Below are 129,966 nucleotides of genomic sequence, written 5' to 3' on the forward strand. Positions count from 1 at the left end.
ACTCCTGAGCCTGGCCTGGCCTAGGCCCTGGCAGACTGGCCTGAGCCTGCAGCTGGCCTGGCCTGGCCTGGCCTGGCCTGGCCTGGCTGGCCTGGCCTGGCCTGGCCTGGCCTGGCCTGGCCTGGCCTGGCCTGGCCTGGCCTGGCCTGGCCTGGCCTGGCCTGGCCTGGCCTGGCCTGGCCTGGCCTGGCCTGGCCTGGCCTGGCCTGGCCTGGCCTGGCCTGGCCTGGCCTGGCCTGGCCTGGCCTGGCCTGGCCTGGCCTGCCTGGCCTGGCCTGGCCTGGCCTGGCCTGGCCTGGCCTGGCCTGGCCTGGCCTGGCCTGGCCTGGCCTGGCCTGGCCTGGCCTGGCCTGGCCTGGCCTGGCCTGGCCTAGCCTGGCCTGGCCTGGCCTGGCCTGGCCTGGCCTGGCCTGGCCTGGCCTGGCCTGGCCTGGCCTGGCCGGGCCTGGCCTGGCCTGGCCTGGCCTGGCCCTGGCCTGGCCTAGCCTGGCCTGGCCTGGCCTGGCCTGGCCTGGCCTGGCCTGGCCTGGCCTGGCCTGGCCTGGCCTGGCCTGGCCTGGCCTGGCCTGGCCTGGCCTGGCCTGGCCCTGGCCTGGCCTGGCCTGGCCTGGCCTGGCCTGGCCTGGCCTGGCCTGGCCTGGCCTGGCCTGGCCTGGCCTGGCCTGGCCTGGCCTGGCCTGGCCTGGCCTGGCCTGGCCTGGCCTGGCCTGGCCTGGCCTGGCCTGGCCTGGCCTGGCCTGGCCTGGCCTGGCTGGCCTGGCCTGGCCTGGCCTGGCCTGGCCTGGCCTGGCCTGGCCTGGGCCTGGCCTGGCCTGGCCTGGCCTGGCCTGGCCTGGCCTGGGCCTGGCCTGGCCTGGCCTGGCCTGGCCTGGCCTGGCCTGGCCTGGCCTGGCCTGGCCTGGCCTGGCTAGCCTGGCCTGGCCTGGCCTGGCCTGGCCTGGCCTGGCCTGGCCTGGCCTGGCCTGGCCTGGCCTGGCCTGGCCGGGCCTGGCCTGGCCTGGCCTGGCCTGGCCTGGCTGCCTGGCCTGGCCTGGCCTGGCCTGGCCTGGCCTGGCCTGGCCTGGCCTAGCCTGGCCTGGCCTGGCCTGGCCTGGCCTAGCCTGGCCTGGCCCTGGCCTAGCCTGGCCTGGCCTGGGCCTGAGCCTGGCCTGGCACAGCCTGGCCTGGCCTAGCCTGGCCTGGCCTGGCCTGGCCTGGCCTGGCCTAGCTGCCTGGCCTGGCCTGGCCTGGCCTAGCCTGGCCTGGCTGAGCCTAGCCTGGCCTGGCCTGGCCTGGCCTGGCCTGGCCTGGCCTGGCCTGGCCTGGCCTGGCCTGGCCTGGCCTGGCCTGAGCCTGGCCTGGCCTGGCCACAGCCTGGCCTGGCCTGGCCTGGCCTGGCCTGGCCTGGCCTGGCCTGGCCTGGCCTGGCCTGGCCTGGCCTGGCCTGGCCTGGCCTGGCCTCTGGCCTGGCCTGGCCTGGCCTGGCCTGGCCTGGCCTGGCCTGGCCTGGCCTGGCCTGGCCTGGCCTGGCCTGGCCTGGCCTAAGGCCTGGCCTGGCCTGGCCCTGGCCTGGCAGGCTGAGCCTGAGCCCTGGCCTGAGCCTGGCGACCCTGGCCTGGCCTGGCCTGAAACAGCCTGAGCCTGGCCACATGGCCTGGCACAACCTGGCCTGGCCTGGCCACTGGCCTGGCCTGGCCTGGCCTGGCCCTCAGCAGGCCTGCTGCCTGGCCTGGCCTGGCAGGCTGGCTGCTTTGAGCCTGAGCCTGGCCTGGCCTGGCCTGGCCTAGGCCTGGCCTGGCCTGAGCCTGGCCTGGCCTGGCCTGGCCTGGCCTGGGCCTGGCCTGCAGACCTGGCCCTGGCCTGGCCTGGCCTGCTGCCTGGCAGGCTGGCCCTGTACAGCCTGAGCCTGGCCTAGGCCTGGCCTGGCACTAAGGCTGGCTGGGCCCTGGCCTGGCCTGAGCCCTGGCCCTGGCGCTGGCTTCTTCTTCAGCGGGCCTGGCTAGCCTTGGCCTGGACCCTGGCCTGGCCTGGCCTGGCCTGGCCTGAGACTGCTTACTGGCCTGAGCCTGGCCTGGCCTGAGCTGCTTCTTTGGCCTGGCCTGGCCCTGGCCTGGCTGCTGGCCTGGCCTGGCCCTGGCCTGGCCTGGCCTGGCCTGGCCTGGCCTGGCCTGGCCTAGCCTGGCCTGGCCTGTTCTTCTTACAGCCTGGCCTGGCCTGAGCCTGGCCTGGCCTGGCCTGAGCCTGAGCAGACTGTTTGCCTGGCCTGGCCTGGCCTGGCACAACTGCTTGGCCTGGCCTGAGCCTGGCCTGGCCTGGCCTGGCCTGGCCTGGCCTGGCCCTGGCCTGGCCTGGCCTGGCCTGGCCTGGCCTGGCCTGGCCTGGCCTGGCCTGGCCCTGGCCTGGCCTGGCCTGGCCTGGCCCTGAGCAGCTGGCCTGGCCTGGCCTGTGCCACAGCCTGGCCTGGCCTGGCCTAAGGCCCTTGGCCTAGGCCTGGCTGAGCCTGGCCTAGCTGCCTAGGCCTGGCCCTGGCCTCTTGGCACTGGCCTGGCCTGAGCCTGGCCTGGCCTGGCCTGGCCTGGCTACTGGCCTGCTACCTGGCCTGGCCTGGCCTGGCCTGGCCTGAGTACAGTTTGACCTGTGCACTGGCCCTCTTTGGCCTGGCCCTGGCCTGGCACACTGGCCTTCAGCCTGAGGCCTGAGCGCTGCTGCTGGCCTGGCCTGGCCTGAGCCTGGCCTGCTTCAGCCCTGCACACTGCCTGGCCTGCACAGCCACACTGGCCTGGCCTGGCCTGAGCCTGGCCTGGCCTGGCCTGGCCCTGGCCTGGCCCTGGCCTGGCCTGAGCCTGGCCTGAGCCTGGCTGAGCCTGGCCTGAGTAGCCTCTGGCCTGGCCTGAGCCTGGCCTGGCCTGGCCTGGCCTGGCCTCAGCCTGGCCTCTGGCCTGGCCTGGCCTGGCCTGGCCTGGCCTGGCCTGGCCTGGCCCCTGGCCTGGCCTGGCCTGGCCTGAAGCCTGTACAGCCTGAGCCTGGCCTGGCCTTTAGCCTAGGCAACCTAAGGCCTAGCCTGTACAGCCTTTGGCCTGGCCTGACTAAGCCTGAGCCTAGGCCTGGCCTGGCTGGCCTGAGCCTGGCCTGGCCTGGCTGCTCAGCCTGGCCTGAGGCTACAGCCTGGCCTGGCCTGGCTGAGCCCCTGGCCTGGCCTGGCTGGCTGGCCTGGCCTGAGCCTGAGCCTGGCCCTGGGCCTGGCCTGGCCTGGCCTGGCCTGGCCGGCCTGGCCTGGCCTGGCCTGGCCTGGCCTGGCCTGGCCACGAGGCCTGGCCACAGCTGAGCCTGGCCTGGCCTGGCCTGGCCCTGGCCTGCCTGCCTGGCCCTGGCCTGGCCCTGGCCTGGCCTGGGCCCTGGCCTGTGCCTGCCTGGCCACTGGCCTGGCCTGGCCTGGCTGTATTTCTTACAGGCCCTGGCCTGGCCTGGCCACTGGCCCTGGCCTGGCCTGGCCTGGCCTGGCCTGGCCTGGCCTAGAGCCTGGCCTGGCCTGGCGAACTGGCGGCCTGGCCTGTACAGCCTGGCCCTGGCCTGAGCACTGGCCTGGCCTAGGCCTGGCCTGGCCTGGCCTGGCCTGGCTGGCACAGCCTGGCCTGGCCACAAGGCCTGGCCTGGCCTGGCAGGCAGCTGGCCTGGCGAACCTAGCCTGGCCTGAGCGCTGGCCTGGCCTGTAGCCTGGCCTGGCCTGGCCTGGCCTGGCCTGACGACCTGGCACAACCTAATCGGGCCTAGCCTGGCACAACCTGGCCTGGCCACTGGCCATAGGCCTGGCCTAGCCTAGCCTAACTAGCGAACCCTTTCAGCTTGAACCCTAGGCCTGGCCACTGGCCTAGCCCTGGCCTAGGCCTGGCCTGGCCTGGCCTGGGCTAGGCCTGGCCTGGCACTGGCCCTGGCCTGGCCTAGCACAGGCCCTGGCCTAACCTGGCCCTGGCCTGGCCTGGCACTGGCACTGGCCTGGCCGGGCCTGGCCTGGCCTGGCCTGGCCTGAGCCTGGCCCTGGCGGGCTGGCCTGGCCTGGCCTGGCCTGGCCCTGCCTGCTTCAGCTGGCCCTGGCCTGGCCTGGCCTGGCCTGGCTCAGCCTTTGGCTGGCCCTGGCCCTGGCCTGGCCTGGCACTGGCACTTGGCCTGGCCTGGCCCCAGCCGCTGGCCTGGCCTGGCCTGCCTGGCTGGCCTGCCCCCTGGCCTGGCCTGGCCTGGCCTGGCCTGGCCTGGCCTGGCCTGGCCTGGCCCTGGCGGGCCACTGGCCTGGCCTGGCAGACTGGCCTGGCCTGGCCTGGCCTGGCCTGGCCTGGCCTGGCCTGGCCTGGCCTGGCCACTGGCCTGGCCTGGCCTGGCCTGGCCTGAGCCTGGCCCTGGCCTAGGCACTGGCACTAACCTGGCCTGCCTAGCCTTAAAGCACAACTGCCTGCCTGGCCTGGCACTGTACTAACCTGCACAACCTGCCACAGCCTGGCCTGGCCTGGCCCTGAGCACCTGGCCTAGGCCCACAGCTGACTGCTTCTTCTTCAGCCTGGCCTAGCCTGGCCTAGGCCTGGCCCTGGCCTGAGCCTTTGGCCTGTTTGTTGCCCTGTTTGCCTAAGTGACCTGGCCCTGGCCTGGCCCTGGCCCTGGCCTGGCCTGAGCGCAAGACTGGCCTAGGGCCTGGCCGCTGGCCTGGCCTGGCTGGCTGGCCTGGCCTGGCCGCAGTACGGCCTGGCCTGGCCTGGCCTGGCCTAGCCTGGCTAGCCTGTACAGCCTGGCGCTGGCCACGAGGCCTGGCCTGGCCACTGGCCTGGCCTGGCACAAACAGCTGGCCTGGCCTGGCCTGGCCCCTGGCCTGGCCTGGCCTGGCCTTTCTTGAACTGGCCTGGCCTGGCCACCTGGCCCTGGCGGGCTGGCCAGGCTGCGGCCTGGCCTGGCGCCTGGCACCTGGCCTGGCCTGGCCTGGCCTGGCCTGGCCTGGCCTGGCCTGGCCTGGCCTGGCAGCCTGGCCTGGCTGTAGGCCTGGCCTGGCCTGGCCTGGCCTTTAACCGGCCTGGCCTGGCCTGGCCTGGCCTGGTACAGCCCTGGCCTGGCCTGGCCTGGCACAAGCTGAGCACAGCCTGTACAGCCTGGCCTGGCCTGCGAACCTAAACGGCCTGGCCTGGCCTGGCCTGAGCTGGCTGGCCTGGCCTGGCCACTGGCCTGGCCTGGCTGCTGGCCTGGCCTGGCCTGGCCTGGCCTGGCCTAACCTGAACCGAACTGGCCCTGGCCACAGGCTGGCTGGCCTGGCCGAAACGCTGGCCTGAGCCATTGGCCTAGGCCTGGCCTGGCCTGGCCTGGCCTTCCTGGCTGCGGGCCTGGCCTGGCCTGGCCTGGCCTGGCCTGGCCTAACAGCCTGGCCTGGCCTGGCCCTGGCCTGGCCGAACCTGGCCCTGGCCTGGGCTGGCGAACCATGGCCAGGCCTGGCCTGGCCTGGCCTGGCCTGGCCCACTGAGGCCTGGCCCCTGGCCTGGCCCTGGCCCGGGCCATTTAACCGGGCCAGACCTGAACCCCTACGCCTAACCTAACTACTTACCTTCCAGCCTAACCCTGCCTGAACTGAACTCTAACTGAACCTAACCCTAACCCTAACGCTAACACTAACGCCAAACCCAAAACCTAAAGCCTTACCCTATCCCTATACTGGCTTGAACTTGAACCTAACCTTTCAACCCTAATCCGAAACCTACCTATGCAACGAACACTAACCCTATCCCTACCGGGCCAGGAACTTCGCCGAACCAGGCGAACCAGGCCTAACCTAGCGAACTGTGAGGCTCTTACTATTTTCAACCTCTGGCCCGAACCTAAGACCTAGCCAGATTTCGAACCTACTTGAGACCAAATGACATTGGCCTAACCTAACTTGAACCTAGCCTGGCTTGAACCAGAGCTAGCCTAACGAACTCTAGCCTGGCAGGCAAACCCGAGCAGACCGAACCTAACCTAACAGAGACTGAACCCTAACCGAACCCTGGCTAAGCTAAATCCGAACGAACCTAACCCTAACCCTCTAACCCTGGCGAACGACACGAACGGAACCCGAACCTAACCCTAACAGAACTGAACCCTAACTAACCAACCTAAGCCTAAGCTGCTAACTCCTAAACCTAACTGAACCTAACCTAACTTTAGAACCCTAACTTGGAACCGAAATGAACCCTAACCCTAACACTAACCTAACCCTAACCTTACCTAACCCTAACCTATCCCCTATCCCTATCACTATCTATCCCTAACTTGAACCAGGCAGACCCGGGCCAGAACCTAACAGAACCCTAACCCAGAGAACCTAACACCTAACCCTAACCCAGACCGAACCTAACTCGAACCGAACCTAACCCGAACCTGAACCCTCACCCGAATCCTGAACCCCTAACCTAACCCCAAACCCCGAACCATAACCCTAACCCGAGACCCCACCCGAACCCCACCGTAGCTTGAACCCGACCCGAACTCCAAACTCCCTAACCCGGAGCCCTAACGCTAACCCTAACCCGAACCCTAACCCTAACCCCTAACCCGAACCCGAGTCCTAACCCTAACCCGAACCTCAACCCTAACCCGAACCCTAACTCTAACACTCACCTTCCCTAGCCCGAACCCGAACCAACCGAACCCTGATCCTAACTCCTAACCCCAACCCTACACCTACCCCTAACCCTAACCCTACCCCTAACCCGAGCCCTACCCGTAACCTGAACCCTACCCCTAACCCGAACCCGCACCCTAACCTGAACCAGAACCCAATCCTAACCCGAACGCTAGCCCTAGCTCTAATTCTAACCCGCACCCGAACCCGAACCCGAACCGGAACACTAACCCGAACCCAACCCGAACACGAATCACAACCCGAACCCGAACCCGATCCCTAACCAGAACCCTAACCCGAACCCGAATCCTTACACTCACCCTAACCCTAACCACAACCCGAACCTGAACCCTAACCCAAACATGAAACCTAATTCGAACCCCGAACCTTAACCTGAAACCGCAGTCAAGCCCTAACCCAAACCATAACACGAACCATCACCTTAACCCTAATCCCTCACCCAGACCCAAACCCGAACCTGAACCCTAAGCAGAACACTAACCCGAACCCGAACCCTAAACTGAACCATAACTCGCACCCAAACCCGAATCCCTAGCCCTAGCCACAACTCTAGCCCTAATCTGAACCATAGCCCTAACCCAAACTTAAATCCGAACCCGAACCCAAACCCGAGCCCGAACGTGGTCCCAAACTCTACCCCGAACCCTAAACCCGAACTTGGACCCGGACCCGGACTTGGACCCTGATCCAAGCCCCAACCCTAACCCCTAATCCCTGACCCTAATCCTGACCCTGACCATAACCCTAACTCCTGACCCTGAAGCTGACCGTGACCCTGACCCTGACCCTAGCCCCAACCCTACCCCCTAACCCTAACTCTAACCCTAACTCCTAACCCTGACTGTGACCCTAACCCTTAACCCTGATTCTGACCCTGACTCCTGACACCCCTGACCTTGACCCTGATGGTGACCTTGACCACTGCTCCTTGCCCTTGACCCTTACCCCTAACCCTGACCCTAACCCTAAACCTCACCCCTACCCTAACCCTACCCCTACCTCTGACACTGACCCTAACCCTAACCTCAACCTGTAACCCCAACCCCAACTCCTACCCCAACACCAACCCTCACTCCCAACTCTAACTCTAACCCTAATCAACAATGTAATCACCAGACACGCAGGAAGTAAGAAGATATGTTCCCAAGCTAAGGGAAATTCGATAAAAATAAATGATACAGAAATGACTGTGAACTGGAGACAGGGACTTTAAATGATTTATTATAAATGTTATAAGTACACCCAGGGGTTTAAAGGAAAACATTAATTTGATGAAGATAAATGGAATAGATTTTCCAGTGATCCAAACTGAACACCTAGAGATGAATTACACAATATCTGAAATTAAAAATGCACTGAAATTGATTGATAACTGACTAGTCATTGAAGAAGAACAAAATTAGTAATCTTAAAAAATAGAGAAATCAAAACTTTTCAAATGAAGCACAGAATAAAAAAGAACTTAAAAACAAGAAAGATGAACAATAGCATCAACAACAAAAAAAGCCTCAAAAATCCATAGACTCTAGGGGGCCAGCCCCGTGGCTTAGCAATTAAGTGTGCGCGCTCCACTACTGGCGCCCTGGTTCGGATCCCGGACGTGCACTAACACATCGCTTGTCCGGCCATGCGGAGGCGGCGTCCCACATACAGCAACTAGAAGGATGTGCAACTATGACATACAACTATCTACTGGGGCTTTGGGGAGAAAAAGGGGGAAAAAAGGAGGAGGATTTGCCTTAAATGTTAGCTCAGGGCCGGTCTTCCTCACACACACACACAAAAATCTGTAGACTCTCACCTTAGCCCACCCAACCCTGTGACAATGAATTTCATAATTTAACAAATATTATCTTGATATTTGCACTTCCACGAAAATTATAACCACACACCTTATGAATCAATAGAATGTAGTTTTTTTAAAAATAGAATGTTTTTGCTGTAATTTTTTAGCAAAGGAAGATCCATGCCTAGAAAGTTAATAGATGCAGAATCTATTTGTCTTTCCCCATTAGCCAAACCCACCCTGAAAACAGAAGGCCAGGAGCCTGATGGGTCACAAAGCCAGATGAACAGAGTGGAGAGTTGTCTGAGGAGCCGAGGGGAGGGTCCAGCACCAGCGTGAAGGGAAGGGCTTTGGTTTTGATGTATTTCGCTTAAAGACAGATGATGTTATATACGAGTATATGCTGATAAGAACGAGGCCTAGAGACAAAAACTGGACATCATAGAAAGAGGAGACAAAGACCTCCTCTGGGGAGCAGGGAGAGGAGGACAGCCACTGGGAGGCATGAGGAGGGTCCTCTCCTACAACGTGAAGAAACGCAACCTATAAGCCTGGAAATGCAGGCAGGTGGCAAATTTGGTGATGGGACTGTGTGTAGTTTTTCTTCTGATGACTTCGGTTTCTCAGCAAAATAAGAGCCAAGGCCAGGGCAGTGTGACAAGTAGGCATCTCAAAGGAGGTGAGGACACCCACTCTGGGAATATAGAAGTCACGGCAGCACTGAGGACCCACCCAAGGTGAGGTCCTGACTGAGGTGGGCACATCCTGCTGAGCTGGTGGGTGGAGAGAAGAGGAGGGTCATCCAGTGTTGGGAGGAGGCAGGAAGGGGGCAGGGAGTGAGCAAGGGACGGGTTGTGACGATGGTGCAGTAAACCCAGGCCAGGTGGACGGGAAGTCTGCGAGGACGGTGATGGTCGGCCAGGGTGTTCCCTGAGTAGCTGCTGGGCACCAGAGGCAGTGAGTGAGGGACAGAGGAGACGGTCAGAGGGAGAGCACTTGAAGCCGAGATGTAGAAGGGAGTGCAGTTATTGGCATTGTCAAGACCAGGGAATAACCTTGACTGGCCAATTGAAGCGGGTGGAGGCCAGGGGAATGGGGTTAGGATGTTAGGATGGGCTAGCTATGCACATAGCGAAGTCCCCAAGAATGGTAACTGGAGCAGTGTGAGAGAGCAGGGTAGAATCTAGACGCTCCAATCCTCGGCAGTTATGAGAGACTGTTGGGGAGATACCGTAGCTGACAGTGCCCAGGAAGGGCTGCAGGAGCCACATCTAATGGCATGTGCTTCCAGGGGGCTGGGGTTTGAGGAAGACGAAAAACCACAATCTGAATGTGGCAAAGGGGCGCCAGGTCCACTTGCAGTCTGGGCAGCACTCCGGGGGCGTGAGAGAGAATGGAGAGGAAGGGAGGAAATGCCAGCAGGACGGTCCCCATTAGAGTCAGCCCCATGTATCAGAACCATCTGGAGGGATTCAGAACGACAGGTGTCCAGGCCCCTCCCCCCGAGGACCCTGTTTCCATAGGTCTGGGCCATGGCAAAGTCCAGGGGTCGTCGCTTTTAAACATGGGCCCAGGTGACGCAACAGGCACCAGAGAGCCACTGAGTTAAGGGAGGCGGCAGGCCCGTCAGAGCAAAGGTGGAGGCTGTGGGATACCCACCCCAGAGAGCTGGAACCCCTGGGGGCTCAAATTTGCCCTGGGTGCAGTCCTGCCTAGGCAGCCACATTGCTTTGTTACAGATGACCTCATTACATATTATTTCTCCTATATTCTTGGAATTCTGTGTGTAAGTAGCTTGTATTATCTACAGATTTCATTTCATGTTAGCAAAGGGGATTACAGAATACTCATAAAGAGGAGCCTGCGTGGGTGAGATGCTCTGTGTGCTCAGGAGGGCACAGGACAAGCATCTGGGGTCTGTGACAGATTCAGGGCCAAGTGGAGGCAAGTGAGGGGCAGAGTGACAAGGGACACCATGGTAACCAATCCAGACAAGGTCGTTCTGGCGGTTTGGGTGAGGTGCAAGCCGGTGCTGAATAAGGAGCCCCCTGAGGGCTGGGTAGCAGCTGAACTCCTGGGTCCTCACAGGGACCTGCAGCAGGTGAGCAGGCCGGTTGCACAGGATGCCATCAGCCACCAGGTGGCAGCAGGGGACAGGAGGAGAGGGCCAGGCCCCACCGTGGAAAGTCGGGGACGCCAGCACCTAGGAATCTGCTCCTGGGGCAGACTGGCTGGGGGCCCAGGTATCCCACCCCCTTGCTCCATTATAATATAGGACTGTCTCCCCAGATCCCGGGCTGCCCCAGGCTGGCCAGGCCATGGAGGGAAGCTGTGTCAGACTGCAGCCCCTCACTTCCTGCAGTGACAGGGTAATCCCGCCAGGCCCCAGGGATGGTCCAGCTGCTCACTTTCCTCTCTCTCAGGCCCACCTTTCATCCCCTGGAAGCTGCTGCCCACTTCAGGCTTCCTGCGGCCCTGGGCACATCTTGCACCACCCAGATCCGCAGGCCCCAGGAAGCCCCCCACCCCTCTGCCCCCAACCCTGCCCCCATGGAGACTTCCGGGCTGAGGCCCAGGGCTCAGAGCCCAATGCCGACCCACAAGGCAAGGTGAGCAGAGTGGGGATTCTCACTCCAAAAGAAAGGCCTGGGCCCAACCCCAGAGCTGCCATTCTCATCCACAAGCCAAGCATGGCGAGAGGCCCTCAGCGCTCCGGTTCTGCCAACCTTTCTCACTGACCAGGCTCACGTCGCCCCCTCACATGTTCGCTCACCCCAAAACCATCTGCCCACCGCCCCTCACACAGCACCCCAAACCTGTTGCTGCTTGGCACCCCCAGGGGGCCAGGGATGAGGACACACCCCCGGCTCCCCACCTGTGCTCTCACTGGCCAGATCCTAATGGGCAGGTCCGGCCCGCCCCCAGGCCAGGTGCCACCTGTGAGGAATAAAGCTTCGGCCACCAAGGCAGCTCCAGAGGAACCTCCGCTGTCTGCCATGAAGGGGAGCAGCACCCTCCTGCTGGTGGCCCTCACCTCGCTCTGCACCTGCAGTGAGTCTGACAGAGGCTTCCAGCATATTCTACAAGTCGAGGATGGGCAGGAACCCGGGGAGCTAGAAATCCAGGCACTGGGACCCTTGCAATGAATAGCGCCCGCCTTCCCAGGCGCCCACCTGCCTCCAGCACAGGACACGGACAGGGCCGAAGACTCTGGCACCCCTGCAGACCCCAGTCCCCCCAGAACCCCACCTCAACCCCAGACCAAGCCCAACTGACCCCAACTCCAGCCCAGCTCCAACCTCTGCCCCAGTGTCACGACCAAGCCCAATAGCACCAACCAAGCCCAGCCCAGCCCAGCCCGACCCCAAACCTCCAAGCCCCAGGTCAGCCAACCTCAGAGGGAGGGGAAATTCCTGCCACATCAGGGGGTGACTTTCCTTCCCCAGTGATGACAGGGGACCCAGAGTGGAGAGAGGCACCTGAGGTTAGGGGTGACAGGAGGGGTCTGCAGCAGGTGGAGTTGGGGATTTTGTGGAGGAAGATCTGGGGCAAGTAAGATGGGGTAACCGTGGGGCACACCTGGGTCAGGCGAGATGGGGTAATGGTAGGGGGACGCCTGGGGCAGGCGAGGTAGGGTAATGGTGGGGGGACGCCTGGGGCAGGTGAGATGAGGTAATCGTGGGGGTACACCTGGGGCAGGCGAGGTGGGGTAATCATGAGGATATACCTGGGGCAGGCGAGGTGGGGTAATCGTGGGCGGACGCCTGGGGCAGGCGAGACGGGGTAATGGTGGGGGGATGCCTAGGGCAGGCGAGGTGGGGTAATCGTTGGGGGACGCCTGGGGCAGGTGAGATGGGGTAATTGTGGAGGTACACCTGGGGCAGGCGAGACGGGGTAATGGTAGGGGGACGTCTCGGGCAGGTGTATGGGAATCGATAAGGAAGGTCTGAGACCGCTGAGCTTGGTACACGGGGGTCTGGGGCTGGGACTGAAATGGAGTCTTCTTCTCCTGGCATCATCTCACCGCACGATACAGGGCTGGCCACAGGGGAGGACAACAGTGAGTTGTTCATGGACTTCCTGCAAACGCTGCTGGTGGGGTCCCCAGAGGAGCTCTACGAGGGGCCACTTGGCAAGTACGATGTCAACGCAGATGCCAAGGCAGCGCTGACGGAGCTCAAATCCTGCATAGATGGCCTTCAGCCCATGCACAAGGCGGAGCTGATCAAGCTGCTGGTACCGTGGCCGGGGGGCTCCCCATTCCCTAAAGGACCCACAGCCCTGCTCCCCAGGCCCTCCACCAAACACCGTGGGCCCTGATCACCCGCCCAATGCAGCGCCCCCACAGCCCACCACCCACAGACACCCCAACCTGCCTCAGCCAGCAGAAGTGGACACCCCAGACCTCACTGTCCACAGAGCAGCCCTCGGCCTCCCTCCACACGCACATATATGCATATGTACACAAGTGCACACACACAAGCACACACACCACTTCCCCAGTGGCTAGAAGGGGACTGCCCACAATGTGCCAGAGCCCACCAACCCCCAGAGGCTGGCTGGGCCTGTCTGCCTGGTGGAGCTGTGGCTCTCTAATTATGGATCACCAGGCACGGGATCCCAAGCCCCCTTGGCCCACACATGTCTGCCTTCCAGGTCCAAGTGCTGGGCAGTGAGGACGGCGCCTAGCAGACCCCAGACATGGCTCCAGGCAGCCACAGGACCAGCTATACAAGCAGCCACGGCCACACTGCCCCACTACCACTTCATCACGTGTAAATTTATTGTTAAACCTTTCAATCAATAAAGCCTCCTGCAGCTCAGGCTCTGGCTCCTGTCTGTCCCCACACTCAGGAAAACAACCACATGCGCATGCAGACTCACATACACAGGGCCACAGGCGCGGAGCGTGCACCGATAAGTAACCCCACACAGAGGGCAGACGCCCGTGTGGGCAGATACACAGAACCAGACAGACACATAGGCAGACGTGCGGACGCAGGGAGGCATCTGGACACAAGAAGGTCTGCAGAGGCAGTGGTGGGAGGCAGGAGGAGGGGCTCAGAGCAGGGAGGGGCAAAGAGCCTCAGAAAGAGGATGCGGCCAGGGCTGGGGGGACAGCTGGGTGGGGGTGCTCTGCATCTAAAGGCTGTCGTTCCAAGACAATAAATACACACAATATACACATGGCACGAGTCCAGGGAGTCGAGAGCAATCTCTCTCCCCAAAGTCACCCAAGGAAAGAGTCTGCCTGGGAGAGATGCAGACCCAAGTCGGGGCCCCAGGAGGAGCCCTGACCAAGTCAAGAAGTGCACTTGCTCAGGAGGATGCCGGAGGGACAGCAGGGTCTGAGAAAGCTCCCACAGGAGTCCCACGCTGACTCCCGCCCACCCCTAACCGACACAGAACCTAGTCTCACCCTGGATCCCAGGATCCCCAACAGCCAGAGCCCTCCTGCGCCCCAGCTTCCCCAGCTCAGTGGTCTCCACTGGAGGCAGGGTTGACTGGTTCAGCTCTGCCCCTCACGACCTTCGCTTCTTGGCCACCCCAGCTCTGGGCCCTGTGGCCTCGCTGTCTCTTACCCTGCCCTCCATGCCTCTGTCCCACCCACCGCCATGAGTAGCAGAGCAGTCCTGGGACCAGAGCCATGCCTGGCAAGGCTGGGAGTCCCTCGGGCCAAGGCCATTGTCTCCATCACAGACAGTGATCTAGAACCCACCTTCCCACAAAGCCACATTCTAGAGCTCAGGGGCCGGGACCCCTTCCCAATTCTCGAAGTCCCTGGATGGAGAGGTCTTCCTCTCCATGCTCCTTTTTCAGGAACAGCCTGGCACCAAAGCCAGTGCAACAGGACCGCCTCTAAGGAGGCTGGTCCATATGTTGCTCTGAGCGTCGCTCCTGGACCGAGGAGGTAAGCGCCCCTCCAGAGAAGCCCCCTCCCTGTCCCATGGCACAGCCTCAGCCAAGAAGTTCCGCACCTTTGCTGGCTGCTCCTTGCCCAGTCACGCCCAGGGTCCTCTGAGTAGAGGAACCTGCCCAGACCCCCTTAGAGCCAGAGATGGGTGGTCAGTGAGGGCCTGAAGAGGCAGCTCTTCTGGGCTTGTATAGGAGGGTCCGACGCTCCTCCTCTTGGGGGTTGGTGAGGGCAGAGTGAACCACTACTCCAAACAGAGGCTCCCACTGCCCTTATGTCCAGGCCCCAGTTTGAGACCCCGCTGAGGAGGCAGTGGCCTGCAGCTCTGCCTATCAGTGGGGGCAAAAGCACAGACAGAGGTGGGGGCTGGGGCTTCCCAGCACCTGGTCACCCTCCCGTCCATGGACAGAGCCAGCCATGGCAGAGGAGGTATGGGTGGGCACCTGGAGGCCACATCGTCCCCGGGGGCCCATCATGGCCCTCTACAGCAGCCCTGGACCCAAGTACCTGATTCCACCTACCACGGGTAAGCACCAGTGAGCATGGGGGCAGGGGGGACTGGGGCGGGGGCAGGAGCCAGATCTGAGGTGCGTCGGGGGGTGGGCCTGGGGAGGGTCTGAGATGCATCTGCGGAGGGTCTGAGGTGGGCCTGGGGAGGGTCTGTGATGGGTCTGGGGAAGGTCTGAGGTGGGCCTGGGGAGGGTCTGGGATGGGCCTGGGGAGGGTCTGAGGAGGATCTAGGGGGGGCTAAGGAGGGTCTAGGGAGGGTCTGGGATGGGTCTGGGGAGGGTCTGAGATGGGCCTAGGGAAGGGTCTACGGAGGGTCTGAGGTGGACCTGGGGAAGGTCTGAGGAGGGCCTGCTGGGGCCTGGGGCTCATCCCTGACTCCCAGCCCATCAACTGCCCTGCAGTCAATAGGGTGGGGAGAAGGGCAGGCTCTGGTTCCACGGTATTCAAAGCCCCTTCCCCCCAGGTTTTGTGAAGCACACACCCACCAAGCTGCGAGCACCGGCCTACAGCTTCCGGGGGGCCCCCATGCTCCTGGCAGAGAACTGCTCCCCTGGGCCACGCTACAGTGTGAACCCAAAGATACTGAGGACTGGCCAGGACCTCGGCCCCGCCTACTCCATCCTGGGGCGCTACCGCACCAAGACCATACTGACGCCGGGCCCTGGTGAGTAACCCTGGCCCAGCCCCAGCCAAGCTCAGCCCAGCTCAGCCCAGCTCAGCCCAGCCCAGCCCTGCCAGTGGCCACTGCATGTCCCAGTGAGGCAAGGGTGTGAGGGAGCACAGCTGTCCTCACCCTCCTGTCCCATCTTTCTCCTCGAGGGGGATACCACGAGGCCTGGGCAGGAGAGTTGCTGACCCCAATGCAGCCTCTGAGACCCTCGAGCCCAGGTCTAACCGGGCCTTGCTCAGCCTGAGTCCCTATACCAGGTCCACATTAGACCCTACTCTCCCTCCTCAAAAGTGGCCCATCCCCACAATTCCTGCAGCCAGCATTTCCATTCTGGACACTCCCTGACCAGTCTTAGTCATCATCCATGTTGGGGCCCGGAGGCCCCGTGCCTGCAATGTTGAGGGGTCCTCCTTGAGCCCCCTGAGCCAGGGCTGCATGGATGGTCCTCGCCCTCACAGCACCTTCTCCTCTCCTTTCCTCCCCCAGGCGACTACTTTCCAGAGAAATCTACCAAGTATGTGTTTGACTCGGCACCTAGCCACTCCATTTCTGCCCGGACCAAGACTTTCCGAGTGGATAGCACCCCAGGTCTGCAACAGCCCCCACAGCCCACCGCCAACGGGGTAGGGGATCCCACCTGGGGCAGTTGGGGCGGGGCAGCCAGATGGCTGGTGTCCTGGAGGTGGAAAGCCCCAGGGAAGGAGCTGGCGGAGGTTCTGGACACAGGACCCTGTCCAGCCTGAGACTCAGTGCCCATGCACCCCACAGGCCCTGCCGCCTACATGCTGCCCATGGTGATGGGGCCCCACACTGTCGGCAAGGTTTCCCAGCCCTCCTTCTCCATCAAGGGCCGCAGCAAGCTGGGCAGCTTTAGCGACGACCTGCACAAGGCAAGGGCAGAGCCGGGCAGAGCAGGGCTTACCCCCCAGAGAGACGGCCCATCTGACCCCTTCTCCCAGAACCCAGGACCCACAAGCCTGACCCCACCCTCCTGAAGCCCCTCAGCTCTTCATTCTCTGGGTGCCTGGGCACCACCCCTACCCCCTCCAGTGCTGAGGAGGGGCAGACAATGGACAAGGACGAAGAGGCCAAGGCCGGTGACAGTGCTGAGGAGGGCTGAGCAGGAAAGGGGTTTAGGGAGCACTGCTTGGCGGGTGAGGAGCAGTCTTCGATAGGGCGGCACGCAGGAAGCAGATGAGAAGCAGCTGTGAGATGTTTGGCGGGAGGGTTCTGCCTACGGAACAGCTGGTGCAAAGGCCCTGGGTGGGTGTGTGCCCGGAAGCCTGTGGAGCCTGGGGAGACTGGCAAGGTGGCATCACAGCACCGCTGACCTCCCCAGCCCAGCCCAGCCCAGGAGCCTCAAGTCCACAGGACAGCGTCCTGCCAGGAAGGGCCTCTCTCACACACACTCACAGAAGGGACGAGCCTGGGGCTGGCACACGCGGGGGTGTCACTGCCAGGGTGAGGCTGAAGCAGAGCAGTTACTTCCCACATCAAGAAGGAGTCCCATAGCACGGGGGTGTGACTGCTGATCGGAGACAGACAGGGCCCCTGGCACACACACACACGCAGAGCGCCTGACGCCTTCTGTCCGATGCTGGCCCCCTGCCTTCTGGGATCACATGCCCTGGCAGGCTGAGCTTGTCTGAGCCTCTTTTGCCTCCCAGACCCCAGGTCCTGCAGCCTACTGGCAGACCGACATGCAGGTGACTAAGTTCAAGGCTCCACAGTACACCATGGCTGCCCGGGTGGTGCCCCCAGGGGACAAGACCCTCAAGCCAGGACCAGGAGCCCACAGCCCTGAGAAGGTCTGGGAAAGGCACAGCCCAGAGAGGTGGGGTGGGGGTGACATGGCCCCCACCAGAGGGGGTGGGTCGGGATGCACGGCCCAGGGGGTTGAGTTGGGAGGGGGGGCACAGCCTGGGGGGGATGGCGGGGGAAGGGACTGTGAGCCTGCGTGGGTCACGGTGGCCATGCACCCTCAGAATGCTGTGCACCTCGCCCTTTTCTCCAGCTGGCAGGCTCCGCATCCCCAGACAGTAGTGACAGTTAATGCTGCTGAGTGCTCACCACATGCCACACTCTGAGTTCAAAACTGGCAGTGTGGCCTTCGTCCTGGTCACCTTGGCCCGGGGTTCAGGAGGGACAGCAAAGCCAGTCAGCAGCCCCAGCCCCAGTGAAGGCAGAGCCTGCGGGGTCGGGGCAGGGGTGCCAGCTCCTCTCACAGCCTCTCCTCTCCCAGGTGACAGTGACCAAGCCCTGCGCCCCCATCATCACCTTCGGCATCAAACATTCCGACTACATGACACCCCTGGTCGTGGACGTGGAATAGCCCTAGCCCCCACTCCACCCATCCCCTGCGCCTCTGCACATCACGTTCCCACAACAGATTCCCTGGACTGTGGGCCTGGGCCACCTCTACCAGCTGGGCTGCGGCTGGCCTACCCTACAGAGTAGAGCACGCTCGTTGGACAATTGTGACCAGTTATTTTTTCTATGCTGCTTTCCTATTTGCTAATCCTGTTTCCTGCTGTCCCCAAATATTTAATAAACCACAGATTCCATTAGTATTGGGTTTGTCTCACGGAGGAGGATCAAGCTTTTCCATAACAGGGGTGCAGTGCCAGCCCCCGTCAGGTCCCATCCTGGCTTCCAGGTCCTGGGGTCTGAGTGGAGAGAGAGGAGGGCTCCGGAGTGTCAGGCCCTCCCACGCCTGCCCTCCTGATCCCCTCTGCCTCGAACCCTGCCCTCCAAGTTTTGCTGTACATACCAAAGACGATCACACTGCATGCATCACTCCCATGTGCTCTTCCCCCTCAGAGATGGGCTGTGTGTCCCCCCACGCCTAGAATCCTGTGACTACCCTGCATAAAGTGATGCTACGTGACTTCTGGGGCCAGGCCATACAACAAGTCTGGATAACCCCCCTTTGCTCACCTTGAGCACCAGCCACCACATGGTGAGAAAGCTCAACACATGGTGAGGCCCTGCGCAGCCGCCAGGCAGTCAGCCCAGCTGGGCCCTCAGCTCACACCAACACGACCTGAAGATGTGTAAGCGAGCCTCACCGTGATGGCACCCCCAGCCTCACAACTCCCAACTGAGGCCTTGACATCCTAGAGCAGAGACAGCAATTCCTGCTCTGCCTGTCGCAAAGTCTGACCACAGTGGTCTTGGGACATAAATTATTATTGCAATGTTAAGTGACTAACTTTTAAGGTGACCTGTTACATATCAAAGGTAATACAGGAAGCACAGGACGTGGGCAGGGAAGGTACATCTGAGCTGTGCCTGAAGAGAGGCATATGCAGAGGCTGCCCACAGTCCAAGGCCAGGCCTCTACGATTTCACCTCACCTTGAGAGGTCACTGAGGACCTCAGGGCAGGTGGCCCTGTCACCCGTGGAACCACCGACTGTAGCTGTACAAAGCACAATACAGATGTTGACCCTCACTCAGCTGTGACCAGGCCAGGCTACATGTTCTAAGCACCTCACATTTATTCGTTTAATCCTTGAGAGGTAATGCTATCATTAGCCCCACTTGAGTTACAGAAACATGGGCAGAGCAGCAGGAAGTGGCAGCCTGTGACCGCCCGCCGGAGGGGACAAGTGAAGAGGGGCAGGGACCCGGGGGAACCGGAGACGGGGAAGGAAGCAGGGTCTAGACACTCAGTGCCCACGGCCAGTCTGTGGACCATGGTCAGTTCCAGACAAAACTCTCAGGCCCCGAAAGAAACGAGAGCATCAGAGACCACGTGTACTTCGTCAGGAAGCTGTTTATTCCAACTTTTACTGTTAATGTCTTGTCCGTGGATTATGGAATAGGGCCTGGCAACCTGTCAGGCACAGACTGGCACCCAGGTTTTTTTGTATTCCTGGTCTTAGGATCAATGTGAGCAAACCCCACTGATACACAGGATTAGGTGCTGAGGGTACAGGGCCAAGGGGTGGGGTGGGGGGGGGTGAAGGCCCCACAGGAAACCCTGCCCTGCCACGCCCCTGCCACGCCCCTGTCACGGAACTCATCCCAAAACAATGAGAACGAGGAACAAAAAGCAAACCAGAAAGGAAGTAAAACCCAGACCCAAGACCTGGCAGGGCTATAGGGAGCCATGGAGATGGAGATGGGGAGGCAGAGATGGAGACCGAAGAGAAAATGGGTCTCAAAAGAGACAGCAAAAAGCACTTTCCAAGGTCACTTGAAACGCAGAATCTAAATTCCTCATCTACACTGGCAAGATGAGTGGGCACAGCACAGCAACGGCATACTCAGTGTGGCAGTCTTCCCGTGGCTGAGGCAGGCTCTCAGGAAGTGAGGTTAGCACCTGAGACCCAGGACCAGAGCTTGATTTGCGTCTGCGGGCCTGTGGCAACAAGATGGAGACGCTGTGCAGACAGCGGCTATCAAGCTTGGTAACCAGTGGACAAGTCCCTGTGACAAGGTGCAACGTAAGATGAGGAAAAGGCTAAGCCAAAGCCACGGTGTGCAGGGACGCTAGGGAGTGAGGAAGGACCACGGGGGCCTGTGAAGGAACATGCAAGGGTTGGGGGGCAGCAGACAAGCCCCAGAGACGTGCAGGCAGGCACACAGATCTCACTGGGTGCAAACCGAGCATGCTAGAGCAGTGGGGTGATCAGAACACAGTGCCTGGAAGTAAGAAGGTGCCATCCTCCTCCTCCAGGAAACTAAGGGACCCAGCCAAGTCCGACGGAAGGGAGGAGAGCACTATGGTGAGGAGGGGCTGGGCCTGATGGACAGAGGAGGGAGAGGAAGGAGAAGGGAGAAGGGCAGAAGGCAAGGTGCCCAGGGATGAAGACCAGAGCAAGGGGGCGTCAGGAGCTGACAGGCGCCAGGCTGTGGCTGATGCGTGGTGCACATGTGTGACCACATGTGGTGTAACAGTGTGGGTGGGTGGATGATGAGCCAACAGTATTCCAGGAATAAAGAAGAGTGACTGGGAAAGATGGGAACAAGGACAAGGAAGCACAGAGAGCCAAAAACTCGTTTCTTACAAGTGTTTTCATGGGAACACAAAGCTGCTGGGATCTTGCTGTGGGGAGAGAAGCGGCGAGTGATCCGGCTGGGCCTGTGCTTCAGTTGGTGTGAGCACGGGGCTGGCCAAGTGGGCAGTGAGGGCCCTGGGAGAGGGGGGCAGGGAGGGCCATCTGCAGATGCTGGGGAGGAGGGTGTGGCTCAGAGCTCCCTCACAGCAAGGAGAGACTTGCTGTGGGAGGAAGGGCTGGGCCTGGTGGAGGAAAAACTGCCCGGTGATCCTCAAGAAGTGACTTACAGGTCCTATGAAGAAAGTCCTTACAGGAAAGCCTCCTGTCTGGGCCCACAAAAGGCCCCCGTCACTCCCATACCCTGCCTGACTCTGAAATACCAAATGGGCCTGTTTCTAGACATCTGGTCTCCAAAAATACATATTTGGTGCTGGGAAGATTCCGCATCCTGACAAAATGTGAATTTCTGCTCCTGGAATACATGGCCACAAAATCCAGAAGGATCCGGGCCCAGTGCCTCCAGCCAAGGCTGCAGCCCACTCCTCATCCACAACCCCCTGCACTTCCCCAAGGGTCTGGCTTCAGCCATGGGACTAGAGAGCAGGCACAGAGGCCTCACTGGTCCACCCATGCTCAGGACCCCTGGCCAGGAATAACCACCATCTCTAGGCTGAGACTGTCGGTTGGAAGGGACAGTGCTGCCTGGAGCTTCACAGAAACACCCCTTCTCTATCAGCTCCAGGCACCTCAGACACCAGACGTGGCCTTACCTAGACAAGGATGGGGCAGAGGTGCCTGGAGACATCAGAGCCCCTAGGGCTGGGGGAAGGACTGACCACAGGTGGCCGCGTCCAGGATTCCTAGCTCCTTTGCTCAGACCTGGCTCTGTTGGCACCTCTAGCACCTGGAGTGGCAGAGGGTGCTGGGCCTTGGTTTCCCCAAAGGAAAGGGTCCCATGTCTGCATGGGACCAGCAACATGGGACAGCCAACATGACCTCACTGGGCCAGAAGCAGCCATGGGCTCCCAGCCACACAGGAAGAAGATTCCTAAGCCACGATCATCGTTCCAAAGGAGTATTTTGTAGGAAGGTCCTCTGGAGCCCAGGACACCAAGTAGAGGAAGATGCTGGTTGCCCTGTGCACCCACAGACGCCAGCTCCCACTGGTTCACGTCCTTGCCCTCGACAGAAGGTAGGAGAGGATGAAGAAGACCACGATGAGTCCCAAGGCCATACCGCACAGAAGCTTCCGGTTGTCTCGCCCAGATCGCGCCATTGTGGAAAAGCGCTTCACACTCCCCGTGAGCAGGCCCGTCATGCTTGTAAAATCCGAGTCCTGAGGGAGGAATCCCAGCACGATCACACAGGGGTGGACCCTCCAAGACCCACAGGAGAGTGCTGCAGGAGACACTGGGGACCTATATAGCAGGCAGTGTGGGGCAGAGCTGACCGAAACACTCACGCACGCTGCAGACCCTTACCATGCCATCCAGGTACCGGTTCTGGTCCTCTGCATCCCTATCGATGTCCAGGGCAAGCTGATCAGGACACAGAGGGGGCAGGGTCAGGCCAGGGAAGACACTGGATGGTGCTTGACCCTCCATGAGACCAGCAGACCCAACCAACGATTCTGCCAGACACTGTACCACCAGCAGAGATCAGGAGGTCCAGGTATCACCTGGGCCTCACACAAGAGAGTGCTGCCACGGATGGGACATGGAAGATGAGAACTACATGAAACCCTTCCAAGCCTCTACCCTCCCTCTGATCCCTGCTCCAAGGTGCCAGGTGGAGGTGAAACAGGAAGACCACCACTGACCGATTTGAGCCTGGTGACCTTGGAGGCCAGGCTGTCGGCCATTCGCTTGTTCTCCCGGTCTAGAATCTCCTCCACAGCGCCAGGGCTCTGAGCTGCAAGGAGAAAGAGAGGCTGAGGGGTGCATCCACCCATGACCACCGCCCTTGACCCCTGGATGTCAGCCCTTCGTGGCCTCAGGACTCTCTCACTACAATCCCATATAGCTGAGTCGGAATCTGGCGGGACTAGGCCCACCTGTGTCTGATGAACAAGTCCAGCCCTAACCCAGGATCCGGTGTAGGGACTTCACACACACGTGAGACAGGCTGTGTCAACAACAGCGTGTGCGGGCACCCATCACGTGACCACATGTCCTGTGTACACATCCAGGACAGGGTAGACAGGCATCCCCAACATGTACAGCCTCAAAGGATCAGCCCAACCGGCACTTTCTGATACTGACAGAAGCTGCACCATCCCTCCACAGACGTCACTATCAGCGTACAAGAGACCTGTTCCCAGAGAAAAACAGTAAACTCTGGTATGGACCAAGGAAAGACTGGTGGCGGGGGGGGGCAGCAGGAAGACCCCTGCAGGGACGACCTGTGAACTCGGTCCTCAAGAGGTGACAGGTCACCAGGGAGGAGACAACTGAGCACAGCTCCCCAACACCCAAAAACGGGGGCGCTGAGGTCGATCCCGAGGGCAGGGCCTGGGCCTGCTCACCTTGCACTCCACCCAGGGCCTTATATGACACCGAGCACAGTGCTTGCTAAGACCGGTCCCATGACTAGGGAGCGGCCAGGCGGTTCGGCATTACTGTCACATCAGGTGGATGAGAACCGCGTCCCCCCAGTTCCGAGTGCAAACTTGCCCCGGGCCGGATGCCTCCACGTGACCCATCTAATGGGGGCGCAGCTCTAGGAACCACAGATGTATACAGACACCAAAGGAAGGAGTGTTGGCGTTCTACCAACCCCCTCACGTTCATTAACTTCTCAACGGTCACAACAGCCCGGCGAGACAGGCATCAGCATCCCACATCGCAGACGAGAACACAGGCTCCCAGAGGGCGAAGGGGCTGCCCTCCCACCACGCAGCCTCCCTCCTAGGGGCTGGCCTCCGCGACCGTGCGGCCGGCCGGGGTGCCGGCAGAACCATCTGACAGGGACAGAGGGGTACGAACTCCGGGCAGCCGGGCCCCGCGACGCAGGGACCCCACGACCCGCCCACAGCGCAGCCGCCAGCGCCCGCAGGGCCTCCCCGCCGAGACCACCCAGCGCGCTGGGCCGCGCGGACGCAGCTCTTGCACGCAGCGGCGTCGATTACGGCCGGCCCCGACGCCATCCGGCTCTGCTCTCCCGCGCTCACCGCGAGCCCAGTCCGCCATCGTGCCGGCTCCGCGCCCTGGCTCTGTCGCCTACCCGGCCCCCGCCGCGGCGGACGTGGCGCAGCCGCGGGAACGAGCTTCCGGCGTCGCCGCTTCCGCCTTGGCCCCGCCTACTTCCGGCGGAGGCCACCGCCCCCTCCGCCGCGCGCCCGCCGACTTCCGGCGGAGGCTCCGGCTGCGGGGCGCAGGGCGGGGACGGCAGTGGCCTGATGTTGGTTCCTCCGCCTGACTCGGACCGCCTAGGATTAGCGTTTTTAACGCCAGCTCCGGTGTCCAGACGCCTCTATCAGCCACGCCTCCGGGACGGCGTCAGGCCCGAAGTGGGAGGAGCTCGCGGGCCCTCTCCCGGGCGACGGGCGGGGCTGGGCGCGCCGAGGGGCCGGCCCCGAGGTACCCCGGCCCGCCGGGCTGCGGCGCGGTGACTGCTGGCGGACCAGGTGGTGCTCGGGGCCCGGGACGCCCCCGACGAGGACGGGGAGCCGGACAGGGGGTGGGGCTGCTGCCTGTGCGCTGGCGCCGACCCCCGACCCAGGGCCCGGCCGAGTGGACGCTCGACCGGCGCCTGTTGCAGGGCAAGTCGCCCGCCACTGCGGGGGCATCCGCTGTATTACTGAGTTCTCCCGACAACCCACTGGAAGGGCGACTTTGGTTTTCTCTGCTCTTCGAGAAAGAGGCCTGAGTCCAGGCCGACCGTGTGTCTGGGTTGCGCAGCGAGGAGCCGCCGCGCACTGTCGAGCTCTGCCCTCCTCCTGACCCTGACCGTAAGCCTTCCTCAGCCCCAACGAGGTCCGTTTCTCTCCCACCTGGCCGTTCCCCCGTGCCTTGAATGCCCGTCCCCAGATCTTCCTGGCTCCCCTCTCGTCCGGCACCTCAGACCTCTCTGCAGCCCAGCAGCCTCTCCTCTTCCAGTCACGGCACCGCCTGCCTAAAGTCGTCCTTGTTTGTCCTCGCCTTGGGAACATAAGGTCCGCGAAGGCAGGGTCCGCGGGTCCTGTTCGCCCGCATCACGGCGCCTCGCGTGTAGTAGGCGCCCAAACGCACGTTTAACAAACCAAGTGGTGCGGGGGCTGGCAGCCCTTCCCACCGTGGCTGTACCCGCGACATCCTGTCCGTCCTGTGCATCAAGAGGGGCGGGGGGTGGGGCTGAGGTCGTCTCCGCCAGGAATTCCTGCCCGAGAATTCCCGAGGGTCACTCTTCGGTTCGGGGGCGTCTCGGGACCTGAGGTCGGACGATCACCGAGTCGGATCTTGAAGCCCGGGCGCAAAGCCTTCACGCTCTAGGAGGCTGTTCCAAGTCTCGCCACCTTAAAGCGCGCCACCTTAAGGCGCGCGCTGCCCCGTCCCGGCCTGCCCCGCGCGCTGCGCACGTCCCGTCCCGGCCTCCCCCGCGCGCGGAGCCAGGGTGGGGCCGGCGGACTCAGGCCCGGGGCTGCGGAGCCACGTCCCGCCTTCCGGGCGCCAGGTGCTGGAGACGCCATGGAGCCCCGGGCGGTGGCCGATGCCGTGCAAACGGGGGAAGAGAACATGGTTATGGGGGCTCTGCTCGCTTACAACCGGGAGGTGAGCGGGAGTCGTGGGGCGCGCAAGGAGGCGGTGGGCCGGGTGGGCGCGGCCGGCGGAGGGGTGGGTGACTGCGGCGGGGGCCGAGGGTGGAAGGGAGCGGCAGGAAGGGGCGCCGAGCCTACGAGGAGTCGCTGGGGGGAGTCACGTGCGCACCTGGGGGCAGGTGTGCGGGGCGCCATCTGTTCGGAGCGGCGCCTGCAGCCTCGGGCCTCATCTCGGAGGCCGGGATCTGCCCGTGCGGACCTGCGCTCCATGAGCCCCTGGGTTTCCCTGCAGAACTCCCAGAGCTTCACATTCGATGACGCCCAGCAGGAGGACAGGAAGGTGGGTGCTGACCGAGGGGTAAGGGGCAGAGACGGGGGCCCCGGGTCGGGGAGCCTGGTGGAGCCGCTCTACTCCCCACCCACAGAGACTGGCGGAGCTGTTGGCGTCGGTCCTGGAGCAGGGCTTGCCACCGTCCCGCCGCGTCACCTGGCTGCAGAGCATCCGCATCCTGTCCAGGGACCGCAGCTGCCTGGACCCATTTACCAGCCGCCAGAGCTTGCAGGCATTTGCCTGCTATGCTGGGATCTCCGCCTCCGGGGGCTCGGTCCCCGAGCCCCTGGACATGGACGTTGTCCTCGAGTCCCTCAAGTGCCTGTGCAACCTCGTGCTCAGCAGCCCGGTGGCACAGGTGCTGGCAGCAGAGGCTCGCCTGGTGGTGAGACTCGCAGAGCGCGTAGGGCTGTACCGCAAGAGCAGCTTTCCACACGACGTCCAGTTCTTTGATTTGCGCCTTCTTTTCTTGCTAACTGCGCTTCGCACCGACGTGCGCCTGCAGCTGTTTCAGGAGCTGCGGGGAGTGCACCTGCTGACAGATGCGCTGGAGCTGACCCTGGGAATGAGCCCGGAAGAGAGCCCCCCTGCGCTCCTTCCTCCCCAGGAGACTGAGCGGGCCATGGAAATTCTCAAAGTGCTTTTCAACATTACTTTCGACTCCATAAAGAGAGAGGTGGACCAGGTAAGAAGAGAGCTGATCTGAACCCGTGGGTGGGGCTTAACAGCTTGAATGTTTCCTGGATCTGCTTCCCTGTTGGGTGCCTTCAAGTTTCAGGGTGTTAGGCTCAGAGAAGACTGGAGGAGGCGAGGAGACGCCTGGGTAGGGGCCCCAAGGAAGGTTTCTGAGGGAGGTGGAGAGCACATTTGGCTTTTGGAGCCTGGCAGGAGAGCTGTGTGATACATGGGGACGGTGTAGGAGATTCCCAATCACGAGGCTGTGAGCATGGGGTCAGAACACAGAGTGTGACTTAATCCCAAGGGGATCTGTTGACGTTCTTAATCAGGAGAGGGCTTTTCAGGTTATGTAGGAGAGGCGGAGGGGCCAGGTGTGCAGTGGGGGAGATGTGTAATCGGTGCACTTGGTCCTGGAGTGGGGCAGACGGTGGAACCTCAGCTGGCAGCAGGGGGACAAGTGGGGCTCTCTCTCACAGGAACCTCTTACTCTTTGGTCAGGAAGATGCTGCCCTTTACCAGCACCTGGGAACCCTTTTGCGGCACTGTGTGATGATCACTGCTGCTGGAGACCGTACAGAGGAGTTCCACGGGTGAGGGTGGGGCCTGTTGTGTTGGGAGGGAAGTGTGCTCACATGTCTAGATGGTGGTTGCCAGCCATGGTTGTGGACCAGGCTCCACCCTAGCGAGTCTTCACCCATCTGGGTGGGACTAGACATCAGTGCGTTTCCAGAGAGCTCTGGCACTTAGAGTACATGGCTAGGACGAGAGCCACGAGTCTGGGAACAGGAGTGTGCCCCAGGACCTTAGGCAGGGGCAGTGGATGGTGTAGTATCTACAGGGCAGTGTAGGTTCCTCACTCCTGTTCTCGGTGACCTGTGCCTGGAGGCAGGTCTTGGTTTTCCAGAGGTTGTCTGTGGTGCTTCAACCCAGACAGAGGGTCACAGGTGAGGTGTTTGCAGAAGAGTGCCCCCCTCCTCGGGGACCCACTCCACTGAGCAGGAGTGCCCCCTGAGAGCAGTCCTCTCCTCAGCTCGGGCCCCTTGTGCTGCTCCTTAGGCCCCTGGACACTGGCTCATGTCACATGTGGCCCCAGCAGGAGGTACCAAGGGTTGTGCCTGTGCTGGGGGATTGGATTCACCAAGCTCCTCTCCCCGTCTGTCCTCAGGCACACGGTGAACCTCCTGGGGAACTTGCCTCTCAAGTGTCTGGACGTCCTCCTCACCCTGGAGCCACATGAAGGCTCCCTGGAATTCCTGGGAGTGAACATGGATGTGATTCGTGTCCTCCTTAGCTTCCTGGAGAAGCGTCTGCATCAGGTAGGCAGAGGGGACTTGCTGTGTGGGCTCCCCAATGGCTCTGGCTTTGGCTTTCCTGAGCAGCTGTGGTCACTGCTTTTGTGCCGTCCACGTTAGTAAGTGGAGATTAGCTCGCCGGTATGATTCAGGTGATTCTCCAGCTGCTCTGTGGTCCAGCCAGGCAGGAAGCCAGACCCGTCCTCCCTGAGAAGCATGTGGACACTCCTACACACACACTTGAAGGTTTCACTTCTGGTTACTACAAGGAAACAAGTTTTCAGAGTCTGCTTTTTAGATTTCTTTATGGATCTCTGGCATGGTGTTGAGAAGCCCCCAGTCCCTGCTTGTGATCTTAGACTCTTAGTGTTTCTGTGCACGGGCAGCCCTTGGTGACGAGCATTGGTTGTCCCTAGACGTCCCTGAGGGGACCCACAGGGACCTCGAGCCAGAGGCTTCCTGATTCCTGCGACTGCACCATAGGATATTGGCCGTCCAGGGCTCTGAAGAGCCCCTGTGGGAGTTTGCAGACATCATGCAGGCTAAAGAGTGCAATGGACTGAGACTCAGTAGACCCTTCAGGGATCCCCATTACCCAGGTGTGCTGTGAGCTGGGGCACACACATCTGGAGCTGGGCACACTGGCCATGACTATCTGTCCCTACCACTACTACTGCTGGTGTTGGGGTGCAGGGAGGTTAACTGGGGGGAGGCTGGGGAGGGACAGGAGCTCCCGGCTCTCTTGGTCTGTGAAACCCACAGAGTAGGGATTTTGTTCTTGTTTTTTTTTGGCCAGTATTTTTCAAGAGCACCTTAGATGCCTGTGGTGTGCTAACAGCTATAAAACGTCTGTGTTTTCCTCACAACCCTGGTTACAGGTGAGGAAGCTAGACTCGAAGCAGTTATTTGCCCCAAGTCACAGAGCACAAGAGTGGCCTCCTGAGTCAGGTTCCAGCCCCGCCCCTCTCAAAGCTCACACAGACACTCACTGCCCGCCCTTGGCTCCTCAGCTGACTAACTGTGGCAGGGTCTCTTCCCAAGTTCCTCCTGCCAGGACGGTCTGGAGCACGTGTGTAGCCCCTGGGCCTCAACTCAGGTGGGGGCCCAGCCCCGGTGACAGAGGCTTCTCTGCAGACGCATAGGCTGAAAGAGAGCGTGGCTCCTGTGCTGAGTGTGCTGACAGAGTGTGCCCGCATGCACCGCCCCGCCAGGAAGTTCCTGAAGGCCCAGGTACAGGGCAGAGGGGTCAGGGCTGGGCTCTGTTCACAGACCCCAGCCGCTCCAGGCCCAGGCTGAGGGATGCCGCCTCCCCAGGTGCTGCCCCCACTGCGGGACGTGAGGACCCGGCCCGAGGTGGGGGAGCTGTTACGGAACAAGCTCGTTCGCCTCATGACACACCTGGACACCGACGTGAAGAGGGTGGCAGCTGAGTTCCTCTTCGTCCTGTGCTCGGAGAGCGGTGAGTGGGGGGCCCAGCCCCACGCCTGCCCCTCCCCAGCCACATTCGCACACTGACCTCTGCCCTGGCCCTCAGTGCCCCGGTTCATCAAGTACACAGGCTACGGGAACGCCGCTGGTCTCCTGGCTGCCAGGGGCCTCATGGCCGGGGGCCGGCGTGAGGGCCAGTACTCAGAGGACGAGGACACGGACACAGACGAGTATAAGGAAGCCAAGGCCAGGTGTGGTGTGTGCCCCCCTCCGCCCTCAGGCTCCCCTCAGTTCACCCCAATCCCTGTTCCCATACTGTCTGGACCCGTGGGGTGGGTGGGACAGGATGACAAATGCATAAGACTTTTGGGAATCAGTTGCCTGTTCCTACATGATGTGTGTCCTGCTGTCAGATGTTTTGTTGAGACTGCAGAGGCTGAAGGGGCCTGGCAGTCTGGGACCAGGGACAGGAGCTGGTTGCCTGCTGGTCCTGGAGGGAAGTCAATTCGTGCAGTTGCCTCACCTCTCCCTGCCCCCAGGAGAGTGGGTTTTTTGCCAGTCCAGGCACAAGCAGGAAGGTGTGGGACTCCACCCACCCCAGGCAGCCCCCTCCTGTCTTGGAGAGTCACTAATGCATACCCCACGCCCCTCTCCTGGGAAGCAGCATAAACCCAGTGACCGGGAGGGTGGAGGAAAAGCCACCAAACCCCATGGAGGGCATGACGGAGGAGCAGAAGGAGCATGAGGCCATGAAGCTGGTGAACATGTTTGACAAGCTCTCCAGGTGCGTGGTGTGGCAAGGAGGGGCCCGTGGCCAGGAGAAGGGACAATGGACCCATGTCCTGTCTTGTGAGCCCCAGAGGTGGAGTCAGAGGAGGGCTTAGGATTCAGGCAAGGTTGCGTTATTAACGCTTGAAATCACCGATCCTGGAGAAAATCCCCCAGGGAAAGGTTAGGGTTGTGATCAGTATTATGTCCATTTTACAGATGATGGAAACTAAGGCCCAGAGAAATTAAGAGACTGCCTAAGGTCTCAAAGCCCCTAGGTGGCAGTTAGGATTCAGGCCTAGTTGACACAAGCTCCCACTACTCAGGCGTCCCCAGTAAACAGGAGCAGCTTGGTGGAGCAGAAGGTAGCAGCCAGGGGTGAGCAGGACCCCAGCCCCACCACACCTTTCCCCCACAGGCACAGAGTCATCCAGCCCATGGGGATGAGTCCCCAGGGTCAGCTGACGTCCCTGCAGGATGCCATGTGCCAGACCATGGAGGGGCAGCTCTCCTCAGACCCCGACTCGGACCCCGATTGAGAACAGCCACTGTTCTACTCCCCCTTCAGAACTGGTGCTGCTTCCAGACATGTCCATGCGGCTGTGACTGGGGGAAGCCACAGCCCTCTCTCCACCTTCTCCTTACTCCCAAAGTCCTGTTCACAATTTGCCTCTGGTCCAGTTTCTTACCTCTAGGACTGCGAGGGTCTTGTCCTGCTACAGCTCTGGGAACTCGGCCTTGATTTTCACAAACGAAGTGGTTTGTTTTATGTGCGCAGGGGCTGCTGCCTGAGGGCAGAGCTACCTGGATGCACAAAGGAGCGGGAGGCTGAGGGCTGAGCCTGGGTGCGTGCAGACGCAAGCACTTCCACAGCTGGCCCAGAACCGGTGTGTTGGGCAAGCGCTACCTTTCACAGGGGAAAAGAACCTGCTAGAACTTTATATAGCAGTGTCAGAAACAGACTTCCACAGTATGCTCTGCTCACTCTTTGCCCACTGAGCACAGGGTGGGTGGGCTCTTGTGCATTCTTGGTCCTGGCTCAGCCACCTGCTGTAGTGTCCACAGCACCCGAGTTCTCACCAGTGGTGACAGGTGAATCTTGAGCCTTCCCACTGGCTTAGAGCATAAATACACGAAGGAAAACGCCCCTTGTGAAACCATAAAATCTAGACTTCTATCATGTGCCACAAAGTGTCTCAGAAACATCATCCTGAAATAAAGAGTTTCAGGCAAGAGTGTGTGTGTGTGTGTGTGAATATATGTGTAAAATATCAAGTAAAGGCACATTAAGTAGAAATAGGAACTAATTTCATTCTTTTCAGAATTCAATACTTTTGTCTTGTTGTCCTTGAGGAGTGAAGCCACCAGACCCCCTTCTGAAGAGTGTCAAATTTGCTCTCAGTGAGCTCCAGGGGTCCAGTGGGGAAACAAGATGCTAGGAAGGAGGAAGCACACATGGGGTAGGAGCCAGGCATCAGGAAGGTGTGCCTGGAGGTGCCATCCACACTAGGCCTTGGGCAACCCCAGCAGAAGGAGCCTGTTCAGGAGTAGGAAGCTCACAGCAGGTTCTGCCTAAACGGTAGTGTTGCCTGAGCACGGGTCAGGGAGCCCGGCAGGCAGCCAGGAGCCAGCCACGGTTTGTGAGTGAGTAATGCCTTCTGTGTCTTAGAGTTCATTCCAGCAATGTTACTGGAAGAAGGCCTGGTAGGGGAGACTGGGGACAAGGGGATGGTTAGAAAGCTGCTGGAAGTCTGGAACAGATGAATTTCTGGGGGAGAGGTTGATGTGAAACGCATCCAGGTAGAGTGAACATGATGTGAAGGGTGCCGGGGGCTCTCAGCTGGAAGAGAGGGCGCGAGGGCCATCTCCAGAGTGAATCTGGGGACAAATGTTCTCAGTCCTTGGATTATTCCAGTAGAGGAGAAACACCTACGCACCACCAAGGTCCCCTTTCCACATTCACTGTCAACACGTGCAGTCCCTTGGAGGAGACAAAAGGAAGGGATGCCCAATTCCTATGTTAAAATTTATTCCATGCCAGAAATGGAGAAGGAGCTTTCTCTTAATAATTAAAAAGAACCATTCCAAGGCGGCCAAGATGCTAGAAGACCTTAGTGCATTATTTGGGACCCAGGCCCACACTTTGGGACGTTAACTGGGGCCACTCAGCCCAAGACTGGGTCTTGCTAACGGACAGAGATGCTGAGCCTGCCCTTGAGATGGAGCCGTGGACACAGGAGAAGCAGATCCGGTCTGGGATTGCAGTCAGTCTGAGTTCAAAAGGGTCAGAAAGCTTTTGGCATTAAGAGCTCAAGCAGCATGAAGAGTTAACCACAGCAAAAAGGCAGCTCCTTTGCATCTGTGAGGGGGGCGTCTCTTGAGTCTAAACATGACCCTACCTGTCAGCACAGTGCTGACAACCTGGGAAGACCTCCCGGAAAGACCTCCCATGTGTTGGTTCAGCCAATGGTAAACCTGCCCACGCTGTTCTTCAGGCATGAGGTCTCCCAGAAATGGGCTGTGACTCCCGTGAAACCATTTCTGCTATGTGGGGCAGCCGTCATCCTCCTATCTGTCCTGTCCATCGAGCTGGAACACAAAGGAGAGAGGGAATCAGTTATCCAAAAACACACCTGGGCCTGCTGGGCAGGCCAGCAGATCTCAGGGCCTGGGCGCAATTTTACAAAACGGAAGCTTTTCTGCCTCTTTGCAAATGCTGCCGTTGGGCCAAGTTAAGAGGATGTCAGCAGGGCTGGGCAAAACTGGGTGGCTAAATGGAGGGCCTCGTTTAAGTAGCCGATCAAGATGTATGAAGGTCAGGTGCTGAAGAACATTCACTATGGAAAAGTAACTCAGGTTAGACTGCAATTCATCCCTCAGTGTTTACTCTTGGATAGCAACTCTTTTTAAATAAATAAACCCCTAAAATTATAACCCACTTGACATAAATTTCTGTGAAACTAGAAAACAGCACAAGTCGAACCCTATAGGACTACTTCCAAAAATCCCTAGGGGCCACTTGACTCAGTCTTGCTGTTGAATGGAAACAGGAAGTCAGAGGCAGGAGAAGGCTCCCATGCATGCTGCCAGGCAGATCTGACCAGGATCTCTACTGCCCCGTGAGAGGCCCCTGCTGCCATTTCTCTCAACGTGGAAAGTGTCAGCTTCGGTGTTAACTGGATTCTCTGCTTCCATAAAGTGACTCAGTAACACGATTCTGACATTTGATGGTCTTTATTTACCCCCATGTGAGATGAGAAATGGCACCAACCTACATCTTAGCCCTAAGAGCCAAACTCTGGAATGAAAGGCTAGAAATAAGAGTGGCAACGTTGTCTAATACCTGTGGAAACGGTAAATGCGAAGTCTCATCTCCTTGATAAGCTTCGTATTCTTTTTGGTTCGATTGGTAAGAAATCAGGCTGTGGCCGGAGGCTGGGGGCTGTTGCCAGTGGAGGCGAGAGGGAAGGGCCCTGAGGCAGCCACAGCTGAAGGGTGGGGGTTTCCCAAGACGTCTGCCTTGGGGCAACAAGACCCTCAATTCCGGCTTCTGGTGAAATCCCCTTTGGGCAGTGTTATACCTGCTTGTAATCACCATGATCCTCTGAGACAACTGGACTTCCAGAGCTTAGTGCTGCCTCCTATAGAAAAGAACCCCCCACGTCACAGGTGCACATGCTAACTGATTCTCCTGGGAAACCGCATTTTCTGTAACTTCACTTGTTTATGGGAGGTTTGAAATCCAGAGAGCATCAAGGCTCTTTGGCTTTCTACTCTCCACGGATTGTAACAGGTCACATTGATTATTTCCTAAAAGCATCCCTGGTGTGGGCTTCGTCCCACACAGGCACAAAGAACTTCAGCTTCTCAAAGTTCCTGAACCTGTATCACCTCAGAATCATGCCTTGGCCTCGAGCTGTTCGGTGCTGCCTTATTTTAGGGAACATAAGGCACCTGCTGAAGTGTGGTAAGAGTGCAGGCTCCCACAGCCCAGCCTGCCTGGACTCGCATCCCTGCTCCGCGGCTGACCACAGGCACTGAGTGTCGGTTTCTGCATCTCTAGATCAGGTACTAAGAATCGCAACACCCAATTCATAAGCACACAGACAGCCAGACAGTGCCTGGTGCAGGATCAACAGCCAATATTAGCTAACCCTGCTGCTGTTTTAGCCAAACAGCTCCACACCAAATGTGCACCAAGTGGACGCAGACCCCAGGGCAGTGAAGAAAGCAGCCCCTCGATGACCATGCTCAGCAGCCTGTACCTTTCCAGTTTCCTGCTGGATGAGGTCCTGCATCTCTTCCGTCCAGCCAAGAAGCTCCACCAGCCTTTCCACGCCATGGACCACGTCCCCCAGCTGGACGACATCCCTGCTGCGAGGACGCCAAGCCAAGGGCCCCACCAGGTCCCGGTTAATGAGCAGTCGGGGCACCGAGCTCCGCACGGCCTCGCACAAGCTGGCAAAAGGTTCCACCTGAAAAGACGTGAGGAGCACAGTGTCTACCCTCCGAGCCCCTCAGGACACTTCGTGCACAGCCTCTGAGGCCTCAGACGGACAGCACAGACTGACAGTGAGACCTTGGACACAGGAAAACACACCATCCACTTTATTTCTCCCAGTTGCCTTCCTGCTCTTTGGTTTCCATGCCTTTGTTTCCTCCTCCCCTGAGCCTCCCTCTCAGCCTCATCCAGCTTCTGTGGGTGTTCCTGCTCAGGCACATCTGGGTTTGATCCCAGCAGTTACACACAATCTCACCTGTCCTCCACCACACACCATCTTCTCCTAGCACGCCACTGACAACAACACGTCTCGTCTGTCTGCTCTCACTCCGAGAGCAAGGACCTGGTCCCACACAGAGCGGCCACCACCGAGGGCTGATGGCAGTGGTCCCACCTCTCCACAGCCCTCACCATCTGGACCTCCAAAGAGACCTAACACAGGGGCTTTGGGCTTCTTCATCCAGCTCTCAAATGAAATTTTCATTCAAGAGTAATAACATAAATGGATAGATTAATAAATGGTATTGAGACTGGCTCATTATCTGGGAGGAAAATGTTCAATTCCTGCCTTTCACTGAAAAAATTTCAAATGGATTAAAGATTTACATGTAAACAAAACAGTTCTTGAAGAAAATTTAGGGTTTATAAGTAAAGCTACGGAAGGACTCTTTAGGCATAATAGCTGAAGTCAGATAAAAAGAGGGAAAATAAGACAGATTTGACTACGTGATACTATCACATCATTATCTACATAAAACTCCTATGTAGAAAAACAATTTTTTAAACCTCATCACCATAAACAAAATGCAAAAATACCTATAACGTGACAAAAATTTTATATTGTTAATTGATTAGCTAATTTATAAACATTTTACATAATTTATGAATTTATATTGCTAATTTATGAACAGAAAAAAAAAACCAATGAAAAATAGGCAAGAGATACAAATACGCAGAGAGAAGAGATACAGTGGTCAATAAACATGAGAAGATGAATGTCACTGTTCATTACAGAAACGCAAAACCTCTCTCTCACACTCACACTCACACACACACACACACACACACATTTATTTATTTACTTTTAACCAATCAGACTGGTAAAAACTTAAAGACAGGTAACATTTGGTATTGGTGAGGACGTGGGAAAATGGCCGCTCATATACTGTTGGCGGGAATGTAATATGTATCTTTCTGGAAAGCAAGTTCTCAATATTTATTTACTACAGAAGTACATGTGTGAGTGTGTAAAAATGCATATGGATATTCACTACAACATTATTTTAATATAAAACTGTATACTATTTATTTTTGCTGTTCATCAATAGGATATTGCTTAAACAAATTTTGTTATAGATCCATAATCCCTTATCTTAAAACTCTTGGGGCTGGATGTGTTTCAGAATTCAGAATATTTCAGATTTTAGAAAAGACCACATGGTTGATACCATGTATTATGTCACACCTCAGTGAGATCCAGAGCGCTCCATAATCAAGCACAGTAATATTTCTTCCACGCAGCATATGAGACAGATCAAATCCGTGAACAACACAACAGATTCTGAGTGCTAGTGGCTCCATGCTTAGAGATGAGCACTCTGCTTTTGGGGTCTCCAGCTGGGACCTCATATCCGTATCTATAAGGGACACTGTAGGCACTTACAAGGTAGGTCTCTGTGCACAGTGCTGTCCCACTTCTGGTTAAAGATCACCACACCTGTATGTGTACATACTTGTACAGAGGAGAAGCCTGAGAGGACACAGAGCAAAATGCTAACAGTGCTGGTGGGATTGAAGTAGATTCTTTGTTCTCTATCTTTATATAATGTATGAATTTTTTTAAAGCAAGCATATGGTACTTTTATAATCAGAAAAAAAAGGCCATTTTCATTTCACTTAAAAAATAAAGAGGGGACTGGCCTGGTGGTGCAGCGGTTAAGTGTGCATGCTCTGCTTCGACGGCCCGGGGTTTGAAGGTTTGGATCCCGGGTGCGCACCAACACACCGCTTGTCAAGCCATGCTGTGGCGGCGTCCCATATAAAAAGTAGAGGAAGATGTGTGCAGATGTTAGCCCAGGGCCAATCTTCCTCAGCAAAAAGAGGAGGATTGGCATCAGATGTTAGCTCAGGGCTGATCTTCCTCACAAAAAATATATAAATAAATAAAGAGGGCTGATGGCCCCATTGTCCACACAGTGGCCAGCACAGGTCAGCAAAGCTCAGCACCACATACCACTGATGACCACTGGCCCCTCTGCTTTCCCCTCTCGTGTCCCTCTGTCCAGGCCCAGTGTGCGGACCCCCAGATCTGTCCACACTCTGGGCTCTTCTATCTGCTCACTCTGGCACCCCAGTTCCTACCTCTGCTCCTTCCTGGACTCCAGACTCGAGAATCCACCTGCCTGCTCCACACGTCCACTCAACAGCCCAACACACTCCTCAAATCAGTGTGACCAAGGCCGAATTCCCCCAAACCACCACTATGCTTCTCTGTCTCAGGAAATCAGCTCCATCCTTGCAGCTGCTCAGTCACAACCCTGGAGTCCTGTAGGCATCCACACTTTCCCATGGACTCTACCTTCACATCGGCCTGGGCTCCAATGCTCTCTGCTGGCTGCACCTGGCCACCCACCATCGCCACCAGGATCACCACCTGCAAGGGCCTCTACTGGCTCTCCCTGCTCGCATGCTTGTCTCTATTCACCACACAGCACCTAGAAGGACAGGAAATCAGACCATCCTCACTGCCGCCTTTGCCTCACGTGCTCCATGTGGCCCAGCGCCGTGTCTGTCTCCTGCCAGACATCTGCTTAGCTATGGGTAATGAATAAAGAAACCTCAACTAAACTGGATGGGGAAGGCCTGCAGGGAGAGCTCTCATCCGCATCACACATCACACCAAACAGGAAGAAAGGGACATTTGCATCTCCACAGGAAGTACAACTACTTTCCTAACAAAGGAAGATTTCTCTCCCCACCTGGCAACAGTCCAGCCAATGAGAAACACCACAGATCAGCCAATAAGAAATGCCGCAGCCCAGCCAATGAGAAGCTGTTGCCACCCTGAACTGTCACTCTCCCCCAATGGACTTTCCTTTAGAACAGCCCCTCCCTCTCCCCCCCCCCTTCTCTATAAAAGCAGCTCCTCTCCTTTGTTCTCTGGATTTGCCTGTGGTTTGGCATGGCATGCACATCCCGAATTGCAATTATTTTGGCAATCCCTGAATAAACTTGTTTTGAGGGTAAAGTAACAGGAAAATTTGCTTTTTAGGTTGACAGTAACACTCTCACCTCCTTCAGCTCTTAGCTCCAATGTCACCTTCCTGACAAAGTGATGCAAGCCAACCAAGCTGATATCACAACCAGTTCCCAGCCCCTCATGGCCTTTCTATCCTACTTGTCATTCTTCCCATAACAGATACATCACCTACCATACTATATAACTTACTATGACATCTTACTATGTCTGCCAAAAGCACTAGGACGGCCCAGCACATGCAGGCAGATTTGCTGAAGAAACACACAACTCCAGGCCTTTGTGGCTGGCCAGGACCCCTGAGCGCAGGTCTTTCAGGCCCTTCTGCCCCTGTGGTGCCTACATCCAATCGGGCACAGCTCATTTCAGGGTCTTATTTCTTGCTCTTATCACATCCTTTACAAGTTTCCTGATTTTCAGATTCAGATGTAGAACAGTTTCTTGAACAGGTCCAGTGGGTGTCTCCCAGGCACCTCAAACACACATGTGCAGAACTGAACTCAGCATCCTCCCTCTAAATTTTTCCTCACTAGGGAATGGCCTGAACCCCTGCAGACCGAGCCAGACACCTCCCTCCCCCAACCCCAAGGCTCCAAGTCCAGCCATTCCCTCTCCTTGCTGTCTCTCATGGTCATGTGGTCTGACTGTGCCCTCAGCTCTGCCTTCTTTAGAACCAGCCTCCTCGACATCTGGTCACTTCAACCCCTGCACCCCAACAGTCTCTCTGATCCCGAGGATGACCAGCTATGTCCCTGGTCCAATCCCTTCAGGTTTATCACTGCTTCTAGCACAAAATCAGTCTCTGCGATGTGACCTGGAGGCCTGCTCCCACCTCACCACTCCCACACCCCTTCCCTTCTCCCTTCCCTCACACGCTGTGCCCCACCCACACTTACAGCACCTCCAAGAGGCACATCCTCCCTTCTCCCCATTCTCCTGCTCTGGCTGCTGCTCCCCAGGCCTGGAACACTTGTGCTTCCTCGCCAGTTGAATCCACTCATCTCCCAAAGGTAGAGACCCACAGTGCTCCCAGGGCACCTGGAGCCACCCCCACCAGCCCCCACCTCCTCTGCCTGGTCCTTCCAGCCTCCTCCCCGTACACTCTGTGTACCACTGGGCCTTTTGACAAACCTCCAGGGAGGTCCCAAGGATAAGCAGAAGATCTGCCATGGGAAAGTCAACCACATGCAGCAAGAACCTCTGGGGCAGCGGCTCCCCAAAGAACACGATGTCCGGCTTCACGATGCCAGTGCAGACTGGGCAGCGGGGGACCCTGTCCACCAGCACGTCGGCCTGGGGTAACACAAACAGAAAATAGGCCTGAGGAAGATGTTGTAACACACTGTAAAAGGAAAAGGCAAAAACAACTTATTAAGAAATTTTCAAATATTCACAATAGCTGAGAGAGCAGTATAATGAACTCCCATGTACATAACGAACCCAGCTTCTGTGATTATTGAGATTTTACCAATTTTGTTTCATATAGCCCCCCAAATTTTGGGGAGGTTGGAGTATTTGAAAGCAGATCCTGGACATCACATGATATCTAGCACATCTAACACTATGCTCTGCATCTGAGGTGGTTATCAGAGACATTCAGGCGCTAAAGAAATACTCAGTGGATTACACAGTCCTCAGAAGTTACTCTGAAGGCATTTGGCCTACAATAGGCATTATTCAATGAGAAAATTTGTCCCTCATTTTAGCTGAAGTGGTCATGATATTGTCTTAGCCCTGGGAGATGTTCAGGTCAGCTTCAACTCACTGGCTGGAGTTATGAGTAACATTTACCACAAACCTCTTCCTTGCAGGCCAAGGTAGAGCAGATGCAAATTATTAACATATCCTGCTACACTTGGATTGATGCCTTGGGCTAGATGCTAAAGGAGGAAAACTAAGGAAGAAGACACTTGGCTTTCTAAGATAAACCTTTACAGCTAGTGGGATTTGTTTTAGCAGGCTGAACCCAGTAAAAAACAGCAGAAACACTGGACAAAAGAAACAGACTATTCAAAGACTTCAGATATTATCAGATACACATTAAAAACTATATTATATTTAAATTAAACAAGACAGGCTTGAAATATCTACTGCAGATAGAAAACTATAAAAAATAATGTAGTGAATTTGAAAAAGAACAAAATAGAACTTCCAGTAATACAAAGTAAAGTAAGGAAAATTAAAACTCCATGGAAGAGCTTTATTCTCTAAATAGAGCATTGATAAACTGGAAAACAGACCAGAAGAAAGCACACAGAATGCAGCACAAAGAGGAGCAAGATGGAACATAGAGAAGAGTGGCCAAGAACTGTGGGTGAGAGCATGAGAAGGTCTCACAGATATTTAATCAGAGTTCCACGAGGGAGAGGAGAGGAGGTGGGAGGGGAAATCAATGTTTGAAAAGATAATGGCTGAGCATTTTTCTAGCAAGGATGAAAGATATCAAACCACAGATTCAGAAAGCCTTACAAATTTTAAGCATCATAAATAGATAAAAGGAAATCCATATGGAGACACACCACAGTAAAATTGCAAAACTCCAAAGACACAGAGAAAAGTTCTAAAAATGATTCTAAAGTTTATATGAAGAGGCAAAAGATCCAGAATATACAACACAATATTGACGGAGAAGAACAAAGTTGGAGGACTGACACTACCCAAATTCAAGACTGGGTAACTTAAAATAAATTTAAACTATTCTGCATACTATAATGGTAGATACATGTCATAATTTGTCCAGACCTATAGAGTGTACACACCAAGAGCGAACTCTAATGTAAACTGTGGACTTTGAGTGACAGATGATACGTCAGTGTAGGTTCGCTGATTGTAACAAATGTACCACTCTGGTGTGGGACGTTGATAGTGAGTGAGGCTGTGCTGTGTGTGTGAGGGGCGGTATGTGAGAATTCTTTGTAATTTCCACTCAATTTTGCTGTGAACCTAAAAGTGCTCTAAAAAAATAAAATCTACTAAAAAAAAGGTATCTTAACCATCCTAAAATTCATATGGAATCTCAACAGACCCTGTAGACCCAAAACAATCTTGAAAAAGAAGAACAAAGCTGGAAGACTCACACTTCCTGATTTCAAAACTTATTACAAAGCTACAGTAATCAAAGCAGCATGGTACTGGCATAAAGACAGGCATTATAGACCATGGAATAGAAGGCCCAAAAATAAATCCTTGCATAAGATCAATGATTTTCAAAAAGGGTGCCAAGACCATTCAATAGGGAAAGGACAGTCTTCAACAAATGGTGCTGGGAGAACTGGACAGCCACAAGGACAAGAACGAGGAGAGCCCTTACCTTACACCATACACAAAAACTAACTCAAAATAAAAAGCCTAAACGTAAGAATTAAAAACACAGAGAAAAGATTCACAATGTTGGATGTGGTGATGATTTCTTGGATATGACACAAAAACCAAAGGTAACCAAAAAAAAAAAAAAAAAAACCAGATAAATTGGACTACATCAAATTTTAAAACTTTTGTGTGTTAAAGGGCACTATAAACAGAGTGAAAAGGCAACTCACAGGATGGGAGAAAATATTTGTAAATCCTATATGTAATAAGGGGTTAATATTCAGAATATATAAAGAACTACAACTCAACAACAACAAAAAACAAACAATCCAACTAAAAAATGGGCAAAGGACTTCAAGAGACATTTCTCCAAAGACGATATACAAATGACCAATAAGCACATGAAAAGATGCTCAACATCACTAATGGAAAATGCAAATCAAAACCACAATGAGATATCACCTCATACTCATTAGGATGACTACTATCAAAAAAACAGAAAACAACAAGTGTTGGCAACGATGCAGAGAAATTGGAACCCTCATGCATTGCTGGTGGGAATGTAAAATGGTGCAGTTACTATGGAAAACAGTATGGAAGTTCCTCAAAAAATTAAAAATAGAATTATCATATGACCCAGCAATTCCACTTCTTGATATATACCCAAAGACTTGAAAGTAGGAATTCAAACAGATATTTGTATGCCCATGTTCACAGCAGCATTATACACAATAGCCAAAAGGTGGAAGCGACCCAAGTGCCCATCAACAGATGAATGGATAAACAGAATGTGGCATATGTTAAAATGGAGTATTATTATATCTCAAAAAGGAAAGAAATTCTGCAGTATACTACAAAATGGATGAGCCTTGAGGATATTATGCTAAGTCACAAAAGAACAAAATATTGTGTGATTCTACTTATATGAGATACCTAGAATAGTCCAATTCACTGAGACGGAAAGTAGACTAGCAGTAACCACAGGCTGAGGGAGGGGAGAGAGGTAAGTTGTGTTTAATGGGAACAGAGTTTCAATTGGGGATGATGAGAAAAGTTCTGGAGACGGATGGTGGTGATGATTGCACAGCAACGTGAATGTACTTAAGGCCACTGAACTGTGCACGTTAAAATAATAAATTTTATGTTGTATATATTTTAAAACAATAAAAATAATTTTTAAAAAGAGTATTTTAACTGTGAAAACAAAAAGTACACAGGTGGTAATTTTAAAAGATTAGAACAGAGAATACACTTCCTAAGCTCGTACAGGGGGAAAAAATGGAAGGACTAAAAAGGCAGGAAAGACAGAAAGCGCAAAATAAGATGGTAGACTTAAATCCAATATTTCATTGATTACATTACTGTAAGTGGATAATTCTTCCAATTAAAAAAAGAAATTATCAGACTGGGTTAAAAGATAAAACCTAACTATATGCTTTATAGAATAACATATCTAAAACATAAGAATACGGAAAGACTAAAAGCAGACACATGACAAAGACACCCCAGCAAATACTACCCAAAAGAAAGCTGACGTTGTCAGACAAGACAGACTTTCAGGTGAAAGTGATTTCTAGAGATGGAAGAGGATAAAACAATTGTATGTTTGAGTGCACCTCAATTACTTAATCTCAAGATACATAAGGCAAACAGACAGAAATACAAGTAAAAATAAATAAATCCACAAAGTGGCACATTTTAAAACAACTCTCTCAGAATAATCAAAAAAATAGGTCACGATATATAAAAGACTTGAACAGAATGAAACTTGACTTCTGACCATATGTGCAGAACGATGCTTTCAACCACTGCGTAATGCTCTTTCTTTTCAAGTACATTCTGAAAGGTACATCCATTTACAAAAATGGATCATATATGAGGCTGTAAAGCAAATCTCAACACATTTCACAGGACTCAGATCCAACAGCAAGAAGGACAAGAGAGAATTCGAATACTGGGATAGGAGAGTAGAGTAATACAAATTGTTCGCAAAGTGAAAGATCTTTTAGTATTGCAGAATGGCAGGACTTAAATTATAGCTATATCATTTTTGGCAGGTGGCCAGGGAAATTCACACATATTCCTATGGATGAGATTGGAGAAGGGACAATGAACGTAGGCAGACTTCACAGGGCAGGACCTCAGAGAAAGAGAGGCGGTGGGCAGGGTCCGAGACTCCCAAGGCCTGCTCGGCTCCAGACCAGTCCCAGCTCAGCCCAACGTGCGCCTCCCTGGGGCCTCCATTATGAACCTTCCAAGCCTGACCCAGGGAGAGTCTAGTCCTGTGGGAAGCTTCAAGTTCTTTGCAAGATGGTTGTACCATTTAAAAGAACAGTTTTTGGGCCGGCCCAGTGGCATAGTGGTTGGGTTCACGCTCTCCACTTCAGCGGCCTGGGGTTCGCAGGTTCGGATCCCGGGCACAGACCTGCTCACCGCTATCAAGCCATGCTGTGGCAGGCATCCCACATATAAAGTAGGGTAGGATGGTCCCAGATGTTAGCCCAGGGCCAATCTTCCTCAGCAAAAAGAGGATTGGCAACGGATGTTAGCTCAGGGCTAATCTTCCTTAGATAGATAGATAGATAGATAGATAGATAGATAGATAGATAGATAGATAGATAGATAGACAGACAGACAGACAGACAGATAGGGCAGTTTCACCATTTTTTATCCTGAGGTTCCAGAAACACAAGTGGGGGATAAGGAGGTTAGGGTGATTACAGCGCTATGGCTAGTTTCCAAAGGTTTACCAGAGCCTGCTCTCAATCTGTATTGAAGAAAAGTCTCTCAATTTGTTTGATTTTTTTAAAAGAAAGAAAAAGAGACTTCATCCTTATTCACAGTTTCCACCACCGGTTTTCTGAGAATTCTGAAACTTACACTTCCTGCTCACACCTCTTTCCTGAGCTCCAGACCCCCTGGACAGGTACACCCAGAGGACCTGTGCCCAGGTCATCTTCCTAGAGCCCTTCCTCTCCCCCACCCCCAGTTAGCCCTGAAGCATCACTAATTCTACCTCCTAGGTCTCTTCAAGTCATCTCCTTTCTCCACTGTCCTGCTCAGCCCAGACCCTCAGCATCTCTCACTCAAATTTCCTGAAAAGCCCATTGTGAAAATAAATAAAGGAAACCTCATTTAAAATGGAGCTGGGAAGCTCCCACACACTACTGTGCCCTACCTCACATTCCCCAGCAGGAAAAAGCGTACTTTACACACCCCAGCCAGAGGAAGGAAGATTTTCTCCTTGCCCAGCAACAGCCCAGCCAATGGGAAGCCATCACCATCCTGGACTCTTCCTCTCCTCCAATGGACTTTTGTTCAAAAAAGCCCCTCCCAACTTTCTCTTTTCCTCTTTAAAAGTAAGCCCCTCTCCTTTGCTCTCTTGTACTTGCCTATAGTTCACCATACTTTGCATGTCCTGAATTGTAATTCCTCTGCTGTTGCCAAATAGACTCATTTTGCTGGTAAAATAACTGGCTATTCTATTTTTAAGGTTGACATTACATGGTGGTCAGAAGTGGGAGCCAAAGGAAATGAACCCCTGAGAAACTAATGACCCCCAGAACCATGTGAAGTACTCCTTGGAGCCCCTCATGCTCTCCACTTCCATGAGTCATCGTTTTCCTTTCAGTTCGGTAAGTCTCCTCTTGGATCCCAGCTCTCTCCCTTTGGTTGAGCTCTCCAGCTTTACTCAGGATCTGTTTTTATGAAGGCATCGCCCTTCCTTGTGAGTACTCTTTCGTTTTCCACTTCTGTTTGTTTGTTCTTGTTCTGGTTCTGTTTGTTGAAGCTCCTTGGTAGGTCATTCCTCCTGTTCAAAAGGGGGGACATGTGATTCCTGGTGGTGTAGAACAGCTGTTGGAAAACAGGGCCCCTCAGAGTTAAGACACTTTAGGGAATCCAAAGGCAAGATAGGTTCCACTTGGTCCTTGGACCAGGATCTCGTGCCTTCCTAGAAAAACAGGTGAACTTCTGGATAATTTGGAATTTTAATGGCCACTCTGGGGAACCTTTGACTTAGATAAATCTACCTTAAGGGGCACACTTTTTTTGTGTGTGTGAGGAAGATCAGCCCTGAGCTAACATCCGTGCCAATCCTCCTCTTTTTGCTGAGGAAGACTGGCCCTGAGCTAACATCCGTGCCCATCTTCCTCCACTTTATATGGGACGCCACCACAGCATGGCTTGACAAGCGGTGCATCAGTGCACGCCCAGGATCCAAACCTGGGCCGCCAGCAGCAGAGCACACGCACTTAGCTGTTCGGCCATGGCGCCAGCTCCTAAGGGGCACCCTTAAAAGAGAGGATTCCAAACCTCTCAGAGGCAATGGAATGCATTCTTTGGTTGGTATGCAGAAGCTTCTAAAAGACAAAATGACTCCAAAAACAGCTCTAAAAGGATCCTAACAGCATGCAAAAAAAAAAACAACAAAGAACTTTAGTAAAAGACTTTGGCCATTACAGCAAGTAACCTTAATTTAGTCCATCTGCCAGAATCACAATTTGGATCCAACTATTCTTTTGAGTTTTTCACCTGAGACACAGCTAAAATTTGTAAAATAAAAGCTATAAGATCTCTGTTTGTGTCTATCTGTATGTTATGCATGTCTATGTATGTATGTTATAGATATGTGATATTTTTCCACCTCCAGATGGTATTGACAAAATTAATTTGTAAATAGCTCTATTTAATTGGCTTAAAGAAAAGTAAGTGCTTATATAAATTAAGTAAACTAACCCAAGTGTCTTTCAAGTTCACGTGATCTGAGGTAATCTTTGACAAATAAAAGCTGGTTTTAAATTTGTTGGTTTAATAAAAACAGGGATGTCTTCAGAATCATCAACATTAAATACAGTCACATGTTGCTTAACGACTGGGACACGTTCTGAGAAATGCATTGTTAGGCAATTTCATCACTGTGAGAACATCGTAGCATTTACTTACACACACCTAGGTGGTATAGCCTACTACACACCTAGGCTATATGTTACTAATCTTATGGGACCACCATTGTATATGCAGTCCATCATTGACCAAAATGTCGTTATGTGGCACATGACTGTATCAAGCAGGTAAACAACTTTTATTCTACCTGGGTACATAGGCTGATCTACTTTTGGCTTCCTACTGCAGAGAAACTAAAGATAAACTTGGGTCTGTTAGTAACCACGTCTTGTGCCACACTGAAGATTGCACTATTTAAAATGACACATGCTTCTATAAATTATAAAATGTATATATAAATTTGGCAATCCACAGTTGCTTACTCAGTTTTCAGTAGGAATAAAGCATTCTAAGGGTTAAGAATTCTAATTAATGTATATAAAAATAAAACTACTAGAAAAAATAAGGATGAAAGAAAATGACTGTATATGAAAAGCATGCAAGGAGAGTAGGATGTGTGTTTTCGGTAAAACAAAGTACGAGTGGGCCGGCCCGGTGGTGCAGCGGTTAAGTGCACGCACTCCGCTTCAGCAGCCCAGGGTTCGCAGGTTTGGATCCCGGGCACGCACCGACACACCGCTTCTCAAGCCATGCTGTGGTGGCGTCCCATATAAAGTAGAGGAAGATGGGCATGGATGTTAGCCCAGGGCCAATCTTCCTCAGCAAAAAAAGAAGAGGATTGGCATCAGATGTTAGCTCAGGGCTAGTCTTCCTCACACACACACACAAAAAAAAAGAAAGTATGAGGAATGAAAATGCATTTTTGTTGAGGGAAAGGAAAGTGATTTTGTCATCAAGTTGGTTATTTTGGAAAGGGAAAGAAAATAAGGAACAAACTAAAATGGACATAGAAAGTTGTAGAAGGTTTGTGGAAAAGAAATCCTTGAAAAGAAATTTTAATATGTGGTCAAGCTGGTTAAGATTAAAATGAATTTATTAAAAAATGAATTTTTTTTTTTTTGTGAGGAAGATCAGCCCTGAGCTAACATCCATGCTAATCCTCCTCTTTTTGCTGAGGAAGACCAGCTCTGAGCTAACATCTATTGCCAATCCTCCTCCTTTTTTTTTTCCCCCCAAAGCCCCAGTAAATAGTTGTATGTCATAGTTGCACATTCTTCTAGTTGCTGTATGTGGGACGCGGCCTCAGCATGGCCAGAGAAGCGGTGCGTTGGTGCGCACCTGGGATCTGAACCCAGGCCACCAGTAGTGGAGCGCATGCACTTAACTGCTAAGCCACGGGGCCAGCCCTAAAAAATGAATTTTAATGTCAAAAGCACACTGTGCAAAATTACAATTTGGTTTTTCTGTTAAAAGGACAAATTTTTCTTAGATTATTGATCTGCTCTTAATAAGAAATTATAAACAAAGTTTCTTTACCTTTAATGTAATTTGCCTAGGAAACAAAGATTCTGTGTTTTTTAAAAGGCTTATTTATTTATTTATTTATTTATTTATTTATTTATTTATGCTAGGAAAGATCGGCCCTGAGCCAACAGCTGTTGTCAATCTTCCTCTCTCTTTTTTTTACTCCCCAAAGCCCCAGTACATAGTTGTATATTCTAGTTGTAAGTCCTTCTAGTTCTTCTATGTGAGCTGCTGCCACAGCATGGCTACGGACAGATAAGTGGTGTGGTTCCACGCCCAGGAATCAAACCTGGGCCGCCAAAGCAGAGCATGCTGAACTTTAACTGCTAGGCCATCAGGGCTGGGTCAGATTCTGTATTTTGCTTTATCAGGTCTTTGATTACTTAGGAAGGCTGAGTCTTCTGTATTAAAAGAGCTAAGGCTTTTTGCAGCTACGTAATTTTCTATATTTGTCTTCAAAATCTTTCTGTCATTCTGGTTAAATGGATAATTATTACTTCATAATTTTCTGTGATCCTATTTGGTCAAGTGTCCAAAACCTTTTGATATTTTTGATAAACTTCCCAAAATCAAATTCTAAATAGTTTTTTTGACCTGAAAATAACTTTGGTCATCTCAAAGGGCCCCTGGAACATCTCAAAGGATTTGTTCGCTCTCCTTATAAAAAGGGAGATGTTAAACTAATTATGATTATTTGATATGTTAAATTACATGGGAAGCATTGTCAAGTAAGAAGTTACACTAAAATTTCTTTACCTTATATTTGTATTTGTATGAGTATATGTTAATGTAAGTGTTCCAAAAATTACATGAAATTCCCAAAATCCTGTTATGTCCCAATATAATGTTATCAGTCATTATCAGTCATAATTTAAAAAATATATGTCACAGAAATAAGCAAATCTCCTTGCAAATTCCATTATGTTGACCTCTCATCAGATCTTTAATAATGGGCATTTTTAAGTCTTCTGTCATTTATAGACAGTTACGATTTTACTCCGATGCCTTTGCAAATGCATTTCATCCTTCAGAGAAATTCATGGAAAGAAATCTGACAAGTACTCTAGAACACAGGTCTCCGATAACTTTAAGATCATATCACTGAATTGGATTTAAGGAAACTTTTTCTCTTAAGTTATCAATGACTTACAGCAATTTGGTAAAGTATATATCTTTGTGAACAAAGATGAAACAATTACTTTTTCTCCCTATCTGATATCTCCAGAATTCAGAAATTCTCAATGAATATACTTATTTTCATGGCAATATAGTTACTTGCACAAGTTCAATAAGAATCTATTCTCCTTGTAGACAGGCCACTGTCTCCTCCATGGCTAAGATCCTATTAGAAAGGATCATTCCTACCTGGGGAAGCCCCCACCTCAAATTTCTTAGTAACCAGGGAACCCACTTTACTCCTCTGGTATTTAAGCAAGTTTGTGCTGTTTGGCCAGTTTAACAACATTTTCACTGTCCTTACCACCCTCAATCTTCAGGACTAGTTGAACAAACTAATGGCATCATTAAGACTCAACCTGGGAGAGTGATGTCAGCATCAAGGCAGAGTGAGCTGTTCCCTCAGTCTCTCCCTCTAAGATACAATGAAAAGGACATTCATAAACCAACAGAGGACATTCACACAACACAAAAGATGTCTGAGAGATCCACGCAGCCATATGCCTGAAGGTGGGGGAGCTGGATCCCCTGGGAGACAGTGGAAGGAGGTAAGCAGATCTCCTCCCCTTCCCCAGCGGCAGTGATCTAGGGTATGGGACCTCGAGTGGCAGTCAGCGTGCAACTCTGAGAGGAGAAGGAGGAAAAGGCAGCCCTCCACGAGAATGCTTTCACTCTCAGAGTTGCTTCCCAGCCTGCGGGAATGCTCCACACTGATGGCTAAGCCACCGGGGGTGCCCCAACCAAGCGAAGCAGCCCAGGTGGGCAGCCAGTGAGTGCAGAGCAGGAATGCAAGCGGGAAAGAAGGCCCCCCCCACCCCCATCCCGCCTGGCACATCAGCTTGGCTGATCAGCCAGGGCAGAGGATCCGCACCAGAGTGCCTGTGCCTGCATGTGAGAAGCAGTGGCAGCCAGACGCAGAGAGCCCTATCAGCATAACTTCCAACAGATGGGCACAACTGCCAGGGGTCATGGTGGGCTCAGAAAACACAGCTCCTGCTCCCCCCCAGTGGTGGCAGGTGGAATCTGTGACCAGAGACTACCACAATGCGACAGCAAAGGTCCACCCCACAAAACAGCATGAAGAAATACATTAACACTCCAGAGCAGAAAGAAAATGACAAGTATCCAGAAACCAATCCTGAAGTCACAGAAATTTACAATTGAAATGACAGAGAATTCAAAATAGTTATCATGAAGAAACTCAATGAGTTACAGGAAAACTCAGAAAGACAGTTTGGTGAACTCAGGCATAATTAATAAGCAGAGGGAATTCTTCACAAAAGAGATTGAAACTATAAAAAAAAAACCCAGAAACGTTGGAGATAAAGAACACAATGAATGAGATAAAAAAAAAAATCTGGAATCCTTAGAAAACAGAACTGATATTATGGAGGACAGAATTAGTAATTTAGAGGACAGAAATATAGAAATACTTCAGGTGGAGGAGGGGAGAGAACTAAGACCAAAAAGAAATTCTCCAAGAAATATCTGACTCGATTAGGAAATGCAACATAAGGATTATAGGTATTGCAGAGGGAGAAAGGAGCAGAGAGCTTCTTCAAAGAAATAATAGCTGAGAACTTCCCAAACCTGGGGAAGGAGCTAGAATTACATGTAAATGAAGCTAACAGAACTCCAGTTATATCAGTGTAAAAAGACCCTCTCCAAGGCATATATTAGTAAAACTGGCAAAAGTCAAGGACAAAGAAAAAATATTAAAGGCAGCAAGGCAAAAAAAATAACTTACAAAGGAACCCCTATCAGGTTTTCAGCGGATTTCTCAGCAGAAACCTTACAGGCTAGGAGAGAGTGGAATGACCTGTTCAAAATACTGAAAGACAAAGACACTCAGCCAAGAATACTCTATCCAGCAAAACTATCCTTCAAATACAATAGAGAAATAAAACTTTCTCAGATAAACAAAAGCTGAGGGAATTCATAGCCACAAGACCACCCCCCTACAAGAAATAGTCAAGAAGGCCCTCATACCTGAAAAAAAAGAAAGGGTTTACAAAGCCTTGAGTAAGGAGATAAATAGACAGACAAAATCAGAAAACTGCAGCGCTCTATCAGAACAGGTTAGCAAACACTTAATTATAACATTAAAGATAAAGGGAAGGAAAGCATCAAAAATAACTATAATCACTCCATTTTAATCACAAACTCACAACACAAAATGGAATAATTTGTGACAACAATAACTTAGGGAAGAGGAAAGGGATGGAACCTGCTTAGGCTAAGGAGACAGGCTATCAGAAAATGGACTATCTCATCCACAAGATCTTTTATACAAACTTCACGGTAACCACTAAACAAAAAATCAGAACAGAGGCACAAATGATAAATAAAGAGAAATCTGATAAAAGCATCATAAAGAACCACACAACTGAATTGGCAGTCTGAAATACATGGGACGAGAAACAAGGGAAATACAGAATAACCGGAAAACAAGTAATAAAATGGCAGCATTAAGCCCTCATATATCAATAATAACTCTAAATGTAAACAGATTGAATTCCCCAATCAAAAGACACAGAGTGGTGGGATGGATTAAAAAACAAGATCCAACAATATGCTGCCTCCAGGAAACACATCTCAGCTCTAAAGACAAACACAGGCTCAGACTGAAGGGATGGAAGACAATACTCCAAGCAAATAGCAAACAAAAGAAAGTGGGTGTAGCCATACCTGTATCAGACAAAGCAGACTTCAAGACAAAAAAGGCAATGAGAAACAAAGAGGGGCAGTATATAATGATAAAAGGAACATTCCACCAAGAGAACATAACACTTATGAATATATATGCACCTAACACAGGAGCACCAACATGTGTAAAGCAACTATTAACAGACCTAAAGGGAGAAATTAACAGCAACACAATAATAGTAGGGGACCTCAACACCCCACTTACATCAATGGATAGATCATCCAGACAGAAAGTCAACAAGGAAATAGTGGAATTAAATGAAAAACGAGACCAGGTGGATTTAATAGATATATATAGAACACTTCATCCAAAAACAGCAGAATACATGTTCTTCTCAAGTGCACATTCAGCATTCTCTAAGACAGACCATATGTTGGGAAACAAGGAAAGACTCAAATTTAAGAAGACTGAAATCATATCAAGCATCTTTTCTGACCATAATGATATGAAACTAGAAATCAACTACAAGAAGAAAGCTGGGAAAGTCACAAATATGTGGAGATAAACAACATGCTACTGAACAACCAATGAATCAATGAAGAAATTAAGGGAGAAATCAAAAAATATCTGGAGACAAATGAAAATGAAAATACATCATACCAACTCATATGGGATGCAGCAAAAGTGGTCCTTGGAGGGAAACTCATAGCAATACAGGCCCACTTTAACAAACAAGAAAAATCTCAAATAAGCAATCCTGAACTACACTTAACAGAACTAGAAAAAGAAGAACAAACAAAGCCCAAAGTCAGCGGGAGGAGAGAAATAAGAAAAATTAGAGCAGAAATAAATGAAATAAAGACTAAAAAAACAATAGAAAGGATCAATGAAACTAAGAGCTAGTTCTTTGAGAAGATAAACAAAATTGACAAACCCTTAGCCAGACTCACTAAGAAAAAAAGAGAGAAAGCTCAAACAAATAAAATTAGAAATGAAAGAGGAAAATTTATAATGGATACCACAGAAATACAAAGGATTATAAGAGAAGACTATAAAAAATCATATGCCAACAAATTGGACAACCTAGAAGAAATGGATAAATTCTTAGACTCATACAACCTCCCAAAACTGAATCAAGAAGAAATAGAGAATCTGAATAGACCAATCACAAGTAAAGAGATTGAAACAGTAATCAAAAACCTTGCAAAAAACAAAACCGGGACCAGATGGCTTCTCTGGAAAATTCTACCAAACATTCAAGGAAGATTTAATACTTATCCTTCTCAAACTATTCCAGAAAACTGAAGAAGATAGAATACTTCCCAACACATTTTACAAGGCCAACATCACCCTGATCCCAAAGCCAGACAAGGACAACACAAAGAAGGAAAATTACAGGCCAATATCACTGATGAACATAGATGCAGAAATCCTCAACAAAATATTGGCAAAGCGAATACAGCAATACATTAAAAGGATCATACACCACGATCAAGTGGGATTCATACCAGGGATGCAGGGATGGTTCAACATCTGCAAATCAATGTGATACACCACATTAACAAAATGAGGAATAAAAACTGCATGATCATCTCAATAGATGCAGAGAAAGCATTTGACAAGATCCAACATCCATTTATGATAAAAACTATGATAGAAGGAAAGTACCTCAACATAATAAAGGCCATATATGACAAACCCACAGCCAACATCATACTCAATGGGGAAAAACTGAAAGCCATCCCTCTGAGAACAGGAACAAGACAAGCGTACCCACTCTCGCCATTCTTATTCAACACAGTACTGGAGATTTTGACCAGAGCAATTAGGCAAGAAAAGGAAATAAAAATGATCCAAATTGGCAAGGAAGAAGTGACACTCTCACTGTTTGTAGACGACATGATTCTATATATAGAAAACCCTAAAGAATACATCAGAAAACTATTAGAAATAATCAACAACTACAGCAAAGTTGCAGGGTACAAAATCAACTTACAAAAATCAGTTGTATTTCTATACTCTAATAACGAACTAACAGAGAACTCAAGAATACAATCCCATTTACAATCATAACAAAAAGACTCAACCGGCAAAATTTGTAGAAACCCTTCAAATACCCTGGCCAAAAGCACTGCCACTGGTGCTTCTAAATCTCAGATTCAACCCTTTTGGTACCCATAAACTCTCCCCTTTTGAGATAATCACAGGATGCCCAATGCACCTAGCCCCTGCTTCTTTTGATCCACAGCTGATAAAAGGGGATATACTTCAATACTGTAAGGGCCTAATTGCTTCTGTTGAAAATAACCATGCTTTGGTAGAACAATCTTTTTGCAGCATGCTCCCAGGAGATGAAAACCTTAAGCATCATTCCTTAGAACCCAGAGATTTCATCTATTGGAAAAGACATCTCCAGAAAGACACTCTTCAACTCCAGTGGAAAGGCCACTACCAGATTTCCAGGAGTTGAAGCAGACGGAAGTGAAGGAGACAACTTTTCCAAGACCAGGCCTATATACCTTTTTCCCGCTGTTGCTATTCACCTTATTTTCTCCGTCGCTTTCTTGGAAAGACAATGCTCTTACCCACATTTCTCAATCTGTTGCAAAAGGGGGAAACCTTTCTGACTGTTGGATCTGTCACCAGAAACTCCAATCTGTTCATGATGTCAGAGACCCCCTGGTTTTCCCTGTAACCAATTTCTCTTTAATCCCAAATGCCACTGTCAATTATACCCACAAGCCTATGGATGTCACCTATCAAGTTAGGCTATTACGGCCAGGTGTTCCCATACCTTGTTTCAACCCTTCCCCACTCAAAACCATACTAGTTCAACTAAACACCTCCACCTTTGCCAATCACACGATCTTTACTCCCCCATGTTCTTTTCCTTATTTACATACGATCTCTTCTCCTGCACCCGAGGGAAATACAAACCAGCTAACTCCTCTTTGCAAGGCTTTTAGAAAAGACCCCTTTAGGCTGGGGTGGTACCTCACAGAAGGTCATCCCAATTCCTCTGACCCCTACTTGAAAGTGTCAATCAGGAAATTCCAGGTAATGGATCTATCAATAACCAGACCCTAACTGGAGTCACCTGTGCTCCATCTGGTTTCATTTTTATCTGTGATAGGTGGCATTTCCCATGGGCATATGAATGTTTAGATAGCTGGCAAATTGGAGGTCAATGTTTATTGGGACATTTAAGTGCCCCTATTAACATCCATAACAAATCAGAAACCTCCCATTGGTCCTCCCACTGGTCCACCCCATTAAGTCTCCATGGCCATCTTAAATGGGAAGTTACAGGAAGCATAGATGACTCTGGGTTTGCCTCTGTAGGGAGAGCCCTGGGTTGGAGTAAGTGCCAATGAACTGAACGCATGATCAGAAACCTCTCCCTAACACTAGGAGAGCCAGCCGATTCCACAGCCAAAGCAGTAGCAGCCCAACAATGACCACTGGACTCATTTGCATCAGTAGTTTTGGACAATCACATAGCACTTGATTACCTACTTACTGAACAAGGAGGCATTTGTGTGAAAGCAAATACCACCTGTTGGCCATGGATAAATGCTTCTGGAGAGGCAGAAACTCAATTACACAAGATCAGGGAACGAGAGCACTGGTTACAACAAATTTCACCTGACAATCCATGGTCCTTTGACCTCTTTAGCTGGCTGCCTTCAGGTTTGGGCTTTTGGTTCAGGACTATTATACAAACTGGGTCATTATTCTGCTCCTCATCTTATTCTGTATAGTAATTTTTAAGTTTTATACTTGTTGCCTGTCATGCCTTTATAGAAATGACATGCCCAATGGGGTGAGGCTAGCTCAATGCTTCGAGATGGTCTCCAACACTTATGACCCTGATAAGATAAAGACTTCAGATGGGAAATGCCAGAGAATTCTCCCTTCTGCCCTTCCGTATTACTCAAATGTGGCGTCAACGGTTTCCCATCCGTGCACTTTCCCTCCAACATGGAACATGACAACCAGGAAAGGCCTATGAAAATTAATAAACAGAAACTTCATTTAAAATGAAGTCAGGAGATCAGAAGGGGAGCTCTCACACCCTACCACTCGACATCAATTGCAACCCAACAGGAAGAAGCCTGTCTTGCTACCCCAGCAGGAGGAAGGAAGATTTCCTCTTTGCCCAGCAGCAGCCCTGACAATGAGACACTGTCACAACTCAGCCGACGAAAAGCCACTACACTTCAAACTCCCTGCTTCCTCCAGTGGACTCTTTATACAGCCCCTCCCAACCCCTTTCTCCTCTATAGAACATTCCTCTCCTTTGTTTCTCTGGACTTGCCTGTGGTTCACCATAGAGTGCACAACATGAATTGCAATTCTTTGCTGTTCTGGAATAAACCCATTTTTGCTGGTAAAATAACTGACTTTTATGTTTAAGGTCAACAGGTCCTTCCTGGCACCAAAGGACAAAACCACTAAATATGGAAAATCTGACTCTTCATCAGCAATGCTTTTGAGGAAAAGTCTTGATCAAAATGGGAAATGTGAAAATAAATAAAGGAAATATCATTTAAAATGGAGATGGAAAGCCCTGAAGGGGGAGCTCTCACACACTACCACTTGCATACCTCACAGTCCCTAACAGGAAGAAGCTTACTTTACACACCCCAGCAGGAGGAAGGAAAGTTTTCTCCTTGCCCAGCAACAGCCCAGCCAATGAGAAGCCGTCTCCACCCTGACTTGCTCTCCTCCCAGACTTTTGTTCAAAACAGCCCCTCCCAACTTCTTCTCCTCTATAAAAGCAAGCCCTCTCCTTTGTTCTCTGGACTTGCCTATGTTCACCATAGTTTGCATGTCCCAAATTGCAATTCCTCTGCTATTCCCAAATAAACTCCTTTTGCTAGTAAAAATAACTTGCTATTTTATTTTTAAGGTCGACACCCTAAATGATCCCCCTTCCCACAGTAGAGCTATTCAAAATAGTAAAAAGGTGAAACAACCTAAATTGTGGTGCACTGATACAATGGAATACAATTTAGCCATAAAAAGGAATAAAATACAGTAGTTCCCCTTTATCCATGGATAAGGGATACCCAAGACCCTCAGTGGATGCCTGATACCACGGAAAGTACCAAACCCTACAGTAGTCCCCCTTATGCCTGGTTTCAGTTACCAGCAGTCAATCACGGTCCATAGGTAACTGAAACTGTGGGAAGTGAAACTGCAGATAAGGGGGGACTACTGTACTGATACATGCTACAACACAGATAAACCATGAAAACATGAAGCTAAGTGAAAGAAGCCAGACACAAAAGTCACATATTGTATTAGTCCATTCACATGAAATATCCAGCATAGACAAATCTATAGAGAGAGAAAGCAGATTGCTGGTTGCCAGGGGCTGGGGGAGAGGAGGGAATAGGGCTGACTAATTAGTGGGTATAGAGTCTTCTTTTGGGGTGATGAAAACGTTTTGGAATTAGATAGAAGTAGTGGTTGCACAACACTGTAAATGTACTAAATGCCAATGAATTGTACACTTTAAAATGGTTAATTTTATGTTATATGAATTTCACCTCAATAAAAAATAAAACACAGGGTCCTCTTCCACTGGGTCCTGTGATATTTCAGAGTTTCATCTTTATTTAAGATTTTCCATTCTGTCCTACTCTACTTTAAAAAACCCATCCTACAGAAGTACACAGGGGTATAAACAGGGGTATCATTGCTGTATTATTTTTAGTAGTAAAAATTACCAACATCAAAAACTATCACACAATAGGTGAATGCCTAAATGTACTACTCTCTAGTCACTAAAAAGAGTAAGCAGAGCTACAGTTATTGACACAAGATATCCATGAAATTTTGCTCTGTAACAAAGCAAGCTGTAGAATATGATCCCATTACTGAAAAAGATTGCAGCTATCTGTGGGTGACCATAGATACGTGCATGTATGTTTCCATACACATCTTTGTTTTAAAGGCCTGGAACATTACACACCAAACTCTTAAAAATGGGCTCTAGGAGCTGGCTGGAGCGAGATCCATTTTCCACATGTTTCTCTGCTGCTCTAATTTACAAGCATGTATTACTTTTCTAATTTAAAAATAAATAATAATGTTTTCATACTATTACTGTTCCATTGTCCTTCCAACATGATACTTATAAAATGCCACTTTTCCAGATCACTCCCCCTGTGAAGTGCAGAAGGGAGAGAACCGTCAGTGTGACAACTCACCCAAAAGTCCTCTCCTGGGGAGGGTGTTCGGCAGACGGTGCAGGTGGCAGAGGCAAAGGATCCATGAGCTTCAATCAGCTTTGAGGCTGGGATGCCAGATGCTGAAATTCAAACCAAAGCTCAGTGCTGCTGCCTCCAGGTGGGCACACCAGCCCCAGAGTGTGAGCCCCGGGAGGAGTCACAGCCCTCAGGGGAAGCCTGATGTCCCTGCCTCTATCACCCACTGACCAGAAGAAGCACAGGGATGAGGGCTCCCAGCCGGAGCCAAATTAGAGTTATAACAAAGCCTGTCAAAACACAGTACAGGGGCCGGCCCAGTGGCGCAGCGGTTAAGTGTGCACGCTCCACTGTGGCGGCCTGGGGTTCGCAGGTTTGGATACCGGGCGCACACCGACGCACCACTTGTCAAGCCATGCTGTGGTGGCGTCCCATATACAGTAGAGGAAGATGGGCACAGATGTTAGCCTGGGGCCAATCTTCCTCAAGGAAAAAAAGGGGAGGATTGGCATTGGATGTTAGCTCAGGGCTAGTCCTCCTCACAAAAAAAAAAAAAAAAACGACAGTACAAAAAAAATGTGATGTAAGTTAAGATGAAATGATACCCAATAGCTAGGAAAACATTTTCTATTCTACAGGCACCAAGTAAAAGTGAGAAAATAATATAAACACAATAAATTTCCAAAAACTTGTGGGAAAACAAAAGGCAACATTGTGACAGTTACCTGTTAGCACAGTCAACTTCTGAAAGGTTGTGGGTGGACAGACAGTGCCAGCTGCAGGAGGCTTCCCACCATGTCCCCGTTTGTCCTAACTCAACTTATGCTGAAGCCCACAGCAAGATGCTCCTGTCTTCCCACAGGCCTGCCCTGCTGCATCTCCAGGAGAAGAGACCATCCCCACGGGGTGTTCACTGCTGCCTATGTGAGGCCACACTGTAGAATCCTTCTAGCAAGGAAACATTTTCCTGGAATCGAATGAGTCCTTTTTTCAAATCACAAGACATGTGCAGCCTGGCTGAGCTGCTGCCAGCTTGCAGAGAGTTGACTGTCAAAACCTGTCAGTGTCACTCATGTGATAAAAAGGCCTAGCAACTGCTTCTCCAAGTGCATGGCCAGAGGTTGTGGCCACCATCTGGACAAGTCAAGAAATCATCATACATCGAGTTTGATAATATTAAGCAATTATTACTTCTTTCTTTGTGTGAAAGTATCATAATTATGTTTTTTTTTTTTTAAAGATTTTATTTATTTTATTTTTTCCCCCCAAAGCCCCAGTAGATAGTTGTATGTCATAGCTGCACATCCTTCTAGTTGCTGTATGTGGGACTCGGCCTCAGGATGAACGGAGAAGTGGTGCCTCGATGCACACCCGGGATCCGAACCCGGGCCACCAGCATCGCAGCGCGCGCACTCAACCACCAAGCCACAGGGCCGGCCCATCATAATTATGTTTTAAAAGTCTTTATCTTGTAGAGATACCCATTGATAGGTTTATAGATTAAATTTATGATGTGAGGGATTTGCTTCAAAATAATCTGGGGGTAAGAGAGAAGGTGGGGAGAGGACTCAGATGAAACAAGGACTGGCCCTGATGAGGACATGAGGGTTCACTGCATTCTTCTCTTTATTTTTGTGTGCTCGAAAAATTCCATAATAAAAGTTCTTAAAAAGAAATCATATCAGATTAGCAAAACCAGAAGCTCTCAATGTCAACTTTAGTTCTACCCAAAACTTGCAGCCCAGCAGGCATTCTGGGGAAACAGGTCCACCAATGAGGTCCCAACAGTGACCCTTAAACACACAGCGGGCGCTTTTGTCAGGAACGAAGGCATGACTAGTTGGCACAAAATCAGTCACAGGATGGGGTATAAGCACTAGGCCTCAGCCCCACCTAGAAACAGGCACCCAAGCCTTCCCTGCAGGAGAGGAGTGAGACGGATGGGGCACTCACCTCTCTCGAGCCCATCGATGTTCTGTGTGTAAAGCCGCAGAAGTAGCCCTTTCTCGTGGAGCAGTCGGAGGAAGTAGTGAATGACGTTGGGCCTATAGTTCCCAGGGTACAGCTCCTTGGCCAAAGCAAAAAAGGGCCTGGGGTTGTGAAAGAAAAACCCGAGTTCAAAAATGGCCTCGGGGTACGGGACGTTGTACTGCTGGAGGTTGCTGTAGAGGCCACTCCCTGGAGATCTGCAAACAGAAGCAAGAGGCTCGGAGTCCTTCAGAGAGAGCAGGGAAGTGGAGTAAACCAAGGGTGGCGTGGGAGGAGTGTGGAGACCACAGGGATACCTGAAGTCTCGAATGCCGCTGGGGGTGCTGATGCCGGCCCCCACCATGACCACCACCCTCTGGCAGGCTCTGGCTCGAATCAGCTCAGCCACATCCTGCAGGAAAAGCTTCTCCTTCTTACTGTGGCCTCCACTTCCAAAGACGCCTGAAGCACCAGCAGAAAAAGATATGGGCCTTCTTCCAACTGTAATACTGACAGAGAAAGGAGAGTGGCCAGGTAACCAATGACAATTGGCTCACGCTGGTGAGAATGAGCACTGTCTGCCCTTCCACCATCCCCACCACTGAGAATGACCATACACTTCTCTTCTGTCCCCAGAAATGACCACCTTTCTCATCATGGATGACTATGGGCTAAAATAGAAAGCAGTCTCAACTCAGAAATCAAGACTTATTTGGGAGCAAAAAATTCAGATTAATGGGAACTTTGCAAGTAGGGAAAGTGTCATTTCATAATTCCTGTTATCAAAGGCCAGTGCTGAGAGAACAGGGATCCACACCAAAGGCTCAAGCCAGACCAAGAGCATCCCGTCATGGGGGCTCTGGGCACACTCTCTGCAAACCATACACCCTAACACCCCTGGGATGTGACAAATACGGTGACATTCACAGAAAGTTAAACATCTCAGGCTTTACCCCACATGTTATTAGCATGAAAAGTGGGTTCTACAGACCATTCCAGAAAGAAACATTCATACCCTGAAAGCTAGGGGTTCAAACTGCTGCAGAGACTTCATCTTCAAGGTTCGCAGCCATTCAGGAGGCTGCTCGTATTACGTGGCAGCCTAACAAACCACACAACCAAGGCAAGGCTAGGCAGAGTGCAGCTCAGGGCCATCTCTTCAAAGCTCCAGAAGGCTTCTCAGGTCTCTCCAGAAGCCATGAGCCGAAACACTCACAACGAGATTCAGTGTTAGGAGCCTGAGATGGTCTTCCACAAGAAAAAAAGAACCAGACACACAATAAACAAGCCACAGGCTTCAGTGAGGCCTCAGGAGCCGGTAAATGACTCAACGCCCAGGAAAGCCACAGGAAGAAAACAAAAGCCATACAAACCACACAGAGCCTGGAGCAGCACCTGAAAATGTCCCACTGAAGCTGCAGCTGTGGGAGGCTTGTGGCACCAGAGCCTCACGTGGGCCTAGAGAGGCCTCCTGGGTTTACAGATGTGCTCTTAGGGTCCCCACTGGGCATCGCACCAAGCTGCACGACTTCATCTCCTGATATCATGCTGGTGACTCGCCCAGAGTTCACGACCACCACGTCCCACTGCACAGTGCACCTTCCTCACACCCCAACGGCTGGCAGCCACCACGTCCATTCTTCCAGGAGAAGGTCCTTGATGACCCTCCCCCAGGACATCTCTGACGTCGGTATAGAGACCCCTCCACCCTGACGGGAAAAGAGATTCAACAAATTGAACTGACAACCCTCCCCAAATGAATGATGAATCTAAGGTAAATACAGACATAAAAACAGGAAACCAAGAGTGTTTCTTTCAGTCATAGGCACCTAAAAGCACATCCTTAGACACATGCAAGAATAACTCAGAACTTGTCTTCTGGGAGTGTGACCTAACTCACTCTCCTGTTTGCTGTCTTTGGGTTTTTCTTTTGCTCCTTACAAAACCAGCACTGCAAAATCTCTGCACAGACGGATCTACTTTACACACTGCTGCTGAGGGTTTCCCTGAAACTCTCTGCTCCCACAGGACCCCAACATATCCCACCCCAGTCAGTTTCAATCCCCACTACTCCCTCTCATATATCCCTCCTTTCAGCCAAACAAAAGGACACCCTGGTTCTTGTATATGTCCAAAACCCAGCTCCCTCTGCCTGAAAAACCTGTCTCCACGTCAGCATGTCCAAATCTCCTGGAGTCAAGGCCAGGATCAAATGCCACCTCCTTCATGAAGCCACTGCTGAACCCCAGTGAAAAGTCATTTTGCCCTCTTCTGAAAGGTGACAGTACTGGCTCCTTTTAGGGTGCCTGTCACCCCTGCCCCACTTCCTCTCACACTCCATTCTGGGGTCAGCAATGATGCAACCTAGGGACTTGCTTGCCACTCACAGTCCACTTGAATGCTCCTGTGTTGTCACCTCTCCTGCCACACAAAGCATCGTCTTGGTTTTCCAAAAAACAGACCTCTGGAAGATACGTAATGAGAAAGAGGAACGTGGAGCTGGCCCCGTGGCTTAGCAGTTAAGTGCACAGGCTCCGCTACTGGTGGCCGGGGGTTTGGATCCCGGGCACGCACCGACGCACCGCTTGTCTGGCCATGCTGAGGTGGTGTCCCACATACAGCAACTAGAAGGATGTGCAACTATGACATACAACTATGTACTGGGGCTTTGGGGAGAAAAAAGGAAAAAACAGGAGGAGGATTGGCAATAGATGTTAGCTCAGGGCCGGTCTTCCTCAGCAAAAAGAGGAGGATTGGCATGGATGTTAGCTCAGGGCTGATCTTCCTCACAAAACAAACAAAAAAGAGGAAAGAGGAAAGTGACAAAGGAAGGCATACGTGCAAGGCTGACGGCTCCACAAGGAGTCAGAGCCCTAGCTCGCTGCCTGTCTCAAGTCACTCACACACCCTGAGCCTCAGCTGCCAAAGCCAAAAGCAAGGGAGCGAGCAATGACTCTTACAGTCTTGCTTGAAAAGATCTACAGCTGGAAACCTCTCAGCAAGAAGTACAGGAAATACACACAGCAGGGAAAATGATGTCCCCCCTCCTCCCCATGCTCCTGCAGAGATGCCCACAGATTCTGAAGAAAGTTCTGCTGCACCAAAGACTTGCATAAAAGCACCCGTCAAGGCAGCTCTTCTGAGTGCAAGTCGATGAAATCACCAAAGGGGGTTTCCTAGTGAAAACTGGTCAGATGCTAGGAGGGGAAGAGAATGCTCTGGCTCCAAGTATAGCTATTAAATGCCCCACTTCACTCAGCATTAGGAACATCTGTTCACCTAAGGGCCTCACCCAAACATTTACTGAGCTCCTCCTAAATGCAATTACTATGAAAAATACAAAAGAAATAGGAAGGAAGTTGTGATATTGTGATTTATAATAAATTTATATTTTGGTTTTCATCCCCAAACCCTTGTAATTTCCTAAGGGCAATGGGAACATCTTTTGTTATAATGTTTGGTCTTAGATCCTCAGTTCCTGAAATCGCTTCAGAGCCATGAAGGTGACATGGGTGTCTTGTTATTCATAACAAGCCCGTTTTGGGGTTGGCCCAATGGCATAGCGGTTAAGTTCACACATTCCGCTTCAGTGGCCCGGGGTCCACCGGCTCAGATCCTGGGCATGGACCTACTCATCGCTCATCAAGCCATGCTGAGGCAGCGTCCCACATAGAGCAACTAGAAGGATGTACAACTACGATGTACAACTATCTAGTGGGGCTTTGGGGAGAAAAAACAAGAGGAAGACTGGCAACAGATGTTAGCGCAGGGCCAATCTTCCCAAAAAAAAAGCATAACAACCCCCTTTCCACCACAACTGAGTTTATGTCAATGAGGTGACTTTTGGAAACTCCCTAAGGATGAGGGCTGGTTGCCAGGGGAATAAAGTGTGATTAGAGGGTTGCCACCTCCATAAAAACCCAAAAGGAGGGGATTCAGAGAGCTTCCAGGTTGGTGAACCAGAACACTTCCACGTGCTGGGCCCCAGGGGCCTGAACTCCAAGGGGACAGAAGCTCCTGTATTTGGGATCCTTCCAGACCTCACCCTAAGTATCTCTTCATCTGGCTGTTCATTTACATCCTTTAATATCCTTTGTAATAAACTGGTAATCTAGTAAGTAAACTGGTTTCCTGAGTTCTGTGAGCCACTCTAGCAAATTCATCCAACCAGAGGGGTCATGGGAACCTCCTCATTTATAGCCAGTTGGTCAGAAGCACAGGCGGCAACCTGGATTTGCATCTGAAATAGCAGTCTTGTGGGACTGGACCCTTGTGGGACTGTGGGAGCTGGTGCTATCTCCAGGTCAATAGTCTCAGAATTGAGTTAAATCTGTGGGACACCTTGTCAGTGTCCACAGAAAACTGGAGAACTGCTTGGTGGTGTTAAAAAAAGCACGTATTGTAGAAGTTATTGCCATTGTTGAGCACCTACTGAGTGCAAAGTATTACCCAGGGTACTTGATATATATGTTTCACCTACATAAGTAAAACATTTGCCACTAAAAAACGCATGGACAAGTTTTTACCAAATGTCTAGAATATACTTAAGGTGTGTGACTTCAAGTATATGCTACATGGAACGAGACTTACCGAGAGTGGGAGGACCCTGAGGAGCAAGCATGGGTGCTGCCTGGGAAAGTGAAACAGGATGATTTCATACAAGAACCCCAAAATCAAAACTCAAAAGGGCACAACTCTCAAACTGCAGAAAGCCTGTGCAAACAACCTCCTGTTCGGGGGCAGTGGTAACAAAGATTTGTTTAATGACAGTCAGCAGTCCCCTGAGCAGCAGCCCGTAGACCAGGTCACTATTCAGCCATGTCCCACACACACAACTGCCTGAGATTCTGAGACTGGAATGCGCTCCACGGAAAGAAGCGTTTTTCAGGTCCCTGCCCCATCCTCAGCACCTGGAACAGACTCTGGTACCGAAGAAGAGTTCAATAAAGGTTTCCTGGATGAACCGAAGACTCCTTGCTATCTCTGCATTAAACTCTTCACCAGTCTTTTAGTAGCTGTGTGGGATGGCATCAAGTGCATGTACCGTTAGTTAAACATTCGTCCATTATTGGGCATTTAAGTTAGCTTCCTAACAACTATGATTAACAACCAGGGGCCTGAAGATTTTTCCGTCTGTAGGCCCAGTTCCGAGGCAAGAATTCCAAAATCTGCAATTACTGTGTAGAAGGGTGATCAATATATGCTGGTGGGGACAATAAAAACGTATATACCTTTAGACCCAGAAGTTCCACTACTAGGAATTTATCCAAAAGGTGGGGTACAAACAAGGTCATTCACCACAGCATTACTTGTACCAACTAAACATTAGAAACGACTTCGCTAAGACAACGGTTAAATTACGAAACATCAATATAATGGAATTCCCCAGATCAGTATAAAAGACTGAGAAAGCTTTCACGCTTTCAAGGGAAGCCACGCCAAGACAAACTGTTACATAAAAAGGCAAAGCACCGAATACAATCCGACTAACAGGGGTGGGGTAGCAGGCTCCAACGCGCGAGCACTGCTCGCAGGCGCCCAAAGCGCCGTGAGGAATGACCCGCCATCCGAGCCGCGCCTCGGGGCTGCGGACACCGCCGGCACGGCGCTCCAGCTCCGCGTCTCGCGCTGGACCCGCCCGCCCCGCGGCGGCCACCGGGACGAACCGAGGCTGGCGGGCCCAAGCCCGCTCACCGCCTGGGCCCAGGAGCCTGAGGGCGGGAAGCACAGGCCGAGCATACAGCGCCATGTTCCTCCGCAGCCCCCTGGCGTGAGCGTCCCCGAGGGTCACGTGCCCATCCGCGCCCTCGCCCCGCCCCGCGCGCCCGGTGTAGGTTAGCTCCCTAGTCTGTTGAGACGCCGCCTCTCGTCCCAAGACCAAACCAGGACCCTGAACTTCTCTATCCTGCATTCCCGCCTTTTTCAGTCGGGATGGTGATCGTGATGACAACTGACACTGTGTAAGCGCTCAATATGGTCAGGCATTACATTTACACTCGGTCCTCGGAAGACACTACGAGGAAGGTACTAGTTGTATCATCCCACTTGAGCTTGAGAAACGCGGGTCACAAAAGCCACAGAGCCAGTCGATGCCCGGTGGACCCCAGGCGCCTGTTCTGTGCCCCGCCTCAAAGGCAAAGGCAGCCGCGGGGCTAGCCGGGGACGGCCCGGGGAGAGAATTTCATCCACAGCGCAGACGCGCGGTTACCCTGACAACCGACGGGCGCGGGAGGCCGCGCTCGGCGCTCCCGGCCTGCCCCGCGAGACGCGGCGCCGGAAGTGAGTGAGCACTTCCGGCGGCCATCCCCTCTGCGGCGATATCTCCGTTTCCCGCGGTCCCGGGGTCTTCCTGCCGTGATGAAGGACGTGCCCGGCTTCTTACAGCAGAGCCAGAGCTCCGGTCCCGGCCAGGCCGCCGTGTGGCACCGTCTGGAGGAGCTCTACACGAAGAAGTGAGCGCCGGGCTGAGGGGACCCGGGCCCCCGGGGAGAGGAGGGCGAGGCGGAGGGGCGACGGGGAGGGGCGAGACCTGACGCACTGAGGGTCTCGGACCCGTGTGGGCAGCGTGAGGACAGGCGAGGCCGGGCGGTAGCTGAGGACCCCGGAGGTGCAGGGCCGAGGGGGAGGAGGGGTGACAGCCCGTGAGGACTGAGGAGCGGAGCCGTCGGCAGGGTTTTGGGGTGTAGGATTCACTCCCTTCCTGCCCGAGGGGCTGTAGCTGAGCCTTCTGAGCTCTCCTCTGGTTTTAGAATAGTGCTCAAGGCTGGCCTGTGCATTTAGCTCTTGACTCCGGTCAAACAAGCATACGCCCTTTCGGGGTCAGGCTGCTACCCGTTTGGATAACAGATGCTGGTGTCTTGTACTTAGCCTTGTCATAGCGTGACCGTGTCTACAGTCATCTTTCTCAGCGGCCTGGAGCGGATGGACCAGGGGCCAGTGCAGTTTTGTTCCTTTCTCTGTTGATTCTGCAGCTGGTTACAGCTCAGATGCAGCCACATTCCCCTCTCCCATGGTCCTTAGGTTCCGTTGCGTTTCTTATTGGGCTTGGTGCCTCTGGAGAGACCTCAGAGTTTGAGTTTGTTTAGAAACAGGATAAATTGCAAAACAATTAACTTGTCTGTTGCTAAGCACCAATCTCTTTTTAAGTGAGTAGAATAAATTGTTAGCATTGTGCTAGCGATGTTCTATAGGAAAATACACCTCTTGTAAAAACCTCCGTGTTAACAACCCTAGCGTTAGGCATAGTGTCTTTCATGTAGATATTCAATACATGTTTTGATCATGTTCAGCATCCTGCTGTTAGCAGTTTTTGAGAGAAAATTCTTAGTGTTTGGGAAATAATTGCTTGTGTTGGATAGCACTTTGTATTTTTCAGGGCATTTTATTTGCGTTCTTAAAAATTAGCCTTTGGGGGCCGACCCTGTGGCTTAGCGGTTAAGTGCGCGCGCACCGCTACTGGCGGCCCCGGTTCGGATCCCGGGTGCGCACGGACGCACCGCTTCTCCGGCCATGCTGAGCCCGCGTCCCACATACAGCAACTAGAAGGATGTGCAACTATGACATACAACTATCTACTGGGGCTTTGGGAAGAGAAAAAAAAAGGAGGAGGATTGGCAATAGGTGTTAGCTCAGGGCTGATCTTCCTCACACACACACACACAAAATTAGCCTTTGGTTTCAAATGTGCCATGTCAGTGTTGTGGAGGATTTATGTACTAGCTCATTTAAGCCTTCATCCCTTTCACAGATGAAGAAACTGAAGCTCAGTTTAAGCTTCTTCCCGGAGATACTCAGCTAATAAGTAGAAGAGCAGGATTTCAACTTAAAGATGTGTGATCGAACTTAACAGTAACCTCTTGAGGTAGTTTAGCAAGATGTTCTCCATTTATAGCTGAGAAAACTGAGTCTTAGAGAGGTTAAGTGATCTCAAGGTGACATAACCATTGAGTAGTAGAGCCAGGAAAAGAACTCAGGTTTATGAGCATCTGCCTTTGCATTCTTCCTGTTACACCATAGAGACTTCCTGTTACACCATAGAGACTGGTTAGTATTTGTTATCTGATAGATCTGTCACAGCTGAAGGTATCTGTGACTGGGTATTAGTTTATAGGTCTCAAGGGCCTTATGTTTTTCAGGTTGTGGCATCAGCTGACACTTCAGGTGCTTGATTTTGTGCAGGACCCGTGCTTTGCCCAAGGAGATGGTCTCATTAAGGTAAACGATTTGCTATGCTAGGTCAGATTATATAAATGTGCTCAAGGACTTTTTAAAATAATAAGTGGGCTTTATCATAATAATACACCACATCTATTCAGCAATCAGTTTGTGTCAGGTACTGTTCTAAGTGCTCTACGTATTTACTCCTTTACTCAGCATAACAGCATTGGAAGATAAGTACTACCATTATCCTATTTTTTTGATGTAGAAGCAGACACCAAGAGATTAAGTAACTTGCCATAGATCAGAGGTAATAAGTGGCAGAAGAGGATTCAAACATAGAAATTCTAGCTTCTTCTAAAATCCAGGGTAAAATACTGTCTCATTGTATTCCCCTGCATCTTATTGTTCATAGTCTTTTTTTTTTTTTAAGTTCTGTACTTTTGGAAAACTGTTATTCAAAAATTGAAAGTCCAAAACCCGTTAGGAGTGAGGGGATACAGAGGAAGATTACTGTAGGAGTCTTTCAGATCACTGCCTTCACTCCTCTTCCCTCACCCCCGCTGACTCTGCTTGCCCAAACACTTCGTTCTGGGTAGTGTGGATGAGAGAGCACCATTTGTGCTTCACTTGGGGGAGGGGATGTTTCAAGGGGAATGCTGCGTAAATCATGCTGCCTCTGTAATAGAGCACTTTTAGAATTTTGTCAACAAAAAACACACTCTCTATCACAGCTTTTCTCAGATGCCCTAACAAATCCCCACAAATTTGTTCAGTGGTAGCCTCCTCTTTGAAATCTTTCCTGACGTCTTTCTCGTTAATGCCTGTCTCTTGGATTTTAATGAATCAGAGTTTTGTACCTGCATTGAGACTGAAAGCTCGTTCATAACAATAGCTTGAATTATTTACCCAGGAGACATTACTTCATGTGTGCTCACAGTGAAGCTAACCACCTTATTACCCCACCCTCTGGGCTCCTAGTATTTTCTTGTGGTTTGTACCCATCGATTTGACATTTTACTACTCAAAGGAACTTGTAATCATCTGTAAGCCTGGAGATTTTGCTGGGCATTCTGTCTTCTGGAGTGTTTGGAAAAATGATAAATTAGAGCTGTCTTAATATTTGTTCCCTAACGTCATATGTCATAGTAATGGATAATTCATAATTGTTCATCTCTATCATTTGCTGTCTTGTCTTTAAATCACTTTCTATATATATCAAAATATTTCCTCAACCTCATGGTAACATGACACTTATTCAGGTCAGTAGATTTAGGTTTACTATTTTCATGGACAAAATAAACCTTTAAAAATTGTTGGGACACAGCCCACATAACTTTCAGATAGATAGTATTCATGAGTTTGCAGTCACCAGAAGGAATTTTGAGGTTCTAGACTTAGTGCACTTTTTTTTTTAGAGGGGTTTTTGTCTTTAGGTAATTCTATATAATTATAATGGGTATCAGAAAAGTTGAAACTTTCCTTCTTAGTGAGGAAGATATCTTTGAAATAGTCCTTTGTAATGAAAAAGCCGTTTTAATTAGATGGCTCTTTGCTGGGTGCCAGATTTAAATATCTAACTGGCTGCTACAGGGACTTTTTTCTCCCTGGTTTTGTTGAGAAGTAATTGACATATAACATTGTATTAGTTTAAGGTGTAAAACGTAATGGTTTCATATATGTATATATGTGAAATGATTACCACAATAAGTTTAGTTAACATCTGTCACCATCCCTAGTTACAATTTTTTTTTTGTGATGAGAACCTTTAAGATCTGCTCTCTTAGCAACTTTCAAATACACAGTACCGTATTATTAACTATAGTCACCATGCTATGTATTACCTCCCCAGGACTTATTTATTTTGTAACTGGAAGTTTGTACCTTTTGACCCCCTTCACCCATCTTCCCCCCGCACCCCCCACCTCTGGCAACCACCAGTCTGTTTCCTGTTTGTATGAGTTCACTTTTTTTAAGATTCCACATATAAGTGAGATCATATGGTATTAGTCTTTCTCTGACTTACTTCACTTAGCATGATGCCCTCCAGGTCCATCCATGTGGTCACAAATGGCAAGATTTCCTTCTTGTTTTATGGCTAAATAATATTTCCTATATACATACCACATTTTCTTTCACAGGGACATTTCCATCTTTCTCTCTTCAAATCCCACAGGAGCTTCAGATTCTCCTTATCCAGAGTTGACATCTGGAGGTTCCCTCTCCTTGCTTTGCCCAGCTACCTAGCCATAAGCTCAGAGGTCACTGTCAGCACCCCCTCTCTGTGACCTGCCCAGATCTGATCAAGTCTGGTTCAGCTTACCAGCAAATCGCTCTCGGACTCTTGGTCCATCCTCGCTACCATATCTCCTTCACTCTCCCATCTTGACTACAGTAGCCTCAACTGGTCTCTCTCCCTCAGTCTTTTCCCTTGCTGTCTTCTCTGCCCCCAGTAATATTTCTAAAACAGAAGTGTGGTCGTGTGTCTCCACTGCTTCAGCCTTGACTTTAGGACAGAGACCAAGTCCCAGTGCCTCCCGCCCTGTGCCCTTCAGAGGTGCTCCTAAAACACACTCTGTGTCCTTCAGAAGAGCTCGTAAAACAGATGCAGTTTTTTCTTCAGTGCTTTTGCACATGTTTGTTCCTGTCTGGAATGTTCTCCCAACTGCCCCTCTTCCTCACCAAATTTGTCCACGTCTCTAACTGCTCTTCCTTCCTTAAAACTCAATTATCACCATTTGTGGAATAACCTTCTTGAAACCTCTCCCTTTGGCTCCTCCACCTATGTGCTTTTTTTCTTTGCTCTTAAACTCATAGTCTTGTGTATTTGTTTATAAGTCTGTCTGCTCTACAAAAGCCCAGCTTTTGTCTTACATGTTCTGTGTCTGTAGTATCTAGCAAAGAGCCTGAGTAAGCGCTCAAGTGTTTGCTGAATGGCTAAGAAATTTGGTAATGGGACATAATTAGCCTGCAGCCTTCTAAAATCTGTTAGGTTAGTGAACCTTTCAAACTGATAGTCTGTTTCGCTTAGAGTACTTTGGAGAAAGAATATAGGAATTGGTCTTCAGGAGATTCTTAGAGGGCAGGGTTCTAATTCCCAAAGTCAGAAGAAAACTCAAGCTCTCCTCGGTAATCCATTGGTGATCATTTATGTGAACTTAATAAGCCCAAATACGGATCTCTTATCCTTCAGCAAGCATTATGCAGTGCCCCCTGTGTGATGGCGCTGTGGTGGTGTTTGGAGTCTTGATTTTGCAGCATGAAAGATGCCCTGTAATTACTCTCCATGTTTTGGTTCCACAGCTTTATGAAAACTTCATCAGTGAATTTGAACACAGGTAAAACTCTTTTGTCAGTTTTTGGCTTTGAAAATGCAAATGTTGGTACTTGACGCTCAAAGGCTGGTGGTGTTTTTATTTTAGGGTGAATCCTTTGTCCCTGGTAGAAATCATTCTTCATGTAGTTAGACAGATGACTGGTGAGTCTCACTTTGTTTCATAAAGAAGCGGATCCAAATGGTAATTAAAATAATCTTGAAATATAAGGTAATTGAACTTTTGCATTTTGATAAAAAATTTCAGATTCTAAATTATGTTTTTATTATATTTTGTGGTCTAAACCTAAAGATTGTCCTACCTAAAAGTGTCCTGGTTGGTAAAAACCCATCTGTAAAGATACTCTGTTGCTGGTTCTTTGACTTTGTTCTTCTTTCTTTTCTAGATCCTAATGTGGCTCTTACTTTTCTGGAAAAGACTCGCGAGAAGGTAAATGTGAAGTTTAAGCCAGACCTTTTGAAATATGTGTGACCTGTAGTTTGTGTCTGTGCTCACCGTCCACACCTCTAGAGACCTGTGTGTCTAGTCGTGCGGGCTGAGTCAGGTGCACATGCCTTGCTGGTCTGCTGCGCCCACTTCTGAGCTTCCTCATTTCTGATGACTTTAGGTGAAAAGTAGCGATGAGGCAGTGATCCTGTGTAAAACCGCAATTGGCGCTCTGAAACTAAACGTCGGGGACCTCCAGGTTACAAAGGTGAGAGTGCCGTGATGTAGATTTATCTGTGGTTTAAAAGCTGTTTAAAACTGTAGGGGCAAATCCTATTTTTCCTCTGTAACTATTTATTTTAAAATAATTTCAGATTACAGAGAAGTTGCAATATAGCACAGAGAACTCTCTGCTCTCCTTACCTCAGATTCCCATTGTCAGCAGTTCAACACTTTGCCCTCTCATTCTCTGTGCGTGTGAGTGTGTGTGTGTGTTTTCAGAACTATTTAAGAGCAAGTTGCTAATGCAATGCCTGTTAGCCTTCAACAAAAGAGTGTGACCTGTATGACCACAGCACGTCCCTCCAGCAGGAGTCCACACAGCCTCAGCAGGTCCACAGCACGTGGGTTCTTCTGACCAGGGTCGGCCTCCTCATCACTGAGGGTGATAACACTGCTCCTCCACCCTCTTTCTGCCTCCTAATCATTATTGATGTTTCCTGTGCAAGTTCATGCCTTTCTTATTTTCGTTTCAGTGTAATTTTGGGGACAGGTATGGATACAGGTGGCAGTTAGACCCACTTATGTGGTCAGTCCACCATGTTTAACCAGACTACATGTGTGGGGGTTGTTTTGTTTTTGTTTTTGTTTTTGTTTTTTGGTGAGGAAGATTAGCCCTGAGCTAACATCCGTTACCAATCCTCCTCTTTTTGCTGAGGAAGATTGGCCCTGGGCTCACATCCATGCCCATCCTCCTCTACTTTATATGTGGGACGCCTGCCACAGCATGGCTTGATAAGCAGTGCATAGATCTGCGCCCAGGATCCGAACTCACAAACCCTGGGCCGCCAAAGTGGAGCGTGAGAACTTAACCACTGTGCCAGCCCCTATATGTGTTTGTTTTTGTTTTGTTTTGGTTTGGGGTTTTTTTGGTAACCATAGTATTAAAGAAAATATTGAAAGTAAGTGTTCGTAATCTCATTACCTTAAGAAAATAATTCTTAATGTTTCTTGTTGCTTCCCAGTCATAGCCCACTTGCATACTTATTGCATTTTTGTTTCAGAATATTTAAGACATACTGAAAGCTATAAAATACTATAAAGACTGCTGTAATGGGCATCCACAGGCCCCAGCCAGCTTAGGAATGAAGCTGCACAGCACAGTTGGAGCTGCTGGGCCCCTCAGACCACGTTCCTCCCCCAGCAACGCTCCCTCACTCGTGTCTGGCGTTTCTCATGCTCATGCATTTCCTTACGCTTCCCCAGATAGGGATGTGTGACTCTAAATGACATGTGGTATTGTTTTATTTATTTATTTTATTTTTTGAGGAAGATTGGCCCTGTGCTAACATCTATTGCCAGTCTTCCTTTTTTTCTTTTTTCTCCCCAAAGACCCAGTACATAGTTGTGTATCACAGCTATAGAGTTGTAGCTCTTCTGTGTGGGACCTACCTCAGCTTGTGGGCTTGATGAGCAGTGAGTAGGTCCATGCCCAGGATCCGAACCGGCGAACCCCAGGCCACCAAAGCAGAACACGCACGCCAGGCTGACCCTGATAGTGTTTTAAATTACTGGCTTGATGCTAGGTTTGAGAGTCATGTTGATACGCATGACCAGTTCGTTTTTACTGTTATGTGGTATTTCATTGTATAAATGTTTCACAGCCTGTGTTTCCAGTCTCCTATTGAAAAGATTCAGATGGCTCTTTTCTATTACAAGGAATACTGTTAGCAGCTTTTCTGTGCCTGGTTCCTTGTGTACTGGGCAGAATCTCACCAGGATATACACCTGGAGAGGAGACTACAGGTATAAGGCACTTGCTCTTCACCTTTACCAGATATTGCCAGGTGTTTCTGCAAGGTGGTCCACGCTCCTGTAGCTCCACACAGCACTCCCGAAGCTCCGTGTCTTCAACACTTGGTATTTTCTGACTGATTCCTCCGATCTAGTGGAGATGAAAGGGTATCTCGTAAGGGGTTTAATTTGCATTTCTTGATTACTGGTGGTTTATTGACCACTCCATTCATGTCTCCACTTCTGTAAATTGCCAGTTAATTTCTTTTGCCCATTTTTCTGTGTTTTGGATAAACTGAAGTTTTCCATTTTAATGTAGTCAAATTTATCAATCTTTGTGGCTTAAGCGTTTCATCTTGTCATATATTACTTTAAAAATGTATTAAATTAAAAAGAAAGGTGAGGGGCCAGCCCCGTGGCTTAGCGATTAAGTGCACGTGCTCCGCTACTGGCGGCCTGGGTTCGGATCCCGGGTGCGCACCGACGCACCGCTTGTCCGGCCGTGCTGAGGCGGCATCCCACATACAGCATCTAGAGAGATGTGCAGCTATGACGTACAACTATCTACTGGGGCTTTGGGGAGAAAAAGGGAAAAAAAGGAGGAGGAGTGGCAATAGATGTTAGCTCAGGGCTGGTATTCCTCATCAAAAAGAGGAGGATTGGCATGGATGTTAGCTCAGGGCTGATGTTCCTCACCAAAAAAAAAAAAAAGTGATTTTGCTTCCGGTATGTAGGAAACAATTGAAGATGTTGAAGAAATGCTCAACAACCTCCCCGGTGTGACATCAGTTCACAGTCGTTTCTACGATCTCTCCAGTAAATACTATCAAACAATTGGAAACCATGCCTCCTACTACAAAGATGCTCTGCGGTTTCTGGGCTGTGTTGACATCAAGGATCTGCCAGGTAACACAAGCTGTTAAGTCCATGTCGCACAGGAGCTCGCTCTCAAGACCTAGCAACTGTGAGGCACTTGAGGCAGCAGATCTCAGGAATTACTCAGATGTCTTCATCCCTTTTGGAAGAAAGCCCACGTGGCGAGGGGTGGGGAGTTGTTTAAGCTCTAGTTTCTACGCTGTATTTGTCTTGGGCATTTGATTCAGATGAAAACGAGGCTGCTCCTCTTAGCCATTGCTGTTCCTTCTCCGAGTCCTTAGTGTTACCTCAGTCAGAGGTCTGTGTGAGAAACATAGCGATGCAAGTACCTTAACCCCTGCAGGGTGAAGGGCACGGTAGAACCCCTGTTCCTGAGACGCTTGTTCTGAAAACTAAAATGCTAGACCCAGGGGAATAAATTACAAAAATCTGTCAAGGATTTGAGGGTGGAAAGAAACATGACCAGTGACTTTTGGGACGAATGCAAGGAATGTGTGTTTAGAAAAGAAATTTTAGCCTATTTCAGCACATTTTAAATGTTTCTCACAGTATATTGTTGAAGCTAAGGAGACCAGCAACTCCTAAAAATGTTAATGCAGTTTTAATTGCTGCATCTCAAGAAAAATATATTGGAAAAAGCAATTAATGTGGTCAAGAGAATAAGGGACTTGCTGTATGGGAACAAAAAGTAGGTTGATTTCGTCTGGGAGGGGCTAAATGCAATGACTCTACGATCAGCAAGGTGGTACTGCTTCCCATAGCAGGCAGGTGATAAGGAACACATTGCTCCAGGCAGTAGAAGAGCTGAAGATATAAATAGATTCACATACCTATAGGAAAAAATATATAAATGAATGAATGTCTTCCCCACAAAACCCGCGTATGTGGTTCCAGGTATAATCTAAGTCAACCCAGTGCTTCAGAAGAGATGACTAAGTTTAGTGCTTTGTAACATAACCATTATGGAGAATAGTTTCTGTACTTTTTTATGTGAGATTTTTAAAGCCAGACAGGACTGAGTCCCATGACTGGGTTGTAACTGGAGGTGTGTTGTTGCCGTAGTGTCTGAGCAGCAGGAGAGAGCTTTCACACTGGGACTAGCAGGACTTCTTGGCGAGGGCGTTTTTAACTTTGGAGAACTTGTAAGTGGATCCTGGGCACAGATTGCTGAACAAGGGGGAGACTGTGATTTTTGGCCAGCTAACCATCTCGGTCCTCGCAGCTCATGCACCCCGTGCTGGAATCACTGAGGAGCACCGACCGGCAGTGGCTGATTGACACCCTGTATGCCTTTAACAGTGGCAACGTAGAGCGATTCCAGACCCTGAAGACTGCCTGGGGCCAGCAGGTCAGTCTTGGGCAGGGATGGCTGAGCACGCCCACAGTGCTCTTGCCTTTTCATCCATGTGTCTGGGCGTTTATTCAGGAAATGTTTACTGAGCACCTTGCCTCTACACACCAGGCCCTGGGGAGGGAGGAGACTAAGACAGGCCAGCCTTGCTCTCATAGAGCAAGTGGTTATGTGGCTAATGAGTTACAGTAGTAACTCATTAACTATAGAAGTGGTCAGTGCTACAAATGGAGAGAATACGATATAGGAGTTTCATCTGTGCTGGGTGGAGGCTTCTAAAGGAAGTAATGCTGTTTGTGTGACCTCAGGGATGAGTAGAAATTAGCCAAATGAAGAGGATGGAAGAGCAGAGGAAAAGGACGCTTTTAGCACATTGCTGGACTGAAGTAGCACGTGCGAGGCTGAAGCGAGTGATGAGAGTGGGAGAGGGCATGGGGGGCAGGGAGGAGGGGTCAGTGCAGGGGAGTGGGCGCTAGGAGAGGGGTTGGTGCAGGGGAGAGGGCGCTAGGGAGGGTGTACAGGTGAGGGAAGGAGCCTCTGGGAAGTGGAATTAGGGAGAAGAGGTGCTTAAGAACTTGAGCTTTAACAGTTTTTTCCTTTTTAAAGGAAATTATTAAAGGCAAATATTACTGAAATGCTAATGGTGATAGGAATTATGATTGTGTTGTTTCTGTACTTGTCTGAAACTTTCCATTTTCTCAGCATTCAAAATAAACTTGTAGAATTCACACGTAATGGAGCAGAGGAGATATAAATGGACTGTGAAGAGGCAGAAAGCAGATCCAGCCAAACCTGACTGTAGTCTCTGTTGACATCTCAAAGAAAAAAATGTGCAAATCAGAAAGAAAAATGGCTAGCTGTAGAAATTTAAAGAAAAGAAAGACCTTCAGAGGTGCAAGCCAACAGTATCCGTCTAAGCAACAAGAGCCTCTGTGGGGGGAGTGGGCCCTTTCTGAAGAACTTGACCTGTCCAGTTCCCATGGCAGAAGTGTACCTCTCGGGGCTGCCTGTGTCAGGGTGTGAGTTATTGAACATGTGAATCAAGTAATCCACTCTCCTTGGTTTGGTTCTGTGCTCAGCAGATAAACTTTGACCCACCTGCAAGGAGATTTAACCTTGCAAGGTCATGCAGAGGGACTGTTTCTGGTTCTCATGACAATGCTGTTTCTCATTATAAATTAGTAACTTGCTTTTTCAGTTTGGAACAAGTCCCTGGGACTTAAGGAGTGTGTTCCTCAGAGGCCCCACTTACATCGAGCTGCCTGAGCAGGCGGTGCATCTGGACCCAGGACACAGGCTGTTCATCCTTCCCTGCCTTTCCTTATGCCAAGAGTCTTCCCAAAACACCTGTGCCCTGTAGTCCTGCCTCTGGTGTTGGTGACATTAGTACAAATCTTACCTTGTAAATTCCTTTCTTGGAAAATGGCCTTTCAGCGAGGCACTCTTCTAATGATTTCCTAAGAAAAGTGAGGTTCAAAATCACGTGAGGCTAATAATGAGCCTCGGTGATCTACTGTGTAAAATGTGTGGACCTGCTTAGTTTCTTTGTGTTCGACGTACTGTTGTAGGAAGAATTTCAGAGCCCAGGTTAGGTAACTGATGTCTTTCCGCTTCACAGCCTGACTTAGCCGCCAATGAAGCCCAGCTTCTGAGGAAGATTCAGTTGTTGTGCCTCATGGAGGTAAGCGAGCGTCCAGGAATCGTTCTGTGATTGCAGACCCTACAGGTGAGCCCAGGCACACTCTCCGAGCCTCTCACTTCGGGCCCGTCCCCTCCACCTCCTTCCTTTTCCCTCTGCCACCACTTGCTTTTTGAAGTTTGTGTTTGGGTCTCAGCTTAGATGACCCCTCCTCAGAGAGGTCTTCCCTGACCATCAGAGTTAAAGCAGCTGCCACTTCGTTGCACTTACTGCCCTGTCTACATGTTCATCTGGCTTTCCCCACCAGAATATAAGCTTCTTGAGAAAAGGGACCTTGTGTTTCTGGTTCATGGTATTCCCAGCCCAGGTGCTTGTTCAGGAAAAGAAGAATGACTATTGTAGAAAACTACTATAAAGCTTATTTCACCTTCTTATCTAAGCATCGAAAGCTTGTTCTTAAGATACATGTCTAACATTAAGAGAATTTTAGGATGTGGGATACTAATAAGATCTATATTTTCGGAACATGTATTGCCAAAGTATCCTTATCAGTCAGTTCTCTGACAATTTTTATTTGGAAAAATAATAAATGAAAATTTCTTTCAGATGACTTTCACACGACCTGCCAATCACAGACAACTCACTTTTGAGGAAATTGCCAAAAGTGCTAAAATCACTGTGAACGAGGTATAGTTGTCCTTGGACTCGAACTTACAGCAGCACAGCTGCTGCCAGAGGGCTGCTTGTGTGAGCACACTACTCAAACACCACAGGAGGAAACAGCGTCCTGTTTCCTCCTGTGTCAAGCTAGCGGGGTCCACAGGTGTGTGCATGTTGGCATCAGGTTGTCTTACACAAGCCCTCCCTGCAGGTGGAGTTGCTGGTGATGAAGGCGCTCTCGGTGGGGCTGGTGAAAGGCAGCATTGATGAGGTGGATAAGCGGGTTCACATGACCTGGGTGCAGCCCCGTGTGCTGGATTTGCAGCAGGTGACGTGACTGAAGTACAAAGTTCACCCTTGTGGGGGGTTGGGGTTGTATCTATGCTGATTTAGTTTCGTTTGGATGGAAGCCATTTAGGAAGAAAGCATTACTAGACGAGAGATTTTGGAGAATGAATTACTGCTGTGGGGACTGAGTTTTTCAAAGAACCTAATTTAATGCAAGCCTGGGATTTGAACCCTGCATTTAAAAGCTTATTGTGACAACAGTGCTGGTTGTGCTGATGATGCCTTTTAATCTTAAAATTGGTACTCTGATCAAACATGTTCCTGGTTCTGTGATTTGAGCTCAAATCCATCTTGTTCACATTTGCTGGAAATTTAATCCTCTGGATTTCCTCTATTCTTGCCTGTTTTCTTTCATGCAAGTTTTTTTAAATGTCCTTGTGATAAGAATTGACTGAGATAATCCCATCTCACATACTCCGCTCCTCTAGCTCTGATGTCCTTTCTGTTAGTGCTGCTCTCAAGAATTAGCTGGAAATTTAGAACTGCCCCCATCAGGTGCTGTGTCTTAACACCCGTGTGCTCCTGGTTTGCAACCCAGATCAAGGGAATGAAGGACCGCCTGGAGTTCTGGTGTACCGACGTGAAGAGCATGGAGATGCTGGTGGAGCACCAGGCCCACGACATCCTCACCTAGTGTCCCCCTGCGTTGGCCTGTCTGTGGGCAGGTATTTCGTTGCTGATGAACCTGGCAGCTGAGAAGATCTGCATTTAATTGGGGGTGGGGGTTGGGATTCTGTTTGAAATAGGGACTATTCCTGCTGTGAAAACAGAGGCCCGTCATTGAAGGGGGGCGCCTGGCCAGAGGGAGAAGCCTCCTGTGTGAGTGTCTCCCGCAGCCTGCAGTGGCGAGGGGTTACTGTGTCTCAGGGGATGAGGCAGGATGTAGGTACCCCGAGGCATGGGAAGAGGTGGAGGACACCCACTGCAAGGCTGCTCTCCACGCATCCACCTGTGTGAATGTCTTTTCCAGTGTGGTTTGAGAATGTTCCTGGAATAAACGCCTTTGCTTTGTCCTTTTGGTGGTTGCTCCTTAGGCAGCTTCCAGGTCAAGCCTGTGCCTGAGGACATTAAAAGCAGGAGGTGGAGCCTAGGGAGTGCTGGGTGGGGATCTGGCCTTGGCCCTGCACTCTCTCTGCTCTGAGAGAAGGGCATCCCTGCACACACACGGACGGGGCAGAGCCAGGCTCAGATGGCACTGCGGCCAAGGAAGCGAGTCCTGTCTTGACTGTCACCCAGAGAGACGCGGTGTCCACCCCACTGCCACCTAGCCAGCAGCTTCTACAACCCAAGTGCCCCTGTGCTGACACGAGCAGCCCTCAGACAGCCTGGTGCTGGGTGTCCAGGGAGGGGGTACACGTACACAAAGAGGAATCACCACGTGTGCGTTAGGAAGAGGGACGGGTTTAATACGGTCTTTGATGCTGTGCTGGATCCTTCATTCTGCGGAGCTTCTCTTGTAGTTCTCTAGGTGGTACAAGACCCAGCCTGCAGGGATCAGGAAGCTGAGGAACGTCACAGAGAGCCCGATGGCCTGCTCCTGGGTTGAGGAGAGCACACATGAATCCACTAGGCCCAGTTACAGGGCTCAGTCCTGGGTCATTAAGTGGGCTGTCTTCTTCCCCCACTGTTGCCAGGTCCTAACCAGAGCAGTCAAGATAGACTGCCCCCTCTGCGCCTGTGGGACCCTTGGCCCAGCCTGTTTGCCATGTCTGCCCCAGACTTCTCAGTGTCGGGTGGAGAAAGCTGCAGGGCGTGAGCAGTGACCACTGCAGTCAGGGGAGCACAGCCTTGGCAGAGACCAGGAAGAGCAGCCTTGCCCTCCAGTCTGGGGCGGGGCCTCATCACAGTCCCACCCCCTGCCCGAGGGCCTGCCTGGCTGCCTGCTCCTTCTGGAAGCTGTATGTCCCTTGACCTTGAGCTCCTTCTCACCAGGCATGAAGTGCACCCCCTTCCTGGTTACCTGCCGCACGTGTGTGTTGTGTTGTGCTGTGCAGGGCAGCAGAGACAACTGAGATTTTGACTTAAGGAACAAGTCCAGGGCTCTTTCTCTAAATGGCAGCCCTGTTCAGGCGCCTGGATGGAGGAGGCGGGATTCCCTATGCTGTAAGCGTGTGTGTGCGCCTGGAACCTCGTGTTCTCAGTGGCTGAACTTCCGGAGCCAGGTTGTACAGCACCAACTATATTTCACCTTCACTCCATTTCTTCCTGAAACAGTCTGGGCCCAGTCCTCCCTCCCCTCTGTTCCCCCGGCTGATTCAGACGCGAGCCTGGAGACCAAGCCTTCCTTTTGACTTGACTCCCAGAGGTTTGAGAGGACTGCAGTGGCCTGGAACGGGGACCTTAGGCTAGGTTCAGATCCTTGCGTCATCTAGCCGTATGACCTTGGGCAGATGACCTTCTAGACCTTGGTTTGTTTATGTTTGTTTCTGCTTAAAGTAGAGCTTCGTGCTCTCCTGAGCCCGAGGGTCACAGGCTTACGTTTTCACCTGTGCTCTCACTGACCCTCAGAGCAGCCCACTATCCCCTTTAATGGTGGTGAGGCTGGAATACATGTTGAGCCCATCCGAGCTCAGCTGTTAGCACCCCTTGTGTGCCAGAAGGCAAGTGGGTCCTGCAAACAGACCCCCGCCCTCCAACTGACTCTGCTGGCTGCTTCCAGAGCCTGGCCTGCAGGCGATGGCTGCAAGGACCCCTTTCCTGGAGTTGGGACACTGTCCCAGCCATAGGATTGAGACCCAGCACCAGGATCACCTCTAGAAACTGCAGGCCTGAGAGGACATGCCTCTCCCCTTTACCAGCCTGGCCTTTTGTGTCCCACCCTGAAACCCACCTCATCCTGAGAACCTCTCAGGACTGCCTACTCCCCCTGCCCAGGTCAGGCTCCCCTGCTGCCTTGGAGGTACTTACCATGGGAGAAGTGGGTGTTCTGGCTGGCTTGGCAGAGACATGTGCCTTGGGAACCACCCAGCCCCTCAGGGGGGCTTGCAGCAGCCTGACGGTGGGGGCCAGCCTCAGCATGGTTGTTGGGCCGAGCTCCCGCCTGAGTCCCGTGTGTCCGCTAGCCGTGTCCTCTGCTTGCCTGGGTGTTGGGCTTTTTATAGCTCGAGGAGGGAGCCACAGCTGTTCCCTCCCATCACAGGGCTTGGCAGAAAGAACACCTGCTTGGACCCGGGAGAGAGCCGGCCTCAGACCAGTGGCTATCCCCCAGCTGTGGTGCCCGAGGTGCCTCAAGCCCCTTGCAGTGCAGGGAGGTTTGGTCCTCTCCGGAAAGGGCTTTCACTTCTTTGTAAAAAAGTAACTCAACGAAGGAGCAGGACCAGGGAAGTCAGGTTTGAGAACGCAAGAAGGGAAGAGTGACATAATTTAAGAGTAAACCTTAACTATCTAGAGCGTCGCCTGGGAGTACCACGTAGAGCTACTTGACAGTTCTGTGACTTAGGAACTCCTGGCTAAGCTGCCCAGCCTTCTCTTTCTTAACTGATGGATCAGCCGGGTGTTACCGGGGCACAGCACGTGATGCATCTGAGCAGCTTCACTGCTGACTTGGGCGGCTTTGTCACTAACAGCCTCTGTTCCTCTGCGTGGTGGACGACCCTCAGTTTTGCCATGGAGTAACAGAGGTAGGGAGAAGTTCGGCAGACACTTTCTGAGTGCCAGCTCCAGGTGGGCACTCAGACCCCTGCCTCCAGGCCCACATGTAGGTAAAGGCACCAGGGCCAAATGCTGAGTCAGCGCTGCCCTCTGCCCACCTGCCACGTGTGAGCTCAGAGCCTCTGCCTCTCTCCTGCAGACAATGAGTTGTTCATCCCTTCCCACAAAAATGTATTAGTGAATTTGTTTTCCTGCTCTCTGAGAGACTGTTTCACACTTTCTGTCTGTGCAAACAGCCCCCACCCCTCTGCCTGCCTTGAATACCTGCTGTGGATGTCGCTGAGAGAATGGAAGCAACCAGATGAGACCCACTGCCCAGCCCCAGCCCCTGACCTCCAGGAGAGCAGTGGGCCTGTGCCCTGTACCCCCAGATGCCAAGGCCAAGTCCCCAGCGTCTTCTCCAGCCATTCTCTCCTTGGCCCCTGGTTTTCCTCCCATCTTGTCCAGACCCTGCCTGACCCCCAAGAGCCCCAGGACCTTTGCAGTCTCCCTATCCACCCTCCCCAGACCTCATCCGGCCTTGACCCTCCCACTGCTCCTTCTCAGTCGTGATATGTAGGATGTACTGAGGACTTGTGATCAAGCCCCCGTTCCTTTCCTCTGCCAGCTGCTCCGGCCAAATGTCTGAGCACCAGCCTTCATTTCCTTCTGGTGCTCGCACTCCACATGTAGTCCACCAACACCACCACACCCTCCCCCAGTCCAACCTTGAATGTGTCCGCTACAGCTGCTCCACACGCAGCCAGGAAATCCTTCTAGAGCAATCCTTCTAGGTCTCATCACTGGCTCTGTTCAGCGTCCAAGAGGCTCCACTCACCTCCTTCCCATGGCCCCCGAGGCCTGCGTGGTCTGACCAGTGCCTGCCTTGCCCCTCACCTCCTTCCCCTGCACCCCAACACGGGCTCCTGCCTTGTCCCAGACGCACCTGCCCACACTGGTGCCTTTGGACGGCCTTTCCCTCATGTTTTCAGGTCATTCAGGCCCTGTTCAAATGATGTCTCCTCGGATATATCTCGCTGATTGTTTGCTTTTATAGCTGGAATATAAGCCCCATGAGGGCAAGGACTGTTGTGTTCACCACGGAATCTTTGGGGCCTGAAGCAGTGTCTCCTTAGCAGATGTTGAATCAATGTTTGGTGGACGGAGAGAGGGGTGGCCAGGTGGGTGGGTAGATGGGTGGCTGGCTGGGTGGACGGGTGGAGATTCCCTTTTACACGGCACTGGGTTAGACTTGAGGGACACGTGGAGTCAGACGTGACAAAACGACAGGGATTACACTCCACCGTCAGAACGATCTGAGTGGTTATCGCTGACAATGATGGAGGCCACGGCCCAGAACATGCTCTCTAGCTCTCTCCAGATCAGATCCACGTGGGTGCAAGTCCAGGAGCCAAGAAGCAGCAGGGCATCTGACCGCGTCGGTCCCCACGCCCCCAAACTCATCCACGGTCATTGTCTGCTCCCCTAGACTCAGCTGTGGTCACTAGGGACAATCACGCCCGAGTCAGTTGTGTTGAAACGGTGAATTGATGTGACTACATTCCGCAAGGAACGTAATTTCACTTTTGTTCTTCCCTGGAAACCTCACTTGTTCTAAATGTGGGACTCGTTTCTGGGCTCCCTGCCCCACCACCCAGGGCCCAGCCCTGACCGTCTTCCTGTGACTTGGTTTCCCAGACAGGAGCCAAGTCCTGGGAGGCCAGAGAGGGGAGCGTGTCCTGAAGGTTATCTGCAGCGGCACTGGGTCCCGATGCCAGCCTCAGGCCATGGGGGGCTCTGCCCCTCCTCTGGAATAATCCCTTCCGTCTGAACCTTTAATTATAGCTTTGGGGTCCAGCTGGGGATAAGGCTGGGGATCAGAGGACCAATTACCCAGCAAATGGTGTTTCTTCTTTCACAGATAAGACCTGCTGCCCTCACCTCCCAGGCCTGGCTCTGAGGGGGGCCTCCTCCTCACCCTCCCCAGCTGGGGTGCGGTGGGGGAGAGTGCATGCTGCTCTCCAGGCTTCCAAGCAAGTCCCCAGCCAGCCCAGTGCTAAGGATGGAAGCCCCAGTGAGGGCTGGGACAGGGGAGCTGGGGGCCACCCTCCAGGGGAGAGAGACAGCACAGGCCTTTCCCTCAAGCCTGGATGGCCACACCAGCTTCAGCCTTCAGCCCCTTCTCGTCCATCCCCCAAAGGCCTTCTGACCTTTCCAACCTTTCCAAACAAACCTGCCCTCCCTGCTCCCCTGTTCACACAGCTTCTGGAGGCTCCTACTGCCTGCAGCAGTAAGCTTCAGGTCTCACCCTAACTGGGTTTTTAGTCCCCAGAACCAGTTGTTCAACCAAGGCCTACGCAGACCCCTGCTGCCCCCACCCACACCGAGGCTGCTGAGGTGGGAGCCTGACACTGCCTCTCCTTCATAGCCTCAAGGCCACGTCAAGCCCCACAGAGTGCAGCCCTGCATCCTGGACTCTCCTCCTCCACCAGGATCTGCCTCTTCCTGGAAGGAAAATAATGTGACCCATGGAGAAAGGGGTGGCGCCAAGTGGGGGTCACATTGAACAAGGCAGTGAAAGGCCCTGAGGGTACAGAGTGGGGATGAGGCCCCTGTAACGGCTGGAGAAACCAAGGTGTGGAGAGGGAACAGGGCCCAGGACTCAAGCCGGCCTGGCCTAGATGGGGGTGGCATCAGGAAGAGCTCTCAAGGGCTCTGGTGGACACAAGTGTCCCTGTTGCCTGAATCCTCACCTCACCTTCTTCATCCAACCACACTCAGCACTTACCTATCGATCTGTGCCGGACCTGTCCCTACTGCCCGTGGGGGCGGGAGGTGGGGACCAGCCACCATGCACACCCTCCCTCGCAAAGCTGCAAGGCCACCTGGAAGGTCTGGGGTGGACACTGTGGGCACATAGCACCACCCTTTGTCCACACTCGGAACCACAGAAGCTGCTAGAGAAAGTAGGGAGGCACTGGGGCAGTAGCAGTGAGTAGAGAAAGTAGTGAGGCACTCTCACAGAGAGACAGTGGGGCAGAGCCCTCTGCAGCAGAGATTTTTAGTATCAGGGACCCATAAAAAATGCACAGGCATGCAAACGTTTGCATATTATTTTTATTGCATTGGAAATCTATTTTTATCACATAAAACAGTGGTTCTCAAAGTGTGGTCCCTGGACCAGCAGCATCAACATCACCTGGGAATTTGTTAGAACTCAGAAACTCTGGGGTGGTCCCAGTCATCCATTATAACAAGCCCCACCCCCCCCACCCCCCCATCCCCCAGGCCAGGGAATTCTGGTGCACAGCCAAGTTTGAGAACCATTTTCACGTCATATAAAAACTTAATGCTTCACACTATTTCATTTGAAACTAAGTGGCCACTTCCAGAAACATTAAAATCTCACCCAGGTTGCAAAACTCAGCCCCTTCCTTTTATCTACAAAAACATACTTCCACTAAGTATTTCTTATATTTACCAGGATCTACTGACACTTTCTGGCTCATGGGTAGAGATCCTGTGCAGGGGGCCTGCTGCCCCCTTCCTCACCCCACCCGCTCTGTGCTCCCGCCTCTGAAGCTCAGCTTCCACCCAGGCCCTCTTCATATGGAACATGCCCACAGAGAAACTCTAGTGCCAGTTGATAGTCACAGCATTCTCACAACCCTGGCAGTTTTGTTGGTGCGTTGATTAATTTTATGTGCCAGCTTGGCCAGGCCATGATGCCCAGATATTTGGTCAAACATTTTTCTGGGTGTATCTGTGAGGGTGTTTCTGGATGAGATTAACATCTGAGTCGGTGGACTGAGTAAAGCAGGTTGCTCTGCACAATGTGGGTGGGCTTTGTGCAATCAGTTGGAGGTCTGACTAGAACAAAAAAGGTTGACCTGCTCATGAGTAAGAGGCAACTCCTCCTGCCTGACTGAATGAGCTGGGACATGGGTCTTTTCCCACCTCCAGACTTGAACTGAAACATCAGCTCTTCTTGCTGATGTTTTGAGCCTACAGGCTTTAAGACTGGAACTTACACAATCTGGTCTCCTGGGGCTCCAGGTGCCGACGACTGCAGATCTTAGGACGTCTCAGCCTCCATAATTATGTGAGCCAATTCCTTATAACTGTCAACTTAAAAAAGCAAATTTGCCTGTTATTTCATCTCAAAATGAGTTTTTTGGGGAATAGCCAAAAGAACTGCAATTCGGGATATGCATGCTGTGGCAAACCACAGGCAAATCCAAAGAACAAAGCAGGGGAGCTGCTTTTATAGAGAAAGGGGGAGACGGAGGGGCTGTTCTAAAGGAAAGTCCACTGGGGGAGAGAAAAAGTTCAGGGTGGCAACTGCGTCTCATTGGCTGGCTGCAGTGTTTCTATTGTCTGAGCTGCAGCATTTCTGATTGGCTGGGCTGTTGCAGGGTGGGGAGAGAATCTTTCTTCAGTAGTAAAGTAGTTGTACTTCCTGTCTGAGATGCAAGTGTGTGTGTCTCTTCCTGTTTGCAGTAATTGACAATGTGCAATGGGGCATGAGAGCTCCCCCTACAGGCCTTCTCAACTCCAGTTTAGTTAATGTTTCTTTTATTAATTTCCACATTTTTCCCTTCTGATCAAGATCTTTCTCCGAAAGCATCACTGATCAACAGTCAGGTTCTCTGCTCGTAGTGGTCTTGTCCCTCAATTCCAGGAAGGACCTTTTCCAGTTGACATGTCCCATGCTGGAGGGACAGTACATAGGGGTTGGAAACCATTTTGGCCACATTTGAGTAACGAGGAAGGTTAGGAGGGAGAATGCTCAGGCATTTCTTATTCAAAGTCTATATTTCTCTGAGGTCGCAGGCGTTGGAGATCATCTCGAAGTGCTGAGCCAGCATCACCTTATTGGGGACGTCATTTTTACAGAGGTTTGAGGCAACAGGTACAGAACTTTATAACAAGTATACAGAGTAGGATTAAGAGCAATACTATAAGCCCAGTTGCAGGATGGTTCTAAACCAGGAGCCCAGACCTGAAGGTAACCAGCTGGACAAAGCAAAAAACAGTGGATTGTTAGGTGCAATTAGTTGTAGCCAATGTGCCTGCTCTCTAATCTTATGTAATTAGGTTTCTATTTCCCCAGAGGCATTTACCCATGTGCACCAGGAGGTGTTCACCACTGCACAGATACCTCCTTGCTTAGCAAGTAGGTAATCAAGGGCTATATGATTATCCAAAACTACCTTGACCAATGAGTTAAGTGACCATTGCTGAGTTGAAATTGCTTTGGCTGTGGAGTCGGCCAACTCTTTTGGTGTCAGGGAGAGATTCCCAATCGTTTGTTTGTCAGCACTCACTCTGATCCATGGGAAGAAAGCTCTTCCCATGGAGGCAAATCCAGAGTCACGTTTGCCTCCTGGAAGTTCTCCTTTAGAGCGACTATGGAGATTCAATGGGAGAGACCAATGAGAGGTCTCTGTTTGGTTATGCAGAGAGAACAGGACAGTGAATATGGCAAGGGCACACTGTCCTTGTATTCTCCGGCTGTCAAGGCAATGAGTTGTCCAAGCATAAAGGCCATTACTGAAACCTCCACAGATAAAGCTGTAACTAGGGGGTGTACATAAGGCCCTGGCATAAGTGATATCATCTATAGACTCGTTCATCAGCATAGAGGTGTTAACATTATCTAACCAAGGCTCAGATATTATGTTGTTACATACCAAGAGGTTGCCTAAATATATGGGTATATCAAAAAATTTACAGATGGCCTGGGTTATACTGGCCGCCCTAGAGAATTTTTCATACAAATATTCAAAAGACCTTGTTTTCCCCTTCCAATGCTGGGTTAAATTAAAGCAAAGAACAAGTTTAGGCAGGCTTAGCACCCTGAGTTGGTAAAATGGGACAGCAGAGCAATTTAGACAAACAACAGCATCTGGAATCTCAGTGAAATTACTTACAATGGGATAAGGACAGTCTCTTTAATAAATTGTGTTGGGAAAACTGGACAGACACATGCAAAAGAATGAAACTGGACCACCATCTTACATCATTCACAAAAATTAATTTAGAATGAATTAAAGACATGAATGTAAGACCTGAAACCATAAAACTTCTGGGAGAAAACATAGGATGTAAGCTCCTTGAAATCAGTCTTGGCAATGATTTCTTGGATTTAACAACAAAAGAAAAAATAAACAAGTGGGACTACATTAAACTAAAAAGTTTCTGCACAGCAAAGGAAACCACCAACAAAATGAAAAGGCAACATACCGAATGGGAGAAAATATTTGCAAATCATATATCTGATAAGGCATTAATATCTAAAATATATAAAGAACTCATACAACTCAATAGCAAAAAACAAACAGTCTGATTAAAAAATAGGCAGAGAGAGGCTGGCCCGGTGGCATAGCGGTTAAGTTCACACATTCCACTTTGGTGGCTAGGGTTTGCCGGTTCCGATCCTGGGCATAGACCTATTCACCACTCATCAAGCCATGTGGAGGCAGCGTCCCACATAGAAGAACTAGAAGGACCTACAACTAGGATATACAACTATGTACTGGAGCTTTGGGGAGCAAAAAGAAAAAGAGGAAGATTGGCAACAGATGTTAGCTCAAGGCCAATCTTCCTCAAAAAAAAAAAAAAAATAGGCAGAGGACCTGAATAGACATTTTTCCAAAGAAGACATACAAATGGCCAACAGGTACATGAAAAGGTGTCCAACATCACTAATCATCATAGAAATGCAAATCAAAAATATACTGAGATATCACTTCACACCTGTTAGAATGGCTATTATCAAAAAGACAAGAAATAACAAGTGTTGGTGAGGATGTGGAGGAAAGGGAATACTTGCGCACTGTTGGGAATGTAAATTGGTGCAGCCACTATGGAAAATAGTATGGAAGTTCCTCAAAAAATTAAAAATAGAACTACCATATGATCCAGCAATCCCACTTCTGGATACATATCCAAAGGAAATGAAAACACTAACTCAAAAAAATATCTGCACCCTCATTATTTATAATAGCCAAGGCATGGAAGCAGCCTAAGTGTCCATGAACAGATGAATGGATAAAGAAGATGTGGTCTACATATACAATGGGATATTATTCAGCCTTAAAAAAGAATGAAATCTTGCCATTTGCGATGACACGGATGGACCTTGAGGGCATTATGCTAAGTGAAATAAGTCAGACAGAGAAAGACAAATACCACATGATCTCACTTATGTGTGGAATCTAAAACAAAATGAAAAACAAACTCATAGATATGGAGAAGAGATTGATGGTTGCCAGAGATGGGGTGTGGGCAAAATGGGTGAAGGAAGTCAAAAAGTAGAAACTTTCAGTTATAAAATAAATAAGACATGGGGATGTAATGTACAGCATGGTGACTATAGTTAATAATACTAATCATATATTTGAAAGTTACTAAGAAAGTAGACCTTAAAAGTTCTCGTCACAAGAAAAAAAATTTTTAACTATGTGTGGTGATGGATGTTAGAAGACTTATTATGGTGATCATTTTGCAATATTTACAAATATCATATCAGGTACAGCTGAAACTAATATAATGTTATATGTCAATTATATCTCAATGAAAAAGTGACCCATTGTTTCCCTAAGGCCTGGTCCCATCCTTGAAATCAGGTTGACAGCATAAAAAACCAATCAAAGAAACCACAACAATTACAACAAATCACTAAGGCTATCAAAAACATACACATTTCCTAAATCCTACCCTATCCACAAGATAAAAGGGTAGGGACTGTCTCTCTCACTTCTTCCCCCTCATTTTGCTTTATTACTTCTCTTCTACTTCAAGCCTTCTTTGGCATTTATTCTTTCCTAATTTTACCTGTATCAAAATAGTGGGGCCCAGAATGAAATCAAGTCTTGCTCTAGGACCTAGGTCTTGGCCTCCAAGGGAATAGGGTGGGGGAGAGAAGAGGATTATCCCAGAAACTTCTGGGCTTTTCCCTTTGCATCTCTTGAAAAACCTCATTCCCCATTATAGCCCCCATTTCAAAGAAAGACAAAAAGAAGGAAAATGATCCTACAGATAATAAAAAATTAATAAAAGAATATTGTGAACAACTTTATGCCAACAAATTTGAAGATTTAAACAAAATTGGACAAATTCCCAGAAAAAAAATATTTTTAATAAAAATATTATGTCATGAGAAATAAGAGAAAATATAGATAGTTCTATATCTAAATAGTTCTACTAAATAAATTGAATCTGTATTTTAAAAGCTCCCCACAAAGAAAAACTTAAGTCTCAGATGGCTTCACCAGTGAATTCTACCTAAAACTTCACACAAAGAAAACTCAAGCCTCAAATAGATTCACTGGTGAATTTCACTAAACATTTAGGAAAGAAATAATACCAATCTTGCCCAAACTTTTCCAGAGAATAGAAAAAGAAAAAGAGGGAATGTTTCTCATGTCTTTTTATGAAGCAAACACAACTTTGATAATAAAACCTGATAAGGACATTGATTATAAAAGACAAGAACAGGTAAATCTCTCATGAACAAAGACAAAAAAAATTAAGAAAATAGTAGCAAATCAAATCAAGCAATGTATAAAAAGAATATGACATCATGACTAAGTTGGTTTTATAGCCTTGTTTAAATTTTTTAAAAAATTAAACAATGCAATTCATTACATTAATAGATAAAGGAGAAAATCATATAGTTACCTAAATTGATACAGAAAAAGTATATGATAAAAACCAACATCCACTCATCATTTTTTTTAAAGTAGCAAACAGGGCATAGAAGGAATTTCCTTAGTGTTGTCTTTATTTTAAAAAAAAAAAGAAGAAAAAGAAAGATTGGAGCAAGTGTCATAGCTAAGGCCAAAATATTGAAAGCTTTCCATCTCAGAATCAGAATGAAGCAAGAATGTCGGTATCACCAATTCAAGTCAACATTATACTGTAGGTCCTAGCCAGTGTGATATGGCAAGAAAAAGAAATAAAAGTTATAAGGATTGGAAAGAAGAAAAATAAAACTATAATTACTTAAAGACAATATGGTTGAGGATGTCAAAAATCCAAAAGAATCTACAGACAAGCTGTTACAATTAATAGATGTATTTAGCAAGTCCACTGGATGCAAAATACAAAATCTGTTGTAGTTCCATGCCATCAATAAGCAATTAGAGAATGAAACAAAAAAATGATATATTACAAAGCATAAAATTATCAAATGGTCTTTGGTTTCTAGTCCAGCATGTAAGAAGTTTGGAAGTCACCACTCCCTCCTCATAACAAGTAAAAAGCTGAAGAATCAACAACTCTTCTTAGATCCATAAGAGAAGTGAGGTCACAGGCAAACCATTGCCCCCCACATTGGAGAGACAGACGGGCAAATACAGAGAATCACAACTTACCAGAGCAGAAAGCCACAAGCAGAAACCTCTATGGGAACCAGTGCTGGGGTAGGAAACCCTGGATTGTAATTGATGAATTTCTGGAGGCTCAGTGTGGACAAGTCTAAGAGCCAAAAGCTCTGGGGAACCCAGTCATTGGAGGCTCCCACACAGTAGTGAGTTTACCTCCAGGAGCTCATCTGGCTTCTCACAATGAATATCAGAAAAAAAATCCTTTATGTCTCAGGCAGGTGAGGGGAAGAGGAACCATTTTAAAATATACCAGACCACTCTGCTCTTCTTAACAAGTCTGCCATCAGGAAAGACTACAAACAAGAGCTAACCTGCTGGGGTTTTATCAGAGCCTACCTGACTTGGGGGAAGGGAAATACCCAGCTCCAGGCCACTTCAGCCAGCCTGACCCAGCTAAATGGGGGGATGCGGGCGGTGCGGGGGCTGGGCTGAGAAGCACTTGTGAACTTCATAGTCCAGGGGCACAGGCTCCATAAGGACTGAGACCTAATCACAGGACTACAGAACGACGCCCCTCCCTCCCCTCACCTCCACATCACAGGGCGACAGAACGCTGTCCTCCCCTCACATCACAGGACGATAAAACGCTGCCCTCCCCCACCTCGCCTCCACATCACAGGGCGACAGAACGCTGTCCTCCCCTCACCTCCACATCACAGGGCGACAGAACGCTGTCCTCCCCTCACATCACAGGACGACAGAACGCTGCCCCTCCCCCACCTCACCCCCACATCACAGGACAACAGAAGGCTGCCCCTCCCCCACGTCACCTCCACATCACAGGACAACACAACACTGCCCCTCCCCCACCTCACATCCACAGGAGAGGATTACAGAACGCTGCCCCTCCCCCACCTCACGTCCACGTGACCAATGGCCTTTTCATAGCAGTTCCTTCTATGAATATGTCGTTTCCCGCTATCAGGAAAAAATTACCAGGCATACAAACAGCACAATTAAATAATGGAGCCCAAGTTCTCAAAAAACACCCCACCAAAGAAGATATAGAGATGGGCAAATGAGCATGTAAAAGTTCAACAGCATGTGTCACCAGGGAAATGCAAATTAAAACAACACTAAAATGACATTACACACCTATTAGAACGGCCAAAATCCAGAACACTGACAGCACCAATGCTGGCGGGGATATGGAGCTACAGGAACTCTCATTCATCGCTGATGGGAATGCAAAAAGGTACTGCCACTTCGGAAGGCAAAAAACTAAACATGTTCTTACCACACGATCCAGCAATTGTGCTCCTTGGTAATTACCCAAATGAGTTGAAAACTTACATCCACCTGCACACGATGTTTATAGTAGCTTTATTCAAATTACCAAAACTGGGAAGCAACCAAGATGTCCTTCAGTAGGCAAATGGATAAACTGTGTACATTCAGACAATGGAATATTATTCGGTGCTAAAAAGAAATGAACCCTCAAGCCACAAAAAGACATGGAAGAACCTTAAATGCATATTACTAAGTGAAAGAAGCCACTCTGAAAAGGCCACATACTGTATGATTCCAACTATGTGACATTCTGGAAAAGGCAAAACTATGGAGACAGTAAAAAGATCAGTGGTTGCCAGGGGTTAATAGGGAGGGAGGGATAAATAGGCAGAGCAGAGGGAATTTTTACGACAGTGAAACTACTCTGTATGACACTGGAATGGTGGATACATGTCATTATACATTTGTCCAAACCCATAGAATGTACAACACCAACAGTGAACCCTAATTAAAACTCTAGAGTTTGAGTGATAATGATGTGTCAATGTAGGTTCATCAATTGTAAAAATTGATGCAGAATATTGATAATGGGGGAGGCTCTGCATGTGTGGGGGCAGGGAGTATATGGGAAATCTCTGTACCTTCAGTGTAGGTTCATTAGTTGTAAAAATTGATGCAGGATATTGATAATGGGGGAAGCTGTGCATGTGTGGGGGCAGAGAGTATATGGGAAATCTCTGTACCTTCTCTTCAATTTTTCTATGATCTTAAAAATGCCCTAATAAAATAATAAAGTCTATTTAAAAAAAAAGACAACAATAATGTACAGAAAAGAATATAATGGGCCTGAGACTGCCATCCTTAGAAAGGCCTGCCTGCAAGGTGGGCCCTTGGCTGCCTCTGGGAACGGATGTATTCCCATTGTTCTCTAACTAATAAAGGTGGTTTACTGTACCTAAAAAAAATCAAATGTAAGATGTGCACGATGTCTACATAGAAAACAGAACATTCTGGAGAGAGATTAAAGTACCCCTAAATAATTGGAGGTATATATCATATTCATGCGTTGAAAGACATATTATTGTAATAATGTCAAGTCTACCCAAATTGGACTACAGTTTCAATGCAATTCCACCTGAAACCCCAACAAGGTTTTTGGTTTGTGGGAATTCAAAAGCTGATTCAAAGATGGAAACAGAAATGTAAAGAACGAGAATAACCAGACGATCTTGAAGATGAAAAAGAGTGAAGTTGGAGAACTGACATGCAGACTTATCAGGAAGCTGTGGTAACTGCATGGACTGGCATGAACGTAGATACATAGACCGAAGGCGCAGGATAGAGAACCCAGCAGCAGGCAGAGTCGTGGGGACACACCGTCTTTCCAATGAAGGGCTCCAGGTCCAAATGGAAAGAGGGGACTCCTAATGCCTACCTCACACCACATGCAACAGTCAATTCCAGGTGGATAGTAGATCTCAATGGGAGAGGTAAAGCAATAAATCTTCTAGAAAATAATGTAGGAGAATATCTTTGTGACCTGGGGCTAGAGAAACGTTTCTTAAACAGGACACAAAAGGAAAAGACTGATGAATTGTATTTCATTAAAATTAGAGAAGCCTTTTACCAAAAGACTCCATTAAGAGACTGAAAGAACAAACCCCAGGATAAAAGAAAATATTTACAGTCTGGGTTAATGACAAAGAAATCACTCCTGTAAATCAACAGGCAGACAACATGACAGGAAATGGACAAGACCCTTGAACAGACACTTCACAAAGTGCAACATCCAAGTGTCCAATAAACATGGAAATAGGCACTAAACCTGTCTTGTCATCAGGTAAAAGGAAACATAAAACCACAATAAGATACCATTACTCATACTGGAGTAGCTACAATTAAAAAGACTGACCGCCAATGCTGACGAGAACGTGGCATATGAGTTGGTACCAGCCCGGTGGGAGCAGTTTGGCTGAAGTTGTGCCCACCTGGGACACAGCAGTTCCGCTCCTGGTGCAGAGAACATATAACCAGGAGAGACACGCACACAAACTCACGTGATTTGGCCGAGACTGGTTCTAGCAACAGAGTTGCCAAAACCAGAGGAAGTGTCCATCAAAGTAGAATGGACAAATACATTATTAGGGTATGTTTATACACAAAAGCACACAGCAACTTGGGTCTCAGAATCATCATATCGGGAGAAAGTGCCAGACCTAAAGGAACACATACTGTGTGATTCCATGCGTGTGAAGGGGCAAAACAGGCAGAGCCAATCCACGGTATTAGAAGTCAGGGTAGTGGGAAGAGGGTGGGTGCAATGGGCGGGCCCAGGGGCTCCAGGCTGTGCCAAGGTCCGTCCCTTGACCCGGGTGGTCATTACACATGTGTGTTTGCTTTACGATTATTCATTGATTTGTTACTTATGATTTTTATGTATGTTATACCTCAATAAAATTATTAAAATAATAAATAACGTGTTTTATCTGGTCCACTTATGTTTTATAAAAGTCTTCATATTATAAATGCATATATAGCTATTTATCTATGTAATTGCACCAAAATTGGTCTGAGGTGTCACACTAAACGATTAACAATGATTAGCTGCAGAAAACAGTGACTGGCGTAGAGAGAAAGGCTACTTTTACATTTCATTTCATGAATATCTGTATTGTTGGAATTTCTTAAAAATAATATATTCAACCACTGCTTGTAAAATTTAAAATGACGCCAATGGGGGAAAAAACACCTCAGGCCCCTTCCTTTGCCTATTGAAAATCACTGGGCTCGTTCATTCAAAAAATATTGGTTGTGCACCTACTATGTGCTCGGGACTGTCCTAGATGCTCGGGACATGTCAGTGAACAAAAGAGAAAATCCCGAACCTCACGGAGTTTGCCTTTCAACAGAAGGAGATGAACAATAATAAACACAACAACATTAAGGTATATAACGTGTTGGAGGGCGATGCATTCTACCAGGGAGGAGGCTGGTAAGGGGATCAGGACCACAGGCAGGGGTGAGTCGTGAGTTTAAAGGGTGGCCTGTGCAGCCCTCACTGAGAAGGTGGCCTTTGAGCAAAGGCTGGAAGGACGTGAAGGGAGAGCCGAGTGGACTTCAGGGAGAAGGCCCTCGGGTGGAAGTGACTCGGCAGGTTCCAGAAGGAGCAGGACAGCCAGTGTGGCAGGAGCAGAATGGGGAGGGAGAGACAGAGGAGAGAACAGAGATGACCAAAGGACCCGATGACCTCGAGGGGCCTGGATGTCCTTGCAGCAGCTGGTTTCACTCTGAGTGAGGTGGGAAGTCACTAGGGCGTTGAGCAGAGAAGGAGTGTGATCCAACTTAGGTTTCACAAGACTGTCTGGCGGCTGGGTTGAGTTAGACTGTGGGGCACCTGTGCAGGCCAGTGGAGAATCAGTGAGCCAGGTGAGGGCAGGACTGGGGCCAGGCAGGGAGCAGTGAGGTGGGGATCCAGTAAAACGTCATGATGGTGGATCGGAGACTGAGGGGAGTCCCAGATGAAGCCAGGGGTTTTGGCCCAAGCAACTGAAAGGAGTGAGTCACCAACAACCAAGATGGGATGGCTACAGGTAAAGCACATTTCGGGAGAAGAGCTAGGAGTCTGAGGTATCTGTAGGACGTGTGGGTGGAGCTGAGACGGGAGTTCAGGAGAGAGGGTGGAAATGTGGGTGGAAACTTACCTCTGGGAGTCTTCAACTAGATGTGGCGTTTCAAGTCACAGTCTAAAGGAGGTGGACCGGGGAGTGAGTGCAGGAAGAGGGAGTCCGGCAGGACAGTGGGCTTGGAGGGAAGGAGACAGGTAGGGACAGGGCAGGCACGAGGGGTGGGAGCCGGGAGGAGGGGCAGCGGCCACGGCATCCACAACCTGAGGACCAGAGCTAGCTCAGGGGGTTCAGGGGGGACTACATTGGGGCAGACAGAAGCTCGACCAGTGGAATTAGGAGAGCCTGGGGAGCGAGAAATGGGAAACAGAAAACACAGACACTCCAGGAGCACCAGGGGTGGCAAAGAAGGGGGTATTTGCAGGACAGGAGGAATAGCAGAGTGCCTGCCCGCTGCTGGTGACCCAGGAGAGCGTGGACATTGCTGCTGCAATGTGAGAGTGCAGCTGGAGCCCAGCCCCGGGGCAGGGTGGGTGCAGTGGGTGAGGACAAGTGTGCAGATGCGGCAGGATGTGGTCACTATGGTGAGTCTGTCTCCAGCCATGCTCAGCAGCACTGGTCACATGTGGGGTTGGTAAGATTTTTGCCAGGTGAGAACCATGGAGTGAGAAGAGGTCCGGGGTGGTGGTAGTGACCACAGCAATTGCGTGGAGTGTGAGCTGGGGGCGACCCGAGGGGCAAGGGACAGTGGAAGGTTGTGGGATTCATGACTCGGAGGTCCTGGTGGGGGAAGGAGTTGAGGGGGAGTGAACGGGAGTCGGGGGGGCAGAGAGTAGTGTTGTGGGGGCCGGGGTGGGGCTCCCACTATGGGTCTAGTCTAAGGGGGACAGAGGAGGGAGCAGCTGAGGGGCAGAGATGGGACCATTGCAGAAGAGAAGGTCAAGAGTGTGGAGGAGAAGGTGTTGGAAAGATGGTCTGCGTTGACTTTGAAATCACAACAGTTGCAAAGGAGCGCATTTGAGAAGACAGTGATCCAGGAGCTAAAATGTCCAAGAACGGAAGGGGAAGGGCCCGGGTTAGTGGACAAGGGACACGAGAGTGGCAGGTGATACACTCTGAGGCATAATCCGGAGCTGGGACATCTGGGAGGAGGGATAGGCGACAAGGCCAGTGGCCATCCGGACAGCTGAATGGCCCGGAGATGCTATGGGGTTGGTGCTGAGGTTTCAGGGGAGCTGTCTGGGAGGGTGTGGCCTTAGTCACTCTTACCCTGTCCTGAGAAGGAGAATCTCCCCCACTGTCATGAGGGGGTCAACTGGAAACCCCGACAACTCCCAGGGGAGTGTTTTCCTTCGCTTGTCCCCACCAGGCACAAGTGCAATGCTGAGCTTCACTTCCCGGGGTTTGGAGGACAGAGAGCTATTTCCTATTATGAACAGCATAGTAAAGTGTTGAATTAGCTACTTCAAATTGCACGTGCCCCTGCTGCCACACTGAGGACCTGCCAGAGGGTGGTCCCAGCCACTCAGCTCCTGGAGGAAGCGGGTGAAGGATGCGCCCCTTCCCCATTCTCACTGGTAAGGTGGCTCCCGGACCTGGGCCTTGGAAGTTACCTGCAAAACCTGCTCCTCCCTCTGCCTCCCCGCTCCATCCTTCCTTGCCTCAATCCTTTCCCCTCCAGTCTGTCAAGTGATGTTGAATCTCTTCTACACAAATGCTGAATGTGACTCCCCTCCCCTCCAGGCCCACCCTCTAGCCCATTGCTCCCGCTCCGACCCCTGCTCCTTCCTCCACAGCAGGGCTCAGACTTCCCCTCACACCTTCCTGGCTCTCCCAGACCTGGCACAGCTCACCTCTCGTCCAGGACGCTCCCGCTGGAGAGCCACATGCTCCTCTTCACATAGGACCAGCCCCCTCCATCTGGCTGCTGTCCCCCGCCCACCTGTGCACCCACTCATGTCTCCTCTCTCTGTTCTGCCCTGTCCTTGACACCATGTAATCCAAGTGTAGTTCCCTGATTTATCCTGTTTATTTTCTGTCTCCCTCCAGACGGGATTTTGTCTGTGGCCCTCAGCACTGTGTCTTTAGGTGCAACATGGCCTATGACAGCTGCACTGTGGGCAGGCACTTTTTTTTAATGGAGTAAAGTATATACAACACAAAAGTTTCGTGGTAAGCATTGTAACCAAGTGTACAATTCAGTAGCATTAATTATATTTACAGCATAGTGCAACAACCACCGCTATTTCCAAAACCCTTTTGTCACCCTAAAAGCAACCCCGTATCCATCAAGCAACAACTCCACATTCCCTCCTCCCCCCAGTCCCTGGTAACTTCTCTAACTACTTTCTGACTTTATGAATTTGCCTATTCTATTTACTTCATATAAGTGAAATCATACAATATTTGTCCTTTTGTGACAGGCTTATTTCACTCAATCTTATGTCCTCAAGGTTCACCCATGTGGTAGCACGTGTCAGATTTCATTCCAATGTGTGGCTGGATGATATTCCATTGTATATACAGACCACATTTTGTGTATCCATTCACCTGTTGATGGACACTTGGTTTGTTTCCACATTTCGGCTGTTGTGAGTACTGCTGCTAGAACATTCATGTACAAACATCTTTTGAATCCAGTTTTTTATTCTTTTGGGTCTTTTGAGGAACCACCAAACCATTTTCCACAGCAGCTGCCCGATTTTACATTCCCACCAGCAATGCACAAGGATTCCAATTTCTCTACATCCCCACCAACACTCGTTGTTTTCCATTTTCTTTTTTTTTAACTAATAGTCATTCTAGTGGATGTGAAATGGTGTCTCATTGTGGTTTTCATTTGCATTTTTCTAATAACTAATGATGTTGGGCATCTTTTCATGTGCTTATTGGCCATTCATATATCTTCTTTGGAGAAATGTCTATTCAAGTCCTTTGCCCATTTTTTAATTGGCTTTTTGTTTTTTGTTGTTGGGTTGTAGGAGTTCTTTATATATTCTGGATATTAATCCCTTATCAGATATATGATTTGAAAACATTTCCTCCCATTATGTGGGTTGTCTTTTCACTCTCTTGATAGTGTTCTTTGATGCACAAAAGTTTTAATTTTGATGAAGTCATATTTATTTTTTTCTTTTGTTGCTCATGCTTTGGATGTCATATCTAAGAATCCATCGCCAAATCCAAGGTCATAAAGATTTTCCCCTATGCTTTTTCCCAAGAGTTTTATAGTTTTAGCTCTGGCCCATTTTGAATTAAATTTTGTATGTGGTGTGAGGTGGGGATCCAGCTTTGTTCAGGCACTATTTTAAGTGCTTTAAACCGTTTTTGCTATATTACCTCCCTTCAACCTCACAACGACCCTAGGAAGCAGGTACTGTCCATTCTCAGATGAAGAAACTCAGGCCCAGGGAGGTCAAGACCTTGTCTAGGGTCACACAGCGGCCAGTGAGTGGCAGAGCTAGTGGTTAGACCATGCGTCGGACCCCCAGACCTCCAGACTCTGCCACCTCTGGAGACGAGGGCATGGGTGAGGGAATGAGAATGGGGGCTGTCTTAGGCAGGTGGTCAGGGGGTCTAGGGGTGACATCTGAGTGGAGGAGGGAGGGAGCATTGCAGCTGCATGCACTGCCTCTGTGATGCACCAGAGCTGCACTGTGGGTCTTGTAGGAGAGGAGGAGGCTCACGGGGGGACACACCAGGCGAGGGGTGGGCCAGCCTAACGTGGCCAGCTGTGCTTCACTGCAGGCAACAGGCACAGTGTAATCCTTGGTGGGAGTGGAGCTGTTGGGCCAACTGGAGCACGGGGGGCGAGGTGGGGTCAGGAGCCCCTCACTGATGTGACAGGAGGAAGCCATGAGCCAGACCCTGGGAGAGGCTCCCCAAGTGCAGCAGCAAGTCCCCAGTGCTTCTCTGTGTCTAGTCCCCCACTGCGATGGCCTCACCAGCCAGGAGAGCCCCCAGCCCTGCAGGACAACAGGGACTCTCAGGGCCCCCTCCCTCCCAAGGAAGGGCTTCGTGCAGCTGTGCGTCAGGTGCCACCTGGCTCTTTGCTCCTGCCAGGCCTCTTGTCCCCTTGGCCCTGGGCCTCCTGCAAAGGTGGGCACTCCCTCTCATCCATCTGATGAGGCAACAAGGTGGGGTCTGTCCCTGAAGCTGCAGGTCCAGGTGCCTTTCGATGTAGAACCCCACCCACACCCTCCATCAAGCCCCACCGGCAGGAGGCCCCAGGGGCAAGACCTCCCCCGAGTGGAGACCAGCAGAAACCTGGGGGCCCGGTAAGGGCGGGAGGCTGCCCTTCCCTCCCCGCAGGTGATGTGGCCAAAGGTTTAGAGCTTTGGGCTGGTGGAGGCGCCCTACTAGCTGCCAGCAAGGCAAGAGTTAATTCAGCCTTGAGGGAGTTGCAGTGTTCCAGCTAGCCCAGGGGCCAGCCCAGGCCCTGAGAGGAAGGCAGCAAGGGGCCAGCACCCAGCAGGCCTCCGCTCTCTGAATGTGGCAAAGGTCGGTGCTTGATAAGCCTGATAAGATTTTCTGGACCTTGTTCTCGGGGTGGGCCACGGCATTGCTAGTCTCAAGGTCCTTTGAGCAGCCCTTCCTTGCTCAACAGAGGCCTCGGTTTTCCACCTGTCTGGGGAGAACACTTAAGCTAATAATTAATCAGATTATGGATACATTGACTTTCTTTGTGTTGTTTTTTTAATTGTGGTAAAATATATGTAACATAAAATTACCATCAACCATTTTTAAGCGCACAGTTCCGTGGCATTAAGCACATTCACATTGTTGTGCAACCATCACCACCATCTACCTCCAGAACTTTTTCTTTTCCCAACTGAAACTCTGTTCCCATTAAACATTAACTCCCCAGCCCCTCCCCCAGCCCCTGGCACCCACCATCCTACTTTCCGTCTCTGTGAATTTTTTTTTGTTCTTTTTTTTTTTTGCAGTAACATTGGTTTATAACATCATATAAATTTCAGGTGTACAGCATTATATATTGATTTCTGTGCAGATTACATCATGTTCACCACCCAGACACAAATTACAATCCATCACCACACACATGTGTCTAATCACCCCTCTCACCCTCCTCCCTCCCCCCTCCCATCTGGTAACCACCAATCCAATCTCTGTCTCTATGTGTTTGTTTGTTGTTGTTTTTATCTTCTATTTATGAGTGAGATCATATGGTATTTGACTTTCTCCCTCTGACTTATTTCGCTTAACATAATACCCTCAATGTCCATCCATGTTATCACAAATGGCAAGATTTCATCCTTTTTTATGGCTGAGTAGTATTCCATCGTGTATCTATACCACATCTTCTTTATCCATTTGTCCCTTGATAGGCACCTAGGTTGCTTCCAAGTCTTGGATGTTGTGAATAATGTTGCAATGAATATAGGGGTGCATATATCTTCAATCATTCTTTTTTTCTTTACGATTTCTTTCAATAATGTCTTATAGTTTTCAGTGTATAGGTCTTTCACCTCCTTGGTTAAATTTATTCCTAGATATGTTATTCTTTTTGTTGTGGTTGTAAACAGGATTGTATTTTTGACTTCTCTTTCTGCTAGTTTGTTATTAGTGTATAGAAATGCAACTGATGATTTTTGTAAGTTGATTTAGTACCTCGGAACTTTGCTGTAGTTGATTATTTCTAATAGCTTTCTGGTGGATTCTTTAGGGTTTTCTATATATAGTATCATGTCATCTGCAAACAGCAAGAGTTTCACTTCTTCCTTTCCAATTTGGATACCTTTTATTCCTTTTTCTGGCCTAATTGCTCTGGCCAAAACCTCCAGTATCATGTTGAATAAGAGTGGCGAGAGTGGGTACCCTTGTCTTGTTCCTGTTCTCAGAGGGATGGCTTTCAGTTTTTCTCCATTGAGTATGATGTTGGCTGTGGGTTTGTCATATGTGGCCTTTATTATGTTGAGGTACTTTCCTTCTATACTCTTTTTGTTGATAGTTTTTATCATAAATGGATGTTGGATCTTGCCAAATTCTTTCTCTGCATCTACTGAGATGATCACGCAGTTTTTATTCCTCATTTTGTTAATGTGGTGTATCATATTGGTTGATTTGCAGATGTTGAACCATCCCTGCATCCCTGGTATGAATCCCACTTGATCATGGTGTATGATCCTTTTAATTTATTGCTGTATTCGCTTTGCCAATATTTTGTTGAGGATTTTTGCATCTACGTTCATCAGTGATATTGGCCTGTAATTTTCCTTCTTTGTGTTGTCTTTGTCTGGCTTTGGGATCAGGGTGATGTTGGCCTTGTAAAATGTGTTAGGAAGTATTCTATCTTCTTCAATTTTCTGGAATAGTTTGAGAAGGATAGGTATTAAATCTTCTTTGCAGGCCGGCCCAATGGCTTAGTGGTTAAGTGCGCGCGCTCCGCTACTGGCGGCCCAAGTTTGGATCCCAGGCGCGCACCGACACACCGCTTCTCCGGCCACGCTGAGGCCGCGTCCCACATACAGCAACTAGAAGGATGTGCAACTATGACATACAACTATCTACTGGGGCTTTGGGGAAAAAAAAAAGGAGGAGGATTGGCAATAGATGTCAGATCAGAGCCAGTCTTCCTCAGCAAAAAAAGAGGAGGATTAGCATGGATGTTAGCTCAGGGCTGATCTTCCTCACAAAAAAAAAACAAAAACTCTTCTTTGAATGTTTGGTAGAATTTTCCAGAGAAGCCATCTGGTCCTGGTTTTGTTGTTTGCGAGGTTTTTGATTACTGTTTCAATCTCTTTACTTGTGATTGGTCTATTCAGACTCTCTATTTCTTCTTGATTCAGTTATGGGAGGTTGTATGAGTCTAAGAATTTATCCATTTCTTCTAGGTTATCTAATTTGTTGGCATATAGTTTTCCTTAGTCTTCTCTTATAATCCTTTGTATTTCTGTGGTATGCATTGTAATTTCTCCTCTTTCATTTCTAATTTTATTTATTTGAGACTTCTCTCTCTTTTTCTTAGTGAGTCTGGCTAAGGATTGATCAATTTCATTTATCTTCTCAAAGAACAAGCTCTTAGTTTCATCGATCCTTTCTATGGTTTTTTTAGTCTCTATTTCATTATTTCTGCTCTAATTTTTCTTATCTCCCTCCTTCTGCTGACTTTGGGCTTTGTTTGTTCTTCTCTTTCTAGTTCTGTTATGTGTAGTTTAAGATTGCTTATTTGACATCTTTCTTTTTTATTGAGGTGAGTCTGTATTGCTATAAATTTCCCTCTTGGGATCACTTTTGCTGCATCCCATATGAGTTGGTATGTTGTGTTTTCATTTTCATTTGTCTCCAGGTATTTTTTGATTTCTGCTTTGATTTCTTCATTGATGCAGTGGTTGTTCAGTAGCGTGTTGTTTTGTCTCCACATATTTGTGACTTTCCTAGGATTTCTTTTGTAGTTGATTTCTAGTTTCATAGCCCTGTGGTTGGAAAAGATGCTTGATAGGGTTTTAACCTTCTTAAACATTCAGTTTTCTTTTGATTAGTGTCAGCATGGTATATCTTTCTCCATCCCATTACCTTTAACCTGTCTGTGTTTTTATATTTAATGTGGGTTTCTCATGGACAACATATATTTGGGTCATGTTTTTTATCCACTCTGAGAGTCTCTCTCTTTTAATCAGTGTATTTAGGTCATTTATATTTAAAGTGATTACTGATATAGTTGGATTAATATTTACCATATTTGTAACTGTTTTCTATTTGATGCCTTTATTTTTGTTTCTTTTTTTGTCTTCTACTCTTTTTCTGCCTTCTCTAGTTTAGAGTATTTTGTATGATTCTGATTTCTCTCCTCTCTTAGCAATCAAGCATACTTCTTTTTTTAAATGCTTCAGTGGTTGCCCTAGAGTTTTCAATCTACCTTTACAATGAATCTAAATCCACTTTCAAATAATACTATACCACCTCACAGGTAGTACAATTACCTTATAACAGAGTATTCCCAATTCTTCTCTCCCATCCCTTATAACATTGCCATCACACATTTCCCTTATCCACAAGCTATAGTCATCCCATATATGGCTATTATTATTTTGAACAAACTGATAGATCAGTTAAGTATAAGAAAAATAAAATATTTTATTTTACTTTCATTTATTCATTTACTGGTACTCTTTATTTCTTTATGTAAATCTGAATTTTGACCTATATCATTTTTCTTCTCTCTGAAGAACTTCTCTTAACATTTCTTGAAGGGCTGGTCTGCTGGTGACAAATTCCCTGAATTTTTGTTTTTTTGAGAAAGTCTTTATTTCTCCTTCGCTTTTAAAATACAGTCATGCGTCACTTAACGATGGGGATATGTTCTGAAAATGCATTAGGCGATTTCGTCATTGTGCAAACATCATAGAGTGTACTTATACAAACCTAGATGGAATAGTCTACTACACACCTAGGCTAAACGGTACTAATCTTATGGGACCACTGTCATATATGCAGTCTGTCACTGACTGAAATGTCGTTCTGCAGTGCCTGACCGTATAATTTCGCTGGATACAGAATTCAAGGTTGGTGGATTTTTTCTTTCTTTCAATAGTTTAAATGTTTCATTCCATGCTCTTCTTTACTTGCCTGGTTTCTGAAGAGAAGTCTGATGTAATTCTTATCCTGGTTCCTCTATTGGTAAGGTGGGGGTGTTTTTCCTCTGGCTTCTTTCAAAATTCCTCTTTGAGTTGTCAACTTAAAAAGCAAATTTTCCTGTTATTGTATCTCAAAATAAAATTTTGAGATTGATTGAGATTATTTTATCTCAAAATAAAATTTTGAGTTGATTGGGGAATAGCCCAAAGAATTGCAATTCAGGATGTACATGCTATGAACCACAGACAAATCCAGAGAACAAAGGAGAAGAGTTGCTTTTATAGAGAAAAAGGGGGAGAGGGAGGGGCTGTTCTAAAGGAAAGTCCATTGGGGGAAAGTAACAGTTCAGGGTGGCAACAGCTTCTCATTGGCTGCGCTGTGGGTCTTCTCATTGCCTCAGCTTCAGTGTTTCTCATTCGCTGAGCTGCGGTGTTTCTCATTGGCTGAGCTTCAGCATTTCTCATTGGCTGGGCTGCAGCGTTTCTCATTGGCTGAGCTGTGGGGTTTCTCGTTTGCTGCGCTGTGGCGTTTCTGATTGGCTGGGCTGTTGCCAGCTGGGGAGAGAAACCTTCCTTCATTAGTAAAGTAGCTATACTTCCTGTCCGAGATGCAAGTGTCCCTTTCTTCCTGTTTGGTGACATTGATGATGTGTGATGGGCATGACAGCTCCCCTTGCAGGCCTGCCTGACTCCATTTTAGTTAAGGTTTCTTTTATTAATTTCCACGGAGTGAGACAGGAAGGCTAGAGAGGGCTGGGGTTGGATAGTTTCGTTCCCGCCGGTAGGTGAGGCTCCGTTAAAATCCATTTTGCCTACCCAGAGGGAACACCATGTGAAGACACTGGAAGAAGACAACTATCTACAAGCCAGAAAGGCCTTAGAAGAAGTCAGCACTGCTGACAGCTTGATCTCAAACTTCTGAAGGCTGGGAGACAAGACATCTGCCTCCAAAATTCCCCATGTGTTATAGGAACAGACTCACCGCAGTGGAAACCTTCGCTCAGAGCAAAGGGGAATGAGGAGCTGGACGCCTGGCCAGCTCCTGCTGGGTGGGAACGCCAGGACCCTCCTCTTACGATAACTGATTTTTCAGATGTCAAGCCAACTTTGCGCTACTGGGATAAAGCCCACTTAGTCGTGGTTTATAATTCTTTTTATATGTTAATGGGTTCTGTTTGCTAGTAGTTTATTGAGGATTTTTGTGTCTATATTTATCAAGGATATTGGTCTCTAGTTTTTCTGTGATGTATTTGCCTGGTTTTGGTATCAGGGTAATATGGCCTTATAGAATGAGTTGGGAAGTATTCCCTCTATATTTTTTGTAAGAGTTTGTGAAAGATTGCTAGTAATTCTTCTTTAAATATTTGGTAGAATCACCAGTGATGCCATCTGGGCCTGGGCTTTTCTTTGTGGAAAGTTTTTTGATTATGAATTCAATCTCTTTACTTGTCATACATCAATTTAGATTTTTAAATTTCTTTTGAGTCAGTTTCAATAGTTGTCTTTCTAAGAATTTTTCCATCTCACCTAAGCTGTCTAATTTGTTAGCTTACAGGGGAGTGGGACACCTGTAGGTCCACCCACTCCTCCAGAAAAATAGGTTGTGGAGCCTTCAAATGGTTCTTTCTCTGAGGCCAGGATGTAAAGTGGAATGCCCAGAACAGGGAAAGGACGCTGCTCAGGGCTCACAAAGTGCTCAGGAACTAGGCTTTTCTAAGGCAGGAGGACTAAGGGGAGGGGAACCCCAAAACAGGAGTGGGTGACATTGAGGGCACAGCCAGGAGGGCTCCAGGGAGACCTCACTAGCAGCTGCCAAGAGGGCAGGACTTGGGAGTGAGGAAGAAATGATCAAAGATTTTCATGAAGTTTTACTGGGCAGTAAAACCCCTGTGGGAGAGACCCTGGAGGAAATTCACATTGCAGTTTAAATTATTTGTTAAAGATTTCCAAGTTATACCTTTGGAAGTGGCCCTGCTCAGAGACTAAACCTTGTGGGTGACACAAATCTAGATGAGTGGGCATTGCCTGCCACGTGGGCTCCACACCTCTTCCCATCTCTTACTTTCTTTTTCTCGTCTGCTCATTCCCTTCCCTCCCCTCCCCCTCTCCTGGTCTTCATCCTCAGCCATGCCCTCCCTCTGCTCCCAGCCTCTTCTCCTCATCCCCATGTTTCCACATCTCGCCTCCTGACAAGGATTCCTGGAAATGTTGGCTCCTGTTATCAGCAGGTGCTGAGAGTTTATGGGGCACAGAGTCCGCTCAAGGAGAGTCTATCTTAGGAGATGGGGTGACCTTGGCATCTCCAAATCACAGGCCTCAAGCCCTACCCCATGCTGGTTATGGCACAGCAGATGCAAAGCCTCTCCTTGACCTCATGTCACCCCGGCTCTCTCGGACCTGCACCCCTCGGTTCCTTTGACCGAAGGAAAAGAGCATTTTAAGGAAAAGCTCATGGTCAGCAGTGCTAAGTGCTGGGGAGAGGTGAAGTGGAATCAGAACTGAAGTGTGTTTAGAAATGGGGACATTCTTGGTGATTCCAGCAAACACAGACTCATCCCCAGAATGCACGTGATGGTGATAATGGATGCCCAGAACGTGCCAGGCACACACATCACAACTTCTCTCCCCTCGCCCTCCACATTGAAGCGTTGTCACCACGCCATTTTGCAGATGAGGAAATGGAGGCACAGGGAGGTTACGTTACTTGTCCAAGGACACCCAGCTATTGGATGGTGGACCCAGGGTTTGATGCCAGACAGTCTGGCTTAGGAGACTGTGCTACTGACCAGGGCACTTTCTGTCTAAAATAACAATGAAAGGGACACAGCGCAGTTGTAGAGAACTTGCTTTCAAGAATTTGTACTCTGGAGAGAGAAAAGTGAATGTACATTTAGAAGAAATACAGCAATGGCCTGTGTGGGACATCCGTCTGTGCCTGGAGGAGTGAGTGTGTGTGGGAGCGTCTTGGGGTTAGAGTGGGTTCAGCAAGGGGATCAGTGAGGGGCGCACTGGGGTCTTCAGGAGTGGGGCTGTGGCCCGGGGCCCCGCAATGCCCACCAAGCTGTGCAGAGCCAGATTCTGCCCACAGTCAATCTCTGAAACTTCTGCCTTTGTGTCTGGGCTGTTGCTTTGCTTTGCAAAGTTCCCTCTGCAGAATCCCAGCACATCAGAGGAGCTAAGTCAGGGGCCAGCAAGTCGAAGGAGCTGGGAACCCCCAGAGCTCATGGTACTGCCCCTCAGGCAGGTGGGGACAGACTCTGCTCAGGGCTTGTCCCTGGGACCCTGACCCCAAGGAGACCCTGACCACTTCTCTGCTCTGCTGGGTGCTGCCCAGTCCGTGGTCTACAGTGAGGCTCTTGTCCTTGCTCTGGGCCCGGCCCGACACACGGGGCAGATGTGCTGCCCTGCCTCTCAGGGCTCTGTGGGAACCAGTGGGATAGGTCATGTTCATGAAAGTCCTTTAAACAGCACGAAGTGCCCCCTCCCCCCAGGAAATGTGCTGGCTCTCCCCTCACCCCCCCCCCCTGTGCCCAGGAGGCTGCCCGTGCAGAGGGCAGTCAGGTTAGGAGGGTGGGGCCCCAGCACGTGTTCAGGGAGCAGGAGAGGGCGAAGAAGGTACCATGGGGTGATGTCAGTGTGACTAAACAACCGTACCTTGGACAACCTGAGGCCCCCACAGGGAGAGGTGGGGTCTATTTGTCTTAAATGGCAAAAAGTCATAGGGAGGAATGGGCATCTCTGTGGGCCCTTCCTCCTGGGGGCAGCGGAAGAGGGGCGCCCAGGACTCTGGTTCTCTCCCCAGGGCAGCTCTCTGAGCTCCTGACAGAAGCAGGACTGGACACAGAGGTGACCTGTGGCCCAGAGGCGATGGAGCCGGAAAAGCAGTGACAGTTCCAGAGACAGTTCCTGCCGACACACCTTCTCCCTCACGGCATCTCTCAGAGACACTGGGTCCTTTCCTGCGGCTGCTGAAACAAGTTATTACAAACTCAGTGGCTTAAAGCCACACAAGTTAATTCTCTTACAGTTCTGGAGGTCTGAAGTTCAAACTCAGTGTCACTGGGCAGAGACCCAGGCGTTGGCTCGGCTGCACTCCCTCCGGCTGGAGGGGAGGACCCTTCCTGCCTCCTCCAGCCTCCAGGGCTGCATTCCTTGTGCTCCTTCCCCCACCTTCAAAGGCAGCAGCCTAGCGTCTGGCTTCAGGGCCATGCCGCCAAATCTCCCTCTGCCTCCATCTGAAGACACCTGTGATGACATTTAGGGCCCATCTGCATGATCCAGGGTCATCGCCCCAACTCAAGATCCAAAATTTAATCACACTGGCAAAGTCCCTTTTGGCATGAGGGCACATCCACAGGCTCCAGGGAGGAGGACCGGTGTCTGGGGACTATTGTTCACCGACCACAGAGGCATTCACACCAACACAGTACTGACGTGGTCACAGACACACACACACATTCACACAGCAGACACTGTCCAGAGAACCCATATTCGTGGTCACACTGGTCCCACATCAGTCACACACACTTCTCACATCCAAACCTCTTCCCATCAGCCTGCTCAAGCCAGGTGTGGAAGCCACAGAGCTCTCCCTGTCTCATCGTCTCCCGGCCCCCTGGTGACTGCCTTCTTTCCCCTGACAACACCGTGCAAATCCCTCCTCTGCTCCCAGTGCTCCCTCTACCTAGGAAGCCATTCCTCACCCCTGCCTTCAGAATTTAACCTATCTTGAGGACTTTAAGCTAAAGGCCTTGTTCTGAGCCAGCCACCTGCTCTGCACAGTTCCCTGCTCACAACCATGCCTCGCTGCCACACCCCATGGGTTCTCAGAGAACATTAATCGAGTAAAGGGGTAGTCGGAAATCAAAGGTCACCAAGCAGAGCTCTTAAAGGGTGACTGCACATGTACGACAGCGCCTGAGCCTGGGAGCTTGTGACTCTTGGACGGACATTGCAGTGCTGGTTGAGCTAGAGCTCCTGGGCCTGGTGCATGGACAGGGCCGGACAGCCCCCCAGAACTTGGCTCCAGTCAGCCTAGGGAAGGATTGCTCTCTGACCCCCACCTCTGCCCCTGAGCCCTAGACCCCGGGGCCAGACTCCAGGAAACAACCAGAGGCCTCCTGCTGCAGGTGGGTGTGGCTCTCAGAGTGGTCACTTGGGAATTGGCTATCTCTGCCCGCTGGGGCCTTTACTTCACCCTGCCAGCCCCCTAGGCTTCACTCCCCTTTCTCCACATCCTTACCCCACTGCCCTCCAGGTTCAGGATTCTAGGGGGTGCATCTCCACCGAGGGCATCCGTGGGGTCTGTCCTCACCAGGGGTTCAGACTCAGCCCCTGGGGCAAGGCCCCCAGGCTGGGCCCCAGTGAGGGGTGCAGTGAGCATTCCGGAACACAGCCTGGGCCAGGTGGGGAATCCAGCTCTGACTGAGACCAGCTCTGCCTCAGGCTCCCAGATAAGAGAAGGGAGGGAAGAGACAGAAAGGGAGAGCACAGGCCCATGCAGACACCGCATCTGGGGCGTCTGGCTTGGCCTGGCCAGGTGTGAGGAAGGAAGGAGCAGGAAGGCACCCTAGCGCTTGGGTCTGCTGCGGCCAGTGCCCGCCCTGGGGTGACCCCACTTCACCACCAAGCAGTGAGCCGGTCAGAGGCAAAGCCCCGGACGGGAGTCCTGGGAGGGAGGACAACCCTCCCCGCAGAGTGCTACAAGCGTTAGCCTGGAGCCGTTGGCCTGGAGCCGTCTGGGGGGATACGGAGCGGCGGGGCCGCGGTCACGAGGCGGGGGGTCGGGGAGGCGAAGAGACGACCACACGAGTTGACCCCGCCGCCCTCCGCCCCCAGCATGGAGGCCCGCGCCACCGCCGCCCGAGAGCTGCTCCTGGCCGCGCTCGAGGACCTGAGCCAAGAGCAGCTCAAGCGCTTCCGCCACAAGCTGCGCGACGCGCCGCTGGACGGCCGCAGCATCCCGCGGGGGCGGCTGGAGGGGGCGGACGCCGTGGACCTCGCCGAACAGCTCACCCAGTTCTACGGGCCAGAGCCCGCGCTGGACGTGGCCCGTAAGACCCTGAAGAGGGCGGACATGCGCGACGTGGCGGCGCGACTCAAGGAGCAGCGGCTGCAGCGTGAGCACGGGGCGGGGGTCGCCGGGGTCCCTGCGCCTCGGTGCCCTCCCTCCTGGGCGGAGTCCGGGCCAGAGGCTGCCCTCCCTCCCACTCCCCCGGAAGAGTCCCAGCGCGCCTCGGCCCGGGCGCGCTTCATCCACAAATTCGCGGGCCCCCGGGCTCGGGTCCTGGGTGCTCTTGAGGGTGGCCCCGTCCCCCGACTGCGCCCCCGGCCCCCGCACATTCGGCGGGGCCTCACCTCAGGTCTCCCTTCCAGGGCTCGGCCCCAGCTCCTCGGCGCTGCTCTCCGTGTCCGGTAGGTCCCTCCCGGTGGGAGGCGCAGGCCCCGAGCTGCCGGGGGCCTTCAGCCCCAGGCGTGGAGCACGAGTGTTCTCAACGCCACCTGGAGGTTCCCGACAGCTGGTCCCAGGGAGCAGCGGGCGTGGGAAGGCCAGCGGGGGACGGGGGAAACTGAGACCTGAGCGGGGGCGGGGGGCACCGGGTGCGCGGGGAGGGCACCGGGTGCACGAGGGTCGGCTGACACAGCCCGCCACATCCTCGTCCCTCTGTCCGCCTCTCCTCCGCCTCTCCCCCTGACCCCAGAGTACAAGAAGAAGTACCGGGAGCACGTGCTGCAGCAGCACGCCAAGGTGAAGGAGAGGAACGCCCGCTCGGTGAAGATCAACAAGCGCTTCACCAAGCTGCTCATCGCGCCCCAGAGCGCCGCCCCGGGGCCCGAGGCGCTGGGGCCTGCGGAGGAGCCGGAGCCGGAGCGCGCTCGGCGCTCGGACACGCACACCTTCAACCGCCTGTTCAGCCGCGACGAGGAGGGCCAGCGGCCGCTGACCGTCGTGCTGCAGGGCCCGGCGGGCATCGGCAAGACCATGGCGGCCAAGAAAATCTTGTACGACTGGGCGGCGGGCAAGCTGTACCACGGCCAGGTGGACTTCGCCTTCTTCATGCCTTGCCGCGAGCTGCTGGAGCGACCAGGCACCGGCAGCCTGGCCGACCTGATCCTGGACCAGTGCCCCGACCGCAGCGCGCCCGTGCGGCAGATGCTGGCGCAGTCCGAGCGGCTGCTCTTCATCCTGGACGGCGCGGATGAACTGACGGCGCCGGGGCCCGCCGACGACGCGCCCTGCACGGACCCCTTCGAGGCCGCAGGCAGCGCGCGGGTGCTGGGCGGCCTGCTGAGCAAGGCGCTGCTGCCCAATGCCCGCCTGCTGGTGACCACGCGCGCCTCGGCCCCGGGGAGGCTGCAGGGCCGCCTGCGCTCCCCGCAGTGCGCCGAGGTGCGCGGCTTCTCCGACAAGGACAAGAAGAAGTACTTCTACAAGTTCTTCCGGGACGAGTGGAGAGCGGAGCTAGCCTACCGCTTCGTGAAGGAGAATGAGACGCTGTTCGCGCTGTGCTTCGTGCCCTTCGTGTGCTGGATCGTGTGCACCGTTCTGCGCCAGCAGCTCGAGCTCGGCCAGGACCTGTCGCGCACCTCCAAGACCACCACGTCGGTGTACCTGCTTTTCATCGCCAGCGTCCTGAGGTCGGCGCCCGCCGCCCACGGGCCCCGGGTGCAAGGCGAGCTGCGCAAGCTGTGCCGCCTGGCCCGCGAGGGCGTCCTCGGGCGCAGGGCGCAGTTCGCCGAGAGGGACCTGGAACGACTGGCGCTTCGCGGCTCCAAAGTTCAGACGCTGTTTCTCAGCAAGAAGGAGCTGTCGGGCGTGCTGGAGACCGAGGTCACCTACCAGTTCATTGACCAGAGCTTCCAAGAGTTCTTCGCCGCGCTGTCCTACCTGCTGGAGGACGAGGAGGCTCCCGGGGCGCCAGCTCGCGGCGTGAGAACGCTGCTGCGGAGGGACGCGGAGCTGCGCCACCACCTCGCGCTCACCACGCGCTTCCTCTTCGGACTGCTGAGCGCGGAGCGCATGCGCGACATCGAACGCCACTTTGGCTGCGTAGTTTCAGAGCGCGTGAAGCAGGACGTCCTGGCGTGGGTGCAGGACCAGGCCCAGGGCCGCCCCACGGCGGCGCCAGAGGGGCCTGAAGAGCCCGTGGAGGGCACTGAGGAGCCGGAGGAGGAGGCCGAGGAGCTCAACTACCCGCTGGAGCTGCTGTACTGCCTCTACGAGACGCAGGAGGGCGCCTTCGTGCGCCAGGCCTTGCGCGGCCTCCCCGAGCTGGTGCTGGAGCGAGTGCGCTTCAGCCGCATGGACCTGGACGTCCTGAGCTACTGCGTCCGCTGCTGCCCTGCCGGACAGGCACTGCGGCTGGTGAGCTGCGGACTGGCCACTGCACGGGAGAAAAAAAAGAAGAGCCTGATGAAGCGGCTGCAAGGCAGCCTGGGCAGCAGCTCGTGAGTCTCCAGGGCAGGGCTGCACTCTTTCGCAGGCTTCTGTGTGGAGCACGTGTGCCAGTGCACGCCTGTGCACCTGAGTGTCCGTCTGGACGTGGGAGATGTCCGGACCTGATGTCTGCTCCCCTAGACGAGAGGCAGGACTTTATGGCTGATTTGGCTCACCCCTTGCAAGGCAGCCTCCCAGTGGCCAACTTCGCCAGGGTGTCCTCACCATGCCCACCCCCAGCTGTCCACATCCAAGACAGACCTCCTAGCTTGGCATGTGGCCACGGCCCAGCAACCCCCCTCCCATTATGCTTTCTCATAATATGTTCTGGAATACACCACGCCCGCTGTGCCTGACCCTTTGCATCTGCTGTTTCCTCCACCCAGAACATGCTGTTTGCTACCTATCCTCAAAGTCTGCCCAGGCTTCCCCAGCTGGCCTGGGACCCCTTTGGCCCCAAAAGTGCCCCATGGACCACTGTCCACCATGACATCTGTCCGTGCCTGGCTCCTCCTCCAGACCCTCCGCTCCACCAGGGCAAGGCTTGTGCCATTGTTTCTGTGCATTTAGCTCCAACCCCACGCCTGACCCAGGTGCTCAGCATCTGTTGAGAGTGAATGTCAGGATGTTGACAGGGTGGAGCAAGGACAGACCCACACTGGGAATGCGGGTGACACGCCCCCACTGGACTTATATACATGGCTCCAGTGGGGAGGTGCATGAGGCCACAGACGAGTGATTTCACTCTGGGTTTGCGGTGAAGGGGGTGGAGGAGTCCTGGCTCAGCTTGGGGTGGGGCCGAGGCAGCTCTGACACCTCAGGACCATAGGAAGAAGCCCTCTTTAGGAGGGAGGGCCTGGAAGGGGCCGGGTGGACGTCACTTTCCTCTCTCCCGCAGCTCTCAAGCCACCAGGGGAAGACCCCAGGCCTCTCCGCTGCGCCCACTCTGCGAGGCCATGACTGACCAGCAGTGTGGTCTGAATAGCTTGACGTGAGTGACCGCACCCCCAGCCCTTCCCCTGGAAGGCACGTAGAGCAGGATCCCTTGGCAGAGAGAGGTGTGGCCCTGTCTGGGGATGGCTGAGGGGACAGGCTGAGTCTGTGGCCTCTGGTGTCCTGTGTTGGGGTAGACAGGCTCTGCCCACACAGAGCAGAGGAGGGAAGAGGGGCTGGGAGCAGGGTCCCCATCACCAGCTTAGGTGCCAGTTAGGAAGGAGGGTTTGGCCCTGGTTTGAGTGGACATCGAGGTGCAGCTAAGCCTTCTGGGAGAGGGATAAAGAAGACCAGAATGTATTTTCCTTCCAAAAGAAGGCCGCTAGGTGCTGTTGGAAATGGCTGGGTGGTCCCTCTAGATTCTTAGAAGCAAGGGAGGAAGGTGTTCTGGGCACAGGCTCGGAGGCCACGCTGCCTCCCTCTGGCCCTCAGGCCATCGGGCTGTTGGGCTGTCTGAGCAGCAGGTTCCTCCCCTGTGAAATGGAGCCAGTAGATTCTACCTCAGAGGGTTGGTGTGAGAAGTAATAAGGAACGCAGGTACAATACTTAGTACACAACAACTTTCCAATTATCACCAAGTAAGCAGAAAGTAAGAAAAATTATAGCATCTAGTACTGATGGGTGATATAGGGATGGTCATCCGTAGATGGTGACCTGGTAACGCAGCTGGTGTGGGGGCATTTCCAGCAACCTGGAGATGATCATAGGGAGCCACACAGGCGGTCGGCACATCTGGCCCATCAATTCTACGGCTGAACTAAATGCACGAAGGTGTTCCTCGCAGCATTACTTATAATGGCTGAAAAAGTAGAAACTACACAACTGCCCAGTGTTAGGGACCCGCTAACTAAATAAGTGCTGACTGCCCCCCGCAAGAGGATGGGCAGTAAACATGTTGAGAGCAGGGTCTGCCAGGGCTCGTCAGACAGCTGTAGGGAACAATGTCCTGAGGGAAAGTGAGCGCAGCCCTGCAGGTGCACACATGGTCATGGCCCCCCAGGGACACATGGTGACAAAGGGCAGGGGAAGCTCTGGAGCCCACACAGCTCCTAAACCTCAGCCCGTGCCGGGCAGTTTGCATAATCAGGATGTAGTGAGGTGGCCAAGGGGCCTGCAGGCAGACCCGTGTGCTTCTTGACCACAGGTTGTGCCGCTGCAGACTGGCTGACTCGGTCTGCCGAGACCTCTCTGAGGCCCTGAGGGAGGCCCCCGCCCTGATGGAGCTGGGCCTCCTCCACAACGGGCTCAGTGAGGCGGGCCTGCGTGTGCTGAGTGAGGGCCTGGCCTGGCCCCAGTGCCGGGTGCAGACGCTCAGGTGAGGCCTGGCCTGGGAGGAAGTGAGGGAAGGACTGGCCCCCCAGTAGTTCCTGAGGTCAACCTTCCCCCCAGGGTGCAGCAGCCCGGCCTCCAGGAAGCACTCCAGTACGTGGTGGGTGTGCTCCGGCACAGCCCAGCACTGGCCACCCTGGATCTCAGCGGCTGCCAGCTGTCGGGACCCGTGGTGACCCACCTGTGTGCGGTCCTGCAGCAGCCAGGATGCCGCCTGCAGACCCTCAGGTGGAGGCAGGGGCGGGAAGGGTGCTGGGTTGGGGTGGGTATGTAGGGGCTTCCCCTGACCCTGAAGAGGAGCCCCTCCCAGGGCCCTCCTGAGTGATGGCTCCCAAACCCAGCCCCCAAAGGCCCACCCTCCAAAGCCCTGACCCAGCCCTTGGCCTCGACTGCTCTGCCAGACCAAATGTCCATCCGCTGTCTGGTGCCCTGGCCAGTGTGGGCCAGAGATCCCGACTCCCCTTTACTCTCCCCAACTGGCCACCTTCTGTCACTGTGTGCCCCATCACGGCCCCCATCGCTGCCCTGTCACTGCCTCCCCCCAGCCCTGGCCTCCTTCTCCCCAACCTCCCCCTTCTGTCCTGTGCACGTGGCTGCAGTCTGACCTCCGTGGAGCTGAGTGAGCAGTCACTGCAGGAGCTGCGGGCTGTGAGGACGGCAAAGCCGGGCCTGGTCATCACACACCCTGCGCTGGACAGCCACCCCGAGCCTCCCGAGGGATTCAGCAGTGTCCTCTGAGGTCCTGAAGGCCAGAGCAGGCCAGGAGTACTCAGTCAGCCCTGTGGGGTAGACCTCCCCATTCCAAGGGCGGGAGCATGCTGCTCTCAGCTCTGGGCAACTCTGTGGAGCCTGGGGGCCTGGACAGGCAGGTAGGAGGCCCAGACAGACAGGCCCCTCACCTGGTCCTGGACAGGCCCTGGGAAATGCCCTTCCACCCATACCGTGGGAACAGGTCATAGCTTTGTCCTCCACGCCCAGGGACTCCTCTCCTAACCCCCTTCCTCTCCTGGGACCCTCCAACCGCCCCCCATGCAGACACCCCCACACAACAAGAATGATGCTGAGAGCACCCAGTAACTGAGCACCTGCTGTGTGTTGGTGACCCCTTTGCTGATCCCATCCCTGTCCGCGGCACGGGCCCCAACAGCCCTATACTCTGCCCCTGGCCACAGGGGTCAAGCAGGGGCTGACCCTTGACCGAAGGCAGGCAGGTCACTGTCCCTCCCCGAGATTTTGGCCCTGGCCTTCGAGTGAAGTCATCCTGAGGCTGTGTGGTCAGAGCCCAGAGGCGTCCACTCCCTGTCTAAGGTCTGCGGGGGCGGCGACCAGGGGAGGGAGAGGTGGAGCAGTGGCCCCCGGCTCTGGGTGGAGCTGGGATGGCACAGGGGTGGGCCGCCCCCCGTGCACTGATAATAAATTCTTCCTTGGATTCTTTTCTGTTGGTTTCTGTTGCACTTGGCCAGGCGTCGTACGTAACAGGAGCTCATAGTCTTTCCTTCGGTCCCCAACCCACCTGCAGTCCCGCCTCACAGATGGGGAATCAGAGGCTCAGGGAACAGCCTGACTGCAGGGAGGAAGCCCTGAGGCAAGGCTGGGCCTTGAGGGACAGGGCCAGCAGTGGACAACCCCCACATCCTCACGTCTTCACTGCTGGGCCCGCCGGCTCGTTCTCCTCCTGTGGGAGGGAACCTGGGAGTCAGCCCCTTCACTTCCCAGGGGCAGTTCCCTTCCAGAATCCACTTTCAAGGCCCATCATTCATCCCACACACAGACACAAATCCTGCCCTCCTGGAGCTGGCATTCGAGGCTGGAGGACAGACAGCACACAGGTGCAGGGAGGGCAGGCAAAGCTGCAGAGGACAGTGAGGCGGGCCGGAGGGGCCGGGGGAGCGCAGCCCAGCGCCTCCTGTTACACTGAGGGCGCAGCATCTGGGAAATCTAACTGAGGACCGAGCATCTGAAGACAGGAGGAGGTGAGGGATCAAGTCCCAAGGACATCCCAGGACGACCGTCCCAGACACCGGACTAGCAAGGCGAAGGCCAAATAGGGGGGTCTCATTTAGCTTGGCTGCTGCAACAAAACACCACGGCCTGGGGGTCGTCAACAGCAGACGTTTGTTCTCACAGCCCGGAGGCTGCGAGCCCAAGGGCAAGGCGACAGTGTCTGGGGAGGGCTGCAGAGGGCTGGCTGTCTTGTTGCTGTGTCCTCCTGGGAAAGCGAACCAGCTAGCTCTCTGGCCTCTTCTTATAAGGATACTAATTCCACTCTTGATGGCTCTTGACCTAATTACCTCCCAGAGGCCCACCTCCAAATGCCATCACATTGGGGATTAAATTTCAACGGATGGATTTTGGGGGGACACAAACGTTCGGTCCATACAGGGAGCACGCCTGGGACATTGCAGAAGCAGCAAGGAAGCAGGGAGGCTGCAGGGGAGGTGGGGAGGGGACTGGACGCCCACTGCTTGTGCTCCAGGTGAGGGGGGCACCACAGCAGGCTTCTGAGCAAGAGGCCTGGTCTGACCTAACTGCTGTTGGGTGGCTGTGGCTCTAAGTTAACAAGGCCTGTAGAGGGCAGAGCAGAAGCAGGGAGCGTCCACAACGCTAGATGGCCTGGTCTCAGAGGCCACAGTGGGGACAGCGAGAGCAGGGACACCCTGGAAGGTGGGGCCAACAGGACTTGGGACAGATGGGGTGTGGAGTCGCCATCGCCTGCGCTGGGGAGGGGGCAGGAAGCGCAGGTTTCGCGGGACACATTGACCCTGAGTGTCTCTGGCTGGACCGAGTGGTCAGAGCACGGGCATTTGGTTCAGGCTAGGGCGCCAGCGACAAAGCCGTGACAGGCTGGGGCCTACCCTAGAGTGTCCAGGCAGGCATGTGAGGAGATGGGAGCCGGAGACCAGAGTGTCCAGGGGGTCAAGTGGGGAGATGGCAGCCAGAGACCAGAGTGTCCAGAGGGGCAGGTGGGGAGATGGGAGGCGGAGACCAGAAGAGGGTGGGGCCGGAGCAAAAGGAAGGAGCGTCTCCAAGAGGAGGGCCGCCTGCTTCACCTCTCCTAAAGGGGGGCGCGGGAGCTCACGGAGAGGGAGGAGCCGAGACGGGAGCGGGCAGGCCAGACAAGGCCCCGCCCCTTCAGATCCACCCTTGAGACTTTCTCGTGGCCGAAGTCCGCGCTGTGCTTCTCACCACGGGTTTGCGCACCGGACGCACCAGGTCCACAGACGAGCCCACGCAATCTCGCGGGTGGGGACGCTGGGGGCGGCAGCCGGTGCCACCCGCCCGGCGGGCCCCGCCTCCGGCCTGAGAGGCGTCTGGCCCAGCTCCGCCGTCCCGCCCTGGAAGTAGGGGGGTGTCCAGTTGACCCGCACTAGGGTGGTGGTCCAGTTGCCCTGCCTTGGGGGTGGGGGGGTGTCCGGTTGCCCCGCCCTGGGGTGGGGGGTGTCCAAGTTGCCCCGCCCTGCGACGCCGGGGGGCGGGGACCGCGGGGCCTTCCGGCTACACCGCACCCCAGACCACTTCCCCGTCCGGCCCTGGAGGGGTAGTGCCGGCCGGGCTGGCGCCGAGGGACACGGCAGGGCCGCGGTGAGCTCCAGAGACGCGGCCGGCGACCTGCCCGCGTCCCGCAGCCTGCCCCCCGAGCCCCGGCTCCTTCCTCGGCCAGCGCGGGCCTCTGGCCTCCGCAGCCCTCCCCCCGCCCCGACCCACCCGCGCCCCCAACAGGGCACGTTGACCTTGAGGACGAACTTCCCCTAGGCTGAAGCCAACTTCCCACCAACAGGGCGGGGTTCGTGGGGGTGCGGCCTGGGGAGAACTGGAAGGGTTAGGATTGAGGTCCTCCAGCCGGAGTCTGGGGACTCAGCTGGGTCTCTGGAGATCAATGTTAGGGGATTCGAGCATCTCTGAGGGTGGAGGTGTTTCCTGGGGAGGCTTGAAAGCGGCGCTCTGGAAAATCAGGACTGCCTAGGTGGGTCCACTTCCCCCACCATCTGTCGGTGGCATCAGCCGAGTTCCAAGGGGGCTATGGGGGCTTAGAGACAGAGAGGGAGGCCCAGCCAATTGCTGGGGCCCCTGACCTCCGACTTTTCCAGGCCACTGTGCTGAGCAAGCCTTTCCATGGAGGATGCCAGCGAGGACCCCACCACATTCACTGCCCATTCTCTGCCCAGTGACCCCCGGCTCTTGGCTGCTGTGACCAATGCGTACCTGGGCACACGTGTGTATCACGATACACTCCATGTGAGTGGCGTGTACAATGGGGCTAGGGGGGACACGCACCGGGCCATTCTGCCCAGTCCCCTCAACGTCCGGCTGGAAGCCCCTGCAGGGACAGGAGAGCAGCTGACTGAGAGCTTTGTCCTGGACACTAGCACAGGTAGCCACCGTCTATCCTCCCCCCCAATTGTTCCAGGTGAGTGGGGGGACCAACAGCAGTCCCCTCCCTGCGCCCGCTAACTCGGGATGCCCGACTGGCAAAGGAAAGGAAGCCCGAGAGGCGGCCTTGCAAGTTGCCCTGTCTTCCTGTCTGCCCCTCCCCAGGCTCCTTCCTGCATGCCCTGGAGGGCCCCAGCTTCCGGGCCTCCCAGCGCATCTATGCCCACCGCACGCTGCCTCACGTCCTGGCCTTCAGTGTGTCCATCACCCGTGTGGCCGCAGGGAGCTGGCCCGTCTCGGTGCTGCTGCGGTCAGCCTTTTCCCCAGAAAGCCCGGACCTGTACCTGTACCAGGGTCCAGACTTCCTGGGAGCCCGGTGAGCAAGGGGACAGGAGGAGGCTGGGCAGCCTGGGGAGGGAGCCCGCCCCTCAGACATGGCTGCACTCTCGCAGGTACCTGTATGGCCACACGCTCATCCCTGAGCAGCCTGGGGGGCTGCAGCAGGAGCTGCACATGCTGTGGACACCAGTGCCCCCAGCCCTGACCCTCGGGGAAGGCGAGGAGGACAGGACCTGGGAGTTCCTGACCGTGGTGGGTGGCAGCCAGGCTGAGGCCCGGGCCTGCCTCGCCGAGGCCCTGCAGCTGCAGGCCAGGGGTGCTCTGTACACCGCCCACACCCAGGCCTGGGCCCAGCTCTGGGCAGGCTGTGGCCTGGATGTGGTGGGGCCCCTGCCCCTGCGCCAGGCCCTGCGTGGTGCCCTCTACTACCTGCTCAGCGCCCTGCCGCAGCCCGGGGCCCCAGGATACATCTGCCATGGCCTCAGCCCTGGGGGCCTCTCCAATGGGAGCCGTGAGGAATGCTACTGGGGCCACGTCTTCTGGGACCAGGTATGCACCATCCAGCCTCAACACGCACCTGCCACAGGGCGAGCAGCATGTGGGTGTGGAGGGTCCTGTGGCTAAGGGCACAGGCACAACTGCTGCCTCTGCCCTCCCTGGAATGGGGGCTTTGGTTGAGGAAGCACAGGGGCCATGGCAGAAGGGAAGGCTTCCTGGAGGAGGTGGTGTCTCTGCTGAAGGATGTGTAGGAGTTTGGTGGAAGAGAGTGGTTCAGAGCTGAGAGAGCATGTGGCATCAGGCCAGGGCAAGGGCGGCCCTCACTGAGGCAGGAAGAGCAGTTGTAGAGGGGGCTGAGGGAGCCACGGAGACTTTAATTGGGGAGTGACAAGGACAGAGGTGTGTTCTGGAAAGACCCTCGTGGCTGCCCAGTGGAGTGTGGGTGGAGGAGGGTGAAGCCTCGGATAGGAGTGGGGGCCAGGAGAAGCTGGGACTTGGTCTCTGATGGGCATGGCGGGATCAGCTGATGCCTCGAGAAGCCGGTGCTGTGGGCCACTTTACAGGCGAGGCTCAGAGGGGCTGAGGCGTTCCCTAAGTCAGGCAGCCGGTGAGCGACGGAGCAGGCTCCCCGCAGGCTGCCCACGCCCAGATTCTGGCCTGAGCTGCTGGGCGGACCCAAATGCCCGCTGGAGAGGTGAAGCGCTGGACTGAGGATGAGGAGCATCTGGGCTGGAGATGGGGACAGGGTGGGCAGGTGGGGAGGGTCCAGGACAGACCCGGGTGGGCAGCAGAGGAGGAAGCTGGAAGGAGTCTGCGTGGAGGCCCGCCAGGGCAGGACGTGGGCAGGTGGGGAGAGCGGAAGAGGTGAGAGACCCGAAACAGGGACCCTGCGGCTGTGTCTCAGGATCTCTGGATGTTCCCGAATGTCCTGGTGTTCCACCCAGAGGCCGCGAGGGCTCTCCTGGAGTACCGCATCCGGACGCTGGGCGGGGCCCTGGACAACGCCCGGACGCTGGGCTACCAGGTGAGGGGGACCTGGACACCCACCTTACAGGGCCCCCACTCCCCTCCTAGGCCTGCACCCCTCACCCCAGGCCCCCTCTCTGGGTGGGGCTGGGACGTCCTGGATGCTCATGGGGGCTCAGCAGCATCCCCCTGTCTGCACCGTACAGGTGGGAACAGCCTCGCTGGGACCCAGCTAGGGTCCCCTTACTGCCCTGCCCCAGGGTCAGCACACAGTGTAAACTGGGCAGAAGCCACCTGGCCATGGTGGGGACATACAGTAGGCACTCAGAGCCACAGGCCCCCATGAGGGCCCCCAGAACAGATGGCGCCCCCTCCTCTATCTGCCCTCCCCAGCTGAAGGCTGAGAGCACGGGGAAGTAGGTGGGCTACCCCTGGCCCCCAAGAACAGAGTTGAGTCTGCTCCAACCCCCAACCCCTCAGGGAGCCAAGTTTGCCTGGGAGAGCACGAGCTCCGGCCTGGAGGTCTGCCCTGAGGACATTTATGGGACCCAGGAGGTCCACATCAACGGGGCAGTGGTGTTGGCCTTCCAGCTGTATTACCACGCCACCCAGGTGAGGTGTCACGGTGCCCACCAGGTGTGACCACCCACCCGGTGGGGCCACGCTCGCCCACCCTGCTGGGACTTCCTGTTTGGGGCCAGTCCTGTGAAGCATCCTGGAGCCAGGCCTTCATTTCTGGGCCCTCGGAAGGGTGGGCATTGGCAAGAAATGTGGTGACCGGTGGGAGCTAAAGTCACGGAGGCCATGGCTTCTGTCCCACCATCTCTTCCTCCCCCAGGACCTGCAGCTCTTCCAAGAGGCTGGTGGCTGGGACGTGGTCAGTGCTGTGGCTGAGTTTTGGTGTAGCCGTGTGGAGTGGAGCCCAGAGGAGGAGAATTACCACCTGAGGGGTAAGGGCATGTGGGGGCAGGTGGCCAGGGGAGAGGGAGGGGGGATGGTCATGGAGGCAGGGAGCATGGGCAGAGGGGGCGGATGGTCATGGGGGTGGTCACGGGGAAGAAGGATGTGCATGGGGGAGGGCAATGGGGGAGGGGTATAGTCATGGGGGGAGGGCATATGTCACGGGGGAGTGGATGATGCGGGGAGGGCAGACGGTCACAATGAGGGGGCAGGTGGATGCTTCTGGATTCGGTGTGTGATTTTGGCACCCAGTGCTGCCAGCCCCACGCTGGCTGCTGGCATCAGGGGCAGGTCCCTGAGACCCAGATTTATGTGCCCAGGAGTCATGCCCCCCGACGAATACCACGCAGGAGTCAACAACTCTGTGTACACCAACGTCCTGGTCCAAAACAGGTCAGACCCAAGACCCTGGCCCGCCTCCATCCTGCGGGGGCCAGCTGGGAGTGCTGCGGCTGCAGCCCCTTTCCCCACTCCACCCCCAGCCTGCGCTTTGCTGCGGCCCTGGCCCAGGACCTGGGTCAGCCCGTCCCCAGCCGGTGGCTGGTGGTGGCTGATAAGATCAAGGTGCCCTTTGACCCGAAGCGGAACTTCCACCCTGAGTTTGATGGGTACCAGCCTGGTGAGTGGACGCAGGCCTCCTTCATGGCCTCTTCTCCCCTCCCTCAAAGCCTGTGTCCGCCCCGATGCCCCCCTCTCTCTCTCTCTCTGCTCTCCCCCTTCCCGTCAGAGCCGTCCCCGCCCTCCCCCTCCCTTCCCCATCAGCAGCGCCTGCCCCCCCAGGAGAGGAGGTGAAGCAGGCAGATGTCGTGCTCCTGGGGTACCCTGTTCCCTTCCCCCTGAGTCCTCAAGTTCGCAGGACAAACCTGGAGATTTATGCGGCTGCGGTATCCCCCCGGGGCCCCGCCATGACCTGGGTAAGGAGACTGGGGGGAGTGGGCGGTGGTGCTCATGGCGCCCGGCCCTGCCCCACTGGCCTCAGTCTTCCCTTGCCACACAGGGGGCCTCACCCCAGCGTGTCCTCTGACCTCTGACCCCAGAGCATGTTTGCCGTGGGCTGGATGGAGCTGAAGGACCCTGGAAAGGCACGTGACCTCCTGGAGAGGAACTTTGCCAACATCACCGAGCCCTTCAAGGTTAGCCTGGTCACCCACACGCTGACCGTGCCTGCCTCCTGCTCAGGCCCCCTGGGTGGTGGGAGGGGGAGCCCAGCCTCAGGGGTCACAGCAGGGTCGTGCCCCGGCAATTCCTGCCTGACCTCGGGCCCTTCTAGAAGCAGAGGGACGGCCTCAGGAGAGCAGGTGTCCTGGGGTCCCGGCACTGACTGCCCTGCCCTCTGCAGGTGTGGACGGAGAATGCAGACGGGTCGGGCGCCGTGAACTTCCTGACCGGCATGGGGGGCTTCCTGCAGGCAGCGCTCTTCGGTTTCACGGGGTTCAGGTGAGTTCAGTGGCCAGCAGAGGGCAGTCACCGGCCCCCACCTGCCCTTCTCGCAGAACTTCCCCTCCCACCAGGATTACCAGGGCCGGGGTGACCTTCGACCCCATGTGTCCAGCGGGCGTCTCTGGAGTGTGCATCTGGGGCATCTCCTACCAGGGGAGCAAGCTTGACTTCTCCTTCTCCAAGGACACTGTGACAGTCGAGGTCACAGCCCCCACAGGGCCCGGGGCCGCCCCGCTGGAGGCTGAGCTGTGGCCATCACTGGCTCGGCTCCCCCTGCCCCCAGGTAGGCAGCCACACCCAGACTCCCCCAGGGGTCTGGGGCATGCGACTCCCAGGGTAGCCCACTGGGTGTGTGCCCTCACCCCCAGGATGCCCCCTCTCCCTGCAGGACACAAGATTTCCTTTCCCTGTTCAGCTGGCCGGATACAGAGGTCACTCTCATAGGAAGCTGGGGCAGCAGGTTCTGCTCCAGGAGTTTCCTGCAAGAACTTTTTGAAGACCTTAGAGGCCTGCTCCAGAGCCCACAGGACCGCCTGTGGACACTCTTGGGCCCTCCAGCCCCACCGAGTCCCTCACCAGATGCTGTCCTGGCACTGCCCCTAAATGACCAGGGCTGTTGGCTCCAGGGATGTTCTCGGGTCCTTCCCTCTGGCCACTCCCTCTGCAGGTGCCCTTCTTCGATGCCCTCTTGGCCTGCCATCCCCCTCACCCACCCTGCCCCTGGCAGCCAGGCACGCGGGCTCCAGGGAAAGTCTGGATTCTGTGGCCTGAAGTTCACGACAGTCTTCCTCTCACCTGAGCCCCTCCCAGCCTAAGTCCCCTTGATGAGCGGCTTCCCTATGGCCTCCCACACCAGCCACATCTGCATCTGCTGTCCCTCAGTGCCCCTTCCCCAGGACGCCACAGGACAGGGCTGGGGAGAGGCTCTGCTGAGAAGGCAGAGGAAGGCACAGTCCTCCATGGGGAGGACGGCAGGACGAGGGCATTGGGGAGGGGACTCAGTCCCTGCAGGACTCTCAATTGCAGCTTCACCACAAAGGAACTTTCTGTATCACACAACTGAGCATCAGGCATGGCTGAATACAGGCGCTCTTGGGCTGTCACAGAGACCGCATCCTCAGTCCTTGGCTCCTGTGGCCGCTGGGCCACTTCAGTCAGGTTGGATGGCCTCCGTCACATGCCTTTCCTCAGTCGGGAAGGGAGGGGGTGGGATGTGGAGCAAGACCCTTCATCTTCCCTCTGACCAGCCAGAAGGACGGGCAAGTGTGCATGGCTTCAAGGCCACGGCCCTGGGCCCACCTGTCCTGTGCAGGCTGCCTATGGCCAGAGGCTCTGCCCAGGTCTCCTGGGGCTTCAGGCCCTCGGTTGGCATGTCCAGCTTGGGTCCTCCGGGGTGTCCCAGGAGTGAGGGGAGATGGCACCTGCCACTGAGCAAGGTGGTGAGGAATTAAAATTTGGTGCTGGGAGAAGCTCTCTCCTCCTGAGAGGATTGTGCAGCAGAGAGTGTGTCCCTGCTGCCGGTGGGAGGGGCAGTAACTTGCTCACTAGAGCAAGCAGGCGTCCAGTCCCTGGTGTCAGCAGCTCCCACCCTCCTTGGTTCCAGCAAACCGCTGTTCTCTGCTCTGCGAGAAGCAGACACCAGGCAGAGGCACTGTCTGGACGAAGCCGCATGCGGGAGAGAGAAAGGAGGTGGGTGGAGGCATCGGGGGCCCCAGAGCCGTGTTGCTTCGGAGAGCAACATGGGGGACAGAGCATGGCCTCCGAGGAGTGTGGTCACGTTGCAGACCAGCACGCATGTCACTGACGGCTACCCGAGGGCCTATGACCTCGGGGAATGCAGCCAGCGTCTTGGTGGGGCTTGCCCAGGCACCCACAGGCTCTCTCTCAACTGCTGGCTGTGTAGCAGAGGCCCCGGCGGTCTGGTAAAGCAGAGCATGGCGGCCGGGGACTGTCCCTGTGGAGCAGACACTAGCCCTGGAGCCAGACATGGGTGCAGGCCTAGGTGGGGTGGCAGGTGGCCCTGCACCCACAGGACTGGTGTAGCCTAATATTTGCTGCCTGGGCAGGCCACGTGCATGCAGCCACCTGTGGGCATAGTGGGCGACCCTCTGAGGGGCCGGGGCAGGGTGGCAGTGCATGTGTGCTGGCATGGCTGGTCAGGGGCCTGTGGCATCCAATTGCCTAAAGCTGATCAGGGTCCCTCAGCCTGCCCAGGAGACAGCCTGAGCAGGGAGGGCTGCTGGTGACTTTCCCCATGCCTGGCTTCACCACACACTTTCTATCCTTGGCACCTGGGCATGGGCCAGACAACGTCTGCTCCCCTCACCAAATCTGGGAACTGGCAGACCATCCCGTGCCTGGGGAAATGTACCCAGCCACACGGAGGCCGACCCTGCTCCCAGCCTCTGTGCCCAGCATGGTTTGGTCCCTTCTTGGGCCAAGCCTGGAGCTCAGGGGTGGCATGCTGTCTCCATCCTGGTCCAGGCACTGGCACACTGCCCCGTCCTCTGTCCAGTGTGGGCCCGGCACCCTCTCTGCTGGCACCCTGGACACAGCTGGGCCAGTGGCTAGGTGGGAGTTGTCTGGGGGCTCCAAGTACAGCTGTTAGACAGAGACCCCCACCCCTAGCCCAGGCAGAATGAGCAGGAGTGGGGAGGGAAGGCACCCTGGGTGGGGTGCTCAAAACTCTGAGCTGCCCTGTGGTTAAGGCCCTGCAATTAGCTTGCCCTGTCATTGGCCTGGCCACAGCGAGGCCCAAGGGGCCTCACCCCAGCCACACAGGGTGTGTGTATCTGTTTAGCAACCCCCTTTGCCATGCTCTGCTGGTTCTGGCCGGGGCGGGCACAAGGGAGGTCAAATAATACAAGGACACGTAACTAGCACCAGAGACACTAAGAAGACCCTCACCCCCCAATTTCTTCCCTCTCTGCACAGTTGTGTGGGGGGTTGCAATCCTGTCACATGTGTATGATGTACATGTGCATGGATGACCACGTGACCATGCCTGTGTGCTTGTGTGTCTGTGTCCAGCCCCCCTGATCCACGAGGGAGGGAACCCACCGCGGAACCGATATGTCTCAGAATTCAAGGAACGCAGGAGTCACAGGACAGACAGAGCGACCCACAGAAGGAGGTCGTGCCCAACCCAGAGGAACCTGCAGGACGAGGACGAGAGAGCTCACTGGCCAGGGACTCCCACCTGACTTATGTGCACACACATGCGTGCACACAGACTGGGGATGGGCACACACGTGGAATCAGGGAGACACATCACACCCGTTCTGGAAGACAGGCCACTAAACCACAGCAGGCAGCAGAGACCAATGGAGTTCCCAAACTTGACCCTAAAATACTCAGGCGCCTCCGCCCCAGAAGCCACAGGCCACCCAGTGCCTGAGCGAAGGGAAAGTCGGGGCACAGCCAAGCAGACAGAAGGGGGTGTCCCTCCCGTCGACACTGGGGTCAGTCCACGGGGTTTGGCTGCAGTGGTCTCTAGCGTAGCTCCCTCAGGAGGACACCCTCCCCCACCCCAGGAGGCACTTTTGGAACCAGGCACTTTTAATTGTGAAACGAGTCTGAGACTGGTGAGTGGAGAGGGAGGGTCTGGGGGTGCAGGGAGTTAGGGGATCAGAGCCACGGAGGTTGGAGTGCAGCCCCTGGGATCCAAAGGGGGTCTTCAGGGTGCCCAGGCGGGGGCGGTGGGCAGCAGGCCCTATAGTCGAGTTGGGCTTCCAGGAGGTCAGGATGGAGCCCCTGGGGCAGCACCCTGGGGACTGGGGTCCCTGGGTCAGGACAGGGACAGGGTGCAGCCCCTCAGTCATAGTCTGAGTCGTCGAACTTGGTGCTGAAGAAGGCAGCAGAGTCCTTGGCCAGCCGGGACAGGTGCAGGGCGCCAGTCACCACCAGTGCCAGGAGCAGCAGAGGGGGCACCAGGGTCCACATGGTGGCCAGGATGTTGTAGCACTTGGCTCTGGAGCCGAGACGCCGGGCTGCCTCCAGGTCTCCGGCCACCTTCTGGTCTCGGGCCTGCAGACCAGTGGCAGGGCCAGGTCTCTACACGCGCTTGGGGCCTGGGGTCCCTGCCTCCCCCACCCCAGGCAGCCACTGGGTCCACACCTTGGAGGGCCCGTGCTGGGCCCAAAATCTGGATGGAGGGATGATGCAGCCTGAGGGGACATTGCCCTGACTTGACCCACTCCCTTCAGGGCCCCCAGATAAACACCTGGGCTTGGCCCTCAGCGGTGCCTTGGGTCTTAAGGGACCTCAGCCTAAGATGAGGCTGGAAGGGGCCCCTGTCTCCTCCCACTCCAGCTGTGGCCATACCAGGCCAGCCTCCAGGGACTCTCTAGGTGGGGAGTCCTCTGGGGTGCTGAGAATCACCCCCCACCCCCTCCCAAACCCCCGCCCCACCACAGGAGCCAAGGTCTTTGTTCACAGGACCCTCAGCATGTGAAAATTCCCCATTTGATGAAAGAGACCCCCTTGGGTAAGCCCCCTTCGACTCTGCTCTCTTGGATGGACTAGACCCCCTTGAGGACAGCCCCTTTGTTTTTGTGAGCAGCACCCCCTTAGGAGAAGCCGGCATGAGCCGAAAAGCGCCCACTACCGCCCTGCCCAGGGAGCAGCCCCTCATAAGCAGCTCTCCTTGGAGACCCCCTCCTCCCCCTACTTGATAAGCAGCCCCCCCACGAGCCTCTAAGCCCCCCTTAACCAGCAACCCCCACAGAGACCCCACCCCTGCCCACACCTTGCTGGCAGCGCCCCCTGAAACGCTCTTGGGTCCCCTGGACAAACAGGCCCCCAGGAGGCACCCCGCCCGCCCACCTTGATGGAGTAGGCGAGCGCCAGGAAGCCGAGGCAGCACAGGTTCAGGTAGAGGGTGCTGAACACCGACCAGATCAGGTGGTCCCGAGGCGGGGGGCGCGGCGTCCCCAGCGCAAGGGCTGTGTGGGCGGCGCCGTCCGCCTTGCGGGGGGCCCGGGGGTCCTCGCGTGGGTACGACGTGTCCATGGGTTCCAGCGCCGTCTCAGCCTCGCGCAGACTCCACTCCGAGGGTGGGCGCCCCAGGCCGCTTATAGCGCCCGCCGCCCTCCCCCCGTCCCGCGGGCCGGCCAGCGCCGCTAAATATAACGACAAATGACAGCCTGGAGCCGGGCACCGGCCCGCCCGCCCCCCCGAGCCCCCCTCCCGGCCCCTGGCCCCCACGCGCGAAAGCCTCGATGGAAGGCTGCTGTGGGTGGGAGGGGGGCGTGCAGTGGCCGCGGACTCCCACCAGAACCCCTCCGTCCCTCAAGCCCCGCCCCAGGGAGCCCCCCCATCTAAGGCTGCTAATGGGGAGTGTGCGGTGGCTGCATACCAGCCGCGGGAGACCCCCACCTGCACACCCGCTCCCCTCACACCCCCAAAGGCTGCTGGCGGGGGTGTGTAGTGGCTGCAGACTCTCCACCGGAGCCCCCTCCCCAGCGGCCAAAAGGAGTTGGAGGGCCACCTCAGGGCCATGCGCGGGCGCGAGGCTACCTCAGCGTCAGGGAAGGTCTGGAGCCCCCCAGGCTTCTGCTCGGCCCCCTCCTCAGGACCAGGGCTGCTGGAACCCCAGCCCATCTGTCCCTAGAACTCAGCTCAGGCTCTGCCCACATCACCTTCTGGTCACCAGCGCCCAGCCTGGGAATGCAAAAGTCCCTGCTGCCCTGCTAGTGGGAGGGGACCGGCCCCTGCAGGGTCAGTGCTCAGGAGAAAACAGAGTAGGGAGGAGGGAAGGCTGGAGGGCGGGGACGGGGGGGGGGGGGGGGGGGCGGGGCTGCATGTGGGGGGTCAGTGGGAGGAGACCCCCGGACCAGCCATAAGGCTAACATGGCTGTCAGGCCTGCAGTGAGCTCTCCGTGCTCGCTATGGGGCCCGCCCTCCTCCCTCAGGGGCAGGCAGCTGCTTCTGCCTCCTTGACTGGTTCCTCCTCCCCTCCCCCGTCCAGAGATGTTGGGGGTGACTCAGGGCTGCTCCTGGTCTCATCCCCTAGGGAGGGCCCAGCAGCCTCTTGGCTGTAAGTAACTCACGTTGACATCCAAGGGCCAGACTTCACTCCCAAACCCCTGACTCACATACTGAAGTGCTGCTCCATGGAGGAGGCTGGTGGGATCTCCAGCCTAACTCTTCAACCAGAGACCTCGGGTTCCTCCCCCCAGACCTCCTGTCATAGTCAGTTGGGCTGCGATAACCGAGTACCACAGACA

The 129,966-nt window shown here is 52.3% G+C and overlaps 10 protein-coding genes across 21 annotated transcripts; 6 read left to right on the forward strand and 4 right to left on the reverse strand.

Annotated features, from left to right (window-relative positions):
* Window positions 1–11,413: 11,413 nt before the first annotated feature.
* Window positions 11,414–13,106, forward strand: SCGB1C1 (secretoglobin family 1C member 1). Its single transcript, XM_004441015.1, has 3 exons — window positions 11,414–11,468; window positions 12,454–12,653; window positions 13,074–13,106. Exons 1-3 carry the CDS (start codon window positions 11,414–11,416, stop codon window positions 13,104–13,106), a joined length of 288 nt encoding a protein of 95 aa, XP_004441072.1.
* A 1,642-nt stretch (window positions 13,107–14,748) lies between these two features.
* CIMAP1A (ciliary microtubule associated protein 1A) lies at window positions 14,749–17,843 on the forward strand. The gene is made up of 6 exons (XM_014795767.2): window positions 14,749–14,857; window positions 15,305–15,505; window positions 15,998–16,099; window positions 16,280–16,401; window positions 17,179–17,319; window positions 17,754–17,843. The coding sequence occupies exons 1-6, from the start codon at window positions 14,749–14,751 to the stop codon at window positions 17,841–17,843; spliced, it is 765 nt and encodes a 254-aa protein (XP_014651253.1).
* Window positions 17,844–21,577: 3,734 nt separating this feature from the next.
* On the reverse strand, window positions 21,578–23,785 carry BET1L (Bet1 golgi vesicular membrane trafficking protein like). 2 transcript variants are annotated; one of them, XM_004441018.3, is made up of 4 exons: window positions 23,686–23,785; window positions 22,336–22,427; window positions 21,998–22,054; window positions 21,578–21,852 (listed from the first exon to the last, which is right to left on the reverse strand). In XM_004441018.3, the coding sequence occupies exons 1-4, from the start codon at window positions 23,702–23,704 to the stop codon at window positions 21,685–21,687; spliced, it is 336 nt and encodes a 111-aa protein (XP_004441075.1). In that variant the 5' UTR covers window positions 23,705–23,785; the 3' UTR covers window positions 21,578–21,684. The 2 variants fall into 2 exon arrangements, with proteins under 2 accessions (XP_004441075.1, XP_014651254.1); XM_014795768.2 differs by lacking the exon at window positions 23,686–23,785 and having other exon boundaries at window positions 22,336–23,651.
* A 93-nt stretch (window positions 23,786–23,878) lies between these two features.
* On the forward strand, window positions 23,879–30,983 carry RIC8A (RIC8 guanine nucleotide exchange factor A). Of its 4 annotated transcripts, XM_004441019.3 has the most exons (10): window positions 23,883–25,264; window positions 25,544–25,591; window positions 25,677–26,267; window positions 26,759–26,850; window positions 27,426–27,576; window positions 28,687–28,782; window positions 28,867–29,011; window positions 29,087–29,231; window positions 29,645–29,764; window positions 30,167–30,983. In XM_004441019.3, the coding sequence occupies exons 1-10, from the start codon at window positions 25,181–25,183 to the stop codon at window positions 30,285–30,287; spliced, it is 1,593 nt and encodes a 530-aa protein (XP_004441076.1). In that variant the 5' UTR covers window positions 23,883–25,180; the 3' UTR covers window positions 30,288–30,983. The 4 variants fall into 4 exon arrangements, with proteins under 4 accessions (XP_087278482.1, XP_087278484.1, XP_004441076.1 ...); XM_087422356.1 differs by lacking the exon at window positions 30,167–30,983 and having other exon boundaries at window positions 23,879–25,264; window positions 29,087–29,764; XM_087422358.1 differs by lacking the exon at window positions 30,167–30,983 and having other exon boundaries at window positions 23,879–25,264; window positions 26,088–26,267; window positions 29,087–29,764.
* Window positions 30,984–31,760: 777 nt separating this feature from the next.
* SIRT3 (sirtuin 3) lies at window positions 31,761–64,878 on the reverse strand. Of its 2 annotated transcripts, none has more exons than XM_004441092.3 (7): window positions 64,796–64,878; window positions 59,447–59,638; window positions 59,115–59,347; window positions 57,165–57,265; window positions 38,637–38,798; window positions 34,014–34,223; window positions 31,761–32,337 (listed from the first exon to the last, which is right to left on the reverse strand). In XM_004441092.3, the coding sequence occupies exons 1-7, from the start codon at window positions 64,876–64,878 to the stop codon at window positions 32,317–32,319; spliced, it is 1,002 nt and encodes a 333-aa protein (XP_004441149.2). In that variant the 3' UTR covers window positions 31,761–32,316. The 2 variants fall into 2 exon arrangements, with proteins under 2 accessions (XP_004441149.2, XP_014651252.1); XM_014795766.2 differs by lacking the exon at window positions 64,796–64,878 and adding an exon at window positions 60,145–60,661.
* A 536-nt stretch (window positions 64,879–65,414) lies between these two features.
* On the forward strand, window positions 65,415–78,947 carry PSMD13 (proteasome 26S subunit, non-ATPase 13). The gene is made up of 13 exons (XM_004441020.3): window positions 65,415–65,581; window positions 67,265–67,343; window positions 70,590–70,624; window positions 70,709–70,764; window positions 71,007–71,050; window positions 71,229–71,315; window positions 73,795–73,966; window positions 74,999–75,078; window positions 75,159–75,284; window positions 76,906–76,968; window positions 77,533–77,613; window positions 77,798–77,914; window positions 78,473–78,947. Exons 1-13 carry the CDS (start codon window positions 65,487–65,489, stop codon window positions 78,566–78,568), a joined length of 1,131 nt encoding a protein of 376 aa, XP_004441077.1. The 5' UTR covers window positions 65,415–65,486; the 3' UTR covers window positions 78,569–78,947.
* A 387-nt stretch (window positions 78,948–79,334) lies between these two features.
* Window positions 79,335–80,952, reverse strand: LOC101404928 (cytochrome c oxidase subunit 8B, mitochondrial). Its single transcript, XM_087422359.1, has 2 exons — window positions 80,842–80,952; window positions 79,335–79,471 (listed from the first exon to the last, which is right to left on the reverse strand). Exons 1-2 carry the CDS (start codon window positions 80,950–80,952, stop codon window positions 79,370–79,372), a joined length of 213 nt encoding a protein of 70 aa, XP_087278485.1. The 3' UTR covers window positions 79,335–79,369.
* Window positions 80,953–110,245: 29,293 nt separating this feature from the next.
* Window positions 110,246–115,903, forward strand: NLRP6 (NLR family pyrin domain containing 6). Its single transcript, XM_004441094.3, has 7 exons — window positions 110,246–110,525; window positions 110,782–110,820; window positions 111,108–112,854; window positions 113,742–113,834; window positions 114,981–115,151; window positions 115,226–115,393; window positions 115,765–115,903. The coding sequence occupies exons 1-7, from the start codon at window positions 110,246–110,248 to the stop codon at window positions 115,901–115,903; spliced, it is 2,637 nt and encodes an 878-aa protein (XP_004441151.2).
* Window positions 115,904–118,308: 2,405 nt separating this feature from the next.
* On the forward strand, window positions 118,309–124,846 carry PGGHG (protein-glucosylgalactosylhydroxylysine glucosidase). Of its 7 annotated transcripts, none has more exons than XM_087422363.1 (14): window positions 118,309–118,378; window positions 119,254–119,573; window positions 119,702–119,912; window positions 119,989–120,424; window positions 121,278–121,397; window positions 121,820–121,951; window positions 122,178–122,289; window positions 122,620–122,692; window positions 122,782–122,918; window positions 123,080–123,213; window positions 123,337–123,432; window positions 123,639–123,736; window positions 123,811–124,022; window positions 124,128–124,846. In XM_087422363.1, the coding sequence occupies exons 2-14, from the start codon at window positions 119,279–119,281 to the stop codon at window positions 124,181–124,183; spliced, it is 2,112 nt and encodes a 703-aa protein (XP_087278489.1). In that variant the 5' UTR covers window positions 118,309–118,378; window positions 119,254–119,278; the 3' UTR covers window positions 124,184–124,846. The 7 variants fall into 7 exon arrangements, 4 of the variants coding, with proteins under 4 accessions (XP_087278489.1, XP_087278486.1, XP_087278488.1 ...); XR_015549675.1 differs by lacking the exon at window positions 118,309–118,378 and adding an exon at window positions 118,415–118,747 and having other exon boundaries at window positions 123,852–124,022; XM_087422360.1 differs by lacking the exon at window positions 118,309–118,378 and adding an exon at window positions 118,416–118,747.
* A 2,311-nt stretch (window positions 124,847–127,157) lies between these two features.
* Window positions 127,158–128,835, reverse strand: IFITM5 (interferon induced transmembrane protein 5). The gene is made up of 2 exons (XM_004441023.3): window positions 128,564–128,835; window positions 127,158–127,765 (listed from the first exon to the last, which is right to left on the reverse strand). Exons 1-2 carry the CDS (start codon window positions 128,747–128,749, stop codon window positions 127,553–127,555), a joined length of 399 nt encoding a protein of 132 aa, XP_004441080.1. The 5' UTR covers window positions 128,750–128,835; the 3' UTR covers window positions 127,158–127,552.
* Between the last annotated feature and the right edge of the window lie 1,131 nt (window positions 128,836–129,966).

Source organism: Ceratotherium simum, chromosome 34 (assembly GCF_057802395.1).
Source record: "Ceratotherium simum simum isolate JZ-2026a chromosome 34, ASM5780239v1, whole genome shotgun sequence".
Taxonomy (NCBI): domain Eukaryota; kingdom Metazoa; phylum Chordata; class Mammalia; order Perissodactyla; family Rhinocerotidae; genus Ceratotherium; species Ceratotherium simum.

Coding starts and splice junctions, on each gene's coding strand:
- RIC8A (XM_087422356.1), top strand. CDS start 25,181: ATGGAGCCCCGGGCGGTGGCCGATGCCGTGCAAACGGGGGAAGAGAAC. Junction 25,265..25,543: donor TGCTCGCTTACAACCGGGAG/GTGAGCGGGAGT, acceptor GTTTCCCTGCAG/AACTCCCAGAGCTTCACATT. Junction 27,577..28,686: donor TGGAGAAGCGTCTGCATCAG/GTAGGCAGAGGG, acceptor GCTTCTCTGCAG/ACGCATAGGCTGAAAGAGAG.
- NLRP6 (XM_004441094.3), top strand. CDS start 110,246: ATGGAGGCCCGCGCCACCGCCGCCCGAGAGCTGCTCCTGGCCGCGCTC. Junction 115,152..115,225: donor TGCCGGGTGCAGACGCTCAG/GTGAGGCCTGGC, acceptor CCTTCCCCCCAG/GGTGCAGCAGCCCGGCCTCC. Junction 115,394..115,764: donor TGCCGCCTGCAGACCCTCAG/GTGGAGGCAGGG, acceptor ACGTGGCTGCAG/TCTGACCTCCGTGGAGCTGA.
- IFITM5 (XM_004441023.3), bottom strand. CDS start 128,749: ATGGACACGTCGTACCCACGCGAGGACCCCCGGGCCCCCCGCAAGGCG. Junction 127,766..128,563: donor CGCTCGCCTACTCCATCAAG/GTGGGCGGGCGG, acceptor ACTGGTCTGCAG/GCCCGAGACCAGAAGGTGGC.
- SCGB1C1 (XM_004441015.1), top strand. CDS start 11,414: ATGAAGGGGAGCAGCACCCTCCTGCTGGTGGCCCTCACCTCGCTCTGC. Junction 11,469..12,453: donor CACCTCGCTCTGCACCTGCA/GTGAGTCTGACA, acceptor CGCACGATACAG/GGCTGGCCACAGGGGAGGAC. Junction 12,654..13,073: donor CGGAGCTGATCAAGCTGCTG/GTACCGTGGCCG, acceptor TCTGCCTTCCAG/GTCCAAGTGCTGGGCAGTGA.
- PSMD13 (XM_004441020.3), top strand. CDS start 65,487: ATGAAGGACGTGCCCGGCTTCTTACAGCAGAGCCAGAGCTCCGGTCCC. Junction 65,582..67,264: donor GAGGAGCTCTACACGAAGAA/GTGAGCGCCGGG, acceptor TATGTTTTTCAG/GTTGTGGCATCAGCTGACAC. Junction 67,344..70,589: donor AAGGAGATGGTCTCATTAAG/GTAAACGATTTG, acceptor TTGGTTCCACAG/CTTTATGAAAACTTCATCAG.
- BET1L (XM_014795768.2), bottom strand. CDS start 22,467: ATGGGTGGATGCACCCCTCAGCCTCTCTTTCTCCTTGCAGCTCAGAGC. Junction 22,055..22,335: donor AGGTCACCAGGCTCAAATCG/GTCAGTGGTGGT, acceptor TGTCCTGATCAG/CTTGCCCTGGACATCGATAG. Junction 21,853..21,997: donor ACCGGTACCTGGATGGCATG/GTAAGGGTCTGC, acceptor TTCCTCCCTCAG/GACTCGGATTTTACAAGCAT.
- SIRT3 (XM_004441092.3), bottom strand. CDS start 64,878: ATGGCGCTGTATGCTCGGCCTGTGCTTCCCGCCCTCAGGCTCCTGGGC. Junction 59,348..59,446: donor AGCGGCATTCGAGACTTCAG/GTATCCCTGTGG, acceptor TTCTGTTTGCAG/ATCTCCAGGGAGTGGCCTCT. Junction 34,224..38,636: donor TCCTTGGGACCTCCCTGGAG/GTTTGTCAAAAG, acceptor ACGTCTTTTCAG/GTGGAACCTTTTGCCAGCTT.
- PGGHG (XM_087422363.1), top strand. CDS start 119,279: ATGGAGGATGCCAGCGAGGACCCCACCACATTCACTGCCCATTCTCTG. Junction 123,433..123,638: donor ACATCACCGAGCCCTTCAAG/GTTAGCCTGGTC, acceptor TGCCCTCTGCAG/GTGTGGACGGAGAATGCAGA. Junction 124,023..124,127: donor TCGGCTCCCCCTGCCCCCAG/GTAGGCAGCCAC, acceptor CTCTCCCTGCAG/GACACAAGATTTCCTTTCCC.
- CIMAP1A (XM_014795767.2), top strand. CDS start 14,749: ATGGCAGAGGAGGTATGGGTGGGCACCTGGAGGCCACATCGTCCCCGG. Junction 16,100..16,279: donor CCGAGTGGATAGCACCCCAG/GTCTGCAACAGC, acceptor TGCACCCCACAG/GCCCTGCCGCCTACATGCTG. Junction 17,320..17,753: donor GAGCCCACAGCCCTGAGAAG/GTCTGGGAAAGG, acceptor CTCCTCTCCCAG/GTGACAGTGACCAAGCCCTG.
- LOC101404928 (XM_087422359.1), bottom strand. CDS start 80,952: ATGCTGAGGCTGGCCCCCACCGTCAGGCTGCTGCAAGCCCCCCTGAGG. Junction 79,472..80,841: donor GAACACCCACTTCTCCCATG/GTAAGTACCTCC, acceptor TCCTCAACCCAG/GAGCAGGCCATCGGGCTCTC.